At 40.9% G+C, this 144179-nt stretch overlaps 1 protein-coding gene across 1 annotated transcript; it reads right to left on the reverse strand.

The window, feature by feature from the left end:
* Positions 1-33022: 33022 nt before the first annotated feature.
* On the reverse strand, positions 33023-78202 carry Trpa1 (transient receptor potential cation channel subfamily A member 1). Its single transcript, XM_048420357.3, has 27 exons — positions 77909-78202; positions 72534-72693; positions 70648-70823; positions 67350-67457; positions 65790-65898; positions 65481-65626; positions 64478-64614; positions 61603-61651; positions 59799-59898; positions 59041-59141; positions 57743-57912; positions 57495-57659; positions 56114-56228; positions 52786-52952; positions 50294-50387; positions 49333-49392; positions 48282-48380; positions 47136-47206; positions 46451-46613; positions 45419-45508; positions 43328-43497; positions 41508-41637; positions 40948-41130; positions 39160-39228; positions 36462-36572; positions 34811-34908; positions 33023-34150 (listed from the first exon to the last, which is right to left on the reverse strand). Exons 1-27 carry the CDS (start codon positions 78017-78019, stop codon positions 33952-33954), a joined length of 3351 nt encoding a protein of 1116 aa, XP_048276314.3. The 5' UTR covers positions 78020-78202; the 3' UTR covers positions 33023-33951.
* Between the last annotated feature and the right edge of the window lie 65977 nt (positions 78203-144179).

The following is a 144179-nucleotide window of genomic DNA, read 5'->3' on the forward strand; positions in this document are numbered from 1 at the left end:
CAAACAGAGGCAGCAGCAGGAGAAAGAAACTAATACTGCAGCAGAGATAATGCTAATAGGTGCCGTGGAGAGGTGCTTAGGGAGGGACATAGCTTTAGGGTTTGATAAGCCTTTGGGAATCATGCAGAAGTTCACCCTTGAACCAGAAAAAGAAGAGAAGAATGTGGGGTTTGTGGTGGGCGAGGCACTTTAAGCAATGTCACGACTGTGCATGTACAGCAGATGGCAGATAGAAGTGCTCCAAATTGGAAGAGGAAGACAGTTACTTTGTGTAAGGAAGACTCTGATAAGCCAGATGAAATGAAAGAAAAGGTATTTCTTTCATTTCATTGCAGAAGGAAATGCACAGTTAAAGTAGCGAAGGGTGACTCCCAGATCACAGGGGAGTTGGGCAGAATGTGTAGAGCAGAGAGTTGAAGCCAGAGGGAAATAGGGGAGGGGCAGGGAGGGCCTTGGCTCTCCCTTTTGTTTCTGTGTTCTTGTCAGGAACATCTCAGAGGTTCCAGACCAAGTCAGGTATGTTAAATTACTTTTCTCATTGCTGAGACAAGACAAATAAAATAAAATAAAATAAAAATGACTAAGGCAGGAAGAGTTAATTTTGGCTTTTGGTTTCAGACCACCACAGCAGGGTAGGTGTGGAAGGGTTCATGACATTGGAAGTGACTGACACCCTCTCATGTCTCGGTGGAGCAGGAAACAGAGAACAGGGTTGGACTGAATCTCGTAAGGAGTAAGTATCATACACCCAGCACCATTTTCCAAAGGTTCCACAGCCTTCCAAAACAGAGATACCAGCTGGGAACCTTGAACCCTTGGGTTCAAACACAAGGGTCTATAGGGTCACATTTTCCATTCAAACTGTAACAGAAGGTCACAGCCACGGTGACAACATGAGCTCTGGACAGCCTTAAGGAATCAAGAAGTCATTGAGAACCTACATTCGCCAGCCAGCCAGAACAAAAGCATGTCTGCTCTCACCCGCTCCACATGCTAACTCCAAACAGATGAGGTCACTATGACAACATTTACCTACAAAGTGCTTCCTGGTTTGGGAGATCTGCCTTTGAGGGACAGACAGACAGACAGTAGGAAACACTATTTTTGAGGACTCTCTCCCGAGGGATCTTCATAAATAGGTCCACTTTGTAAAGCCTGTGAAGTGTGTGTGTGTGTGTGTGTGTGTGTGTGAGTGAGTGTGTGTTCATACATGCACATTCATGTGTATCCTTTGTTTATGGAAGTGTGGAAAAATGGCCCACAAGTTTCAACAGTAGCCCCTGTAGAGGATAGAGAATTTCGAGTTGTGTTTCTAAAAGTCATCTTTTAAAAAACGGAAAGAAAAGGTAAGATAGAGGGAAGTCTCCTAAAGAAAATAAGAAGTGAAACTGTTCTCTTTAAATAAACTTGCTCTGTCCCTCCTTTTTCTCCCTCCCTCCCTCCTTTCCTCCCTCTCTCTCTCCCCATCTCTTTGTGTCTTTCTTAGTCTTTTTTCTCTCTCTCCCTCCCCACCTCCTCTCTCTGTTCCTCCCTTTCTTTCTCCCTTTCTCCCTTTTCCTCCTCCTCTCCCTCTCTCTAGCCCCTTCTCTCTCTCTCTCTCTCTCTCTCTCTCTCTCTCTCTCTCTCTCTCTTCCCCTTCCTCCCTCCCTCCCTCCCTCCTCTCTCTCTCATCCTGGGCCTTTACACATGTTAGTCAAACATTCTACCACAAAACTGCCTCCCCATAGCCTGCGATGACTCTAATTTGACCAAAAAGAGAAAGGGGAAAATAAACTAGTATGGAACAGGGTAGATTTAATGATGTCGCTTTTGTTTTAAAGCAAAATAATATGATTTATATGATATAGGAGAAAATACGTACCACAAAGTCAGGAACTTGAAAGGGCATTTGAGAGAAGAGAGATCATTGATAGGCGAGGGCCAGGAGGACAGAAGTCAACCAAGGGGGATAAGAGGATGCTCAGGGTTGTGGAGGAAAGAACTCAGATCAATAGTTACACACACACACACACACACACACGCATGCATGCACACACTCATGCTCCCACACACCCGCTTTTGATTGGTTGTGTGATTCTTGTCGTTTGTTTGTGACAGGGTCTTATAGCCCAGGCTGGCTTTGTACCTGAAGTAATGACTTCAGATTAGTAATAACTTCACCTTAGCTTGCTGAGGGCTGGGATCATAGTCACGCGCCAACAGAACAGGCGACTGTTTCCCATTTTAAAATGAACATTATCTAAATGTTGTCTCTAATACTGAAGACCTGTAGACTACGTGCATTCTTGTGCACAAATTGCTACAGCCATGTATCTTCTTGTCATTTCACAGGATCAAAAATAGCCCCATCATTTTTCTGGCAATGAAGTTTGAATTCCATTGAAAAGAAACATTAGAAGAAAAAGCAGATTACTCAATGGGGTAGGTAGAGCTATGACTCTAAACGGCAGCTCCTGGCTTTGGACTATAACTGTTGGGGTCACCGCATCAGAATATTGTTAAGAATTAAATCGCCTAACACCCCTACCTTCTATCACGTGCTAGTTAGGTGTACTGTTTCATAGAACTGCACAGCTGCAAAGCCCATAAGCGGTTCCTTCCCTCCTGTTCCATTTTTATCAGACTGATTTTATATTTTATTTTACCCAGCTGAATTGCACTTTTAACCATACTTTCCTTAGAAATATGCAAACATGTTTGCAAAATGCTCCCAACATGATTTCCTGGAGAAAAGCAATGGAACTCCCAATGTCAGACCTGTTTTTAACAACTTTACTTTGATAGAATCGCAGAATTCTCAGACTGAAAAGAGAGCTACCAATGGCTTCCACCTAGTTCTGCTTTTAGCCCACGAGAAAGCACTGAGATTCAAAGAAACTGTGGAAGAACGAGAGCTTCCATAAAGAGACAAGGAGCCAGCAACAGATTCCTCTTCCTCTAATCTATATGACCATATATGATTTCCAGTTCATGGATGAACATACTAAGAACAAGAAGTGCCCATTTCTATTCATTTAGCCATTCTATTCATTATTTCTATCGGGAAATAGAGGAGATGCTAAAACCCTCCTATTTTGTAGTATGATGCCAGGGGCTTTCTAGTTTGCATGTTGTCTACTCACAAAACGAAACAAAATTGGAATGTAAATTCCCTGAGCTTATTTTCCACTTCTTGGCTAGAGGACAAAAAGTAGCCACTGTGTTTGCTATTGTTTTATTGGTGATAGAGGCATGTTAAACCTGGTGTGCCCAACTTCCAACATTGTAGGAAACGGTCTCTAGAAATTCACACTTCAGAACTGCACAATAGAGTTTCAAAACAAATAAGAATCTCAGAATGTTATGATTTTGTGTTGGGCTACATTCATAATGATCATGGTACACATGTGGTCCCCAGGCTCCAGGTGGACATGCCTGGACCCTTCACTCACAGTAACCAAGTGTCTGTAAGTAGCATTCACACTTCCCCAACTTCCCTGTTCCATGACCTGTCAGGGTTACTTGCTCCTTGTAGTCCTTTCTCAATAGTTCAGAATCCCTCATTCCACAGCCTGTGCTGGACCTAACTGTGTCGTAGGAATGGTGATTGCATTGCTTATGGTTGCTGTTTTGCAGTTTTCCTTTTTCCTGAGGTCTCTGAGTAAAGAGCCATCTTGGACGAACAGAGGGCCCGGCAATTCACAAATGGAATCGCACAGAAAATGTTAGCAATTTGAGGATAAACTCAGGAGAGTCACTACAGAGTCACAGATTTATTCTAGGGTAAAGTTACGGAACAGTACAGATTTCAGGGTGGTCAGCGAATTGGCTCCTACATTCTGAATGTTCTGTGATTTATTTTTGTTCATCTCTAAGAATTTTTTCCAGAACAGATAAATAATGAAAACTCAAAAAAACTTCAAAATGTTTGTAGTATCATTGTGTTCCTAACACAGTCCCAGCTTGTATTCTCTGAAAGTTTAAATGTTTCCAAGTGAGGAAAGCAGATCAAATGCAGATTCTGTGGAGCAGCGTGGACAACGGTGCTGCTAAGACTTAACTGCTTCTGTCCTGATTGGTTCACCTAATGCTTCCAAAAGCTTTCCCTCAAAGTGCGAGAAGTTTGTCTGTGGTGTTCTTGAACAAGAAAGGGGAACATAGAAATTGTAAGAGTGATAATGTACCTACGTATGGGATGTTCAACTTCAGTCTACTTTTCCTAAATGGTTATACCCCAAAACTTGAACACAAAAGAGGAAAAGGAAATCAGTCAACTATGAAATTCAAAGCTACTTTGACTTTGTGAATTCGGAGCTGTGCTTTCCATTCCATGAAAGGAACTAACGAAGCTCTTCGTACATGATTTAGGCCATCTCTTCCTAACGTCTGCTTTCTGGGAGGTTGCACGGTCTTAGAAAATGATGTTCTGATTCAGAGAAGCAGTTAATGTAAACTTATTCTTTTCTTAAAAGTTTTCCTGCAATGTCATTTTAGAGATGGTCTAGATAGAGAAAATAAGTCATTACGTGACAAAACCAAATTTAATCAGCTTCTATCTACAAATCCAGCACTACAGAAGGTACTAGAAGGAGGTTGACTAGAGGTCAACCTCACCCAAGAATACACAGGGAATAATCACAGATCAGCAAATCAAAAGACGGGAAGAAACATACACACACACACACACACACACACACACACACACACACACACAGAGAGAGAGAGAGAGAGAGAGAGAGAGAGAGAGAGAGAGAACAGTAACACAATCACAACAAAATAACAGGAATCAACCAATACTTCATGATTACTATCAACATCGATAATTTCAGCTTCCCAATAAAAAGATACAGACTAATAAAATAGATGTAAAAAAAAAAAGGATTCATCCTTTTGTGCATTGAAGAAAAGCACCTTAACATCAAGAATAGACATCACCTCAGGGTAAAAGAATGAAAAAAGATATTACAAGAGGGTGGAGCTAAGAAGAAAGTGGGTCTAGCTATTCTAATATCTGACAAAATAGACTTCAAACCAAAAGGAATCAGAAGAGATAGGGAAGGACACTACATATGACTCAAAGAAAATTCACGAAGAGGACCTTGCAGTTCTTAACATCTATGCCCCAAAGGGCAACTGAGTTCATAAAAGAAACTCTACTATAGCTAAATCACATATTGACTCTACATACTGGCGATAGGAGACTTCAATACTCCAGTCTTGCCAATAGACATCTCATCTAGACAAAACTAAACAAAGAGATGCCAGAGATAACTGGTCATAAACTGAATGAACCTAGCAGACTTTTAAAAATTTATTGCATTGGTGTTTTGCCTGCATGTCTGTGTGAGAGGGTCAGATACTGGAGTTACAGACAGTTGTAAGCTGCTCTGTGGGTGCTGGGAATTGAACTTGGGTCCTCTATCCTCTGGATGAGCAGATTACTCTTAAGTGCTCTTAACCCGTGAGTCATCTTTCCAGCTCCTTAAGGTTGAGCCTAACTTCTCATGAAGCTAGACAAACAACCTGCCACTGGCCTATGCCCCCCCCCCTGCCCATTGGTCATATTCTTTTTTGTTGTTGTTTTGTGTATTTTGAGGCAGGGGTTCTCTGTGTGATAGCTCTGGCTGTCCTGGAATTTGCTTTATAGACCAGAATGGCCTGAAATTCATAGAGATCTGCCTGCCCCTGCCTCTCAAGTGCTGGGATTAAGACCTGATACAGTTAGACACTTCCTAAAATATATACATATATAATAAATTGCCAAACAATGAGGGAGACAGAGCCTCAACTGGACACCTCTTGTCATTAAATGAAGCTTTTAGTACTAGGAATGGGTTACATCTAACTGAGCTCTTAACCAAAGAAGGCCCATAGGAACCTCCATATAATCCAGGCTGCTGCCAAGGCTATGAGTTGTTCTATACAAATGGATGGCAAGGCCCTATTGTTGAAGAGAGCAGCACCTACATAATTCATTGATTATGGAGAAGTTGAGTTGATGCCTACCTAAAGCCTTTCGCCCCTGTGGACTAATGTTCATGCTACTGTAAGGTGCTCTACATGCTGCCAAAGGAGAAAGGTAACCACCAGCCAGGTTACAAGCCTTTTGCTGCAAACCCTTAGATCTACTGTGGTGTCCTGCCTGCAAGCTATGTTAGTGTGGTAGTGACATAAAACTCATTGTAGTAACCAACTACTATCTGATTTGACTTAAGGTCCACTTTAGGAGAGGAACTCATGGAACCCATATCCAAAGCTGCTTAATGGACCAAGAACATGAAACGAGATAGCCCAGGGACCTAGAGTAAAACCAAATGCTACTGTTCTAAATAATAACAAAACATAGCAATAAAGTGACGCCTAATGGCATTCTGCTCTACTCATAAGCCAGGTCCTTGCCCAGCCAGAGAAGCTTCCTCCTGCAGCATTTGGGAACAAATGCAGAAATCCACAGTCAGAAATATGCAGAGTGAGAGACCGTGAACCCTCTTCCCTAAATGGAATGTCTCTATCAAATTCTTCCTCTCGGGGCTCAGGGAACCCCGTAGAAGAGGAGGCAGAAAGAGAGTAAAAGCCAGAGGGAATGGAGGACACCTAGAAAGCAAGGTTGGCTAAGTCAACGTGATCAAAGCTCATATGGTCTCACAGAGACTGAAGCGAATGCACAGGGCCTGCATGGGGCCTGCACAAGGTTGCACCAAGTGAGATCTTGGAGCTGAGAAGAGGGGTGGACACAGGTTTCAGTCTCTAACCCGGAAACTAGCTCTCCTTGATAACCACTTAAAAACGAGAATTTTTTTTTCTCCAGGAGAATCTCACTAGGTAAACAAACTATTCTTCAGTTCAGGCTGCCTGTCCAGCAGTAGATGGCCAACAAAAACCAACTTCAATGGCATCTTTGGAGGTTCATTGTCTCATAATGTTGTCTCAGGGTTTTTTTCTTTTTTACTTTTAATTATCTTTTAATTTTTCTTATTTATCCCCCCCTCTCTTTTTTAAACCCCATGCATCCCTTGCATATATATGCATATGGCTTCAAGTTTAGAATTGATGGCATTCCTGAACATACAAACCAGTGGATTCTATGTCTGTTTCTGTTTCTTATGTCTTTGCTGAGATTCTTTTCCTTCTGTTGTTTTGTCCTAATCTGAAGTGATATATTTTTGTTCTATCACGTTATATTATATTATATTATATTATATTATATTATATTATATTATATTATATTGCAATTTTGTTTGTTTTCTTGTGAGAGACAGAAATGGGTTGGATCTGAATGGGAGCTGGGGAAGAACTGAGAGGAGGGAAAGGAAGTACTAATCAGGATATATTACAAGAAACAAAAACAAAGGAAAAATAATTAAGTCAAAAACTGCAGTTAGGAAGGAGGCAGAGATATATCTTTAATATCCAGGAAGACAGGGAGAAAGGTCAGAGGTTGAAAGAGCAAGCACTCCTGTGCACAACTGTACCACCTAGTGACTGTAGCTGGTAATTGCATCTAAGAGTTTCCAGTGGCCCTCCCCGCAGAGTGAGGCTCCCCAAGCTCTCACTTGGCTCCCAGCCTCATTGTCAGTAGTAAGTGTCACTAGAAGTGACCTGCCAGTGATTTCAAGTGGCACTCCCATCTCCTCTCAGTAGATTGTCAAGGTTTTACGTTTTCGTGCATTCCTGTTCCTTTCCCCTCTATTTGCTAGGGTTTGAAATGTCCTAACCATCACAGGAACTATAAATAACTGCCTGCACACATTCTCCTAAGACGTATTTCAATTGATTCGTCTCTGCGAATCAATCCAAGATCTAATAGAGTATTGGAGCTGGGACTATGCTTGGTTTAAAAAGTCGATTTTTTTCAAAATAATTGGTCAAACAGAGTTCCCCTTGGTCTGATGGTCACTGGAAAACCACCTGAAGCATTACCCAGGCATTAAAATTAGCAGCTATAACATTTTCCTATTGTTTAGAGGGATAATATTACTGGAGCAAAGCACTATGGTTCCGTTGACATCTGCCGGCACTATGTGCTAATTTGAGGAATAACACAAACTTCCCTGTTTCTCCCTGATCTAAAATACCGCTTACTAACGGTCAAGGATTGACTGACACCTTTTCTGAAGAAGCCAGTTTTGAGATTGTATCAGGTGAGTGTTTTGTCATTGTTGTTGTTGTTTTAAGTCAGATCTGGGTTTGCCATCTCTCCTTGATGTCCATCCTGCTCACATGGCTTTCTCTGCACTTTAAGACTCGGGAACAGTGGTGGTAAATACATCCTATCTCCCGGCTGCTCTGTAGGCTGAAAATGGATTAATGATCTGGCATTAACAGCACAGAAAATGCTTCCAGTGTGCGCTCATGGTATTTTTTTTTAAATCTCATAATTGTACTTTTAGTATGATATCAAGTTTAGGCTAAAATAGTATTTATGTCCCTAGAAAAGCATTTCTAGAGTGAGATGCTTCAGAAGCTGGGCTGGGTCCCGTAATGCTTCTTCTATCTCATGGTTCCAGACAGGATGAAAGATGCGTGGAGCAGAACCCAGGCCCCCAGCTGAGGTGTGCTGACTCATCTCTGCCTACCTCACATTCTCATTGACTCCTGAGGTTTTAGATGTTGTTACATAGCAGGAACTGTAGGGAAAGCCACGCCATCCTCTGGTGTGCAAGGAAAGAGCCATGCATATCAAGGATGTAGTCCCGGTGAGACTGTGGGCAGAAGGCAGGGCTAGGATGGGGCAGATGTGTCTTCACCGCAATCAGGGGTCATGCTGCCTAGTTCCAGCCTTTCTCTTCATTGTCCCCTACATACATTTTAGACAATGAGATCCAACACTAACTGAAATCTGTAGTTAGGATCGTGTGTCAGATCCATATTTTAAGTGCTGTCCCTAAGATTTTTCCCTTTAGTTTCTTCTTTATTTATTAAATTTATTAATTTATTAATAATTTATTTTTATTTATTAAATTCATTCTGTTGACATTTTATACAGGCATATATATATATATATATATATATATATATATATATATTCTGACCACTCTTACCCCCACGCTCTCTTATATTCTTATTATCAACCCCCCACACTTCCTTACAAATCTCCTCTCACTTTCTTGCCCTTCGTTTTGTGGCCCCCTGAGGCTAGTTGTTGACAAGGACTGTATCAATAGTGTGGTCATTGTTTAAGAACTCACCAGTTTGTTTTCATTTCCCATGCTCCAATGTCCATTCAGTCTTCTCTCTGTGTCCCTCTTTCCTTCCCTTCATCTGTGGTTTTCTCTCCCTACACGAGGAAGGGGGCTGGAACTGAACTCAGTGGTGCAAGCTGGTGTGCGAGGTGGGGCGGGCCTGGGTTCAGTTCCTAGTTTGGCCAAAACAAACAAAAAGGATGGCCCCAGATGTGGGACAGCAATTCAGAGGACTTTTTCCTCAAAGGATGCTCCAAAACAATTCAGCTTAGAAGATGAGTGCTGATTGATTTTTAGCCTCCTGGAAAGGGTGTGGTAGTCTTACATGCTGTGCTCTGGTTTCTGGGAACCAGTAATTTATAGACAATTTCTGTCTGCATCAACCAGGGAAGATGAGTATAAGAAATTCACTCACCGCTCTACTTACCTCACACTGAGGGGATTCCTCTCTTGAGACCCAGGTGTTTGGCCTGGTTCTCTGCAACACTGAGGAAGCAGCCACAAGCTATTGAGAGCCAGCTGGTATTTGAACCCTCCACACACAAAAGGGTATGTAAACCCCATGTGTAGCAGGGGCTAACCTTCGTACTCCTGGCTCTTTGAACGTTTGTACTGGTTCCTTTACCTGCCTCTTCATATAAATCTCACTCTACTTGTCCTAGTCAGATTTTCTATTTTTGCCCTGAAACACCACGACCAGGACAGCTTGGAGCAAAGGGTTTATTCAGGTCACACTTCCACAGTACTGTTCATCATCAGAGGAAGTCAGGACAGGAACGCAAGCAAGGCAGGAGCTGACCAGATGCCATGGAGGGGTTCTGCTTACTGGCTTACTCTTCATGGCTTGCTCAGCCTGCTTTCTTATATACCCAGGATCACCAGCCCAGGGATGGCACTATTCACCATGGGCTGGGCCCTCCCCAGTCAATCACTATCTAAGAAGGTCCTTTAACCTTACAGAGAAGGTCCAGATCTTACAGAGACATTTTCTCAGTTGAGGTTCCCTTTATTCTGATGACTCTAGCATGTGCCAAGTTAACATAAAACTAGCCAGAACAGCACTCAGCTGCTGAAGTTCATTTGATAGATGACTAATCTATCAAATTGGGGGAGGCTTTGACCAGCATCCCCCACCCAAAGCCAGAGTTCTCCTCTCTATGTTTTAAGTCCTACTTAGGCAAAATAGGAGCCTTCACAGCCACACCCTGACCATAAAGAAAGACCATTCTTTCTTTACATGTCCCTCTTGACAAGGAAGGACAAACAGGAGGTGGTTTTCTAGACTGCTGAGAACACTAGTTAGCAAACGGCACCTAGAAAGTCTGTGAATGGCAGCATGGTAGAATGTTTATTCACAGTAAATTAATACTGATTCCCTAGGGTGTGGGCCAGGGGCTTCGTATGTTGATGGGTTCTTGTTCTCATCTATTAACCCAGAGCTCTGGGTGATGGGGCCTTCCGTTACCCAGCCATGATTCACTCCACTGGTTTACTTTCTCAGTGACTTTTAAAAAATCTGTGTGAGGTCTTCACTGAGAGCCGTGTCTGTGGGTCAAGAAATCGAATATCAGGACTTATGTATGCGTTACAGATTCCTAAACCAGTGTGCACTACCAAAGCCAGGGAATGGGCAGTGTGGGGAGAAGTTGGCTGTGTCACGTGAAGCTGATCACGGCAAATTTTATCAAACTATATTAGAAGGGCTAATATTTTAATAAGCATAATGGAAACTTTTCTAGATCATATTTTATAGGCCAGCACTGATCGACAAACTGAGGTTTATATTGCTAAAGTTAAGTCTAGTACTATTGAGCAAGCAAGCTATGAACTGTCAACTACCCCCATGAGTTTGATTTCATGTCAAGTTGTAGTGTCAACCAAAGAAATTACAATAAAATTTCTTAAACAGTTGTTAAGCCCAAGCCAATGAAGTCAGGAAGTGTAAGTGAACTTGCTCACTGGAACATGCAGTCATTCTCATGGGAAGTCACTTTCCTTTGCACCAGCTGTTCTCGGTTCTGAGAAATCCACATCCTGAGAGCGAAAGGGCAGAACTTCGCCCTTTGGGGAGAAGCATGCTGGAAGAGGCTGTTCTTTGCCCTTTGGGGAGAACTCTCTGGAGGAGGCTGCTCCTCACCGTTTGGGGAGAAGCTCTCTGGAGGCCCCGCTGTTCGGTCTGAAAGTCAGTCTTTGATGGAGGTTTACAATGAGTCAGCCCTATGCTACTGTCTCTCTCCCAGCGTCTTTCCTCAAAGCTGAACTCAACGCATCCTAAGACCTTGCAGCTGTTCACCAAAGATCACCAGCAGGATCGGGGCTATAAAACCCGAGCCATAAGATACAACCCTCCACACATTTTCTCAGGTCCTGACTGCTCTAAAATTGCTCCATCTTTCTCAGCCCACTAAGAGCCTCAATCATGCGTCTTGCTTCTTTAGAGCCTAGAAGTTGACTTACAAACACTGTGTTTATTTCAAAGGACAGCCAGCTTTCCGAGGACCATCTTTGAAGTGAGGGGAGCCAGGCCGGCCTTTTGTTTTTTTACCAGGGAACAAAAGGGCGGCCTTTCTACTTCTAACATCATCTGCTCTAATGCAGTGTGGAAAAGCAAACAGAGAATACTTTTGTTAAAATCAGATTAGACTAATTCTATATGAAGTGCTTTAATGAAAAATGTTTAATGGTTGAAATACTATAACTCTGGAGTTAAAGTACAGGTGCAAGATTGATATTCTACACTCCCTAGAGAGCAAACTGGTGCGCACTGTGAAAAACCAATTAGAGTTTATAGTTGCCTGGGTTGGCTAAATGTCTTTTTCATGGGAACTTTTCGTTCCTATGAAATAATCATTTTACATGTTGGTTCTGAATAATGTGGGCATCCTGAGTTATTAAGAAATGGATTTATTCTCCTAAGCATTCTTTGCTGTTTTTTCTGAAGTCATCGACATGACTTTTAAACGGGGCTGCAGGCCAGCTCTGATTCTCACACCAGTTCATTAATTCACACAGCTGTCTCAGAACGGCACAGGAATAATATATACTGCAGACAGCGGGCCAGCAAGGGGGTGGGCCCGGCCTTCGTGCTATATTTCAATCGGGAGCTCCTGCTGACATCATAAACTATGAGAAGACAGCTTAAGCTGTGTGGGGAGCAGCGGTAGCGCCCCTCCCACATGGAAATACGGCTGGTTTAATTGATTCCTTTGAATTTCAGCATATACAGAGCAGGGCGCCCAGTCATTTTCATTTTGAGCAAAGTCAGAACATTAAAGGCAGGCCCTGCAGGAGTAGATTATCGGGGAAACCCAAGCAGCTTTAAAGAGTGGGGACAGATTTAATTGTGTTGATATATGAGCAAGGCCCATGGAAGTGCCGGGACCTCGTGGCCTTGCGGAGGCTTCGGGTTTGTTTTACTGGTAACTGTGAACCCATCCCCTCCTGAAGGTGTTCCTCCAAGTGAGATGTGATGAGGATGAGATGGTTGCAGTGTGAGTAGGGCTGGGGAAAGGTGTTCTTGTGCATCCTGAGTGATAACGAACTCAGAATGCAGAGGATCAGGTAGGACCTCCACGTAATGCCCGGTAGCTTTTCCTTCTTGGTTTAAGAGCAGAATTGCTGGAATCGACCTAAAGCCTTACTCTTGCTGAGCCCACGCTGGACCTCTTGCTACCAAACTGAACTTGGAGGTTCCTTAGACAGAACTGAGGCATCTGAGAAGGTTCTGGTTCGCAACGTTTCCTCTGGGATGCATAGGATATTGTCCAACGATATATTCGCTAGTTTCACATCGCTTAAATTCCTAATTGGTTTTGATTGTTGTGAGGAGGTGAGCTAGGGCTCTCTCGGCACAATTTTAGTTTTACAAATAAATCCAGCCACGATTTTATGGCTTTGGATGTGGGGAGAAGTTTATGAAAAGTGACATTTTAAGTGTACTTTTCAACAACTCTCTATTACAAAACTCATACCTGTGATCATGTGGCTGGCAGAGATCTGGTGGCCCTCATCTCATCTCTACAGACATAGGTCTTTTTGGACAAGCCACCTAAAGCTCTGTATGAAACACTCATGAATCTTGACAGAGAATCAGAGTGCCCACGTGCAAGGAAGAGAAAAGATTGAAATTGACCGAGGAGATCTGGTGTGAGTCTCCTCTAGGCTGCCCTGCTACACATATGCTCTGTTCTCTTGTTCTCTCTCTCTCTCTCTCTCTCTCTCTCTCTCTCTCTCTCTCTCTCTTTCTCTCTCTCTCTCTCTGTCCTCACTCTGCTTATTTCTTTCACAAATGTCACGTCCCATGGAAATCCTAAGGATACACAGACTGTAGTCACAAACCCAGTGAAAAGCCCTCAGCTGGTGGAACTGGCTCTGTAGCTCATCCTACCCCTACCACAGTCTCCTACCTCAAAGTAGATCATGTCAAGACAAAGAATTAGCAAGGCGTGGTAGCACAGAGCTTTAATTCAATTGGGAACAGAGGCAGGCAGATCTCTGAGTTCAAGGCTAGCTTGGTCTGCAGAGCAAGATCTAGGATAGCCAGGGTTATACAGAGAAACTCTGACTCAGACAACAACAACAACAAACAAACAAACACGGACACCCTCTTTCAATACAGAGCATTAGAAACCTTAAGAAGGCAGTTCTGCTCTCCGTTAGCTGCCTACATGAAAATCCGGTTAACCAAATAGTAATTGTAATAGGCTTTAAAGGATGGTTTGTGTTATATTTGTACACTGAAAGTGTGAGGATTGCCCATGAGTTGATTTATACTCATGATAGAGAGGTTTCTTAAAGTTGTGTGTTGGCAGAATGATGGATAAATGACAGCTGCTATGAATGAGGAGGTCAATTAAGCAAAAATGGCAATTTCAATTAAGAAGGAGTAACTAATAACTTTGATCAAGGAGCAGGAAAATTTAGCAATGACAAGAACTTCAAATGTTTATTTAGCAATAGATGTTCACAGAGTTGATGAACATCAGGAAATGACCAGGGCTATTTGTTTATTGATTGATTAATTGATTGATCTATCTATCTCTATATCTCTTTATCTATTTATTTATTCATTCATGGATAAAGCTTCTGGTGTCAGTAGGTAACCCTTGTTATTGCCCCAAATGCATCCCTACCTCCTTGGAAGGTGAATAGATTTAGGCGAAGTCATCTGGTGGGCACCCACGCTGAGGCTAGTGTCCTTGTCAGAGGAGCAGGAAACAGTATTCTTAGGCATGATTTCTTCCCCGTCCCTTCTTTTCTGTCTCTCTCCTTTCTCCTCTCTCTTTCTCTGCCTCCCCCCTCTCAACTCTTATCTCTCTTCTTTATCTCCTCTGTCTCTGATTTCTTCCCTTCCCCTCTTCTCCCATTTTCTGCTCCCCTCCACTCCCTTCTGTTCTTTCCTCTCTAATCCTCCATCTTGGTCTCCCCTCCAACCTTGGAAGGATAGTCAGCCCTCTGGACACTGCAGAGGGACACTCACCAGGCACTTAGTCCACCCGCATCATGACCTTGGACTTGTTCCCTTTTAGAACTGTGAGAGGCCCATGTAGCCGAGCCACCTGATCTCTGATTTATATGCCTTGGACGCTAAGACAGAAAGCTTATTTTATGGATATGTCTCAGTGAATGATGAATACAGTTATTGAATATTCTCATTGTGAAGGTTTGTTTCTTTTATATAAGTTATGAATAGTCAGGCTCATTAACTGGGCAATTTTATTGACATTTTCTAACTCAGGTCTTTCCAAATTGTTGTTATGGGGATTTCTTAATCTTAAGTACTTGAAATCACAAATGTTTCAGCTTTCATTTTTTAAAAATTTTGTAATATTTGCAGAAATGCAATAAGATATCTTGGTAGTGGATCCAAGACTAAACTAGTTTACCTGTGTTAGCATATTCCTTATTCATATAACCTGAGGTCATTTCCTAGAATATTCTCAATGTGCCCATATTTTGATAATACTGACTGATCTCATGAAGCTGGCTGTAGAATTTCCCAGTTGTGATTGTCACATCATTTCTAGTTTCCAATGTGGGATTATTTTAGATCCATGCAATTAGAACTGGTCAACTTCTACAGAGTTTACAACAGAATAGCAAATAGTAGAAGAAATATTGTAAGGGAACAATGGCAAAGTCACAATGACTCCTATGAAGTAGGAGTGCTCTGGGACATACAGATCTTTTGTGTGCTCTCCCAATTAAACAACCCAGTGTTTCCCTTGGTAAATTAAAGATGAAGGCATTAAAGCATATACTATTCTTTTGAAAACAGGTAGAACTGCAACAATAATGATTGAAGCCCCTTTTATGTTTTGGACTGTGTCTTTTTATTGTCAAATGGGAAACAGATTGGGTATGAGTCATGTGTATATTGAATAAGTTCATATCATGAATAGTTATTATTTAATCTATTAGAAAAATAGAAAGTTGTTAAAATCTGATTTTTGATTAAAAAGCATTTTAAGGCTCATTAGCAACAATATTTCCTAATATTTGGATATTCTTTTTTGAGACCAGATTAGTGTTGTTTTTTCTTCCTTTCTTACCCCAGTAAGAATTGCAAAGATCAACAAAACAACCACCAACAAATGCTGGAGAGGTTGTGGGAAAGAGGACCCTCATTCTCTGTTGGTGGGGCTGCAAAGTGATCCAGCCATTCTGGAAGTAACTGAGGAGAATCCTCAAAATGCTAGAAATAAATCTACCATGTGACCCAGTTACACCACTCCTTGGAAAATGAGTAAAGGACGTGACAGTCTGCTTCCCAGTTCCTCCCTCAGCCCTTCTCGCTGCTGTTCCAGTCACAAGAGCGGAAGTCACCTCTAGGAAGGGGAAACAGGCTAAGTGTCCTTCAGCTGATGAAGAATGATGGGAATGGGTCACATATGCACTGTGGAATACTCTTCTGCTCTAAACAAAAGTGCACTCATGGCTTTGCTTGAACTAGAAAAGACCATATTGAGTGAGGAAACCCAAATCCAGAAAGACAGACATCGTAAGTTCTCATCTGAGGCTCCTAGCTCCAAACGTGAGCTCCTAACCTGGAAGCAGAAACATGGAGAGTAAAAGGGAACCATTGCATGGGGGTAGACTGAAGTAGGAGAGAGGGGAATGACAGGGTACAGGAGATCTGAAGAGGGAAATGGGAGCAGTGAGGAAACTAGGAATGTGTAAAGTTAAATACAGAAGAAGACTGGTAAAATAACAGTAAAAATGCCTAAAAATGTCATAAGGAATCATACTATTAAGTTCCTAAAAATACCTATAATACACACATGTCTGTGTGTATTATATATATGTGTGTGTGTGTGTGTGTGTGTGTGTGTGTGTGTGTGTGTGTGTGTAGTTTAAATGACATTTTCTTATTTGGCTGACAATGCTTCCCAAGATCCATAGAACATCTAACAAATTCTAAAAAACCAGGCAAGAGAAGTCCCCTTTTGAGTTGTTTGTCGGGGCGGTTCACGAGACTCTCAAGCGTTATAAGCTATTACAATTACCCTTGAATGTTTCCCAGAGGTAGAAGATAAATCCCTATTTCTGAGATGCTGTGTGCTTTGGACATAGAATCTAGAGGACCTGAGCTGGTTCTGACCCGGTAGCCTTCTCCCTGATAACTCACTTTCACACCAGAGGGCAACATGCAAACTTCCAAAGGAAGGAGGTAACCAATGCCCCTAACCAGGTATGACACCTATGGACAACAGCCAGCATGGCATGATAACCCTAAGAGCACAGGAAGGGCATACATATCTTGATGCTAACAAAAGCCAGCTAAGAAAATGTAAGTCCAACACGAGTGGAAATCATACCTGGGACTGGAAATATAACCCACTACCCAAGACTAGTACAGTCACGGATCTTCAAGGAGAACCTACAACTACCACTTCATTGTAGCACCATCCCTAACTACATTCTAAATATTTGTTCTCATGCCCACGTGAGGGTAGTCTCCACCCTCCATTAAGGTAACTTCTATTTGGAACGGTCGGAGACTTCAAAAACCCCAACTGATCAAAATGCAGAGTCGTAGGGCCCCGTACCGACTGAGTGTCCATGCATGCTTGGTCCCATATGATTTCAAATGACAAAGGAGAGTAATTGGCTCACCCTCATGGCCAAAATTCTGTTGTTGTGGAATAAACAGATTGCGGGGAGGTGAGTTTTGATACTGAATGTGTAACTTCCCGTCAATAGCATTAAGTGGTGTGGTGCTTGTTCCTGTCAAGGCCAGGCCAGGAAACTGAGTCACAGCCTGTCAGTCTTATGAGGACTCAGGGCTTCCTATTTCTTTAACACACCTCTCAGGAATTCTTCTGTAAGAGGAGGTGCGATAAGGTTTTCCATAGCTTATTTTGAGTTTCACATGGGCAAACTTTATGTAACCATCTCAGCAAAACGTCTCAAATGCTGTAGTAGCACAATCCAGTTTCTATATTGAAGGAGAAAGGATATTTTAGAAAAGAAACACAGGGGAAGGACTGGAACTTTTTGAGTGAAATTGGGGACAAATGAGTACTCAAGTGCTTTGGTGAAATGTGTATGTGGGGTGTAGCAATCGCCAGTCTTTGGCTTCCTCTGCTCGTCCACCTTCTGACTCCCCCACCTGCAGGGTCAGCGGCTCCAAAGAGCAATTCATAACATTACAGCTCATATTGTGGTTGCCGTTCCAGAACTGACATGAAACTAAATCAGTCTTGAGTGCCGTAGGATAACACAGCTACCTTCCCAGTTTACCGAGCCCTCCAAGACGCCTCATAAATCTCAGAAAGGTAGCCTTCCACCCCTGCCTGCCAGTTTTCTCCGCTCACAAAAGGACATTGAGCTGGAAACAATGAAGTCCTCTTTAAGACTGAGTTTTATGCCAGGGAGGAAAAGACGTGCGTGGAAGCCACGTTCTTAAATTGCCTACTCGAACCCTGGTGCAAGCACTTTGCAAGTCGGCATTAAACGAACCCTCAACTTACTGCACCTTCCAAGTTACTGGGGCCACAGGGCACGAAAACATGCATGAAAAGTTTAGTAGCTGTACCCACAAAGTCCTTTATTGTTTCTCAAGAGCAGAAGGTGAGCTTCAGGTAAAAATCTAGGCCACTAATGAGCACGTGTCCTCTACAAGCAGGCATCGCTTCCATTTCCAAGAGCACACAAGGCTCACTGGAGAAGGCTGCCACAGTGTGGCTGAGAGAGCATCTGTCACAGATGCTAACACTGAATTATATCCAAAGATAACCCATGGCTTCCATTATTTTAAAACTGAATCTTAAAGTCTACATTAGCTCCACACCAAATCTTAGGGCACAAGGTCAGTCATTGAGTGACTTGATGCCCATGTTGTGTTTGTATTTTATAGATATCACTACTTAGTTTTCCAAAAACTTCTCTGAGTGAGCTATTGTAACTCCTTGTTAGTCTGGTGTGTTGTTCAACTTGCCTGCTCATGATGCCCACTTCATCCAGTATCTGTCAAATGTCAGTCCAGATTTACTACACAGGGATGCCTTAGACATTAAACTTTAGCCAGTAGGGGCTGGGAGTGTAAATCTGGGACAGAACATGTATTAATCACGTATAAACCTCTGGACTGAATCCCCACCAAAAAACAAAACTAACAAACACAAACTTTAAAAGAAGCGTTGGAGTCAGTCAAGGCTGAGTCACAAAGTGGCCCTTCATATTGGGCTGAGTCTCTTCCAATCAGTCGGAAGGTCTCAGGGGCAAGTCTGAGATAGCTCATGAGAAAGGAACTCTGTCTGTGCTGCCTGTGGACTTGAACTGTCACACAGTCCTTCTCTGACTCTGTCGCCTGATAGGGGAGTTCAGTCAATCATATTCTGTCCCCGGGGCGTGTTGCCCTAAGGCAAAAATTTACCTATAAACCTGGCGGGTGCGCTTCCGCCCTCTTATGGCCCCTGCGTTCCCGGACGGACGTTGGGACTCTGGTGTAAGTTTTCCTTCTGTTTATTAAGGCTGTATCTTTTGTATTAAGCTAGTCTGGCTGATTTTTAATTCTCGATCGACCACGCCGGCTACAGTCGCCTGCAGGTCAGCTCTCTGAATTTCAGATTTGTCAAAGTCCTCAACTGCACGTTCTGATTCCTGAACATAATTTCACTCTCCATGCCTGGACCTCGTCTGCATTTCCTCCTCTAGCTCCTGTTTTTCTGGAGAACCCCAATACACCCTCATGATAACCAATAACATAAAGGTTCTCTGGTGCAAACTACTGTGCCATGGCCTTCAGCTCACTGATGTAGGCAGAGCAGGGGCTACCTTTGCCATCGGTACCCCACCCCTTATTAAGCTGGAGCCCTCCCTGCCTGAGGCCTACAGACATGTGAGAGCCATGTGAAGAGCTGAGCTGTTTAATCCTCTCCTCGGTTTTGTCCCCAAGCTTCTTGCAGCCGCCCAGCGTGGGGGAAACTGATTTGCTCAGGCTGAATGTGACCACCAGGGTGCTATTCCTCTCAGTCTAAACAGAGCCTCACACACACTTCATCGATCATACCTCCACACCGAACGGCCCCCTTAATGCCGGCCCACAAATATTGGCTGTCCCAGGCAGCTCCGAGCTATCAGCCACGTTTCCTGATCTCCTCTGATTAGATACATAAACAGCTTCAGTAAAACAGATCCCGAGCTTTACTGCTAAAAATACAAGATAAGGCTTCCATAAAGATTCATCAATGGCAGAGGTGCTGTCTAAATTAGGCCGGCACTCTCAGTCACGCTTGCTTTCTTTTCTCCACGTTGGAAGAAGGGTCAATGCAAACATCTGTGATATATAATCAATGTGTCCAATCCACTCCTAAAGGATCTTGGGAAGAAGGAAAGGTCAAAATCATCTAGAGGTTCACAAAGTGCTCTTGCATTTGTGGCCCGGTTCAGATAGGTATTGCTTATAGCTACCTCATCATTTTGACTCTGGTAAACAGTGTCACTCTGTCGAAGCTGAGAGCAAGGAAGAGGAGGACGGATGCCTGTGCAGTGCAAAAAAATAATAACAGAGGAGCACGCAGAATCTTCCTGGCCAGCGAAGTAGGGGCTGCTCCCTTCCTTCCGCGGAAGGGTCCCGAGGTGATCAGGGGTAACGGCCTGGACTGTGCTGATAGTCTGGGGACCGGAAATGCTTTCTGAAGCTGTTTCACTTAGTTTGTCGGATGCTACTAGTGTTTCTTGGATCACATGCTTTGCTGGTTTTGCTGAGTGCTGTTTGCTCTGTGTGTGGTGGTCACATAGCTAAAGCACTGGCAAGCTGTATTGAAGAGTTCATTTGGAGCGATTAGTTCACTTTTTCAGGCTTCCAAAAAGATATGCAAACCTGGCAGTGGTGCCGCACTTCGCGAATGCCAGCACTCAGGAGGCAGAAGCAGGGAGAACTCTGTGAGTTCGAGGCCAGCCTGGTCTACCGAACGAGTTCCAGGACAGTCTCCGAAGCTACAGAGAAACTTTGTCAAAAAAAAAAAATAAAAAATAAAATAAAAAAAAAGACAAATACACGTGGCTATTTCTTTAGATTGGATAGCTTTCATTTTTTTCACATGCTAGTGGTTTCTAGTAGCAGACTGATGGAAACGAGCATGCTGGTCCCATGGAGGCATATGAGTGCAGCGGACATCTGGGACTATTGGTCATCTGGTAAAAAACAGACACACCCTGAATTTGGAGTCGTCAACCCAGAATGCCAAAATGTCCCAGTCGCTCTGGTCTGAAGGACTCCCAAGCACTTTATGGGGATCAACTTGAGCTTTTATTTCCCCAAGTCACTCCCAATGACAGTTTCCCCCACAAAAGGCTTGGAACAGAGGTACAGGGCCAGTGTTTGACAGCTCCTCTCCTAAAGAAAGACAAATTCTGGAAGAATCCAGGCATCAGGAGCCCTAGAGAGAAGCCTTTTGCTCAAATTGGCTTCCTTGACATGACATTGTCATATGGAACCATAGGCCCAATAAGCATGGGACGCTCTTAAGGTTTTTAGTCTGCATACCCAGGAGCTCAGTGTTTTATTTGAAGTTCACATAACAGAGATTCCCACAGTTCCCAAGGAGAGGAATTTGGTATTGCAAATTTACACTCACGGTCTCAAGTTTAACGGTAAGTTATTTCCTCCATTCTGCCTAATTCCCAAGCACACGATGCTGAGATAAACAGACCCACCGGCGGACCGTCTAGAGTGCCGAGGTATTCACCCAGAGATCTCTGTGTGCAGTCTCCAGCCAGCATGAACCGCCTTCCAGTGCATTTCGTGATTGTAATTTCCTGTTTACTCAAGGTAAAAGCGCTGCTACCTCAGACTGCAATCCGGCTTAAGCTGTTTGCATCCACAGGAACTAAAGCTCCAGGAACCCTCTGCTTTAAACAAGAATTGTTTATCCTAACTCCCTCGGGTTGACCTTGCCAGTTTCCTTCATTACCTTTGCGCTCTTTTGCTCTATTTACATACTTCTCCCAACACCAGATCCTATGACCAGAGCTGCTGGCATTGCCTCTCCTCGGCACACCGCTGCACCCTCTCCTCTCCTGCCACATTGTGCACTGACTCCCATTTTCTACCATCTGCTGTCTTTGGGTTACCCAGCAATGGTAATAGCTGAAATAAACATGCAACTGACAAGGTCTGAATTTATAAAATAAATAAGGCAATTCTACGTATCCTTAAGTGTATCATCTATGACTCATGTCCCTGGGTCTAAGTTTAGTCAAACTGAAATGAAATGTCAGTTTCCTAGCATTTTAGCAATTTAACCAGTGGGACTGAGCCTTGTAGTAACTTCATAACCCCCCAGCACCGCAATCCCCTCTCCCACTGGGTCCAAAGAGTGGCCTGTATTTGTATTACAAGGCCTTTTAGAATGTACCTAGGAGTAATGAAGCCTTCTGTCGTCAAAGCAACTACCCAAGAAATGCTCAGTTTTCATTTCTGACTAATCTTGCTATTTTTGATGTAATGTTGAGTAATCTTTCTCTTTTCAAGTGTCAGAGTGGTCAGGCCTTCAGAAATGCAAAGTAAGGAGTTAGTTTAAGAAGGCAGAGAGGAGACTTTGCCCTGGCCTGGGGGAGATGTTGATGTGGGCAGCTCCCACACATTCTGAGAGTGTCTTGAAATCTTACTAGATATATGAGTAAGTTCTTGCACGGTTGCCGGAGATAAATGGGTCAGATTGGGTGGAAAGTCTGGAGAACAATTAACTGATGGCCCTTCACAGTTTCTCTTTCTGTGACCTCATTTTAACCCTTGTAGGCCATCACACATTTGCCTCGAGTCCTGAAAGTTGTCCCTTCTCTACTCCAGTTGCACCAACTCTGGGGCTGTTGGCATCATTGTTGAATATTCCCTATTTCCATAGGTTGCCTCATATTCTGTTGGATATTAGCATCCGGCTTCATAGATGCAAGTAAGGTTCCCTCATCCCTTTGTCACAGTCAAGTGGCCTCCACTTTTTGTTCCCCACTGGGCAGCACTGCTTTCAAATATACTTCTGAAGTCATAAAGGCCGAAGTACAGGACAAGCATCAGAACCACATGTCGGATCATATGCTTCTATGGGTCACATGTGGGTAGTACACAAGGGAGCCAGACACTTTCATTTTATAAAGTTGTCTCCCAAGAAGACCTCTATGCACTAATGAAACAACAAACACAAGAATAAGCCTGGATATAGATTATTAGATTAAAAAATTGATCATCAACAAGGATACTGTATACTAGGGAACTCTTCCTCCTCTTCTTCCTCCTCCTCTTTCTCCTTTTCCTTTGTAGGTAAGTCTCTAGGCCAGGCTGACTATATAACTATCTAACTGAATTTCTTACCCTCCTGCCTCCACCTCTTAAGTAGTAGGATGATGTACTTAGCACAGTGATGGTGGTCGAACCAAGGAGCTTATGCATCCTTGACATGCATTCTATCAACGAAGCTACATTGCTGGCCCTTGCGTATTGTTTCTTTGGATTCCCTTGTTCTGTATTCCATCACAGTCGGGTGAATTACAGCCCACTCTTTTGTCTGAGTGTTGTGAAGCTGTAAAGTTATTATACCGCGCCTTCAAGTCCTTCAAAGGCCTCATTTATAGATAGAGCTATGCTCACAGGAAGCTAACCTAAGCTAGACTAGCTCTATATAGAATGTGACATTTAAACATAGGAGGGATCTGGGCGCAGCATACAGAATTTGTAAAAAAACTAATAAAATATTGCATTTTTTAAAAAAAATGAGGAAAATTTTGGCTATCTGGTGCTATCTTCCTAAGACTTTGCAGATGAAATTGACAGTCTTTGTTAACTGACATATATTTGTTAGTTGTTTCTGCTGTCTGAGGTTGTTTTGGTTCATAGCTTATGACCAGCCAGCTCTGTTGCTTTAGGGCTGCAGCAGGTAGAATATCTGAGAAATGCTTGGCAGATGAGACTGTTCATCTCCTGGTGGTTAGGACACAAAAAGGAGAGACAGAAGGGAGCCTGGGGCCTAGACTTCCCCTTTAAGAACATAGCTGCTATGACCCAATTTGTTCCCAGTAGACCTCACCTTTTGTAGGTTCCAAATCTCTTGATAGAACTACAGAATGGAACCGAACTTCCATCACTTGGCCGTTCAGGGACATTCAAAATTCAAACTACAGCAATAGACATCTACTAGAAAAATTCTAGAAATGGTCTTGTTATGTAAAAGAAAAAATATAAATGTCACTATCATAGTCATATTTGAGGCTCCAAGAGACAGTAGGTCTGGTCTGGACTAGCCTTGAAGACACTAGACAATAGACAAAAGAATGTAAAAATAGAAAGAATGGATCAGCTAGCATTGTTATCTTTGTCCAGAGCAAGGACATTTTATGTGCATCTGTGATGCCATCAGTGATGCGCCACACTCATTTCCAAATAATTATTATCAGTCACTGCCATCTAGTGTTAGCCAGATGAATCGATTTTTCTAAATTATCTCAGCAGTTTTCCAGACCTGCACGTCTGGTTTAAAATGGAATATATGAACCATCTCTCTAGCATGTTGAATGTTGTGTTATGATGTTTATACCCTGAAAATACATGTTTATGCCAAACCAGGCACAATTTGTAGCTCAGTCTTTTTGTGTTCCACGGGCTGTCATCACTGGCTCATGACCTTTGCCTTCAGACACCGGAGTCATAGGACCAAATGTGTGAGCTGTTGGACAGAAAGTTTATAATTCACAGACAAATTAAAGACATAATTAAGAGAGGTACTTCTCTGTTTTTTGTAAGGGAGATTAAATAATGTGAGAAGCACCTGCTGCGGAAGTACCAGACCCTGTGTTCAGCTCTCCAAACCCACGTGAATCTACAGCAGTTTGCATGTGTAATCCCAGTATGTCTATAACAAGATGGGAGGCAAATAGAGACTCCCTTCAAGCTACTAACCAGTGACCCTGGTATACACAGCACATCAGGACAAGAAGGGACTGATACCGAAGGTTATCCTCTGACATCCACGTTCACGTGCACACACACACACACACACACACACACACACACACACCACACACACACCACAGTGGCAGGCGACAGACAGAGGCAGAGCGATGCAGAGAGGCAGAATTTTAAAAGCCACATATTTGAACTTCAAATCTGCATAAGTAACACCCAATACTGTCTCTTAAGTCTTCTTTAACTGTAGTAAACTGTTCATCTCAAAAACAAAAAGAAATGAGCACTGTTTCAAACTTTTCTAGTGACTGAATTGCTCATGTGCCATTACAGCTATCTTAGTGAACTCATTGGACAAAAAATATCAGCACAATATTAAATCAAAATTACCCAGAAAAGAAAAGCATTTACTCCTAATAATATAAGTAATCTGCTCTTGTAAAACAGTATTCTGAGCTCTATCTGACTTTGTCTTGAGCAATTGTATAATAACTTCATAGACATGAAACTAGGACACATTAAAACTCAATATCATGTTGTATAAAAGATGAAAAGTAATTATCACCATACTTGTGGATTTGGAGTGTTGGAGATTGAATCTAATTCCACTTTCTGGGTGTAGGGGGAGAAAACAAATCCATCACTTAATGGAAGACCATTTTCTATTGTTAACAGCATTAATGGGTAAGGACAAGCTCTTGTTTTGTTCAGCTGACCTGCTCACACTGCCTCCACGTTCTCACCTCCTAGAAACCAGAGTTATGCTTCCTAAAGACAACACTTCCATCCACAATGGTGTGCGCGTTCCTTCTGCCTGAAACTCCTGTTAAAACTGCATTTCCATTGCAACAAGGAAGAGGTGGAGTCTTAAAGAGGAGATTAGATCATGGGGTCTCACGCCTTCCAAGTGAGATAATTGTTGCTGTAAAAGGATGTGTTTGGTACCTTCTCGCCTTCAGTCTCTCCATGCCATGATGGAGTCGGCAGAACCTTGTCAAATGTTGGCACCTTGGCAACAGACTTCCAATTAGAGTCCCAGGAACATCATTCTGTCTATTAGTATGTATCCTGCCCTGGTGTTATTACAGCAGCAAGAATGGATGAAAACATTGTCCAACTTTTCATTCATATAGCAGGGTTCTCCAGAGAAATACGCCCAAGGGGCCATGCGTAGGTCCATAGAACAAGTCATAGCATAGCATGAGGTATTGGCTCATGTCACTGTGGAGACTGAAAGCTGCCCAGACCTGCTCGCTGTGGAGGCCTGACAGAACTAGGGAAGTGGTTCTTCTAGACTCAAAGACCTGGAAACGAGGACACTGATGATGCATGCTGTGGTTTGAGCCTGAAGCTCCAAGTGCTGCGGGGGGGGTGGGGGGTGGGGGGGACACTGTTGATTGGCAGGATAAATGAATGTTTCAGCTCAAGCAGAGCCACCCACCCTTGTCCCACCCTCCTGTCCTAGTCAGGCCTTCGGTAGACTAGGTAATAGATGCCTGTTCACCATGAAATGGTGATCTTTACTAGTCATCTCACTGAAATGCTGGACTGCTCTGGAAACACCTCTGTGCAGCTTCGTTTGTGGTGATGGAATTGGAATTTAGAATATAGGAAGTACTTTGCCTCTGAAATACAACCTTGCCATCCCCCTGTAGCTTTGGGGAGTCCTTTGTTAAGTAAGCGTGCACCGGGAAGCCTGAGCTCGCAAGGAAGAGGGACAGAATTGACGAGTCAAATGTGCACCATTGCTCGTGTCTGAGAACAGCCCGGTTTTGGGTTTTGCCCTCTTTGCCAGATTCAGGATCCGGCACTGTCACTGGGAAACCTCCCTATGAGAGCCTGTCTTAGAGTGCAGTATGCATGTATTTCTGTGCGTGGATGACCAGAAGATCTTGATAAATTGCAGAGTCTACTTCTGCAGCTCAAAATGAGGTCTGAAGTTTTGCATGTCTGCCAAGCCCAAAGGACATGCTGCCCTTGCTAGGGCTCCACACAGCTGGAATTGCAAAGTAGAAGAACATACTGGAGATATGAAGGAATATTTGCTACCAGGGAACCATGATGATACCATGGACACTTCTTCTTCATCCTTGGGGTCAATAATTTAAACAAGTGTGCCCTTGAGTTGGAGATGATGGAGGGAGGTGGGAAGCCATTTGAAGAGTGGCTTACAGTGAAATGGTGACAAGGTCACATTTAAATAGTTAAGAAGGGCAGACCTCATGAAACTGGACTCTTCTGGAGCAGTGGTTCTCAACCTTCCGAATGTTTAGACCCGTTTAATACAGCTCCTCATGCTGTGGTGACCGCCAACCACAGAATTATGTTCACTGTTAACTTCATAACTGTAATCTTGCTGCCGTGATGAACCATAAGGTGCAGGATATCTGGTATGGGACCCTGTAAAGGGTTGTTTCATTACAAAGGGGTCCTGAGCCACGGGTTGCGAACCACTGGTCTAGCCACTCGCTTAGCTCACAAAGGACTCAGGAATGGTGTCACAGCCCTTCATGGCCATTTGAGCCAAGGTGGCTTCACTTTGGGAACTAAAACTCAGGCAAGGAGTCCAGGTGAAGTTTTGGTTCTCACTTACTATTTTTTTCTCTCTCCATGTACAAGCACAAATTCCATGGGTTCTGACAAAAAAATAAATCTTCTCTTTAGTCATTCTAAATGGGATCAAGTGATAAAAATTGAAAGAACAAAATGTGGACAGAGATAAAAATAGATGAAGACACGCCAGGTGAGGGGGTGACATTTAGCTAGGAAACACAGTCATCTATTGATCCGAGCCATAAGCCCCCCTATCTCATAGATGTCCTCTTCCTGGCCAGGCCCTGGTCTAGTTTTGGGACTTCATTTGAACATCTGTATCAGTCTAGCAGCTGGCATCCTCTGCTGACTGCCTCATCTTAGCAGACTCTCCTCGTTGCTTGGCAACCATGTTTTAATAACCTTTGCGGGTGGAATGGTGTGTAGGCATAGAGGATGGGTCAGATACTACAGGCGTGATAATGTTTTTTTGTTTTTCTACATATGGTTCATCTCCACCAGCACCGTATTTTGTTAGTTTACTTATAAGGCTGATAGCATGATTTCTTTGTCAGCAAAACACCCTTTAGTGTAAGTAGTAATTTAAACTTTCTTTAGAGCCTTTGCATTAGACTCCTTTTGCTAGTTCTGCTATCTTCACTTCCTTGTTTATATATCTTTAATAGCTTAAGTCAGAGTCTGGAAACCACTTCGTAATGCAAATGGAGACTATTTTGTCTTTTATTTTTGCATTTTTTTAAAATTTTGTCAGAAATGACTTTAGTTTATCCAGTACTGATTATGTTTAAGGACTTCTGTGGGTCCTAGTTTATTTAGTAATTTTAGTTATTTCATAGTGTGTGTTTATATGTATTTTAGTATGAACCATTTTTTCCTTTTATTTGGTATTTCCTTTTATTTTCTTTTCTTTTTCCATTTTTTGGTATAAATTGTATTCTTGATTATCTAAAAATTTTAAGGCATTCCTTTATATTTATTTGTGTTTTTAACTTTGCTTCCAGTAGAATTAATGTTTTTCTAAGAAAAGCAGGTGTCCACCCCTTGTAACTGAAATGTAAACAGACTGGCTGAATAGTTGTCAGTGATCAATCTAGCAGATACAGTCTCAGAGCAGGAAGAGTATTGGCTTAGTCTTTGGGCGGTGAGTTTCAGTGGTGCTAACTTGTGAATGAGTTGTTCACTATGTGGTTATAGACCACATTTAACTCTAACTGTATTTCTGGCCTGGCAGGCACCTACACACGTGTACCCAGATGCATGTGAGCACACACATGCAATGAAGATGTTTTAGGCTGCAGTGGTCCAACACGACACAATGAAGAGTCATCCGTCATGAAACTACACGGTGAAGTGAACTGAAAGCCCCGTGGAGTTGGAAACAAATCCTCTGTCACTGGACTCTGATGCCGTTGGGTAGCAGGTGTCATGTGTACATGTGATCAGGAAGTTCTTCAGTTCCTGATTTTCTCAAATCCCAAAGACATTTCAGATCTTGAAGCAGAGTTTGGTAGAGAACTGGGCATCTGGTCCTAAGTTCCAGTTGTCACTGCATATTCTGACTAAGTGGTTTTATAAATATTTCTTAGTACTTGGATCGTTTAAAAATTATTTTCTTATCACAGTCGATGGCTCATTGTTTTGGAAGAATGCAACAATGTCTAAACTGCATTTTAAAATAGCATTGTGCCTAAAAGTATCATTTCAAGTAAGTCTGTGGCTTAAATGCATTTGACAAAGAACCTGGGAGAGTGCTTATAAGCACTGATGACATTTATACCTAGTTCTCAAATTCTGTGTTTTCTCTTCATTTTCTTCTCTTTTACTCACATACTCCATTTTAACCTTCTTAGGAATCATCTTCCCTTGGAATCAGGTGACTAAGAGTCTATTAGAGTCACAGTAAGAGAAGCGACTTGCCTGTTTGAGTTTGTACAATTTACAGCGTGTCATTTGTGGACCGATGAGGTAGTGATGGCACGTTGAGTACGTGAATCAAAGTATGCTTGTGAAATCTGGAGCCAAGCTGGAGAACGTTGTAAAATATAACACCATCACTAAAGTTTTGAGATAGATTTGCATGGTTTTTATTTTCCTTTGTCTAGAAAAATAATCTTTAAATAAATGCATAATTTTCAGATCTTTGTAACTAATATATTTTCCATACTAGCTAGGATTTGTTGAGTGCTACGTGTCAAATCACTATTTCAAATATTGTATTGCTATTAACTCATTTGATCTTTAGGGTATCTCTGTGAGACATGTGATGTTACTTAATCTAACAGCCAGCTACAGCATAGAAGGCGCTAGGCAGTCGCCAAAAAGGCAAGCCTCTACTTCTGCTGTCATTGCATGCATGTCTGGTGTCCCCCAACCTTCTAATACCAACAATTACAATGTTTCCTTCCCTGCTTGAGTCCACTCAATAACCTAAGCAGGAAGCCATTGGTGGAACAATGTCCCTTTCTCTTGTTTGTTTTTTAGAATAGAAAGTAGGTGCCTGACTGAACACAAAATCTGGAAAGGTGTGACTGTGTCCCTGTCTCAGTTATGTGACTGCAGGTCTAGCATTCAACCTGGAGGGATCACGAGTTTTTTCATAAAACAGAAGCAGTCATCAGCACCTACATATAGTTTTGAGAATCTCAAGAGATAAGACTTGGGTTTTAACAGTGTCTGATTCACATGTTACCATTATTTAACCTGATCGTATCAAAATGTCTAAGATAGTTTAAAGCGCTCAATGATGTTAGGCTGTGGTCAGTGCTCAGCAATGTCTGTTCATTTGCATCTGGGGTAAAAATAAGTCTAAAATGTTGAGAGGTTTTATTTTAATGAAATATTTTCACGATATGTGTGATTTATATTATATCCTAGATAATGGGCTCTAGGGGTATATGGGAGTTTCAGTTTATAGCAATATGATAAGTAACTTTAAGGAAAGTTAAAGAGTAATTGACAGGATGCAAGACTTTCAAAGCTTTATGTCTATTTTTATCTACTGCACCACTTTTCTTAAATTAGCATTTATTTAACTAGGTAGCCTGTGTACACATTGTCTAATCTTGCCAATTCCTCAAGGAATGCAAGTTATTGTCATCAATGTAGAGATGAGAAAAATCAGTTACTGAACTAATAGGAACCAAAGTCCACAGACACACACACTGTTCTATTCTGAAGTACGAACTCTTTCTAGTGTTCATTCTGACCATAGTTAAAATTCCGACATGTGTGTGTGTGTGTGTATATGTGTAGGTATATACATATATATATATATATACATACATATATATATACTTTTAAACATGTTATAAGATATATATATATGTTTTATATGTAACCCAGATTGATATATATATATCAATATCTATATCTATCTATCTATCTATCTATCTATCTATCTATCTATCTATCTATCTATATCACCCAGATTGAAGCAGTGAGAGGGAAAAGGAGGCATGGCCATGTGGCTCTCATGACACTTGCACTCCTCAGGAAGATGTTTATTGTTGAACAGGACAGGGACATAGTACAAGGGCACAGCCACTTTTTTATATTTATTTATTATGTATACAATATTCTGTCTGTGTGTATGTCTGCAGGCCAGAAGAGGGCACCAGACCTCACTACAGATGGTTGTGAGCCACCATGTGGTTGCCAGAAATTGAACTCAGGACCTTTGGAAGAGCAGACAATGCTCTTATCCACTGAGCCATCTCTCCAGTCCACCACAAGCCACTTTTGAGACAGTTTCCTTACCTTCATTTTCTGTACTTGTCATTTTCACTGATTTTAGTTGATTAGTGTTTGTGCTTGTTGAGCATCAATTATGTACAAAGTGTTGTTCTAGAAACCACACAAAGTATGAAAAAAGTGAAGAAAGAAATGTGTCCTAGATTGTGTCACCTAAGACTGAAGTGAGCCATGAACAAATCTCTGTCGTGCCTGGTTAAGGGTAGGAGACAGGTAACGGTCACCATCATGGGCAGAAGTAGGAGAGACCAGGAACGTAATTCAGAGGGATTTCTATGTGAAGGCACCACAGAAAGCAAATTCTGAAAGAGTTGGAGGGGGAGTGGTCTTCACAGAAGACAGTAGAGGAGGGAGATGAGGAATCACAAACATTTTGAACCAAGAGTGAGTCCCTACCAGAAGTGGCTAAAGCAGATAAGGAAGGCTATGTTACTGCTGTGGAGGAGAGAGACTCTATGATCTCTGCTCTTTAGTTAGTAATACTGGGGAAGGACTCGGGACTTCAGAGATAGCATGAAAGCATTTTACTAGGGAGATATTACTTTAGTGTGGCTGTAAAACCTTAGAGCTTTTCCTTAGGAAGAATGCCTCAACAGACATTGATGCTTCTCAATTTCAGAAGTAGGGGCCTGAGAGAATGTTGGAATCTTTGATGGAAAGTCAACATTAGAGCAGTCGAGATCTGTTCTAAATCCAACAAGGGATAGTGGAGAAGGACGAAGGACAGAGATGAGAACAAGGAAAGAGAAATCTTGATTGAGGGAGTCATTATAGGGTTAGCAAGAAACCTGGTTCTAAAGAAATTTCAAGGAACTCACAAGGATGATACCAGCTAAGACCCTAAGCAATATAGGAGAGGGGCCAGCTCTTGACTGATGAATATCTTAAAAATCACCATAGAACCTTCACCCAGCAACTGTTGGAAACAAAGGCAGAGAACCATATTGGAGCACTGGACTGAGCTCCCAAAGTCCAGTTGAAGAGTGGGAGGAGTGAGAATATGAGTAAAGAGGTCAAGACCATGACGCCAACACTCAAGAAAACAGTTTACCTGAGCTAACGAACTCCAGCCAGATTGAGAAGGAACAAGCATAGAACCAAACTAGTCCCTCTGAATGTGGTTGACAGTTGCATGACTGGGGCAAACTGAGGGGCCACAGGCAATGACACCAGGATTTATCTCTACTGCATGTACTGGCTTTTGGGGAACCTATTCTCTCTGGGTGGATAACTTGCTCAGCCTAGATATAGTATGGAGGGCCTTAGACCTTCCCCAAAGCAATGTGCCTTACCCTCTCTGAGGATTGGGTAGGGGTGGGGTGGGAGGGTATGTAGAGGAAATAGGAGGAGGGGAGGGAGTGAGAACTAGGGTTGGTATGTATAATGAAGAAAGATAGTTTGTTTTCCTTTAAAAAAAATAAATAAAATGGGGGAACCCTCGAAACAACACTATCCACATAAAACATAAAAACATGCATAGCCAAAGTCACGCTCATGGAGTAAATGTCTTCTGAAGTTGGTGAGAGAATAAACATGAGAAGCACCATACGAAGTTTGGTGCTGATGTAGGAGGATCTTCTTTCTATGTGTTACTTTCATTGGTCAAATAAAGAGACTGCTTTGGCTTTTTGATAGGACAGCAGCTTAGATAGGCAGAGTAGACAGAACAGAATTCTGGGAGAAAGAAAGCAAAGTCAGGCAGATGTCATGGCTCTCCTCTCTGAGATGGACATGGTTAAAGTCATGCCAGTAAGCCACAGTCAAGTGACGATACAGATTATTAGAAATGGGTTAATTAAGATGTGAGAGTTAGCCAAGAGGAGGTTAGATAGAATGAGCCAGGCAGTGTTTACATGAATACAGTTTCCATGTAATTATTCCAGGGATTAGCCAGGCAGCCAGGAGCAGCCCGCTGCTCCTTTTACAACAGGTACTAGGGTATGTGAATTCACACCTTTGTATTACACATGGAAAGAATAAAGGTGTGGATCTGACGAAGGACACTTGCAATTTTCATAAAGCTAAATGCAATAAAAATTCGCATTGCTGTCCCTGAGGGATGATGGTATAGTCTTTATCCTTTATTAAGACCATTGGTATGTAAGTCACTTTCTGTTTCTATGATACAATACCATGACCATAACCAAGCATGATCTGAGGGAAAACAATTTATTTTTGCTTACAGTTCCAGAGGAAGAGCCAATAATGGGGAAGAGATCATGGTAACAGGAACAGGAATCTGACTGGTCACATTTCCACTCACACCCAGAATGTAGAGAGCAAGCAAAGTTGAATAACTTCCCTAAACAGACTCATCAACCGGGGCCTGAGGGTTCAAACATATGAACCTATGGGCAACATTTCTCATTTAAACCAACACAATTGACAACCAACACAATTGACTGACTAAGCAGAGGGGGAACACACAGCTACTGTCACATTCACCTGTATCATTTATCGATTAGGACTTTAGTTAAGTGTCTCAAAGTGATGCTAATGGGAAGAAGATGAAGAGCAGGACTATTGGGACAGAGATTACAGTGTCCCACCCCAGGTTCTAACACACAAAGGCTTTACATGGTAGAAGATTAAATCTTATACTTGTAACTATAGACATCTCACGTTATATAGTTATGCTGTATTGCCATATATATAAATGATAGTGACATGATTACATTGTATCAATAAATATTGAGTAGGAATCTAATATTGACATTTGTGTCCTGGCTTAATAGTTTCATTTATTCCTGCCCTTCATAATGCGTATTCTAACGACTTTGCTTTCAAATGAGTCAAACTCAGTCAGAAGAAATTACCCTTCATTAGTTCAACTTGAACAGGTCAGAAAGGATGTTCCCAATACAGAATGGTTGATAGAAAGTATGAGCATATAGAGACATAATTTGCAGGAACTACAATTTCCCATGCAATGGCATCTGCCGAACTCCTGTTTCTTTGCTCTTCTAAACTGAAATTCACAGAAGTAAGTCAAGCAGTCCCCACTCCCATTAGGCATCCCACTAAAGGCCCAGGTGAATAACACTTAGAACTAATATATTTATAATATTTAATATCTAATAATATTTAGCGTGGTTTGCTCTTAACTGCATTTAACACAAAATTCCATTTGCTGTTCATTTGTTCTAGCCGCTCCTTTTTGAACTTGTCCTGGAAAGAGCAATGGTTATCTTCGTCCTCTGTCTCTGAGATGATTTCCATCTTCTGGATGATGAGTTTGATGAGTTCGTGCTGCTTTTCCAAGAGAGAAGTGAGGTCCTTCAGCCTGTAAGAGCACACATGTGTCATGAGCTTATTTTCAATCCCCCCACCCCCGTTTAGTCCCTGACTGCAGCAAGGACTAGGGACTAGAAATGTTCTATACAAGTACCTGTGTTCGGCCTGTAGCCTCACAGTTGCCAGCACATTCCTGAAGCTGGAGTGAGTTTCCCTAAGTTCCTGTCTTCTTTGTGGCTAGCTGTTGTTTCTAGCTATTGTTTCCAGTTACAGATAAGAAGCATTCATAGAAAGGTAAAACCGCCTTCCTGTGGACATAACTACTAAATAGTTGATTGGGAACCTAAACTCAGGGCAATTGTAGAGCCCTCTTGCATAACCCCTGTCCAATAGGTAGCCATTCAAGGGATCCTCCCAGTCTTTATATACTTCTTTTATATAAACCGAGATGGCTCATGAAGAATACCGTTTATGATAATTAACCCAGTAGTAAGGAAATCAGCATCTAATTCTCATCTATTTATTCCTTGGAGGGCAAACTGGCTGGTGAATTGTCACAAGTAAATTCAGTCCTACAAAATATCTCTTGATTTTCACTGCATGAGCAATGTCCCTCAATAAAGCCTAATTTCATATACAAAATAAATACCAGTATCATAACATAACTGAATCTGATTTCTCATACGAAGGTAGATGGAGAAATACAAACCTGTATTTCTGCTTCAATATTTCTATTTCCAAACACATGTCAGTGTTTGGTGCTTCTTGCCGTGTTTCTTGTGTACAAAGAAAGTAATGAAAGAATCGCTGTGGGTAAAACATGGTAGTTACTAAAGGTGAATTAAATTGAGAACTATTTCATGAGCATGCACAAAAGTTCAGGCCCCAAGTCAGGCTCAGCAAAACAAATTTTCTTAGGCTACCATTATGGCCTCATAACTGGGAAACCATCAGGCCAAAAGCTACAGTATTCATAAGAGAAAGATTTTAAAGTGAACGATGTGGAAGGCATAAGTGGAAGAAGGAATAGGGGCTGCTAAAAAAGGGCTTTATTGTACCATTTCACAACTACTCACGAAAAGTGCCCATTCTGCACTATGTGCAGTACTCTTCCATATACAAGGTGTTTATTCTTTGAAAATGCTCTGCCTCATTAGTCATCACAACTCAACTACTGAACAGTATTTCACATATAGATGTTTTAACTTTAATAATTTTTAACTAAAACTTAAAAAGAGGCTTTTTTCCTGGTACCAGGGACGGAACACAGGGCTTTGCACACGATGAGGAAGTTCTTTAACCTAGAGCGGTACCCCAGCTTAATCCTTTATATCATAGTTGACTAGAGAAAGTCGAGAGTGGATGTGAAGTGGCCAGGAATGAGATAATTCTAGGGGTCCAGGACACAGAGGAACTCAAGTGAACTCTGTATAGAAACAGAGCGGCCCAGAGGAGAAGAAGCGGTAAGGGGATGCTGTATAACCAGGATGGCTGACCCACCAAGGCTGATAAATTGCATGGACATGAATTGCAGAAATGAAACTTGGGAACCTTTTCACTGTGGGGAGGAGAGGGTGAAACACGGTGAACATGAAGTTTGGCTTTGAGTGTGCTAAATTTAAAGAGGCTTTAAGACAGACAGTGGAGACAAAAGGTAGTCCATTGGACGTGGGAACCTGGGCCTTCAAAGTAAGCTCTCAGTCAGAGAGACAAGTCACTGGAGATTCCAGGTGGGGATGGTGATTGAAACCATGTACAAGGTTAGGGGACAGCGTGGAGTCAAAATAAAGCCTAAACTGGTGTGCCGAGATTATCATTTTATGACTACACAAGGTTGAATCCACCTAAAGAACAAAGGAAGAAGAGTCAAAAGATGTGAGCAGTCTGGGCATGGAAGAGTTAGGATCTGGAACTTGTGACTTTTAGTATGGCTCTTCCCTCCTACAGTGCATTGACCTGGCTTGGCCTTTAATTGATTTTCATGTCTTCTAAAATAGATACTCTCATGCACATTTTTTATTTTGCATTCTGTATTTGCACTTAGATACGCACATCTGGACATTAATATACACATAAATGTATGTGGCAAGTGATTAGGAAAAGCAGATGAAGAACGCCTACCCTGCTAGACAGCTACTAAAAGGGTACAGCAGGCCCAATTGTCTGCCTGAGCTCACAGGGATGTGATGCTGTGTATGATCAGACATTTCCCTCCCAACATCCTGGTACTTTCATTGTTCATGTACTGGCAAAAACAGGCAGAGTAGATTCGAAACCTCCTCGGGTGTATAGAAGAGGCCAGCACAATGAATGGATGCCATATAGCATCTCTTGGTATGCTTTTCCTTGGGAGTACTTACTAACATCCTGCCATGCCGAGGTCTGTTTGGATACACGACGGTGAACTGCTGATCTACTTTACGTAGGAACCACAGGGGCAGCTTTTTCTCCAAGTTGGTATGAAGTTCCACCTAAAATGCACATTGGGTTTATTGACAGACCTGTTAATTAATAACTAAAACAATCACCTCAAGAGCAAAATAAAAACAAATTCATGTGTCCTGATTCATACACAGTGACTGAGCTGGCCAGGTTTCCTTCACCCGCCACCTTCCATAGCGCAGTCACCTAGCTCTCCCTCCCTCGCCTCACCCTCCGTGAGGCCAGAAAGCAATCTCCCAGCAAAGTGGAAGAAATGGTTGAAGAGCTTAATGTGAGCAAGTGTGTGGTTAGTGTTCAGGGGCTGTAATCCACATTGGAGATACAAGGGGGATGGCAGAGCCTGCACTCTTAGGAGGTTACAGTGCCAAGAGTTCAGCCCTGCTGGGAAGTGCGAATGGTATGAAATGCCTGGGACAGGAGAGGAAGGGTCGCTTAGCTGGGGAGATACAAAGTGAGAAGACAAACACAGTTAAAGGCACAAAACAAAAGGAAAACAAAATGCAAGCTCCTTCTGTGGGTTTTTGTTTCTATATTAGGAGATACAGAGAGTTTCACTCATGACATATACTGAACATAGCTTCTTTTCAGAGGCACAGAATTCTTCTCTTAAATGTTTCTGTTTTGAGCATGTATTTTGTTTAATTCTCATGCTATTTATTAACTTTTTGGCAGTATTGGGGATCCAACCCAGGCCCTTACACATGCTCAGCAAAGAGCTCACATAGTCTTACATGGAGCCCTCTGTCTTTCACATTTCCTGTATTCCAGCCCTTGGTGTCTCTTTGGAAATGGTGATTGTGACAACCGCATAGTGGTACTCACATTCTAATCTAAGTTCGCACTGCTTTTCAATACCTAGGATTTCAATGACTTTTAGAAATAGTCAATTATAAAGACATTCCTGAGCAGAGAGCCTCAAATGAAGTGTGCCCCAAGGAGGACGCACTCACTATGTGGCTTACCCTTTATTATTGTGATGGACACCATCCTTTACAGACTGAAAAGTCCTTTCTGTTTCAAAACATCTATACTGTGCTTTGCCTACAATTCTGATTTAATCTTTGTTTTGATTTTTATAATTTGCTGAGGATCAAGCCCACTGTCTTTAAATGCTAGCCAGAGCCTTTACCATGGAGACATGCCTCTAGGCCCTCATTATCCACAGGCTGTCAGCTTCAGTACCCATTCCTCTAGACAGTGCACACACGCTGGCAGGAGAGAAGCTCCTTTAAAGAGGAACACTGTCTCTCCCCAGGCCTCTTTGGCTATGAGACTGTTCCAACAATGGAGTTAGCTTCCATTTCGAGGAAAGGAAAAGGATGGAGCCCTGATGCCAGCCAGGACAGCAGCATGTATGATAGCAAGATATTTAACTTGGCTTTCACCACCTGTAAGACCAGTTTGCAGGACAGCGTGGAGCCAAGACAGAAATAAGTCAATGGTGGATGGGATCACACCCTTGACCATGAGTACTTAGTTATATGTGTTTGGGAGCTAATTATAATATAACTTTTAAGTTTCTAGTTGCATATATTCAACTGATAATTAAGTATTCCTGAAGCATCCATGGTGCCATTCACAGATGAAATTTAAAGGCAATGACACTAGGAACATTAAAAGAAAAAACTACCTCAAGATTTAGTAGCCAAAGACCCTTCCACAAGTCTTTTGACTCTGAAGAACTTTATATTAAAATGCCTAACAAAATAATACAGAGAACTTAAATGAACAAAGCTTCATAAATCTAGTTAGAACTTCAACATAACACATGTGAATGGACTGTGTGGTCACATGGCATACTAGCAGGAGAACCCCTGAGCTGAACATTTGGACTGCAGTAGGAAAGGATTCCTCATATTGGATTCTAGTGGCACTCAGGCCTATCAGCCCAGCACTCAGGAGGCTGGGTCAATAGGCTTATAAATTCAAGGTCAAAGTCAGTGACAAGGAGAATTCAAGATCATCCTGATGGAATACTCACACCTACACATACACACCTTCACATTCACACATACCCACCTACACACAAACATACATACACACATACATACAGCCACACATGCACACTGCACACCTTCACTTGTGTACACATAATACACCATACCTACACCTACTCACACACCTACACACATAAACACATCCATGCATCCACATATGCACACTACACACATTCATACACATATATGCTCATACATACATATAGATACACACATACAAACACCTATACAAACACACCTGTATACACACATATAGTGATATAAACACATAGACATACATATAGATACATTCACACACACACACACACCCTCAAACCAATGTCGCTTTTGGTTTGGCATGTAATCAATCTGGTTTCTCCAATTTATCATACCTTAATCTCATACAAGTTGTCAAACAATTTCTCAATTTTTTTTCTGTGTAGATTACTCCAGGTTGTTTTTTTTCTGATCTATTGCTTATAACAAGAATACAAGAGAACACACAAACAGGCACAGGTGGCAATTCTCCATATGGAGAAATAGCCACATTAAGTGACAGTGCTCTTAGACAATCAGCTATTCTTATATACAAGTGATCATAAGAGTGTTGATTTCAATACATGTTTAATAATTATAATACCTGCATAGCAATCCTCTTCAATGCTGCATGCTTCTGGACCTCAGCAATGTCCCCAACTGCCAAACCAATCTGTAATATAACAAAAAATCAATCATAGCACAACGAACAATCCAATTAATCAAGCCTTACTTTCCACTCAAGTGTCAATAACTAAATTCTATTGACTAAATGGTATATAAGCATCCAGATACAATGGGCCAAATGGCATATAATATAAACAATGTGAATTTTCTCTTTACATTTCTGGGACCAGGAAGTCTAAAATGGCTTAATTTTAGCAGATTCAGTGTTGCTATATATTCTCAAGCAATGGCGGGCATGAAGGTCGAAGGTCGTACCGAGTTCCTCATGCCTTTTTCACACAGGTGTGGATTCCTGCACAAAAGGCCTCTGTCCTTATGGTAGAGTTGCTCAGATGCCCTAGCTTTTGATGATACTATTACCTTGATGATTAGACAGTCAAACCGTGGCAAGATCTCTGCCAAAGAGGAATAGTGACATAAGATAAGGAGGCAGCATCCAGTTCAAACTACAGTGATGGGATGGAGCCACTGGTTAAAGAAGCCTGCCTAAAAGCCCCGGCACTTGAACTGAACTTTGAAAGATTAGAAAGAGTTAGTTTGTGGTGGGAGGGTTTTCCAGGATGAAAGAAAAGCCTACACAGGCGTTCTGAAGGCAAGAAAGAAAAATGAAATAGTCCTGGGGAAAACGGGAGTTGGATGAGATCAAGATGGTGGTCAGCCAAGCATACAGGACAGACAGGGCTGGTCTGTATAATGGCTTCTAAGGAGTCATAAAAACAAATATAACAGGACCACCTTCAAAACGAAATGATCAGCTTTGGATTAGCTATCCCTTTAGTGACAATGCATAGGGAGAACTTGGCAGAGAAATGAGCTAGTAGACTCCTTCAGTGACTGCTGTGATAGATGGGTCAAGCACCCTGAAGATGCAGGCCAAGTGGAGGAAGCTGTGATAGTCAAGAAGAAGCACAGGCTGGGAGGCAGGAACTAAGGAACTTTACACGATCTGGACACAGGGCCTTTGGACCATGGAAACCAGGAGGTATTAAACCTTATCTTACTAAGTTTGCTGCCCTCTGAAGTTTCTTATAACAGTGCAAAGCTGACTAACACCCCACCTCCAGAGAAAAAAGAGGTGTTAAAGGGATTAAGAATTCTTAGTATTGGGCTGGAGAGATGGCTCAGCGGTTAAGAGCACTGACTGTTCTTCCAGTGGTCCTGAGTTCAATTCCCAGCAACCACATGGTGGCTCACAACCATCCATAATGAGATCTGGTGCCCTCTTCTGGCCTGCAGGAATACATACAGGCAGAACACTGTAATCATAATAAATAAGTCTAAAAACAAAATAAAATAATTTAAAAAATGAATCCTTAGTATTTGTGGTGGTTTGGAAAAAAAATGGCCCTTAAAGGAAGTGGCACTATTAGGGGGTGTGGCCTTGTTTGAGGAAGTGTGTCATTGTGAGGGCTGGCCTTGAGGTCTTTTTCTCTCAAGCTTCCTTCAGTGTTACAGTTAGTTTACTTCCTATAGCTTGGAAGCTGTAGCATTCTCAACTCCAGCACCATCTCTGCCGGCATGGTGTCATGCTCCCCATCAACATCATAAAGGACTGAACCTCTGAAACAGTAAGCGAGCCCCCTCAATGAAATGTTTTCTGTATAAGAGTTGCCTTGGTCAGCGTGTCTCTTCACAGCAATAGAAAACCCTAGCTAAGACAGTACTTTTAAATGCTCCACGTAACTAGCAATGCGGTACCACTTACTAGTAAATTCATGAGAACAATTGGGACAAACATTGTGAAGGCAATAAGTTGCCCAAAGGTCAGGACTGGATATGCCAATTCCTTTCTTAAGAATGGTTCTAGGAAGGCATCTCGATAGTTGATATCACCCAGCATCATACTGAACGTCTGGATTAAGGAAAGCAACGGAGTGCTGAAGGCGTCCTGAAAAACAGAAGGAAAGGAAACAGGAAATGAAAATCTCCTGTCTTGAAAAAGGGTCTCCTGATGACTAAGTGATAAGAATTATACTAAGAATACTTTTTAAAATTCGCACTTGCTGCTCTTAAGATACAGTCATGAGCAGTACTATTAATTAATTACAATAAACAAAAGTAAATACAAAACACATTTTAGTGCTTAAATATAACTTCTTGACCAGAGAAAAATCTGTTAAAATTATATTTTTCTTCAATAAAGATATATAAGATATAAGCTATTCAAATATAGTTATTAATTTACTAAGCCATTAGGATTCAAGCATAAATATCTATTTCCAATATTACTAGTAATGAAGTCAACTAGAGATGTAAGTATCTCACTTGGAAATTCAGGAGAACATAAAAGCTGAGGCCAAAAGCCAATAGGAGGAAGATGAACACTCCCGTCGATCTCAACAGAGTTTTAAAAATCACCTCCAACATAACAATGAAAATCCCACAGTTCTCAAACCTAGAAAAGCAAAAGGATGAAAGCAGTTGTTCACTCTGGTGTCAAAGGGTACTTTATTCAGTATTTGTCATGGAGTAAGTCAGGTTTAATAGATGAAATCACTGAAGCCAGGCATTTGGGTATAAATAAATAAATGCAAATCTACAAGTAGCCAAATCTTCTTTTCAAACTGCCTATTGTACTGCTTCTTCCTCTTCCTCCTTCTCTTCTTCTGATTTTCTTTTATTCTTTTTTTCTCCCTACCTCCCTCCCTCCCTCTCTCCCTCCCTCTTTCTTTCCTCCCTTCATTTCCTTTTTCAGACAGAGTTTCTCTGTGCAGCCCTGGGCAGAGTGTTTCTTTCTTATTAATGCCATCTTTCATGGTTTTACCACTTGACCAAGGTGATGGCAGTTTAAGTGATAAACAGAAACCATCACAAAGCAAATAAAAGAGAATTATGTCAGTTGTTTAGGGACAGAAACCCTGTGATGGATCAAATAGAGATCAATTATAGGACATCACATTTCCCGACATCTCCAAGACAGGGCACAAAGTACACATTTACACTCATCCATCCTTCCAACCCACCCCTAGCATACTATACTATGAAATGATTGGGCACACCAGTGCAACATCTGGATACGAGTTTGCATTCTTCTTTGTCAAAGATTCTCAAAAGAAGGAATCACAGCATGTAACAAAATCCCACTACTTAATTTATACCAGAATCAAAACATATACTTTTTGGTAAGTATGAAAGGAAATTTAGCTATGTTCCCAAAGAGAACCAGAAATGTGGTGAGATCGCTGATAGTGGCTGACTTGAATCTGCCTTCCTTCTGGGTCACTGCTCTTTCCCCAAACCATATTCCCTCTCTCCAAGGGCCCACAGCTCAGTCAGCATGGCTGCACTATGTACATAGATGTACACGAACTAGGGCAAGCATATCCCTGGAGACCCAGTTCTTCACTCCAAACTATTTCTCAACTTACTAGCTGACCTTCAGTAAATTACCCACACTCAGTGCTTACGTTTCTTCTTTGTTGCAATGCAGATGGTGCCATTTACTTCTTGTTAACATAAAAATATGTAAAAAAATGCTTAATTCAACACTAGCAACTGTTAGGACAAGAATTTAACCAGTTTCTCTCTCTTGAATCACTTACTACATTTTAAAAATTAGATTATTTTATTCCATTTTTTTATTACTTTCATTCAGCTAATGAGTGTCTTAACCCAAAGTAAATTTTTACCAAATGTCAGACAAAACAAGAGTAACTAATACTTTCATTTCGGTTTCTGTCCGTGTTTGATATAGGCTTGCTGATGAAGGTAGACCTGGCACTCAGGGGCTACAGCCATGTCTGGATGCCTTTGGTTGTTACACTGAAGATGGCAGGCTGCAGCTGGCGTCTAGTGGGTAGACATCTGGAATGTTGCTCACTACATACCACATGGTTACATATGCAGAACCGCTCCCTCTTTGCACTGACATGCACCAAAAATAATTAATGGGTCCCAAATTGAGGAGCTAAAGACGCAGTCTGTACACTTGGCTGTTAAACCCTTCAGGATTAAGATATTAAAATTCTCACATTTAAAACAACTGAAAATAGCCAGAAGCAAGTTACAAGGTCACATCACTTCTAATAGCCTTTCTTTGATATTAAAGGTTTGAAGAATATAAAAATCATCCAAACTGGTCTTACCTTTGAAGATATAACAGGAAGTTCATCCAGTAGAAGAATATTGCTATTGCTCCGCATTCCCACTGCATATAGGCAGGGATGTTGAGAAACAAGGGTAGCACAAAGATGATACTGGTTGTGTAGATGACCCACTCCAGAGCATTGTTGTAATCCAGGAAGTAATTCCTTTTCTGGATAGAGAAGGATGGAGAGTTACCACATGGAGAAACCTGGGGTCTTTGGATTGCTATCTATGCTTTAAAGACAAAGTGTCACATCTGTCATTCTGGAGTGACTTACAGTCAGTGCTCGAGACAGCTGAGGCCCTGGCTGTCCTAGTGCCATGGGCAGCTGATAGCTAAGAAAGTGTTGCGGTCTTCTGTTTATTTGCCCCGTGTGTGACGTATGGCATATTCTCTCTTAAGGGGACTTTTTTTTCTGATCCTTTTACTGTTGTTGTTGTTGTTTTATTTCAAAGCAGGATTTCTCTATGTAGCCTTGGTCACCCTGGAACTCACTGTGTAGACCAGTCTGGCTTCGAACTCAGAGATCCTCCTGCATCTCCCTCTAAAGTGCTGGACTAAAGGCATGTGTCACCACCTCCCAGCTTAAGGGAACTTCTAAAGAACTGTAGATTGGTCTCATAATCCCTGAGATCTTTCTGCCTCTCAGGGCACCCATTTCTGGTCAGGCACTGTGATTGAGTCCAGCTATAAAGAGGTTTGAGACAGGAGCCGAAAGTGAAAGAACAAAGCCCAAGTGCAGGGTGTGCCTAGTGGAATGTTTTGGACGTTAAATGCTCCATACTGTGGACCAAATGAACATAAACCAGAAAAAGGAAGATCAACTCTAAAGAGGATGTGTGTAATGTTAGTTTTTAAACTATCAATTGCAATGTAAAGTTAGAAAGATGGGAGAAGAGAGCCCGAGTAATGGGCCCTAAGTCATTTAAGGTAAAACAACAATGCAGCTTAACTCTCGGGAGTGCAACAATTCCCTGGCCAAAAGAATACACATGCACAGGAGAGTATCTGGGATGCACTGTAGTTAGTGAATGCAAATTTGTATTAATGTCATTAGTCTTTAATACAGATATCCATGGACCTACATTATATAACAAAGAAAAATTTTTAAAATGTACTGCTATAAAAGAGATATCATTTATACAATGCTCAAAAATATACAAAAGCCATAAACGAGAATTTAAAACTGTATACTTAGAAATACAGACTCTCGGGGCTGAGAAATGGTTCAGGGATTAAGAACAATGACTGTTCTTCCAGAGGTACTGAGTTCAAGTCCCAGCAACAACATGGTGGCCCACAACTATCTATAATGAGACCTGGTGCCCTCTTCTGGCCTTCAGGGAGATGTGCAGGCAGATGCTGTGTATGTAATAAATAAACCTTAAAAAAATACAGACTCTCCTTTGCCAATCAAAGAAAAGATCTTCGGGTACTTTATGTAATGTGTATATCTAAGCTACACCTAACCTAGATCATTATCTTAAAAATAAGAATAAAGTAAAAGAAAATGCCATGAATAGTTTTCAAGTCATGGGTGTGGCACATTCAGATTAGCCCAGGATTTCAGAGGTGGTGGCAAGCAGACCATGCGTTCAAGACCAGATTCAGCCAGAGGAAGAACCTCAGCTCAAAAAGGGCTCCAAACTTTACAGCAATTTGGTTTTCAATAAAAAGAAAAAAATCTTATTATGGTAGGGATTCAAAGACAGACCTGTTTGAAATGGGGTCTGGAGAAGTTCTTTAAAAATGCTTATATTTCAAATTTTAAATTGAATTTATAGAATTACAATTAAAACTGACTATAAATCCCTTAAATAATACAAGAGCAAACGCAGTGAAGTTATTTATAGCAATCGCACTGGACAGACAGACCCAATTGGTGGCTGAACCGGTGGGGCAACTCTCTCATGTGTATCAAAAGGCAGAATGACCTTACCAACAATTACGTTATTTCTACAATTTGAAGTTTCTGCATGAGTCACACTGTGTGAATTAACTATGATAAGTACCATTTAAATAATTGTTTACTAGTTAATTCTCTATATTAAAATAATTAGAACTTAGAAATACAAACTGGATTATGTACCTGTTGGAAAATTTGAACCACTTCTTTGCAATATCCAAATAAACTTGATAAAAACACTAGAATCATACATATTTTTATTGGAAATGAATTCTGAAACAGAAAATATTATGAGGGGTTTAAGCAGACAAAATTTATTTGCTCCATAATTTTCCACTATTAAATTTTATTTTATATTTGCTTCATTTGTATGCATTGTCCACAATTGCATTAAACTGAGAAGTCTCACCATGCCAATCCTTGTCTCATTTAGTAGAGGTAATATATTCATATCTTAACATCCCTAGTATTGTATGTTCAAAGATTGTCAAGTGAATTATAAAGGGACACAGATCTGCAAATTTAAAATGTGGCAAAGTACTCATCATAAAATTTATTGAGTTTTAATTTTATTGCACATATGTGTTATTTAGTGTGCATGTGTGTATACACACATGCATGCACTCGTAGGATGAAGGGGTACCTCAGGGGACAATGTGAAGAAGTGGGTTCTCCTTTCCTATCATTTGGGTCCCAGGTATTGAGCTCGGTCATCAAACTTGGCAACAAGTGCTTTTACCCACTGATCCATCTCACTGACTCTCCTCCTAATTTGTCACTTTAAAAAATCTACACTTTAAATACTTCTTTACACTATAGAAATATAATTCATATCATTACATCATCATTACCACTATTTCCAAAGTTTTCCCATTTGTTTTTTCATAAAAAACTTGGACTCGTGAACTAGCTCTTCCTATTTCCCTTTTCCCTGCATTCTCCACACAGACAAATTCATGTTACTGTGGAAAAGTTTAAAATTCTCACATTTAGCATTTTAGTTAGACACCAATCCATTTGCAAATTCTCCCACTGACCATTTGTTAATATTTTTTCTCAACTCAAAAAATATTTTAGAAGGAATTGATACCACAAATAAATTCTATTCATAATAACTGATGTCCTGATATGTCAGTTTTATCATAGACTTGTTATTTCTAAAGAAAAACACATTTTTACAATCCTTAATTTTAAAATGTTGAAGTTTTGAAATACCAGAGTGTCTACTGTTTCCAAATGATTACTCGTTTCGTTGATTATTCCAGTGGAGTTGAAGGCCATTCCAGGCTTTATTTTGACAACAAGAAAGGTCATAGGTATGAGACCAAGACAATAAGATCCCAGGTTCATCATATGGGCTCTGAATCCATAGGCACACCTAGAAAAAAATGAACAAATCATAACTGAGTCATCTCAAATAAAAATATTTATAGATATCTACTGAAAATAGCAATGATCTATTTCAGACATCTATTTTATAAATTCCTTGTATTTTACAACCAAAAGTTCTTCTAATTTACGTTGCTCATTTTCAGAGATAGAATCTCAGCTGCTGAGCAAATAGCAATGTCTCATTAGCTCATGGAAGAGTCTTTCATCCGTGTGTCTTAGCTGCAAACTGAGCCTCTCTGTACTATTCCCCTATTGTCTCACTGCTCACTAAACTTCAGGACCCAGAGGGTGATTTGTCTCACATTAAAAATCACACATTCAAAATGTGTTAGAGTCAAAGATAAACAATAATTTTTAATGACAAAATTTATCTTCAATGCTCATTCTTCTTAAATTCTAAAATAAAATAATATCTAAAACAACAAAATACAACTGCAATAAAATTATTGAGAAGGCTTTGGGTAGAGTCAAGGGTAACATTGTTTTAAGCAGAAGTGCTAGTACCCACCATTTCATGAGTAAGTACTCCTTACACACTGGGTGATTGAGGAGCTCTATGCGGTTATGTTGTACCATGACCTGAACAAGGAAAGAGCAATTAAAAACAGTTAATGACTGAGGATGAACTGAGCCTTCTGCTTTGCTTTTATATTTATAATGTTATTATGGTACTGTGAGAGCAACATTTGCTTATTTTAAAAAATCTGAGAAGTTCAAACTTTCACAGGAACTAAAAATGTGCCGGGCAGTGGTAGCTCATGCCTTTAATCCCAGCACTTGGGAGGCAGAGGCAGGTGGATCTCTGTGAGTTTGAAGCCAGTCTGGCCTACACAGAGAGTTCCAGGACAGTCAAGGTTACACACAGAAACCCTGTCTCAAAAAAATGCAAGAGGAAGTCAGAGAGAGATGGAGGGAGAGAGGGAGGAAGGGAGGGAGGGAGGGAGGGAGGGAGGGAGGGAGAGAGAGAGAGAGAGAAAGAGTCAATATTTTTATGCAGGTGCAACCACTTGATTTAGTCTGTCCCTTTTAATCTCTATCCCAATAATATGGTATAATCTTATTGATCTGAAATAGGGTTACAGCAGAAATAGAAATTATAGACAAATTGGCAAATGTTTCCCCTCATTCTGTCACTGAAGAAATTCAGCCTTACTTTTTTAGAAGGAATTTTATCAGTAGGGCACCTACAAGCAGTTAAAATAATATATACATTATAAATTTGGGTGGTGGTATTTGCAACTACTAGTATCTCTATCAAAATTATTATAATTTAATTATCACAGACCTATATAAAGAAAAATTAGTAACCTCTTGGAAACAAGAGAACTGCCCCCCAGATCCTCTGATTCATTAAAACACTAATGTTACCATAATACACAGACCACACTACTTTGGTGAGCAACAGAGACCTCAATTAGGAGGATCTTCCTTGCCAGATGAACATGTTAACCTAGAAAGGATATCCTACAGAACAGATGAATCCTAGAAAAGCCCAGAACGAAAAAATACAGGCTTGGGCAACAGAAGGTGATAGGTATGGACGTTGAACTATGAAACTGTCTCCCCAGAGCACTTCCATTTCCATTCATCGTGTTGCAGTAGATCAATTCAGAGTCCAAGAAAAAAAATCAGTTAATGCAAGCACTAGACTTACATTGAGGGTTGTAAGAGGCTCATATCTCACATCCTGGGTAGGTGCTGTATTTTTGGTCAACGCTAGTGGGCATTGAAGATATTTGAAATTATATTCAATCTGTAGAAGACATAAATTTAAAGTATGAGTCTAATAACAAGTCTAGTAAAGATCTCCAACTACTTCTTTTTAAAATGTTTGTTGAGATTTATTTGTTTATTTTAGATGTATAGGTGTTTCGCCTGTATGTATGTCTGCACAGTGAATATGTGCTTGGTGTCCACAAATTCCAGAAGAGGGATTTGATCCCCTAGAACTGAAGTTGAAGACACTCTGAACCACAATGAGAGTGCTAAGAATTGAACCTGTGTCTTCTGGAAAAGCAGCTATTTCTTTTAACCACTGAACCATCTGTCTAGTCCCCTGTCACTCCTTCTTGATAAATCAAATATGAAAACTTAAACTTTTCCTGAAAGTCAACTGGTATAACTAATAGTAACCTCAAATGGAGAAAAGAAAACCAAGTTATTCATGTAATTTATAAAAATAAATAAATTGAAAAGGTATTTTTAATTTCTTTACAGAAAGAAGAAAAAATTGGATTATTGGTTTAGGCTCCCTGTTTATATAAATGATTTGAGTCACCCAAAATATGGTGGTCTAGATTCTTAATCCTGAGGGAAAAAATGATCGCTTGTCATGCTGTCTTCTCAGAGCTAGGAATAATAAGATATACTAGATAGCTTCATATATGCCTAAGAAGCTCCTGGACTTCTTAGGACAACTGGTCAACTACCACCATGAGACATTAGTTTCTTAGATATTCACTCTTCCCATAAAATATACAAGCAAGTGTAAACACTGAACGCAACAATAAATGGTGGGATTAGAAAAAACTAAATATTTGTGGGAAACAGAATGTAAGGAGAATATTCTCTCATAAATGAATAATACAATACAAAGCCAATACTCATCATCTACTATAGACTGTAGAACTATAGTATCACTATTTTCATATTTCAAGGAATTTTTATAAAATACACTTCAGATTATCATAATAAAATAAACTTACATGGTAGTCCTGACAGGATTTGTCCTCTGTGGAAGGTATCATGCAGAAATCTAAAAGAACCTTTGAGAAAGAAAACCCAGCTGAGATGTTGGGAGAGCAGGCTGCACATGAGAAAGGACTTTCCTTCATGTCTAAAATAATATACAAGCTCGTTCCGTGCTTTCCTTTGCTTTGCGAACCTTCTCCAGGGATAACAAGGACTTGGGGGTTTTCTCTTAGTGGCACTGTTGCCCTAGGAAAGGCCATGGCAAGTTAATAGCATGAATTTGCTTCCTGTCACTAATATGGTCCTTTAGGTTATATGTTCATCTGGGGTGCAGGAGCCTTATTAACAGGTTTTCCATTGCTGATCAAGCCATAAACTCTCTTATCTTTATGTTTAATAGTCACATATATTGAACAATGTCTTCCTAGGACAAAAAAAAAGCAGTTCCATAAGAATAACCATATATGACCACTGCCACTGAATTGATCATGTGAAAGGAAGAAATGGGGTGTGTCACATGGGAGAGGCTTCTGCACTCAGAAGTAGCTGGTGCTCAACCTAGCAATTCCCGCTGTCTGAGAACGCTGTCCTAGGTCCTTTGATTCCTACAGGAAGTCAGGTGCCTGTATCCTTAAGGAAGGCATCTTAGATATAAATGCTAGAAACAAATGCAAACTTGAAGAGCTTTCATTCAGCTTTCAAATACTACTGGGTCTCTGTCCTGAACTTGAATTATTTGAAGAAGAAAATCAATTTACCATATTTTATTATATTGCAGGAAATAATTGTTAGGATTCCTTTGTCCAAGCAGGTCCTCATTACCTATTTGCTGGCTCTTTTCCCTCGTAGACTTTGAAAATTAGGAACTGTAAAGACAGGAACTGCTCCTGCAAGGTTATGATTCTAAGGCAAGCCCTCCTTCCACACTATGCCTCAAGCACATACCCACAATGACTTTTGTTTTAGGTAGCTTACTTTCATGCACTCAGGGAGGTATTCCACCATTTCCATGATTGGACATCTATTGCTTGGAGAATAATGGCTGAAAACCTGAAAACACTCATCCCATCTGCAAATAAAACAGAAGAGAAGTGATGTGGGATTCCCTTCTGTATGCCATGAATACTACTGATTAATAAAGAAACTGCTTTGCACCTATAGCAAGGCAGAACTTAACTAGGTGGGGAAAACTAAACTGAATGCTGGAAGAAAGGAGACAGAGTCAAAGAGAAGTCATGGCGCCAGAGACAGACACACTGAAACCTTGCAGGTAGGCCATGAGCCTTGTGGTAAAATATAAAATAATGGAGATGGGTTTATTCTAGATGTAAGAACTAGCTGTCAATACACTTATGTAATTGGCCAAGCAGTGATTTAATTAATACAGTTTCTATTTAATTCTGTGTGGCTATTTCTGGAGTCTGGGCGACTGGGAAATGAACTCCCTACTACAGAGAAGTAGAATTATTAATCACCCTTTTGCTTTGCAGTTGAAACTGAAGATTATACACTTGTAGTAGAAGCCTAACATCAATTGTATTCTATAGCATCATGTTCACAGATTGACCACAGTGGAGTCATGTGAACCCAGATCAGTTCATCAATATCACACTAATCTATTAATGGGAATTAGGAATGAGGGTCAAGTTCAGAATGGCTGCTATTATCACTGTTCTGCCTCTTTCTTTAAATGTCTTTTAAAGAAGGCATGTCTTTAACTTAGTTCCTACCTGCAATTCTGACATGCAAAGTAAGTATTTTCAGAGGTTATTGTGTTAGGCGGGGAAAGTCATGTTCACATACTTGAATCATCAACTTCATATGACATCCATATTTAACTCATATATGTGTGTACATGTAATGTATTGAGTTGAAGTGAAAAATAACAAATCTTGAATGCAGAAGTGAGGGTAGATTCTGCCATAACATTACAGAGCGTCTGTTTCTTTACCACCATCTAAAGAGATGGGACTAGAAGGTACTTAATATTCCAACGAGAAATTAAATCAATCACAAGAAGCAAAGATGAACTCATTATCTCTAAGATAACACCTGTAAAATGGGTCTGATGGTACTACTATCAACACATGAGTAAAATTCATGTGGAATATCTTCTTCGTTATCAGAAAAGATGGCTAAGCACTTTGACTCACTGGTGTTTCAAAGGTAATAAATTTCTCAAGACTCCACAAGTTCCCAACCAAGGCTAGATCTGTCTTGAATATAAATTTTTGGTCACTTTGTGTCCCCAAATGGGTGACAGAAGTTGTCTGAATATTTATTTGTGCTGCTATAGAGAATTTTTGTTTGAAGACTGGAAGAACCACCACCTAACTTCATCATTCAAACTCTTTGTACGTGCCAGAGCAATGGCTCCGTGGTCAAGAGGACTGACTGTCCTTATAGAGGACTTGCGTTCAATTTCCAGCACCTACATGATGCCTTACAACTACCCACAAGTCTAGTTTCAGGGGCTAACATGCTCTCCTGACCCCTTCAGGCACCAGGCACACATGTGGGAAACATCAACACACACATAAAAAACTTTAAGTAAATAAATATTTGAAAAACAAGAGTAAACTCCTTAGAGGATGATTTACAAAGATGTCTATAAAAGGTCACGTGTTCTAAAGGGACATTTCATTAAGTGCCATTAGTAATCTTACTTATACTTTCTAGGTTGTTATTATTTGTATGTATTTGTTTATTGAATTTGTCTGGAAGAACATGCACCATGGAGGAACTGGCTGTGTGCTTATTAGGTTAGAGGACGACTTGCGGAAGTCAGTTCTTTCCTTCTACCGTATGTGTTCTAAGGATCAAACTCAGGTAGCCGGGATGGGTGGCAGGCATGGTGACCCGACGGGCTAGCTCTCTAGTCCTAGAACTGTCTTCATCAGCAACCAGTTCGGGAGTTTGTGTTGGCAGGCAGCTCCAGGAAGGCAAGCCAGAGTTTGCTTGACCTTGTTGTCAACCATTCCCTGTGTGTGGACCCCTGGGTCTCACAAAGGGCTAAGTAGGTAGTACTGGGCTCGCTTGGTTTGTAGAAAGGAAGACTGAGGATGAAGCAATGCTTCCATTGTTAGCAGTTACTGAACAATGGACATTTGCATGTGTTGATTCAAAACTGAAGCATGTTCCTTCCCTCTCACTTGTCCTTAGGCTAGGGGTGTACCCTGTTACATGGGGGTGCAAGCTACAAGGAGACAGGAAGGCACACACTTTTACTATGCTAGGACAAAGGTTACAAGGGAGACAGGAAGACACACACCTTTGCTACCTAAGGATGCAGGAGACAAGGGAGACAGGAAGACACACACCTTTGCTACCTAAGGATGCAGGAGACAAGGAAGACAGGAAGACACACACCTTTGTTACCTGAAGATGCGGGTTACAAAGGAGACAGAAAGACACGCACCTTTATTAACCAAGGATGCAGGTTACAGGGGAGACAGAAAGGTACACACCTCTTACTCCTGATGGTTGTGAGAACTACTTCCTTCCGCTTATTGTGCAGCGCGATATGAAGAAAGGAGGCCTGCTGCTTGTTTAGGAGGATTTCAGCATTGTAGTTCAGGAGCATCGCAACAGCCTTGGCATGGCCTTCCCGTGCTGCAAAATGGAGCGCTGTGTTCTTTCAGACAAAAGCAGAGCACATACGTGGATTGAGAGTAGTAAAGTCCTTTGGCTGTCCTTGCCTTGTGTCATTGCTGAATTCCTCTAGCTACTTAGTAGCAAGCATATCAATTTAAACCATGTTCACAAAGAAGATTTAAACAATGGCTTTATCACCCAAAGACTGCGTGTGTGCGTGTATGTGTGTGTGTGTGTGTGCGTGCGCGCGCGTGCTACTCTATGGTGTTCTGTGTTGCTTCTGTGGTGAGATGTTCCCCCAAGGACAAATGAGAAGCTTTCAAAATAAGACTCTAGTCGTAAACACAGAAGTACTTGTGTCTGAGGACTTAGCACCTATTAGAACTGTGGATTCTAGACTTTGGGGTTCTACAAGCTCATTAAGAAGTCAGAGCCTAGCAAAATGTTGCCAATTTGTCAATTTCCCATATAAAATATTTTAAAAAATAGAAACAGAAATCATGATGGCCTAGCTCAGTCATTTCTTGAGGAAATGCACATTTCAACACTCCCTAAACAAATAAGGAAAGACTGCAGCTTTAGTGGCTATCTTGACACAACCTAGAAGAGCAGTTCAATAGAAGAACTGTCTAGATCTGGTTGGCCCAGGGCCCTGTCTAAAGGGTGTGTCTTGATTGTTGATTGTTGTAGAAGGGTTCAGTCCACTGTGGGTGGCATCAATCCTTTGGCAGAGGTTTTTAAACTAGAAAAGACAGGAGAAAGCCATATGGAAGCAAAAAAACCAGGATCTGTTCATTCCTCTTTGTTCTTGGCTGTGTATCTGAAACAGCTAGCTGCTTTGAGCTTCTGCCTTGACTTCCCTTCAGTGATTGGCTGGAACTTGGAATTGTAAGCCTGATCCACCCTCTTATGTGTTTTGTTGGTGTGCTTTATCACAGCAACAGAAATGAAACCAGAACAGAAACCAACACCAACAGAGAGATAGGACTGGCCCTGTGATGAACACAATTTCATGAATTTTTATGGCTTTGAATCATTTTGTTGGAGGATTGTAGGTGATTTTGGAACTTTAGGTTAGAAAAAACATAGTGTTGAGAGCGTCAAGGGAAATTCTTGCGTGGGAACATTGGACGTTAAGAATGCTTAAGTGGCCTCCAGATAGTGGAGACCCAGATCATGATTCAGGGGGAGTTTATTGATAGCAGAGATAGGGGGCATTCGTGTGATATTTGGCTAAGAATCCATGTGCTGATCATGCTGGGGCTGAAGAATCAGCTGTAATTAATAACAGGTCACAGATACTCAGTGGAGCCGTCTGTGCTTCCTTGGGAAAATAGGAAAACACTTACTCAGGTTTTCCTATGGAAAGTCATACAATTGTGGTCTGGTGGGCTGAGGGCAGGCAGAACTTTGTAGTGAAAACATTTCCCATGGGGGTAAAGGTTCTGAAGATAGGAAAAATATAAGATTGAGGAGATCCTAGTAAGTGGTTGAGGCTTGACTCTTTGTAATAGGGTGGGAATCCACCTGGAGAGTTCTCACAAAGCCATTGGTCCAGGTGAACACTCTGCTGCATGGAGACAGGCCAATATTGTGGGATATCCATCAAGACCAGATGCAGGTGTGAAGCAAGACTGGCCCAGGCCTAGGATGGACTGTGTCCTGTGGATGGCAGAGCTGGTGATGTTTACGATGCCCTTTGGATCTCAGATGTTGGACAGTGGGATACAAGATTTGTGTATCCAACTGGTGGGGTTTGGGTTTACTTAGATGCCATGATCCACTTCTTTGGTGTCTTAGTTATGGTTACTATTGCTGTGATGAAACATCATGACCAATGCAACTTTGAAAAAAACAGTTTATTTGACTTATGGTTCCATACTATTGTTCATCACCAAAGGACACCAGGACAGGAACTCAAACAAGGTAGGAACCAGAAATCAAGAACTGTCACAGAGGCCATAGAGTAGTGCTGCTTACTGACTTGCTCATCATGACTTGCTCAGCCTGTTTTCCTATAGAACCCAGGATCACCATCCCAGGAGTGGCAACTGCCCACAATGGACTGGGCCCTCCCCTATCAACCACTAAGTAAGAAAATGTCCTGTAGCTTGATCTGATGTAGGCATTTTCCCAATTGAGCTTTCCTCCTTTTAGATGGCTCTAGTTTGTGTCAAGTATACATAACAGTAGCCAGAACATTTCTCTTTGGACTGATCATGCTTAAGTATGTAATTTATTTATGTAATTTTATTTTTTTACAGAGCCCACACTTAAGAGATTTTGGACTTTTAAAGAGACTTTGAATTTTTAAAGAGTTGGCTTTTTAAGGACTGAAAACTTTTACATTGGGTTATATTTTATATATAATATTAATGTGAGAACTTGGATATAAAGAAAGGAAGACTATGGTTTTCAAGTCATGAGGGTGTTTGTATGTCAAATTGAAAAAAATTGGGATTATGATGGTGATTTTCAACTTGCCATAGACTAGGGTCAACCTAGTCTAGGAGCAGAGCCTCAATTGAGGAGTTCTCTAGATCTGATCCACCGGTGGGCATTGTCTTGTGTGTTAATTGACTCTGCCCACTGTAGACTGGAAGAACCTTGCTGAACAGAAAGCAAGGAGCAAAAGCACATTCATTTCTTCTGGCTCTGTTGTGGATGTGATGGGCAGGTGCTCTGAGTTCCCGTCTCATGTGTCCCGCCCCTGCCCCAGTGATAGGCTGTAACCTAGAACTGTCAGTTCAACAAACCCCTTCCTCCCCTAAGTTCCTTGTTAGGATGCTTTATCATAGCAACAGAAAAAGAAAAAAAAAACTAGAATAAACCCCAATAAAAATCAGCCAAGTTAATCCTTTCAAATTGCTGTAACATATCAGATGCCTCTCTTTAGGAATGAGCACTCAGCTCTGCTTTCTTTATTTCTCTGGGTTCCCAGGGAGAGAGAAAACTTTAAGGTGAAATCACAGGCTCTGTAGATATGAAGGGGGAGCTTCAGCTCAGACTCATTCTCACTCTTCTCTTCGTCTATTCTCCTTTACTTGTTGTTCACTCCAAGAAACAACTTTTAAAAAAATTCAACGAAAGACTAAGAGCAGAAGGAGGGATGGAAAGCGGGTCATGAAGAACGCTTTCTAGCAAGCTTGAAAATTTTGTTTCATGTCAAGATTTATTTGGCCAGAGGGATCTAGTACCTACCCCTTCTTCATCTAGTCGATCGGTACACTTCAAGTTGGTATCCAGGATGACCTTCATGGTCTGAGTGTACCCACCCATGGCGGCGTGATGCAAAGCTGTCCAGCCGTTGTGGTCACTGAGGTCGTTGTGGTTAAAGAGGTAAGAAAAGACAAGCAAACACACATACAGATCAAACACGGAAAGTGATGTCACTAAAGCTTGCTGTAGCCTGAGTGGCTGGCCAGGCATGAGATGTAGCAACTCAGTATTTCCCGTTCGTTTATGAGGAGCTTCAAGCAAAGCAGTCTTGTTTCCCTGAACATTGTATCAGAAAAGTTTCTATAATAGGTGCCTTGTCCTTACAGTCACCAGTGATTGCACTGTTGTAAGATGACTAATGTAGTTTCTAAGTATTCCAGTCTACATTCTTTTGTGTTGTCAAAGGCATTTATCCCTTTTCTCCAGAAATTAAAGACACAAATATAATGGAAGCGTGTCAGATTGAGGATACTTTACAAACTACGGTACAGGAAGGAAATTGCACAAATCAGTTTTGTAATTGCTCAGGTTATGAGAGCCACTTTGCTATTTCAGTAGTACTATACTTAAACAGCAACTATAGAACTGGATCTGCATGTGTCCCCTTTGCGGGTCAGAAGTTCTGTGTCCCTTAGAAGCAGGGAGAGGGGCAAAGCACTCAGATCCAAACTATCATTCATGTTACAGTAGACTGACGAAGAGCCTGGCTCATGGTCATAAGCCTAAAAACCTGCTTACTCTCTGCCACCTCTGGGGAGCTTGAAGATAGCTCATTATATCTGGAGAAGTGTCTCTAGGGTATTTTTTCCTTTTATGAAGACGGTATTCAATTACTATACATGGTTTATTCTTTTTTTTTTAACTTGGTTTTGTTAATCTTGTTAACTCCCCTTCAGTATAAAAGAGTTTAGTTCAGGTTGAATGTTGTCCATGGCCACTTTTTTGCATCTCTCATTTATTAGACTGAGGAAAAAACCTTTGTTCCTGTATGGTTCTGTATTTGTATGTGTGCATATCTACACATACATGGACTCAAACACACAAATGTAGCTCTGTATTTGTAATTTGTACAAGAAGATGAAAGAATAATGACATAGAATACAACGAAATATTTCAAAGGTCCAAAGCCACTTATTCTGTGACAACAAGGTCATAAATCTGTACACTTAATTTGCCATTTGAGAATTATATTGAAAACCATTTTAGTGCTTCAGAGATTATGTATGTTTTGAAAGATTAAATGAGATATTCAGTTTTTATTTTTCGGTGGCTAAAGTTTTGTGCCCTAATTTAAAATATTACAGAAAACAGTCTAAAATGCCTAAATTTAAAACACACACCATTCCACACACTCCTGCCTCACCTGAGGAACAATGCGCCTTTCTTCAGAAGAAGCTGAACGACTTTATCGTGTCCGTTCTTCGCTGCCAGGTGAAGAGGGGTCATCCCATGGAGGTCCCCTTCGTTCAAAAGCCTTGTGTCGCTTATGTCTTGTAGAAGCCTCTGACATGTGTTGATGCGTCCATAGCTTGAAAAGGGCAGGTTCATATGCGTAAGACAAAATTTAAGACAGAAGCAGACACGCACATGTGTTGGGAGTCTGATCCTCACCTGGCTGCAAAATGCAGGGGCGATTTCTTATCCTTGCTTTTGGAGTGAATGGACACATTGAACCCAAGGAGGTTATTTACAGAGACTGGGACACCCTGTCTGCACGCGTAGTGGAGAGGCGTACAGCCATCGTTGTCTTCGTCCATCACCAGCTCCTTAATATGTTGCATCTGTGGGAAGAGGGGTGTTTTAATAGAACTGCCATCATGGTCATAGGGTAGGGTTCAATCTACTCTGTAGCATAACAGCTTCTAACCTATTCAGTGAAGATAAATCTACAAACCATGTAAAAGGCAGCTAGAGGAAAGTAAATATGGATGAGGTTCCGTGCTTTGCTTCTATCCTGTCATGTCAAGGTTTTAAGAGACCCTGCACTTAGGGAAAATGCATTCTCCGAACTCTGTGACCAGGATCCCCCACTGCTTCTCCCTTCATTGTTTCCATAAACAACACTTAACAACCTAAGATGTTATGTTAAGCAAAACAAAACAGATGGAGGTCTTGAAATTGGATTTATTTCATTTCAAAAAATAGATTAAATGAGAATATAAAAAGCAATTAGTAAGTCAATCTATATCATAAATATTTACTTTTGTTTTAAAAGTTTAAATGCCCATAGGCATTTTGAATCTTTATTAAATACACTAATAACATGAAAATCTACTTATTCTATGAAATACGATGCATCACATGCACTTAATAGTAAAGTAGTGACTATGAACTGGCTCACTAAGTGTGGTCCTGCCGTCAGACTCAAATGTGTTCAGTACTTTTCTTAATTGATGGTGAAACATTACTGATTCATCTTTATACTTGGCTTCTCCACTCACAGGCAAGTCACAGAAGTGAGCCGGTGAAGGAAAACGACTGATTAGCCGTGAGCCCCAGTTATAGATGAGAGTACAAAACCCCTGCAACTTTTCAAACTTAGCCTGGATTATCTTTATTAACTAATTATCACCATCCCCACTTTTATGATGGAAATAAAGTTTCTTCATTTGAAAGCAGTTCTAGAATTTTTAGAATGCACTCTCATGGTATAAATGGCAGCAAAATCAGTTTACTCTTTTTATAAGATTATTTGTTTATTATGGATGCAATCTTCTCCCTGCACACTAGAAGAGGGCACTGGATCTCGTTACAGATGGTTGTGAGCCATCACGTAGTTGCTGGGACTTGAACTCAGGACCTCTGGAAGAATAGCCAGTGCTCTTAACCTCTGAGTCATCTCTCCAGCCCCACAGTTTACTTTTTATTGAACACAACTCAGTTTACAAAAACTCATGGATATACAATACCTGCATAAACTCTGGCCGCAAATTTTTTAGTCCATAAGGCTGTTGTACAGTCAAATGTAAAAAGTTACGTCCCAGATGGTCTTTTATGTCTACTTTGGCACCTTGAAAAAAGCACAGCAAGAAATGTAAAATCTGTTTCTGTGTTCATAACACAGCCCTTGGTGGGCTCTCAACTTTCCAAGTCTTTAACTTAAAGGCTACTACACTTAGGTGGAAGAATTGAACGTATTTCAAAAGCAAGTTTACTTTATGATGTGTGGGTTTGTGTGTGAGTAATTGGGCGAAAAATCTGATACTTTACATTTCTATGTAATTCCTATGTTTTAAATATAAAATAAGAATATGGAGTGATAAAGAAAGGAGAAGCTATGAACAGCCCCTTCTGTTCCCATAGCCTAGGCTTGCCTGCAATGGGGACAGGGACAGCAGTTATATATACATCTGCTGTGACAGGAAGCTCACAAACTCCGGGTGTTTAATAGCTGTCTGATACACATTATGTATAATTGCTATGATATTATTATAATATATATTATATTATACATATATAATTATATATGATACATATATAATTATACATATATACATATATAATTATGGTATAATTGCTTTCAATATTTTTTTACGGGACTGAACACTCTTCTAGGCCTGAACTGTATATTAACGTTTCTGTGTATAGAATGTGTCCCCGTGTCTGGCAGGAGACAGACAGTTGACAAATGTTTATCTAAGGAAACTGGTTTGCTTCCGGTTGGTACCTTTAGAGAGGAGCAAATTTACAATATTCCAAGATGCAGATGCAGTTGCTAAAATAAGTGGAGAGCGTCCTTCAGAATCAGTGCTGTTGATGTCTGCTCCCTGAAACAAAGCAAGTCACTCAACAAGAAGATCAGACAAAGTAGCAGTTGACTCTGCAATGCCTAACAAATCTAGAGTGTCTGTATTACTCCAACACTCGATCTAAAGACTAATCTTAGGACTGCATGACATTTCTCTAAAACTCAAATAATATTAGAAATCAGGACAGTCTCATAATTTCAACAATGAAGTTATTTTCCCATGTTAGGCTCTTGACTAACATCTGTCAGTAGATCAATTACTACTCAAGTTCTTAAAAACAAAACTCTCTCACCTAAAACACTCTTTTAGTTCCTAACATACACCATTCTTAAATGTCACTCATTTTGAATTTTTCCACATTTATCTCTTGTGTAATTTTTTAATCCTTAATAAGAAATCACACACTTAAAAATACTTTATTTGAAATAGATGAACTGAGAAAAGTAAGTTGAAATCGTGAAGGTAAGAATTTAGCCAAACAGCCTAATAAAAATTCACATTGAAAAATTACTTTCATTATTTTTCTGTGTTATGAGGCTATATCCCACATGATAAGAAACAAAATGCCTTTAAAATTTCCACAAAGCAAATTCTCTTCTTTGGGCAGAGTAGTAAAATCAGCGTAAGCCGCCTTGCTGGAGTCTATCATTTCTCTTTGCTCTTGCAGAGCACGGGGCCAGGAGCAGCAGCACCCTCATGGGAAGGTCATAGCAGTGAGTGAGGGTCAGCCGTGACTCTCCTGCCAGGACTTTTGCAAGAAGCACACGTGACACAAAAACATGGTGTCTAGTGAAGTTCCTCCAAATTTTGCTGTGTAAATATCACAACTTCAGTAGCTCCTGCTAGCTCCACAAGAAAGGCTAAATACTATGAGTAAAGCTTTGTTGGATGTCCATCTTGTGGCGATAATAAGCTACCACACAACCACCCAAGTGCAGACTTGTGAAAATGCCAGTCAGGAAAAACTAGCCAAGTTGGCTTCTCCAAGTGAAGAGTATCACATGCTTTCATTGGCAGAGTATCTTTAGCATAGTTTTTAACTTCATTGTTTTTCATGGTTTGGAAGATGTTGCTGGGGAGGTGGGGCTAAAAGCTTATATTGAAAGATGAAAGTGGTGTAAATGGCCTTCCCTCTATCTGTCTCAAGAGAGCAGTATTATAAAGACTCAACTGACATGTCTGCACCCAGCAATCCTCAGAGGACCCATTCACAGCCCTCCAGGGAGCTTTTTTTGCAACAGACCCATGAACCCTAAGCATAAAAAATTGAAAAGAACATCAAAATATACACCCGGGTTCTTTTAACTCCATAGGCTGACTACTGTGCATCCACAGGAAACACACCCTTACAAATGTGTCAGTCAGCCCTCTGGAAACTTTGGCTGCCAAACGACTGCCCATAATTTCTTTGTATTTCCTTTTTAGCAAACCTTTAACTCCCACTCAACATAATTTTTTTTCTTAATATAAATTGCAATTAATAAGAAAAATTTTTATGGTCATGATTTAAAATGGCACTTCAAAAATTTTATCATACTTGAGTTTGAGACTAAGATTAAAATAATTTTAATTTCCATAAATATTTCTATTAAATTTGAAATACACAGATATGTTAAACAAGAACTGTGGTTTATTTTAGAAAACCCATGCTATATATTTAAATGACATTTTCAAATGTAGCTAGTAGTTTCAGAAAACTAGGCCCACCAGTTAAATAATTACCACTGAAATTAAGTAGTCTGCCAGGTCATGGTGATCAAACAATGAGGCTCTGGAAAAAAAAAGAATGAAGATTCTATTGAAATAAATGGGAGAACCAAAGCTGCTTCGTTCAGAAATAAGTTTAACAGGACACTGAATAGCACAATGTTATATTAAAGAATTCAGATTCTGAGTGTCAGAATGAGGAAAAAGAACAAAAATCACTCTCTCATTTTCTAATGAGCTGTCTCCCTATAAAATCTTCATTCTGAAGTTAGTAGCACCATCTACCTTTTAACTGAAATGAAGAACTGGTAGACATTGCTGTGATTGTGGGGATCACCTAAGATGCGCCTAAACTGTATCTGTAGCATTCAGAAGGTCTGCGGGGAGGGTGGCTGGGTGGGGCTCCTCTTCAGCAGAGCCAATGAAGAAGCGTCAGCTTTCGTCAACTCTTATGAAGCCTGCACTTACTATGGAGAGAACTGGTCACTTTAGGGCTATTTCACGGTCAATCACGGCACAATGCTATTTAATAACAACTGGAAGCCAAGAATATTCAGTAAAATGTCACTGTATAGATGCTAATGCTTCTGTTGAATCTCACACTGCTCCTGTTCAAAGCCCTCAGTCCCTTTTTTTTTTAGACAGGATTTCTCTGTAGCTTTGGAGCCTGTCCTGGACCTAGCTCTCCTAGAACAGGCTGGCCTCAATCTCACAGAGATCCGCCTGCCTCTGTCCCCCAAGCGCTGGAATTAAAGGCGTGCGCCACCACTGCCCAGCCCTCAGTCACTCTTAAACTTTTGTATGTAAACATACATAAGTTTCAGAACACACTTGAGTGTTACCAAAAGTTCACAAAATATAGCATGGAGGCTCTATTTTCCTAATATGATTGTTCCTTTGGCATATTCGTATTCTAAACTATATTATGGAAAGTCACTGGATATCCAAATTAACTGAACCTTAGAATCAAAGAATTCTAAACAGTGTTTGAGCACACTCCAGTGGTTCTAATAGAATCTGGGCTGTTAGAATCAGCCCTGGGAACTCCCAAGCTCTTGCGTGTCTCTTGTGCAGCACTTTTTGCTTCTTTTATTTATTTTTATTATATGTATCTATTTGTTTATTTGTGTGTGTGTGTATATACATGTGTGTGTGTGTGTGTGTGTGTGTGTGTGTGTGTATGTGTGTGTGTATTACATTGCACATGTAGAGGTCAGAAGACAGTTTTCAAGAGTCATTTCTCTCCTTCTTCCACATACATCCTATGGCCAGTACCTTCTACTGAGGTATCTCACTAGCCCTATGTTTTTGGTTTTAAGGTTTCTATTGGACTCTTTAGTATTGGTACTCCGGATATTTTGTTCATTCATTTTCCATAATCTTCTTTTGTCGTCATATGCTTATGTTTATACAATTTATCATTTATTTCTTCAAATCTTTGAGGAACTGAAATATTTTGATTGTCATTCTTTCAATCTGGCTCTGTATTTTATATGTCATTGAAAGTAAATAAATCTTTTACTAGTTTGGAGGGTTGTTGTTTTGGTTTGGTTTTTAAATATTTCCCCTTGTATTATGAAATTTTAGTTTTCTGATTCATCCTATGTGAGACCCTGCCTGCATATCTGATCCGGGTTAGTGGTCTTGCTCATCCGGATATTGTCGCTGCTTCCCAGTTCAGAAGTACATCTTATACTGCCGGCTTGCTGTTCTTATATGGAGAGATGACGCAGTTTTCCTGCTCCAGTTACTGACTGAGAATTTACTGTCTCTCTTCTGTCATTCCAGGCTTCTACTTAATCATAGTTATGGAGGAGAAGAGGAAGAGAGATAGGTACAGAGAAACAATGCTATCAATCACAGAAGGAATATTTAATCCTTGTCTTCCCAATGGGATGAAATCCCAATCTACACTTCCTGCTTCACTGCCCAGCACCCAGGAAAACTCCACCACCAAAACAGTTCTCTTTATTTGGAACCTTGGTTAGAGAACTTCCTAAAGATGTTTCACAACATTATGTCTACTTGTGGGTGAAGGCAGAAGAGATCAGAGGGGGACAAAGGGGAGGCTGCTCCCTGCTCATCACTGAGACCACAGCAGAACACACCTGAAGAACTGAGTTTAGAAATGGCTTAGAAAATCTCACATGTGGGCTTCCTTAGCCCCTCCTAGAGGATCAACGACTGGCCCAGAGTATGCCACTGGCACTTCTGTGAAGCTCTATTTACCATCTTACTTTGGTTCCTGCAGGACATTAGCGAGTCTAGCTGCAACACATCACTGTGGTAAATTCTCCTCTGACCTTTGTCCCTTTCATGTTTGTCTTCAAGCCCGACTTATTCGAAGGGCATATAGCTACTGCAGCTTGATTGGATCTTAATTGCATCATGTGTCTTTTTCAAACCTTCCCACTTTTGTTTCTGTGTAGCTTTACTAATGAAGTGAATGGCTTGTGTTGTTGAATCTTGTTTTAAGACTCTTCCTGTTGATGCCATTTGACTGATGAATTTAATCTATTACTCAAGTTTTTACTGTTAGGCATAATTTTCCACCTGACATTTTGGTAATTGTCCATTGATATGTATGTTCTTAGAAATGCCAAAATTCATTCATTTTTGCCTCTATTAATTTACTCATTATTGGGGTCTTCTGACTTTCTGATGTGTGTGTGATTCCTTATCTCCCATGTAGAGGCTTTGTTTATGGGTATGGTTTTATGATAATAGTTATCTTTTTCTCTAACCATTGCAAAAGTATTGCTTATAGGTTTGTTGAAAAATTCCTTTGCTTTCTTGTCATTTGAGATGAATGATTCAACTTTAGAGCATTAGCTACCATACTGGTAATTTATGTCAGCAGTATATACTTAACATGTGAAAGGCTACTTGCCTGTGAAGCAAGGTCTCCTGGTTGCCGTCGACTGCATTCACAATATCACGGCTTCCAGTATAAGACGAGATCATGAGTTTAACGATGTCAGTGGCTCCTTGGGTGGCAGCAAAATGGAGGGCCATGCATTTGCCATTCTATAAACAAGATTGATGTCAGCATTAGCTTAGATCCCAAGGCAAAGACTTAAAACAGGTAAATTCAGCAGTAAGTTTATTCTTCCCAGATCTAGGATGTCAGAAGGTGATGAACTGCATCATTTGATTTACTGAAAACCATGAGTATGGAGACTTTTCTAGCAAAGAGTACTTCTTAGCAACCCGAGTGTTCTTGGCACACACTTCCATCGTCATTACTTAAATACCATTCTCTGCTCAAGGAATATGAGTCCCTTTCATTACTGCAGCTACTGTGGCAGCTGCACGAAATGATGTCATACGAATAGGGTCATTTCTATTTCCAAGAATTTGGAAACGATAGGAAGGAGCTTCATGTGATTAATAACCAAGTTCTGCTTCCTTTAGGAAGAGAAGGCACTTATGGTAACTGACTCAGAACACTCTAGGGAAAGTCCCTGTAGTCTAGGCTTATCATCAGGTCAGGACCTAGACTCAGTCAAATCTCTTACAGACATATCCTTAGAAGTGAATAAGGTGATCCTTGGTTAAAAGATGCAAGTCGTTAGACTAGAACCCAGGACATTCATGAATGGGTGTCAGGGCTCCTGGCTGGGAATATTGCTGCTATTCCTATTGAAGTTAGGCCTTACTACAGCTCGTGCAGTTAAGAAGGGTGACCTAATACTGCATCTGCTTTGTCACTTGCTTTGGAGTTTTGAAATTTATAAAATTTGGAAATATTTTCCTCAGGATAGACAGAGGAACAAAATTTCTTTATGCTATTTGAATTTCCAATCTTACCTGAGTATAAAGGAGCCACCAAACATTTGGGAAACACTAGATGGAAATTCTCAAGTCAGCAGCCACACAGGCTGAACACTTGCCTCTATCATGTCGACATGAGCACCATTGTCTAGACACATCTGAATCATGTCCAAATCACCACTTTGAACTGCGAGGTGGAGTGGACTGACTTTCTTATGATTCACGAAGTTGATATGAGTCTCCCTGCTGTAGCCACACTTTTCGCCTTTGGAAGAAAACACCATTTAAGATGAATAGTGGAAAGAAATAGGATTCTGAAGACAGGACATTTAGAACTACATAAAGGCCCATGTATAAAGTCTATCCTTTTACAGATGACGGGTAGAAAGGTTTCTATACTATGGAGAATATAAAAAACATCAACTCACCAGACTTTAGTATTAGTTCCATGCATTTTTTGGCACCTGAAAATGCAGCCTGGTGAACAGGGTAGTCTCCCCATTTGTTTGATTTACACAGTTTAGCTCCTTTTTCTAACTGGAGGTAAAGGAGAGAAAAAAAAACAGTGACATTAATTAAGTGACAGAGGTAGGCAAGAAGTTCTGTGCTCCTGGCAAGTCATTTCAGCTAGCAGAGCCTGTGGGAGACCATGTAGAAAGCTCTTTAGACATGCAGTCTGGGCAAGAATACAACACAGAACCAGGTAAAACTACAATAGAGACACCTTACGTCTTATAAAGATGAAGATACACATGGTACAAAAATATCAGTCTTAATCTCCTAACAAGTCCAACTTAAATTTTTTCTAGTTCATGTGAAATATTTAATTTTTTAAACACAGGTTATTTGAGTCATCTTAATATTTTCCATTGTAAGATAGCTGCTTGTGGCCAGCAGAGGTAGCTAGAGTGATGAGTAAGGGCTGTTTAGATGCCATCACTTATGGGAAAGTCTGAAGCACGACGACCCACTATGTTAAAATTTCAAAGACTTGAATACTCTATATTCCTTCACTTCCTACAGCGTTTTGTTGTTCTACGTTATTAGTACCCAATATTCAAATAAAAGCAAAATAGGAACACATATTTGTGTATGTACCTATCAGGATATATTTGTATATCCTTTCAGTCCTGAATAGCAGGTAAGTAACTCAGAAACATTTGAAAAAACTAATTTGATGAAATTCCTGTAATGCCTTCATCAGGGGCGCTGCCCAGAACAGAAGCCATCCCCGAGACAGGCATCTCCACTGTCTTGGTGTGACTTTACAGAGAGAGACGCCTGACTTTCTGGATTCAGGCTCTGGAGAAAGCACAGCAGCAGTGCCACGGAATGGAAATGCAGGGCTTTTCTTCCGCTTCCACCTTAGACGTCAAATAACTCTATAACTGACTAGATTCATTTTTTTTTCTCTTTGAACACTTCAAAGCTCAAAATCAAATAGTTTAACTTTTTAAAAATTATGTATATGGGTGTTTTTATCTGTCCAAATGTCTGTAAACAATGTGTGTGCCTGATACACACCGACCAGAAGGGCTGTTAGATCTCCTGTGGTTACCAAAGTGTGGTAATCCACTTATGTGGGTGTGGCAGCCAAACCTGAGCTCCCTGGAAGAAGGGCCAGGGCTTTTACCACTGGGTCGTCTCTTCAACCCCAGGATCAAACGCTTCTAGTGTCATACAGGTTGCTGTATTTTGGTTTTATATTCTAGTCCTACTACCAGATTCATCTTAATCCCTGCCTAGATATGCCTTGTTTTTGCTTTTTTCTTTCATGCTCCATGTTCAGTCTTCTATGTACAATCTAGGGTTTGCATTGGATCCTAGAGCTGTATCCACATAAAAAGCACTGAGATCTAAGTTCTTTAGACCTATTTTCTATGTTTTCTGTTCTGTTAAGCACATAACATACCAGGAGATGCTTCTTAAATAACAGTTTATGACCGATTCACAGAAAGAAAGCTGCAGGGTGTGTTAGATTTACAAACCAGAATCTGCAAAGCTTCACTGTTGTCTTTGGCACATGTGGACATCACAGCTGTGTTTCCATTCTCTCCTTCTAAGTTGATGTTAGTGGTACTGTGGTCCGTCAAGACCTGGACAAGAGGAGGATATCATAGATATCATTGTTAAAGAGCTGGACAGCTAGCTTTCAAATAGGGTCACGTCCCCCGCATAGACCTGACTGCCAAACAACATGTCTGACTCGTCCTTTCCGATTCCTCTTTCACAAAATACACAATATATAGAATACTATATAGGATCTCAACATGGTCTTATAATGTTTTTTTTTTTTTCTGGTACCAGTAACTGAGCCTAGTTGTTCATGCTTGTTGGACCTTGTTCAACTACTGAGTCATTTCCCCAACCTTAATTGTGGATTTATTTTGAAGATTGATACAGGGATTGCCCAGGATTGTCTTTACGTTGCAGTGTAATTTAGACAAAGGCTTGAATTTTCTATCCTTCTTCATTCACCCCTGAACCACTGAATCGCAAAGCTGTGCTGCTGGCCTAGCAGTTAAATTGGGTTTGTTATTGTTGTTTGTATATGTGGTAAAGCGTATCAAACCAGCTGTTCCCTAGAATCTCCACTTCTTCAAAACCAACAGCTTCCTAGCAGAACTCCTTTCCAACAGAGTGTGCCCCAAAGTGACCCTCAGCAGACGAATTAGCTAATCAGTGAGTCCATAGGAGAAAACGTGAGCTGCGGTTTAGTGCATAAGAACAAACAGGGAGCTCTTTATAAGTGAAGAGAAATTAGAAGCAATGGATCTCTCCACAGATTTCAGGCACCGTCAGGGGCTGCTCTTCAGGTCCAGTTTCACATGCAAAGGAACTCACCAACGTCTGCTAGCAGCAGCATCCCCATCCTTGCCCTCACATTTGCAGACCACAGATCTGCAGCATGTAATTACTGTACTGTCACAAGCATACTCTTTCAAAGGTTGAGTTAAATTCTAGGAGGCAGTGGTCACAGAGAGAGCAACCTAACTCTGCACCTACCCCCATTCAGTCATGACCAGACATGTTCAGAAGCTCTGCACGACTCTCCCGGGTCCTTTGGTAGGAAAGCAGAAAATCTAAGGAAAGGCTTAAGCTACTGAGACAAATTAAACCTGAAGGACAAAGACCACCTAGAAATAGGCCATGCCCAAGCCTCTTGGTGAATGGTCCCTAGTGAATACTGTCTATGGAAGAACTCAAGGTGATTCATAGATGATGATTTTGGCATTTTAAAACTTCATAACTTTATAGATAACAGTGGATATTTTTGGACTGGGAAAGGTTGCATAGGTACAGGCTAGACCACAGGCAAGGCTAGAGAGATAGGCTGGGGACAGCATTACTGTCTATGAGCAAATCTTCTCCTCTTTCTCCTATTGTCACGATGCAGGCAGATAAGAACTCTCTAAGACATGGTCATAGTTGGGAAAACAAAGGCTGTCTAAGGCAGAAACGACTCAACTCTGGTTCTCTTGATTTTGTGTTGTTCAGGACAACTAGTTTTTGTGATTTTGTTTTGCTGTGTTTTTATCTGTACACTGACTTCACAAATTAGCTGTGGGTTTTATTTCTGAACTTTTATTTCTATGACTGTTCTGAGAAGTTTTCTCATTAACAGTAGTTTCCCAACAACTACCTGCCTTTGAACTCCCAAAGCACACTTTGAAAGACAAGACAGATGAAGCTAATGACCATTTATTTATGGAAAGAGTCTTCAGGGAAAGCACCAGAGCTCTATGAGGAAATAGATGGCACCACTGGGCGGGCCCTGCAGCTGCTAATGATGGGAGCAGCATCTGGCTTTTGGATGATGCAGGCATTGGGAAGAAGCAAAGAGCTGTGCTGTTTCCATGGACATTTCCCAGCCCCTTCTCAGGGGTCCTGCCCAGTCTTCACAATAACCAATGCTTCAGCCACCTCCTCTGCTATTCATTTTTCTACTTCACTCAAATAATCACCACTTATCAGGACAGTGTCAAGAATTACAATTTTGTTCAGACCAATAAGACATTGTCGCTCCTTCAGAAATAACTAGCCAGCTGGGAAAAGGGCACATCAACATTTAATGACACCGTCAAGTCACAAAAATTTAAGGTAGGACTTCAGAACCAAATCACAGTGAGCATGATGAAAGGGGCTCCCCTTTCTCTCCACGCGCTAGACTTCAGACCTGGCCAAGAGCTGGGAGAACGTTCCGTGACAGAGGAGCCTTGGACTCTCTTTTGCGATTTGTTAACAGTTGGCTTGGGTGTTAGCACCTTCACCATAAACATCACTTCCAGTGTTGTTTCTGTCCACAGAAGCATCTGTTGTTAGTTCCAAACAGCCTGACTTCAAAACCACCTTCTAGAACAGTGGATCTCAACTTTTCCCTTTAATACAGTTCCTCATGTTGTGGTGCCCCCAACCGTAAAATTATTTAGTTGCTACTCATAATTGTGATTTTGCTACTGTTGTGAATCATAATGCAAATATTCGATATGTAGGATATCTGACATGCGACCCCAAAAAGGGGCTCCAACCCGAAAACAACTGCTGTGGAACATGGTCAATCTGCTTATGACATTCCTATTTGAGGAAGCAGATTTGCTTTCTACAGCGCATGTGAATCTATCAAGTATAATCTAAAAGTGATGGGCTGAGTCCTACCCAAGTAGTTATCAGGGATTCCTCTAATTGATGAAATTAAAGCCTGGAAAATCAAAAATTTCCACCTACGATCTCTGTACATGTTACTGACCTGTCTTTTACAGACTGTTCGTCTAACAAAACTGGCATATCCTAGCTATGAATTCTGCCTTCGCTCAGGTTCCAGTCATCCTTTGCGTTTTAGTCAGGGAATAAAAGAGACCTAAATGGCCAAGCCTAGAGCTGGAGATGTGCAATTATTTAATTCTCTCTGTGCCTCTTACTCAGCTATTGAATAGAGATACCAATATTCTTAATTTATACTTTTTAATGAGAAGTTAAAGCTTTTTTTAAAAAAAATGTCTGATAAACTTAAAGTCCAGCAAAGCTGAACTCTGATCGCTATGAGCACCGTTCTCCCAATCTCACTCCTCAGTGTCACCGTCACCATTCTCCTCGTGGCCATCATCAGCATCACCACAGCATCTCCATTAGGATTCTCCATCTCCTCCTCCTCCTCACCGTCATTTGGTGAGAAATAGCATCACTGTTGTCATGCTTCATTTGCCATTGCATGACACTCGAAGTTGGTTACTCTGAAACAGGAAACGAGTCAGATCAGCCCCCCTCCCAGCTGGCCAGTAGCCTCACCTTGATCATTTCGTTGCACGAGGACTGAACGGCTATGTGAAGGGGTGCCATCATACTGCTGTTTCGGAGGTTTGGATTTGCTCCTTGACTAAGAAGAAACTTCACACTTTCGACTTGGTTTTTTTCTGCAGCCCAATGTAATGGGGTATTTCCACAACTATCCATTGTATTCAGTACTAAAGAAATAACAAAATAGGCATCAGATTGCATTTGGGATGTTTTTAACACCTCCAGAGTAACTACACACTTCAAAACTCACTGTTGAGTGTTTATAAAACCAGCTACATTGTCTCAAAATGTAGAGGTAGGATATAGTTAGAATTCTCAAAATTATCCAATGGACACTATTGGAGACTATATGAAAGTTTGTACAGATATTACAAATTGGGTTAAATTTTTACGTAATATTTGTAAAAACAGATTCTCTTATTGCTAAATTCTTATCTGTATATTAGTTTCATAACGGTAACAAAATTCTGAGATTCCATCAGAGCGTATCCTAACTAGGTGCCATGTGATTGTGATTTCCATCAAGCTTACAATTGTCCCAAAGATGTCCCCAAGACAAATAGGCAAAAAGATGAAGATGCTGAAACTTAGAGGGACTGAACGTAGCACACTGCTACTAAGGAATTATATGAATCACTCAACTATGTCAGCCAAGCTTGGTAAAGCATATAAGTATATATCCAAATGTGTATCTGTAAGTATAGAAGCACACATTCCTTACAAAGCTGTGGGGAGAATAATATTGGGTCATGTCTGTAAATATCTTAGAGTGTGTGGCCTATGGCAAGGATTTCAAAAATATTCATGAGAAATGTGGCAGGTCATTACTAAACTCCCAAGCTAGATTTTGAGCCCCCAGTGGTGGGCACCCAAATCCGCGTCTTTGTACAGTAGACACATGGTGCGATTTGCCTTGTGAATGCTGTGTGAGAATAGACTGTTCCTCCTCCTGCATTGCCCTGTGGCTGGGATAAGGTAGTCATGGTGGTATAACAGTAAGTCTGAAGAAACGAAAGGTGTTCACTCATGAATCAAACTTGGTAACAATCAACAGTAGCAGGAACCACGAGGCAGCCAGGTTTCCTGTTTCTCTCTCTTCTAAAATTCCCTTTCTCTACTCCTTTCATTCATTTGAGTTTCTAATTCTCAGCCCACTCCTCCCCAATACACCTTAGACTCCCATTCTGCTTAAGCAAGACAAAATATTTTTTCAGCATCAAAGAGTTAAACAGCTTCATTCACCAATGCACAACTTGAATGAGATTTTAGCTTGACCCCTTTTCACAGTTCATTTTCCTGTAACCACGGGGGCTTTCTAAAGCAGGACTTTCCTGTGACCTCCTTTCTACTTGATGTCTTTGTCACAACTGATCTCCCAAACTTATCATCCGGGTGCCTTTCTCTCCTGCCTGTGCCCCACCACCCTCTTGTTCACTCCACTCCACCTCTGCCATTGGTCTCTTTGTCAGTCCCCCTAGCTACCTCGTATTCATGATCCCTGATCCTAGACTATGTCCGTGCCTGTCCTCAATCTCATCAGCCTTTTCAAGGCAAGGTCCTAGAGCGATGACTCCATCCTCTGCAATTCTGATTGTGCATGACATTTCCAAGAGGACACGCCCAGGATTATGCAACTTCAGAGTAATTAAATCTCGCACAGTCACACTGACTTTGTGCCTGTTTGGTCCGGTGAGTCAAGCTGTTCACCTGATCTCCTAAAGTCGAGCTCACAGAGTCCACTCCGGCTTCCCTGCACGTGCTCTTCACTTTCAGTCTACCCATAAGCACAGTCAACATCCCGGGGGGCAAATCTCCAGGTCATCCACCCACCTAAGAGGTTGATGTCTTTACAAACCCGCACTGAGGTACTTGGTTACCTTCACAAGAAGATCCATGGATGATCATCCTCATGAGCTCAATTTGCCCTTCTGCTGCTGCGTGATGCAAAGGGGAGATATTTTCATCTTCATATTTGCTTAGTTTTCTTCGGTTCTTCATCAAGTCTTCTAGTCTATATATATCTCCTTCCATGTTCACCTAGAGGAGTATAAAAAGTCCATTACCTAAAATAAGCATGTACAAAACTTTAAAATACAAAATTAGTCTTGTAATATCCTTGTGACTTTACTAGTATTCAAACTGCTATGTTTATAGCAAATAGCTTTCTTAAAGAACACAGTACATAGAGACATAAAGTAGGTAAATGCCTATGCATTGACGAATGCATTAAACAAATGTTCTATGTTTCCAACCATGATCTTACGTATGTTCTAGAAACCAAGGCCTCAGGAAATGTTTTGAAGGAAATTTACAAAATGTGCTGAGAAATAATATATTACAAACTGCAGAAGACTTTGCTTTGCTGGGGGAAGTTTACTTCAGTTCCAACAAGAGGAATCAAGAACTGGCGGGGCTGAAAATGATCGTAGCATAGTGAAGCATGTGTGGAAATGGTATCTGAAAGTCCTTATTTTGTACTTAATAGACCCTGGCAAAAGTAACAAGAAGAGGAGTCTATGAATGTGAGGCTTGTTAAGTCTAGGAATCTAAAGTATTTCATCTTTGTTGGCTCCTCCTGCCTGCAGTCAGTCTCCACCAAACCTCTCCTTACACTCTGAAGCTAGGATCATCCCAAGACAGTGTCCCTTAAGGACTTGTTCAGGGGTCTAAAACAGCTGCCCTACTCCTGAGCACAAGCAATTCCTGCCAAAATTCAAGAATTTCCACTTAATATCCATAACGACAACAAGCAGTTGTTTTATTTGGCTTCTTGAAATTTGTAACTATCTGCCTTCCACAGAAAATAAGGAACATTAAAATTCAATAATTACAGAAATATTTAAATTTTCCCCAATTGTTTAAACAAGATTTCCATTCAAATATGCATCTAGAATAATTGATGTATATGCAAGTGAATGGTGACGACCTCCTTCCTTTGTTGAGGCTGGCCTTGAACCTGCGCTGTCACTGAGGAAGACAGAAAATTCTTGATCACCTTCTACCTACATATCATTCAAACTGTAAATGTGAGCCACCACACTGGGCATGTTTTTAGGTTGTGTCTACTTTCTAATACACAGTAGCTGGAGCTCACACAACCAGGCTCTCTCTTAGACAGTGTTCAAACTCAAATGGCTTCTAAGACAAAGATTTGAGAAGCACTCTTATTCTTTTCTCCTCTTTTATTTTGTTCACCGTGCTCAGTGTTTGCTACACATTTGTATACTTCATTTTCCATGATACAGTCATATGTGTAATTTTCTTTTTCAGCCAGGAATGGAGGAAGAAAGGAGCTTTCACAAAGAACATAGAGGGACATAAAGACTTTTGCTTGCTTTTTAAGACAGGTCTCATGTAAGAGAGGTTTGGCCTCAAACTTGCTATATAACTGAGGCTGACCTTGGACTTCTGTTGTTCTGTTCCTATTTCTTGAGTGCTAGCATTGCAGGCTTGTACAACCACATAAGTTTATTCTAGGCTCACAGTCAAATCCATGTTTACATCCATGTGAGGCAAGTACTCTAGGGGCTACATCTTAGTTCTCTACAGACTTTTGTGCACACTGGGTTACTGGGTGAGTTTTAGTTTCCTAGAGGTTTAAATGCAAAAAAAAAAAAATAGGAAGAATTCACAGAAGTCCGTTGCAGTTCTGGGGCAACACCAATTTTCAAATGATTTACAATCACACTGCCAAGTTAAAACATTTGACTTCTTTTGCCGCTCTTGGGACCCTTTTCCTCCTACTGGGTTGCCTCTTCCAGCCTTGATATGAGGGTTTGTGCCCAGTCATATTATAACTTGCTATGCCATGTTCAGTCGATGTCCTGGGAGGACTGCTCTTTTCTGAAGGGAAAAGGAGGAAAAGTGGATCTGGGGAAGAGGGGAGGTGGGGAAGGACTGGGCAGAGTGCAAGGAGGGAAACTGAGGCTGTGATATAATATATGAGAGAAGGAAAACATGCCTAAGTTGTTTCCAAAGCTCTCTCTCAGTAGCTACTTCATTACAAAGACCCAAATGAACCACAAGGCAGCAGCTTCACAGAGAACCAAGGCAGCATGAGACCACAGAAAGAGTCCCCACACAAAAGATCAAGAAAGTTGCTTTGAATTCTCTCCGTGGCTATGACTGGTCACCTTTGCCTCATAAGATAGCTGTCAAAACATAATTTGTAGTTTTAAAGAAAACTGCAACACTTCACTATTGCAAAGAAAAATTATCAAATAGAGCAATGATGGATTTGACATGTTAAGATTAATTCACTAAATGTGAGGACTGAAAAACCTAAAATATCTACATTTCCCACTTTGGATTTTATTCTTCTAGCCACATAATAGAACCTAAAGAAACAAACAACAAAACACTTTATGTTGGCAGTATCTTAAAGAAAAATGTGTTACTTTCCAACTAAAAACCAACTAAAAACCAGTGACTATAGGATAGTCCAAAGACATCCAGCCGTTCTCAGATTTACACATAATCAATAATTAAACTGAGGTTCTTGAAGAAATGGAGCCTCCTCCTCCTCTTAACGCCTTGCCTTCTGAAAGAAGTTGCTCACCAAAATCAATTTGAAAGCATTTTAGTGTTTGAATTCGATTTCTTTGAATGCTAATATGGGATACTGTTGCCCATTACCAACAGTTTCCAAGTCTGCTGTGGGGTTGGTAACTGACATAAACGCGCCACACTCTTTAGAGAAAGGACTCGCTTCACAGGTTTGATAGATACTGTTGAGTTCACAGTGACAAGACAGTCTACACACATGTCACAGGAACTCATGAAGTGTGTTAAGCCCTCTCTGTTCAGAACCTAAAATGTCATCAGGAAATTCCTTAAGAAAGTTTGTAAGACAGACCTGAGATACTCATAGATAAATTATTATATAAAATAAAACCGTTTAATGCTACTGACTTGTAGTACATTTTGTTCTTGCTTTTTGTAACAGGATATTTATTTATTAAGAGATATCTTTGAAAAAGTTTTATGCATATTTTCAAATCTGGAAAGCACACTAAGAAATCATTTTAATCTCAGTGTTATTCCAGAACTGCAATGTGGTTTCATTATTTCTTCCTAGTTTATATATTTAAGTCTCTGGTGGATTACATATGATAATTAATCTAGTATAGTTTCCTGTTTTGAGTAGTCCCTAAGCTCTTAGGCTCTTGAATTCCGATTTCTATGATTATATTCAAGACACTAGGCACTAGATTAATTTTACAGAAATCAGTTCTAAGTCAAGCCCTTCAAATTAGAGACTTCAAGTCCATCTGTTTTAGTCTGCTTGAATGAAATATATCTAATCAAAATAAATCAAAAGGGGAAGAAAACTAAAGTGAGAAATTATATATAGCTAAAGCATGGTTAAATGCCAAAATATTTTTTAAGCCCCTGGTAGCTTGTTGGACCCCATTCCCTATGGTGGGATGCCATACTCAGCCTTAATGCAGGAGGGTGGGGGAGGGGCTTGGTCCTGGCCGACTTAGTGTTCCTGACTTCATTGTCTCTCCATGGGAGCCCTTACCCATCTGGAGAAGTGGATGGGGGTTGGGCTGAAGGAGGAGTGGAAGGGGGAACTGTGGTTGGACTGTAAAATAAGGGGGAAAAAAGCATTAGCTTGAGTTAATCCATTGAGCTAGTCAATGAACCTAAAGATACTAAAAGAAAACCGTAAAGAAACCATTGGGACTGGATGGTAGAAATTCCTCTACAGATCTCTAGAAAACTGAACTTACATAAAGGATTTTTTTGAAAATATAAAATTCCTTTCTGCCCCACATTAATTGTAATGATAGCATCTTAGTACCGAAATTCACCAATGATGTGGTTCCTCCTACTAAAGCAAAAGGCCTTGGTTAACATGCTAAGTTTAGGTGGGATGGGGAACAGGGTTCAATCTGGAGGCCTTGCGTCTAAGTTTCTATGAGGTAGGACACCTCTGACTTGGGGTTATAGACCTCAGTCGGGCAATGTCTGCCAAAACTAAATCTGTTTTGACACTCTTGCCTCTGTTAGGGCAAAACTGTCAATGGACAAACATACAGATTGAGATACCACATTTGTCACAGATTTAAAAAAAAAATCAAAGCTAAATAAAATGGCAAAACAAATAAAATGACCGAAGTACATAAGTAGTTAAATAAAACATGATGTGATCCCCCACAATGGAATGTTGTGAAGTGGTTATTTATTTATTTATTTTTAAAAAGCAACTTTCTAAGTACTGAATTGAAAAGTACTCTAAAATTTACTTAATGTGTGAATTAAAGTCCAGTCTCTGTGAGCTCATACCTTTGTAAGCTAAAGAAAGCTCTGTGAAAGTTTGTGTTCGCACAAGCATTTCGTTTTCCTCTGAATAATGCATAAGGAACTATTAACATGGTTCCACGGTGGAGAGGAATTCGCAATGGGTGCTGAAAAACCACAGTTAATCTCGTGACATTTCAAAAGAACCCCTCCCTTTCTTGCTATCAGGCTATGGAAATCTAATGGGTTTTCTGGGCAGCGGACAGCCAGCCTCTACCCTTCAGCGCAGAGTGGCGGCTTCAGCATCAGCTTGGTCGTGTGTGCGACTTTCTTGTAAGTCAGAACAACCAGGGAACTGAGAACTCTTTGAGGCTACCGTCCCAGCTATCCTCAGATCCTCACTAGGTCTCCCCTGAGGAGAACCCAGACACACCCACTGCTGGTCTTGCTTCAATTTGTCCTCAGCAGGCACCATTTGCAAGAGCCGAGTTCTCTGTTTCACTTTTAGACAAAACTGCTCCTCCACTCCACTTGTTGGATCTCTGTCTGACTACCAGATCCTCGGCTGTAGCATCCACTCCAGTTCAAAGGAAAACTCCGCTTAAACGCCCAAGTGGAACGGCACACCCTCCACATTTGTCCTGGCTTCCTGCCGTCCCGGGATTCTAATTCTGTTACATATCAAAAGTACTTCAGGGAAACATCTCTGGCATCAATCCATCTCCTGGCAAGATGGGGTTAAACAAACAAGTAAGCAAAACAAAGGACCAGCTGGCAGCGTGGTGACGGGCGCTTTACCAGTGTGACCCCAGGGTCCATAATCTTAAGCATCACTTACCATGGAACTCAGTACCCTGATAACACTGGTCTCCTGCGTTGTCCACATTCACTGCTTCCTGAACTTGTATAGCAAATGAATCAAAATACTCCACGCAAGGAAAGCCCCAGCCTCTCACCTCCCACACTGCCCTAGCACGCTCCAGACCGCCGGCTGATTTCCCAGTACCTTAAAGGAATCCTTAAAGCAGTCTGTGTCTTCCTTCACGCCGCAATAGGCAACGCCCTGGATCTCCTTCCTCTCCTCTGGGCGCAGCATCCTCCTCAGGCTGCACTTCATTGACTCCACCTGGACGCCAGCTGGTACAGCTGCTCTCCACAAGGCGGCACCTGGTGACAGGGCACTGTGAGTTGGAGCCAAGCGTGGGACCTGCACCGGGTCTCTGCTTCAGAGATCCCAGCACCCAAAGCCCAGCTCTGTTGCAGGCTAGGAGGAAACTTCTGTGAAGAGTTTTCTCCCCAGCAGGGCTACTTGTAGAGCAAGCAGCGCAGGCGGGGCTCAGGAATCCAGAAATGAAGCACGTGGGCATCTGCCCAGGACTTGCCTCTTTGGAGGAACACAGTGACATTCCAAATTGGTGCGAATCCAGTGAAATTGTTTTAAAAAGTAAAAATAAAGCAACCCATCAAAGAGGTGGCAGGGAGTGGAGAAGAAATCATGGGACAGGAAAGCGTGGGGAAGGAGAGAAAGAGAATGTAATCCGGAACTTTTAGAAAAAAGTTCCCCCAATTAAAAGTCTGGGAGTTGGACTTGGGATGCTGCTGAAAGGGGGAAGCGCTTGCCTAATCTTCAGGAAACCTTGGGTGTCATCTCAGTTCTGCTTAAAACCGGCATGATGGTGCAGTTCCTCCCGCAATCCTAACATCTGTATATAGTCTCACTACTGGGAAGACGGAGGCAGAAAGTTCTGAAGTTCAAGGTCACCCTGGACTGCATAGCAAGTTTGATGTCAGCCTAGGCTCCATGAGATTGTCTGAGTACAGCAAACCTTCTGGGGCTCTTCCATCCATCCCCACCTCCTACTGAAGGAGAGGGCTCTGGAATTTGGGGAAGTAAGATTTTCAGCAAAATTTCTCTTCCCAGATGTCGGAATAAGGTGATTGCATTTTAGAACTGGTTCTAGACTCGGATCTCAGATCTCATTTCCTGTAGGTAGCAGTATTAAAGCCACCTTGTGCTTTGCTGCTTTGACGTTTAAGAATGGTTAATGAAAATGTCAGGTTAATTATAAACTGCTATTGATCTGTGGAGGATTTGTCAGCAGCATTGTTTGAGGGCTTTTCTGTTCGTGGGTCTCAATTCACCCCTCCACAGCGTAGGTGTAAACTGCAGACAAAAAAAGATGTCTGCCCCATCAAAGAGACTCGTTTTGCATTAGACATTACGCAGGAGTTTGTGTGACCGCTGCTGTCGCTTGTCCAAGGCGAGAAGGCATGGTAACACCTTGTCAAAGTGAGCTGAGTTCGTGTAGGACAGAACTTTGCTTTAACTGGCTTTTGCTTTAACAAACTGAGCTCCTTTAAGATTCTAGAGCATCTGATTCACACCAGCACAGACCACTACCACCTAGTCCCCAAACCCAGAGGTAGCGGGGTCAGCCACAACACAAAGCTACACCCAGGAAAGGTCGTCTGTGTGACCTAGCTATATTGGGCTGAATTTAGTGATGAGTCTAATAGGTTTAATGACATCAAGGAATCGTGAAAAAGGCTTGTTCTTAAGTCTTCTCATTCATACAGCAAGCTGTGACCAGTTCCACCCCTGGGATGGGGGTGATGATTGCTGGGAAATGGGTAGAGGATGCAGGTGTTGAACCTCACCACTCACAGCTTCACACCAGCGGCCCCTAAAAGCACCGGAGGGATCTATCTGAAGTAGGTGATAAATGAAATTCATATGGAAAACCCAACTAAGGTAAACGTACGCATACGAGGTCCACTCTCTGGGTGAATAAGATTTTCTCTTATTATGAATGACCATGGTTAGTTGTTTCTGTCCCAATGCATGAAGTGTAGCAGAAGTTCAAAGAGAACAAAGGAATGTATCTTAGTAGGTGGTGGTGGCGGTGGTGAGGCAAAGGGAGGGTGGTAAGAAAAATCAGAGAGCTCTCAGCCTAAGAGAAGAATGTGGAGCCAAGGAACAAGGGAATGATGCTGGAGGAATGGTCACCAGCAGCCATCATCACTCTTTTATTGTATCCCTTGGTGACAAAATTCCTATAGAATGACACCTTCTGCTGGCACACCCCATTTACACACACCTATCCTCAGAGACAGACAAGGTCCTCCAAAGACTGGGTCTTGCCCGTTCCTGGTTTAATGCTGAAAGACAGCTGGTTAGCGCGATAGGACTAATCTCCTCCTTCCTGCTAGGAAATCAAAATATTTAGTAATCTCCCTTTTTATCTTCGGCAGGACTTGTCTACTCCATGCCGTTTTCAATCAGGAATTTCTGTGGCCATTTCTTACTAATTGGTACATTATTTCCTGTCTAGGAAAACAAAAATCCTCTTTTCATAAATGGAGCTTCCTTTCCTGCAAAATACTGAACTTTTAAGACACATAATACAGCCAGACTAAGACATTAGCTGGCCACTTACAATTAGGCTCTTATTTCATTTGAAATTTAATTATTGATGAGTGTAAATAAATAGAATTATTTTGCCAGTGATAATTTCAAAATAATTATAGTTATTAGCAGAAAAAACTTTTTAGATGTTTCCAGAAGGTGTAATTATTACCAAATTATTCTTTGACATTAGATAATGCCTTATTCAAAAATGAAAACTAAATGATTTTACTTAAATTCTCAGGGAAACTCTGACTATTTCAGGTGAAAGATAAACGTAAAACAACTAACAAAATAATCCAAAGTTGTCTTTATTTTATTCCAACCAAGTTGCTTTACTTGACCCATTACAAAAATATTTCTATTTTCAGTCATTACCTTCAAATCTATTTTGTTAGTATCCACAATTAAATAAAACTGGCCACTTTAATCTAAACATAATAAACTTACTGAGGAATGCAAAATATTTTTGGTATCTTTAAAAAATACCTAAAATCTCCTTGTGGTGCGTGTACAGTTTGATATATTTTCGTAAATTCGTACAATTGCACAACAATCGTGCTCCAGTTTTAGAATACCTCCATCAATACAAAAAGTCCCTGAATCCAAAGGCAGTCGGCCCTCCTTCCCACCAACTTTTAACCTGGCTGTCCCCAATGGCTTCCATCTTTAAAGCTGTTCCTTTGCTAGACACGTCAGATACATGGAGTCACACGCTAAGGACAGAGGCTTTTCCTATGGCTTCTACTTAAGGTAACGTACTTGGGATTCCCAAAAGTAGCCCTAAATATAAAGAATCTCTTCATTCTTGCTCTCAGTTGTACCCTACTATGGGACTCCCTCTTATTTTTCTTGATCTATTTGGTACTTAATGGTCATTTGATTATTTCTGAATATCATTGTGCAGAACTTCTTATAGAAATACATTTTCATTTACTTGGTCAGACACATAGTAAAAATATTATCTATTTGTATGATATATGTTTAGTCTCATATGAAGTTGACAGATGGGTTTTTACTAAGTGGCTAAACCACTTCACACAGCTCCTGGCACTGCAGAAGTATTCCAATTACTCCATGTTCTCAAAACTTAGCATTATCAACTTTTATTATAGTCATGCTAATAGCATTGCATATGATGACATCACCATTTAATTAGCATTTCCCCCATTGGTTTATAATGCTGTCTATGTTATCACATATTTATCAGTCTTTCATTAGTCTTCTTGATGGAACGCTTATTAAATTTGTCCCTCTTTGAAAATTAAATTGCCTTCTTACTATTGAGTTAGAGAGGTCATCATTCTAGATATGATTCTTCTTAGGTAAATGATCTCAGAATATATGACTCTTATTTTCTCAGTGATATCTTCTCAATATCAAAATTTTAAATTGTGGTAAAATTCTAATTAGTGAGTCTTTAACAGATTGTTCTTTGGATATCATATGTAGATATGTCTTCTCATGCTGATTCCAAGTTGCCTGCAATATTTCCTTCTGGAAGTGTCTGTAGTTTTAGCTCTGTTGTAGATCCATTTTAGTATGTTGTTTGGTATAGCCCTACGCTCTTTCTGTTAAGTTAGATGCACAACTGATACCATTTGTTGAAAATAACTATACTAACATAGAATTTCCTGGAAAATATTGTTAAAGTATTAATTGATCATAAATTTTAGGGTTCTAGTCTATTCGGTTGTATATATCAATACAATAAGTCTGTATTTAAGACAGTATTACATGGCCTTGATTTTGTAGCTTCATAATAGAAAATTTGAAGTTGAATGATCTGAATCACCCAGATTTCTTCTTCATTTTCCATCTATATTCTAAATCCCTTGTGTTTCTATAGAAATTCTAAGATCAGCTTCTCAGTTGTTATAAAAAATGCTAATTTTTTAAGTGATTATGTTTGAATTTATGAATCTTATTAATGAAAAAGCCACATTTGAATGTTGGGTGTTCTGATCCATGAATGAGATTTTTCCTATACGTACAGATATATTTCAAGTCTCTGAGCAACAGGTTTAAGTGTTGTATGTGTTGGTCGTGAGCATTTCTGTCTGATGTGTTCCTAATACTTTATTAGCTTTGAATGCCTTGGAATGGAATAGTTTTGTCACCTTTACTTTGAGATGGTTTGAAGTAATTTTAGAGAAATAAAATGGAATTTTCGTACAAGTCTAGATTACACATCACAAGTCTTAATCATCAATCCTAGTAATTTCTTTAAAAAAAAATCAGGAAATTTATGCATATAAATGACCACTGAGAGCCAGTGAGGGTAAAGGTAATTGATAGTTGATGATCTGAATTAGACATTCCCAGATCCCATAATAAAAGCATCTGCATATGCATATACACTCATGAGCATACACAATTGATGATGATGATGATAATGATATGCCGTCTTTGCCTGAGCTAGGAATGGTGCCACACACCTGTGATCCTAGTAGGTGATCAGGAGGCAGGGGCAGCAGGTTTGGTAGTTTGAGGCCAGGCTTGGATGCATATGGAGTTTAAGGCCAACCTGAATTACATGGTGAGACCCTGTCTATAAAAAAGAAAATCCAAACAGAAACCAACTGTTATATCTTAGATGATCCTCGCCTTCTACACCTCTAACTAATCTATACACACTCTGGCACACCTGAGAAGACATGGAGAATAGACATCATAGTTTTCCTCCCATCTTAGAGGGGAATTATTCCCCATTAAGTATATTAAATTAAGTATCTTAATAGTGTCGCAGACAGTAGAAATTCTCAGAAACACTTCATCATTTCTAAACCATGTACTCTTCTGTATGATGTAATCAAATATTTCATTTCCCTGCTCCCTGCCACTCTGGATGTGAATGAATGACTTCCCAGTGTCTTCATGCTATAAAGTTGCTCTGCTACTTAGTTACTGTATTGCCAAATCATCTACAACAAGCTGGTCCTTGTCTCCAAGTAACCTGGATTTTATACAGTAATTCCCTCCCCCCTCCAAAGCATGAGAATCCTCATTCTGGTAGTTCCGACATCCAAAATAAGATAGGTAAAATGTTTCCTTTAAGCAAAAGAAAGGAAGGGAGGGAGGGAGAGATAAAGGAAGGGAGGGAAAAGAGGAGAGGTTTTAATTTAGTGAAGGAAAGAAATTAATTATATGCCAATAACTACACTATGAATACTTTTCTATCTATGAATTGTTAAGAGCGAAAAGCAAATTTACGCTAGTCTTCGAAATAACAAAGTAAAACCCAAAGCTTGTCACATATACAAATGCTTAGTTAGGATGGAAGGGCTTTAATAATGCAGCTGTGTGCCATCCCTGGGTGGAGGCATCCACTAAGGATTAGAACACCTACTGCAGAAGTACCAGGGAACTACTCTACTGCTTTCTAAATTCCGTGCAGAACCCACCAGGACAGCTCTTTCTTTTCTTTCTGGGGAGATATTTCATCACTGTTGTGGCTTAAGCTGTCGCCAGCAGGGTCCAGAGTTTGAACACTTGATCCTGGTGCTGTTTAGGAAGGTTGTGGCCCATTCTATAATATATTAGTAATGGGAGGCAGAGTCATGCTGGAGGAAGTGACTCACGGGGCTGTGGGCCTGAGGTTTTATGAGATTCACATGCTGAGGTTTCCTACGCCAGCCCCACTTCCTGCCTGTTCCTGCTTCCTGACTACAGAAGTGATGTGACCAGCCCAGTATCAAACTGCTGCTGGCACACTTCCCACACTGTGATCCTAGGTCCACTCCAAATAAACTTGTCTTCCTCTGTCACTTATCTAGTATTTGGCCATAGCAATAAGAAAAATAATGTATAAACCACAAATTCTATTTTCTTAACTTTTATAGAATTTGTTTGGTTTATGTTTGTGTGAATTTTGGTAACATATGTTTTTGAGAAATGTGTCTATTTTTTGACATAAACGTGTTTACAAAATTCTCCAGAATTTAAGTTCTGTAATAATGGCTTTTGTCATATTCTTTTTAAAAAAATAATGTGTAGCCTCTCTTTTCTAGCTAGCTATCATTTTTTACTCATCTTTTCAAAGGACAGACTATCGAGTTTCTTTTTCTCTTACTATTTTCCTACTTAGTGTTCTTCCTTTCTGATCTTTTCCAATATAACAATATTATCATAGACTATGGTCTGAGAGAGTAACTCACCATTTAGAGAACTCGCCTGACATACAGGAGGTCCAGGAAGAAGAAAACCCACTTACAAAACAGAGGCCAAGCATTGCACAGCCGCAGCGATAAATCCTGCTTAGTACGCTTTCGTTTGTGGTTTCTTCACTGACTCATAAACTACTGTTGGGAGTATGTTGTTTGAGTTCCAAGTATATAAGATTTCCGCACCTTTCTTTCTGTTGTTAACTTTCAATCTAGTATCATTTTGGTCAGAGGATACACCTTAGTACAATTTAAATGGACATAAGCTTAAATGTCGGCTTTTAAATTTCTGCTTCCTGGCTAGCTTGTGCTCTATCCTGGAGATTAGGCAGTGTGAATGTGAGAAGAACATGTGTTCTGCTGTTGTGTGGATAAGGCCCTGAACACATTATCCAGCTGAAGATGACTAATAGTGTTCATTTTCAATATTCCTGGGCATTTTCTATACAGTGATTGGTTACTGGAATTCTCACTATGGTTGTGAAAATGACTCTCCTCCTTGAAGTTTGTCAGTACCCGCTTCTCCGAGGGGCCCTCTGTGCTCTTAGCTGAGCCCTCTCCAGATTTCTTATACACACTATTTGTGTGCTTGATATCAAGGTTTCATTAGATAGGCTCGGTGACTTTATCTTTTTCTCTTGCTTCTTTTCTTTCTTTTCCCCTACACTTAAAGGAGCACCATACTGCCTCTGACCCTCAGTGTTTCTAAAGAAACACTAAAATGTTCTATTGTTCTGTCTTACAACAAATGGATTTTTTTTCTGTATTTAGAACATGTCTTTCTTTTTCATCATCTTGACTGCAGATAAACATGCTTAAGTGTGGATCTCTGTGTTTTGTCTGAGACACATTCATAATATCTTGAGTTTGCAGAGTAATATTGCTAAGTTAAATTTGAACTTTTCAGCATTGTTCTTTCAAATTGTTTTTCTTTCCCCTTCTCTCTTTTCTTCCCTTTTCAGCACCTCTGTGATATGTGTGAGCAAACTTACTGTTGCCCCACGAGTCCGTCATCAACTTTTAGAATCTTTTTCGTTTAAGATGGTTTTCACTGAGCTATTTCCTGGTTCGTGGATTCTCCTTCCATCTTGCTGTCCATTGAGTCTATTAGTGAAAATAACATTTAGAACTTTTTTTTCAACTCTAAAAATATCATTTTTGAATTGTTGTTCTACTCTCCTTTTCTCTACTAAAATCACATGTTTTGACGCTGTACCATATTTTCACTTACTTTTTAGATATGTTTTCTTCAATCTTCTAAAAATTTCATATTCGTTAACTTGAGATATTTAACCGTCAAATCTAATGTCTACACACTCATAGAATCTATTCTTTTTCTCCACAGTTTTCTCTTGGGGAGTATAATTTGCATTTTGTTGCATCTTTTTCTGGAAAGTTTTGCATTTCATGGGTATTTTAGACTCTCTGGTGCAGCATGTTTCCGTTGCAGTCCAGTTTAGAGCCGGGACTTAACTTTTCTGGAATTAAGCTCATTCTTAAAGACTTTGACACTGCTCCTGCTTCTCAGAGTTGTTTTTTTTTTTCAATTATTCTAAGTTCTATCCTGGACTTTTTCCTAAAATTTCTTAGCCCATTTTCCTTGCACTTAAAGATTATCGTCGTGGAGTTTCTAAACATCGTTCTCCTTTTGTATTGTACTATAGGAAGATGTTTTAATTTGACCATGTAGTTAATCTTCATCTACCAAATATCTGTATCTTTTCATTTTATGAAGAAATTTTATTTCAAAGACTTTTATCCGGTGTTTACAAGGGTGATATGTTCTCACATTTTGAAATTTTTATTTGTGTGTGTGTGTGTGTGTGTGTGTACACGTTTATCTGTCTATCTATCTGTCTCTCTCTGTATGTGTGTATGGGTACACTGTGTGCCTATGTGTCTCTGTGTGTGTGTATGTGTGTGTGTCTGTTTGTCTGTCTGTCTTCTGTGTGTCTGTGTGTGAGTGTATACATGTGTGCATGTTTGTCTGTCTCTCTGTGTGTGCATGCGTGTGTCTGTGTGTATGTGTGTGTCTGTGTGTCAGGTGACACTGTCCCCATCTTACTGAGGCAGGTCTCTAATATTGTTTTTAACAGCACTGGAGCCGGGGAGCCCCAGGGTAATTCTGCTGTCTCTGCCTCCTGTTTCTTCACCGTGGTTGTCCTGCTGCTGCATCAGGAGTGCTGGCATTTAGGACACTTGCGCCTCCACTCTTTCTGTGGGTACCAGTGATCAAACTCACATGGACAGAGTGCATGTGAAGTACTCTTAGCCCAGAACCTTCTGGCTGGCTCCGTTCTCCACCCACTTTACTTCCTGTCCCTGCTTTTTCTCTGCACTCACTTTCCCCTTTCTCTTTCTACTGTACTGCCTTCCTTCAAAAGCTGAGTAATCCATGTGCATATTTGAGTGCCTTATTCTCTTGCCTCATCTATTTCTAGGGCCAGATTCTGGTGTGTGCGGGAGGGAGACCTAGGTAATGCTAGGGGCCATTCAGCGTGCAGAAGCTTCCCATCCAGGTACAGTCTCCATCTTGTTTCTATTACCCTGGAGCACTGACTCATTGCAGGTTCCAACTGGCTCACAAGCTCCGTCAGCCCACAGACAAATAGCACCCACCACTGCTTCATGCCCACCATTGAGAAGAGTGGTATTGACCCATCAGTTCTGACTGCCTCTCCCCAAGGAAGAATTTCTAACAAACACTTCAAGCCGCTGGCGCTCTGGCCAGACCCTCCTTCCTATCTTCTCAACACAGTTGTCTTTGCTCTATGTTTAACTTGGCTTTTTGCCTCATTTAATAACTCTATGAATATTATTTTATCGTCCTCCGTTTCTGTAATTCTTAGACATTTACTGATCGTTGATGGCTCCAGATATCAAGTATCGTTTTCCTATTCTGGTTTAGATTTACAGGCTCTTAAAAACAATGTTTTTTCTTTTTTTGGCTTTTTTTTCACAGGATTGTCACAGGCTTTGAGATGAGAATTATGATGGTCCTGTGTGTTCGGACCACCGTCTTTACCCAGCTGTGCTCTCTTGGCTTCTATACAGATAAAAAAAAAAATTGTTCTGTTTCTGAGAAATGGTAGGGACTGGAGAAATATTTTATTTGCTGCTGTCCTTTTAGTGTTTGAGGGAGGTCAGAAAGGGAGCAGAGAAGGACAGGTGGTGGTGGCACACGCCTTTAATCCCAGCACTTGGGAGGAAGAGGCAGGTGGATCTCTGTGAGTTCGAGGCCAACCTGGTCTACTAGAGCTAGTTCCAGGACAGGCACCAAAGCTACAGAGAAACCTTGTCTTAAAATAAATAAATAAATAAAACAAACAAATAAAAAAAAAGGGGGAGGGCAGAGAACAAGGTTCATTGAGAGTCTGTAAGTCTGCAAGCTATGCCCGCAGTTTAGTAAAAACTGAGTGCCGATTGGAAAATTCTGCTCGCTGTGGGTAAACATGAATAAATACACACACACACACACACACACACACACACACACACACACACACACACACAGTACTCAGACACAAAATCATGGTGACACCAACCACTCCCTTTTTTTTTAACCAAGGGACTAGAGAAACTATTAGTACCTATCCCAGAGAAAACATATGCAGATCTTGCCCTATTTTTGCTTCACAAAAAGCTAAGCGATACAGATTATCCAAGCCAGTGCCAGCTGCCTGTCCCTTAGCAACTGTGCCCTGAATGACTACTACAATAGTCAATGACAATGCAAATCTGATCCGCTCATTTCAAATGTGAGGCATTAAAAAACGTTAATTAAGTTGGCCTCCAGACACGGAAAAGCTGATAGCATATCAAGTTTAAGACAGATAAATCTAGTTTATTGATGTTAATGCTTATAAATGCAAACATTTCATTAATCAGACTTTGACATTTATGTTTATGTTCAAAATATGTTTTAATGATATTTTTCAGCAAATATGATATGAATGTTATCTACTGATCCCAGTATTGCCTGATAGTATTGGGAAGCACGTTTGGAGACACCCATTGGTTATAAACCTCCTCTGCATGGCAATGTTATTAGTTCCTCATATAATTCATAGTCACAGGATTTCAAATGGGAAGTCTACTTGGAAATAGGAGCTCTTTCTTGGCCTCTACCCTCATGCTGTTCCTTGAAAGGAGTACTTGTCACAGAGCTAGTTGAACGTCACATGGATATATCTTACTGGGTTTGTCTTCGGTTGCTAACACCATACTCTCTAGAGTTCAAAGTTTGTCCTCAGTCGAAAGAGACATTCTGATTGAACTACTTCAAATTCTCCTTATCCAATACCTGGGTTTGTCCCAGTTTGTATAAAACCTTTTAAAATATTTTACACCGTAATAACTCAAACAATTCGAATAGAAGCAAGTTTATAACAACATTTTTATCTTGTCTAAATTACACTAGAATCTAAACAACCCTGAAACTAAATGACAATAAATATAAGATGGGAAACTATGAATTTAGAGTTGAAATTGAAACTTGCATTTTGTTATATATGTTAGGATAGCAGTAATTATACTTATTTTATATGTCAGAAACCTCATGTTGTTTGACAACTGAGACATTTTCATTGTCCTTCGAAGAATAAGAGAGGCACCAAAACATGCTTACCTTTATCCACGGATGGTAACATCCTGCTTCTGCTTTTACTGAGGCACAAACACCAAGAGGAGAACCTTCCTGTTCAGCAGGCCATGTGACTTTTATAGTCACGCTTAATTATGTAAGGTGCTGTTCATTCTAAGGATCAATAGTACAGCTTCATATTAAACTGCCTTACATAAATTACTTTATACACATCTATAATTTAGCATTTTCAATTGCATTGCTGTCTACTTAAAACCAACCACCTAATTTAATTATGGCTTTTAATTATTTAATGTGTATGAGGGTTTTGTCTGCAAGGAGTGATGGTGGGGGCCAGAAATGGGGGTCAAATCAGGGAGTAACAGACTGTTATGAACTGCCCTGTGGGTCCTGGGAATTAAAGCAGGTCCTCTGGAGGATAAGTCGCTGCTCTTAGCCACCGAGTCAAGGATCCAGCCCCATAATTTTATTATTTCATCACAATGTCTTTCACCTCCATGGCGTCTTCACAACTGAATGGCACAAATCGAGTCAGTCAACAACAGTAGCCCCTGAGAGAGCATTTCAGGCTTTTCCCAAAACCTAATTGCCATCCCTTTCCTGGATACATATATCTTATTCCATAAACGTATCTGTCTATGAGAAACACAATTTCAATAAATAAACCTATAACGAGTCTAACTGAGGTCAAACCTAGTTTCCTCTCTCTCTCTACTGTCAGAAACATGGCCTCTGGGTTTATCTTGAAGCCCTTGTTTCGTCTGGGGTTGGTTATTGTGCAGGGTGATACATAAGGCTCCATTTTCATTCTTCTTAATGCTGCCACCCATTTTGACCAGCCCTGCTTATTGAAGGTGCTGTTTTTTATCCAGTGTGTATTTTGATTTTTACATTTTTGCAAAAGATCCAGTGTTCCTAGATGTATGGAGAAGTGTCTGGTTGTCAGTTCGGTTCCACCCATCTCCATGTCTGTCCTGCTGATAGCCATGTCTGTCCTTCTGCTGATAGCATGCTGTTTTATTACTCTTGCTCTGGCATTAGAACTTGAAATGTAGAATGGTCGCTCCTCCAACAGTTTTTATTATTCAGGATTGTTTCCGGTATCCTGGGCTTTTTATGTTTCCTTATGAAGTGAAAGATTTTTTGTTCAGTTTCTGTGAAGAATTGTGTTGGAATTTTGATAGGGATTCTATTGAATCTGTAGATTGCTTTTGGTAGGATGTCCATTTTCACACTATCAATCCTAACGCTCAGCACAGTAGATCTTTCCATCTTCTGGTGTCTTTTTCAGTTTATTTCTTTGATATCTTAAAGTTTTTATTGTCTAAATATGTTACCTAACTAATACTGCTGCATTGTTTGTTAAGGCAAGCTACCACTGGGTTTCAAAGGGAAATTAATTAAAAATGCTCTATCTTATCTTCATTTCTGTCTATAAGGCACTTATTTGTTTATTCATTCAATTATTCATTGAGCAACATTGATTTTGTAGTATCTATATATGAACTGATGTATGAAAAGCACCCAGCTTGATGAGAAGTTGTGTTTTATATTTGTTTCTGCCTTAGACAGCAACAACAAAACAACCATGGGTTGGCCCACCTGAACATCACCCATTTAGGATTTGTTGGAGCTCATGAAGTAAGTGGTCCTATGGAAGGATACCTGCAGGATCTCCATGACTCAGGGTGTCTGCGGAATATCCCAGAGGAATTTGCGTGAGGATCCAGTGATAATGGTGTACCAGAAACCAGAGGCCTTGAAGCAGACCAGTGAATCATTGCGATGAACATTTGCTAGTAAAGCTGGTTGAACAAAATGGTATGCTGTGTGCACACTGCTGCCAGGATGAATGCAGAGGCATTGGAGGGGTGGGAAAGATGGAGAAGTGAAGAGGGTTTTTTTTGTTTATTTTGTTCTTGTTTTTGTTTGTTTGCTTTCTTGCTTGCTTTGTTTCATTTTATTTTGATTTTTTTTAAAATTTTCTTTTTCGGGGGCCCTGCAGGGGTAAGAGGAGGATATGAGGGAATTGGAAGGTGAGAGGAATTTGGGTACATGATGTGAAATTCCCAAAGAATTACTAAATTATTATTAATCATTAAAATAGTGGTTATAATCAGTGTAAGGAGTATATTACAGCAGAAGAAAGGACTGTTAAGTCAGTTTTTTAAAGTGCAGAGCAAGTATTCTAAATATGCATATTTTAAAAGGTTTAACTGACACAGTAATTGTATATACTCTGTGGGACATTTGGTATTTCAATTCATGTGTAATGAGCACCTCTGAAATTGCAATGCCCTTTTCCTCTTTCATATACTATTTTTTCTTTGGGAAAATTCAAATCCTTTCTGCTAGGCTAGCTATGTTCCAACACTCTGTTGTCAATTGTAGGTATCATACCATGTGTTCCATAGACTCATGTCCCCAGCAGGAAACTGTGTTTGGGAAGGTTGTGGAATCTTTAGGAGAAGGACACTTGCTGAGGGTAGTGTGTCAGCAGAAGCAGGTTTTCAGGTTTTATAGCCTGCCCCCACATCTTCTCTCTGCTTCCTCACCATTGATGGAGTACAGTACCCAGCCTCTTGCTCTTGCCACTGTGCCTGTCCCACCATGAGAGTTTGTGTCTATTAGAACCCCAACTCTCATATTTCTCCATATATCATATTATCAGATCTAACTAAATTGATTGAGAAATATCAAAGCAATAGAAAAATATGCAATACATAAATGTAATGAATTGTGAATTCATGCTAAAATTTCAAGGTCAGCAGCATTTAGGACTTTTTTCCAAACCTTTATGCTTAACAATGACCATTATTTAGTGATATTTTGGTGGTAAAAACAAACATTTGAAGAGCAACTACTCACAGCACAGAACTCCAAAGAAGAAGAAACAGTCTATGGAAAATGAGCAAACCTAGAGTTGGTGGAATGGGGAATTGTGGTCTTATTAATCAAATAATCTCTCAAGTTTTAAAGTATCATACGGGGTTTTTTAATAGTAATAATATCTTAAAAACTAGAAGCAATATTCTGATTTATAAAACCATTGATCCCTTTCAAAGGCAATGTGTTGTGCCTTTTTCAGTTTAAAGCATATGAGAAGCAAAAACCTTAAATGGACAACAACCTGCATTTATACTAAAATAAAAATATACTGGGTTATTACAAAGACAAAGAAGTAACTTACTTTTTGATAGGTTTAGTTTCATTTTTTCATTGAGTTATTAAGAATAAAATAAGTTCTTCATGTTTGAAAGTAAGACAAACCATAGAACAACATAAAAAAGCTATAATGATATAGCTTTATATAGATTGGATGATGTTCTGTCAGGAATCTGAGACAATGCTGCGATCACAGCACAAGACAGACCACGTAGGAACTTTCACTTAGAAAAACATCGCCTTGTACTCTTCCAAAGTCAAGTGCACTTGGTTTATTGTGGTTTCGGGGGCAAAGATGAACAATTGGGAGAATGCCGGCCGGCCAAGTCTTAATTGAGTTACTGGGATGGAAGGGGAAATGATGCCTCCTGTATTCTCAGAAGTGTCCTGCGCTCACCAACTGAAGAATCAACATAAACCACATTTCATATTCACGTTTCATTTAAGTGCCCCAGTTTGTTTTCATATTGGATGCTTACAACTTATGAAGGTAGTCCTTTATTTCCCTCATTTTCTAGGTGAGAAACTAGAGCACAGAGGAATGAGGTAGCTCGAGGATGTGAGAGATTTCGTGGCATTTTTGGGTGTCATTTCTAAAGTTAGGAACTGTGCATCAACATGTTGCCTCATCTGCACCCTCCGTTGGTTTGCTCATATGATTAAGTTATTCTGTCTGTAAACACTGACCCTCGATGGTATGATTCATGCTGACTATGTTCGGTAACTACTTTCTGACAAATTGCCTTTCCAAGATGAAACCATTCCAGATATAAATTTCCTGTGTTGCAACCAAAGAAAATGAAACAAAATACCATTCACCAGATAATTAAGGTCAAGATTTATCCAAATGGGGTCTAATATTGAATGAATCATGTATTGTCCTCATTGGGAAATAGCAAGCGCAGGGTGTGGGGATAACCAGTTGATCTGTGGAGAAGGAAACACTGAAAGCCAGCATAAACGTGACCATCTTCCTTTCTTACAACAATTGTGTCATTGCTATTGAAAACATCAGGGCAATATCGCAATTCTGGTCCATCTCACAATATCTGAACAACATCATAGTGTATGACTTGGAATAAATGCATTAGCCCAATATGAATCTTCTACATAAAATGATGCATTCATCTAATTAATCTCTGCTTATCAGAGGGGCCAGTTCATGGCTACTTGGCCAGTGTTCTTGGGCAGAGCACCATGACCATGGGAGCATTTTCAGAGTTTCTTCACCTTATGGCTGACAGGAAGCAGAAGAAAGGAAGGGACTGGGGAGCAGAAGTAATTTGCAAGGGCATAGCCACAGATTACTTCCAGCTGTGCTTCACCCCTGAAAGCTCCCATCACCATCACATCCCAAACAGTGCCATGACAGGGGATCAGCATCTATGCCAGTACAGAACGTCTCATAGTCAGGCCGTAACACCCCACTCTGCAAATGAGCAGCCCTGATTTCTTTCACAAGCTCCCTTTCTATTTCGAGTAGATTACTTCTGTTAACCAAGCCCATTTCATAGCTACAAGACAAACCAAAATTCTAAGGTACAACATTAATGCCTTGGTATTATATTGTTTATGGAGGGGAGATTTCAAGCTTGAGGAAACAGAGCTTAGAATGATGGCTTCCAGGAGGAAGAAATAGAGGAAATTTTCCATTATACAAGATGCATCCATTCTAGAGACCTTAGTACAGCAATGTAATTGTACTTAAAATGTCATGCAAATAGAGTCTTAGTTGCTTTCTATTACTATGTAAAACACCATGACCAAAACCAATTCGAGGAGGAAAGAGCTTATTTCACCTTACAACTCTCAGGTCACACTCTTTCTTTTTTCTATTTTTTTTTTTTTTTTGATATTTATTGAGCTCTGCTTCCCTCCTTGCCTCTCCCCCTCCCCCCTTCAACCCTCCCCTAAGGTCCCCATGCTCCCAATTTACTCAGGAGATCTTGTCTTTTTCTACTTTCTACTTCCCATGTAGATTAGATCTATGTAAGTCTCTCTTAATGTCCTCATTGTTGTCTAAGTTCTCTGGGATTGTGTTTTTATAGGCTGGCTTTCATTGCTTTATGTTTAAAAGCCACCTATGAGTGAGTATATGTGATAATTGTCTTTCTGTGTCTGGGTTACCTCACTCAAAATATTGTTTTCTAGCTCCATCCATTTTCCTGCAAAATTCAAGCTGTCATTACTTTTTTCTGCTGTGTAGTACTCCATTGTGTAAATGTACCACATTTTTCTTATCCATTCTTCAGTTAAGGGGTATTTAGGTTGTTTTCATTTTCTGGCTATGACAAACAAAGCTGCTATGAACATAGTTGAGCACATATCCTTGTGGCATGATTGAGCATCCTTTGGATATATACCCAAAAGTGGTATTACTGGGTCTTGAGGAAGGTTGTTTCCTAATTTTCTGAGAAATTGCCACACTGACACCCAAAGGGGTTGTACCAGCTTGCATTCCCATCAGCAATGCAGAAGTGTTCCCTTTTCCCCACAACCTCTCCAGCATAAGTTGTTGTCAGTGTTTTTGATCTTGTCCATTCTTACAGGTATAAGATGGAATCTCAGAGTTGTTTTGATTTGTGTTTCACTAAGGGAAATTGGAGTAAGCACTCCAAGTGGAAATCAGGAGGCAGGAACTTATGCAGAAGTCATGGAGGAGTGTTGTTTACTGGCTTGCTCTCCATAGCTTGCTCAGTCTTCTTTCTTAAGCAACTCAGGGTCACCTGCCCAAGGGTGGTACTACCCACAGTAAGCTGGGCCCTCCCACATCAATTGTTAATCAAGAAAATGTTGTAGAAATTTGCCTACAGGGAAGTCTGATGTAGGCATTTTCTCACTTGAGGTTACTCTTCTCTGATGACTCTAACTTGTGTCAAGTTGTGAACAAAAATAAAAGCCCAAATAACCAAGACACAGAGATAATTTAAATATTCTCACTATATACACAAAGATAGTTAAGATGTGAATCTCTCTCTCTCTCTCTCTCTCTCTCTCTATATATATATATATACATATGTATATATATATATATACATATGTGTGTGTGAATATTAGGCTGATTATGGCCAATATGTATGTACATGAAAGTGAGCAGGTAATATATAATAAATATATACATTCTAAATTGTTGATTGAATCTCAATTAAGTTTAGGGGATTTGTGAATCATGTCCCAGTACCGCACTGGGTGGTTTTGATGAAATTTTCACTCAAGTGGTGCTACTCTGTAAGGGTGTGAGACAGAGAGGACCTTGTGCTAATAAGGGGACCAAAACATTAACCAAGAATCTCCACAAGAAGCAGTTGTCATCCTCTCTATTCTAATCTTCTCTTGTTCCTGTGTTTTCTTCTCCCGTTTTTTTTGTTTTGTTTTGTTTTGTTTTGTTTTTTTAATACAGCACTTTGAAGTTTCTGATTTGTGCCATTTTTCTGGACCTTGCCTCTCTGATAAGGACTGTGGTCACTGTGGTGAAAGAATATGATCCACCATGAAAGAATATCATCCGTTTGTTTACACAGCCTGAAGACGCCAGCTCATGTGACAAGGCTGAGGTGGGATGATGCCAGTGACAGGCATGGTTGTGTACTGACACTCTACCTAAAAGAAGTCACACCCCTGTAGTGCATCTCACACCCACAAAGGTACCCAAAGGGATACTGTTCAACCAGGGCCCAGTGCTGGAGCCGACTGTTTCCTACTACACTCTCTTCTAACCTTCTATGCTAATAGCAGATCAAATGCTTATACAGGTTACCAAGTGTTGTCAGATTTTCTATAAACTTTTTATCATATTTTAACTGTTTTACCTAGCGACAAGGGTATCTAACAACCTTAAAATTTTAAACATCCACAAAGCCATTTTTCCTTATTTTTTTGGTTAATTAATATTTTTCATTTATTTTACATCCCCACTAAAGTTTCCCCTCCCTCCCCTCCTCACATTCTCTCCCCTTCCCTCTCCTCTGCCCCCCTTTCAGCCCAACATCCAGGTGCTGTCTTAGTGCTTGTATCTGTAGCACCTATCTTGTTATGTATACACGGACACAAGAACAGCAGAGTGATGACACTTGTCATGCTGATGGTGACACTATGGGTGGGTAAGCGCTGGGTCTGTGACTTCATCGCTGAGTTACTGAAGTGTCTCTGACACTGTTTTTCCCTAGCTCCCTTATAAATGTATCAAATTATTAATAAACCGCAATATGCGCTCATTTCCTTCCATTAGAAATGTTTCCCTTAATGTACAATCTTTTTCAATCTCTCACTAAAATGTCAATGTGTAGGAGGTCATTCTGTCTTTGTGTTGTTTTCATTGGTTAATAAAGAAACTACTTTGGGCCTGTTGATAGGGTAGAACTTAGGTAGGCAGAAAAAACTAAATGGCATGCTGGGAGAAAGGAGGCAGAGTCAGAGAGAAGAGATGCCATGGACCCACAGCCAAAGATAGACATGCTGAGACTTTGCTGGTAGGCTATGACCTCGTGGTGATATACAGATTAATAGAAATGGGTTAAACTAATATGTAAGAGTTAGCCAATAACAAGTTAAGGCTAAGGGGCCAAGCAGTGATTTAATTAATACAGCTTCTGTGTAGTTATTTTGAGGCTAAGCCAGCTGGGCAGCTGAGACAAAAAAAAAACAGGCCCTCCTCCTCCTCCTCCTACACACACACACACACACACACACACACACACACACACACACACACCAAATTACTAACTCAAAAATAACCACATCAAAATTTATCATTATATTTCCGCTTCATTATCAAATTTACAACCTGTCTCTGGAGATCTGGATGAATAAGCAAGGTAAAGTTAATCAGGGATTTTCTTTCCTTAAATTCTGAAGCAATTTCTTGTGTTTTTAAGAAGGAAGTCTACTAACCAGGCTTTTCTCTATGTCCTGTTTGTCTGCTTGCTGAGGCCAATTTTGTTCAAGAGTTGGTGCTGAGAGCTTTGCTGGTGTTCTCCTCCACTTTTGTCCCCATAAAAGTTTGATGTTTAAAGTAAAACTGATATGAGAGGGAACCACCATATTGCAAAGATTCAGGCCAACATCCCTGTGATGAGTCATCCTCTACATCCACGGGGCCTTGAGTAAATATGGGTTTCACTAATACAAACAGGTTCTGCAAATGTATCGTTGGTCTAAACATCCTCTGTTAAGTAAGCACCACAGATCTTTTGTAAAAATATCCAAACCACAGCAATAAACATGAGAAGTGAGTTAGTCCACATCCCCTGCAATCGTCAAAGCTGTGATGCGCTACAGAAACAGAATGCCTGTTTTTCATGCCACTCCAAATCTCTCGGGCACCTTATAAAGCAAACCCTCCAGACTGTTCTTTACAAACAAATATTATCAAGTAAATTCAGCCATGTGCATAATTCCAAAAGTAAAAGATTGAAAAACTCTATCATAGAAATTCATAGTAAAGGGAATAGAATTTTAGAATAAAATTTAAATGTGTGCATGGTTCAGGAAATCTGTCATTTATCCACTGGGCAAAACTATTACTAAACTTTCTTGTATGTAGAGTTCATGGGACTGAACAAATAGATTAAAAATCATATGGAAGTCATATCGCTTCCTGGTTCCCAGAAAATATCCTTACTTTTCCTTCTCTTCTTGGGTCCATCTGCATTTATGTAGCAGACTTTCTCCGGAACTCAGGCCAGTTATACTTCTTTTGGCTTCTTTGATTGATTCCAATTTGAGATCACTCCCCTCCCTTTTTATGAAGGTGAATATCTGGTACTTTCTCTCTCCTCTTTGGCAGAGGCACAGTACCTAAACCTGTAGATACTTTCTGGTAAATACTCGCTAACTGGTATTATAACCCTGTAGCTTTCCGGGTGGTGATTAGCTAACAGCTTTCCTGTAATTGGGGCCCTTCCAGGGCTGTTAATAAAAGTGAATGAGGAGAATGAGCAATGGAAGGTTTGACAGAGTGTCTTTTTCTAGATTTACAAAGCTAATTTCATGCCCTACTTAGAAACTTTCACTATAGCTGCACTTTTAAAAAGGGGAATTGATGCCATTATTAGCAAAACACTGCTATTACAGCTATTTCGTTAATTCTCACACAAGACAGACCTGCAAACTAAAATATTTATAAATGAAATAATTTGCTTCAAAATGGAATGGAAACTGAGAAGTTTAATTAGCCTATGATTGATCATAAGTTGATCACTATAGCGATGAGTCATTAGATAATTATAGGGTAGTTGTGCTGCTATGGATACACTTCCGCAGGGTAGTTGTCTATGTTGCTATGGATACACTTCAATGGGGTAATTGCCTGTGCTGCTATGGATGTACTTTGAGAAGGTAGTTCTGTGTGTTGCTATGGATACACTTTGACAGGGCAGTTTCTTGTTTGCTGCGTATGCATTTTGAACAACTTTGTATTCATTTATGAAAATGTAGCCAACCACGATGACTTGTACTGGTAATCCAAGCACTTGGGGGGCTGAGACAGGAGGATTTCTGGTAGTTCAAGGATATTCTGGGCTACATGACAGCAAGAATTTGTCTCAAAGAAAGCAAGAAATTATTAAAATATAAATCTAGTCTAGATTTCACAAATTGAATACTCCCAGGTGAGGAAATACAACATCAACAGAATCTTAAAACTTCAATTGTATTTCGTTTAATTATTTTTGTGTTTTTAAAGCGATTTTACAAATTTGTTACATTCCTTTACTGTGTGTGTGTGTGTGTGTGTGTTGTGTGTGTGTGTGTGTGTTATGCACACCACCATTACCCAATGATGGAAGTCAGCAGACAATGTGCAAGAATTACTAATACCATTCTGGTCTTTTAAAGAAAGAGTTTTACTGTGTAGACCAGGCTACCCTGTTATGAATTATATAGCCTAGCCTGGCCTCAAATTTGCAGTCTTAGACTCCTCTGTGCTGGAATACAGTCATTTGCCATTATGCCTGTTATCACATTTATTTCTAAAAGCCATGGATCTCTTCCTGTCACACATAGATCTATAATATAACTCACACTTGGCCCTCATTTAATTTATTCACTACATGCTTTGAAATTCTATCTCTGGCCAGGCGTTGGTGGTGCGCACCTTTAATCTCAGCACTCAGGAGGCAGAGGCAGGTGGATCTCTGTGAGTTTGAGGCCAGCCTGGTCTACAAGAGCTAGTTCCAGGTGTGGGGGCCAGCCATGGTAAGCTAAGAATGGACAGGTCACCCAAAGGAAATTCTTTATTTCCAACCATTATCACCTGCCAGAGTCGAACTTGGCCCTTGATAAATGTAATTAAAGGCCTGAGTCTCAGTAGTTTACCCTGAAGCAATACCTGGCTGCAGGAAGACCCACAGGCTGAGATAACCCGACCCCAACTCAAAAACAGACCATTCAAAGGAAATGCCTAACATTCCAACCATTATAGATAGGTTCACATGCCAGTGCACCTCACCAGGACACCCCTAGACAAATGTCAGCCAATCAGGGGTCCTAAATTTCAGAGACCCCTCACCCCCACCTTTACTACTTTAAAACTCAATTGTAATTGAGCTTGGGGCTCTCTGGTTATTCCAATATGTTGGACATGCAGAGAGACCAAGTTTGCAAACTTTATTAAAATAAAGGCTCTTTGCGTTTACAGATGGGACTCAGTTTCCTTCTTGGCTTTTGCAGGGACTTCGCGGATTTGTGCATAACACAGGACAGGCACCAAAGCTACAGAGAAACATTGTCTCAAATAAACAAAAAACAAAACAAAACAAAAAACAACAACAAGAAAAGAAATTCTGTCTATGTCTAGTATACAGTTAGGTTGACTTCAACAAAAATCAAGTCTCTAAATAGCCATAGGTTTTCTTCAGGATTCTCTGTCCAATCTGTTTGACCAGTTTACCTATCTTTGTGCCATTCCAACAGTGTGTGGATGTTATTAATATAATGTTAGTTTGCCTCTTTGTGCTATCTCTATCCACTGTCTAGATTATCTAAGCCGGCTTTGTATCAGTTCCCCTACTAGACACCAGAGACTGACTGGGGCAGAAATAACACTTCTGCCCCAGAAATTACTTACCTCTTTCGGAGTTGTTGGCTAGTGAAAACTGATAGACCATCAAGTACTCAAGCTATTGCCAAAACTTTTGGTTACCCTCCAGAATTTGAATGTAAGACATTATTTCTGAAGACACCCATACTTTAGTCATTGGATGTAGAGAAATCAAGCTAATAGTGACTTATCTATCACTCCTGGCTACCTTCACAATCCTGGAAGGTTCTATGCATGCTGCCAGTGAAGAAAAGCAGTCTCAATCTTATGTACCTGTGGACTTTGTGAGAAACAGTAATGAATGAACTGGCAAGACACTGGTACAACAGTGGAACAGATATCATAGGAGTATAGTTACTTTCTAACTGAATTTAAATCCCACTCCACAAGTTGAAACCCAACCCGGAATCATTATTGAACCAGGAACACTAGGTATAGTCCCTATACCTAGCTACACTAGGTATAGTCCCTAGGGAGACAAGATAATTCTCTTATTATGCTAAGTATACATGCTATTAAACTAACTCCTAATGACTTATCATTATATCCATAGATCAATGTATCTCTCAGCTATCATCTGAGATGCTTCTATTTTCCATAGACAGTGATTAGCACAGTGACCCACAACTGGCCAAGGTTCAGAGAACAAGTGACGATGGAATTCTTAGCCCTATATGGGGACTCTCTATCCTACCCCTCCTCCTCAGGTTCAGGGATCATTTTGGAAGAGGAAGAAGAAAGAATGTAAGAGCCAGAGGCACTGGGTGGCTTCTGGACACAACAGGGCAGCTGCAACCGTGTATTCACAGCCGTCATGACAGCAGGCACAAGACCTATGCAAGCTCAAGCTGACATGTTCCCAGCACAGAGCGAGGAGGTAGACGTGAAGTCCACCCCAGCAGAACCGCTGGTGTGAGCCCATGATCAGTGGATGAAGAATCTAGAACCTACTGTGCAAGGAGGGTTACTACAGAAAACAAATAACAACAACAACAACAACAACAAAAACCAAACACACCGTCAGGAAGAACTGACTTCCTTCATAAGAGCTTCTCCCTTCTGTCAATTTCTGGTTAGTTCCCAGACTACCGGGCAGTGCTGTGGTGTGTCTTCCTCACTGAGTTTGCTGACCCTCACACTAATGGTTTCTAGAACGCCCTCACTTCATGACTATCTAAGCTAAAGCTCTGTCTAATAAATTGACTAAGTTTAACAACCACAGAAGAAAATGAGTCAGCACATGTCCTATAGGCATAGGTATGAACTCAGTGATGGGATGCATTTTGATAAGACTCAGCCTTTGTCTGGCTCTCATATATTTTATAGCACATCTTTTATGAGATTTTAGTTGATACTTTTGGTATGGTTGTTTCTGTAGGTTTGAAAACTAGAAAGGATTGCTTTTAATTAAGCTAACTACCTTAGGTTCTCACCACACCCTCTTAAATTTTGGTGAGTGTATCGAAGAGTGTTGACGGGGATTTCCTAGCAATGGAGCTACCCAGATGTACTATGCCTTTAAAGACTAACCTAGCTCTGATATTTGTACAGATCTAGATTTCAGAAAGTGTACTGAGAAATTTGCCACACAGTAATCTAGGTTTCATTGCTCCATCCTCTCCTCCTTTTATACACCGCTAAAGCCTTTACTGTCTTCCTTTACTGTTGTAAAATCCCACAGCCATGCTCAAAATTAAATGGGGAGAAAAATGCTTGACAGCACTTCAGTTTAGAAGGACACCGTCCCACCACGATTTCAGTTTACTCTGTCTTTGTTGCTCCTGCTGCTCTATACTTTAAAATACCTGGCTTCTATAATTTTTCTGAATTGCCATTTCAGTGTGATGTTTAGTTTGCTATTCTACATTATAACTTACATACACATTCTAACTAACATACTAACTTACTAACTTCATTCTGTCAGCCTTTCTGAATGTGTATGGTATTCCAAAATGAAGGTTAAAACAAAGTGCATGCCAACAGAACAATAGGTTAGAAGTGTTCCAATAAAGAAAGGTTAAATGATGTGACTAGTGAGGTACTATCTAGTGATTTATTGAAGCAGCCACCAGCGATGGCTTTTCCTGTCTTCATTAATTAAGAGTCTTCATTAATGAAAAGTCATGTTGTAGAACAGAAGTTTAGGCACAAACTTTTCATTGAGACTCTTTCTTTCTATTACAAGAAACTGCTTTATGCATGAAAAATGAAGGTTAAGGAAAGGGCGAGAAGAAGACAATTAGGGAGAGAAAGAGAGGGGGAAAGTCAGAGGGAGGGAAGGAGGGAGGAGGAAGGGAGAGAGGGAGGGAGAGAGGGAGGAAAGGAGGGAAAAGTAAAGATCCTGTTTAGAAGACTCCATTGCAGTAAGTAGCAAGGAAAGAGGCCTCTTACTTGCTAGGGATAAGGCATATTAAATCTAAAATGACTATAGAGCTATTGGCCAAGGTTTCTGGCCCACCAGGTCCCACATCCATTTAGTCCCAAATAAACACACAGAGGTCTACATTAATCATTAGTGGTTGGCCTAGTAGCTCAGGCTTCTTATTAACTCTTACATTAGCCCATTATTCTTGTCTGTGTTAGACACGTGTTTTGGTACCATTTTTCAGCGAGGCAGTCACATCTTCCTTGCTCTGTGTCTGGCTTCCTCGGTGTCTGGGTGATGACAGTAGACTGACTCTTTCCTGTTCCCAGGATTCTCCTCTTCTCATTGCCCCGCCTCTACTTCCTGCCTGGCTACTGGCTGATCATCATTTTATTAAAATACAGTACTTTATATTGTATTTTGACAGGGTAGAGACCATTGTCCCACAGCAGAGAGTAGCATCCCTGGGGCAAAAAAAAAAAATATCAGGGTCTCTGAGGAAATAAAGTAATAATAAAACAGGAAACCTAGTAAAAGAGGCCAAAAGGTAAAAATAACATCTACTGATGGAGACACAAAGCTAATACCAGTTTGGAGTTTTCCCTGCATCCTGCACAATCCATTCCTGGAACAAAAGTGAGAGTAATGACTCTGGCCAGAGTTTGCTCTCCTGTGTAAAATGCATAGCTAAATTATTGAAGACAGAAGAGCTTAGGGCAGAGGAAGGGAACTGCAGGAGAGGCTTTGGTTCTAGATTGCAGAGACACTTTACTTAAATTTGTTTAAGCAAAAGATCAACGTATTAACAATATCTAAGAAGATGAAGCTGATTTTTGCCCTAGGTTAAGAAATAGTGGGAAGCCAATCTACAAATAAATTTGTAACTTTATAATATATAAAATTTTATGACTTTCACTGAAGTGGAAGATGACTATTGAGGAAGACACCCATATTTGTCTACCTCAAGATCTAAAGCAAAGTGATTGTTTTCATATTTTTGCTTTCATGGACTTTATCATGAAAGAATCTAATTTTAAAAAGTACTTTTTCAAGAAAAAAATGATTAAATGCATAAATGAATCTATATCTTTTCAGAAGGTTCAGAATCTCTTCCATTCAATTGGGTACAGTAGACAATAATTCTTCTGGCTCGATAACAATGGGAATGAAGTAACTAAAATATACCATGACTGATAATGTTAGAATTTTTGATTTCCATAATACAAGATCATATTAAATTATCTCCTGGCAACTTTGGATTCATTTTCCTAAAAATGGCTGTTTTTGACAATACAGAAAGATGAATGATATTCACTTGAGTCTTAATAAGTAAAATCTAGTTTCCTTAAATGTCCTGTTAAAAGCTTAATTGTAACCCCACCTTGTGAAAAATAAGAAAGTATGAATAGATTCTAGGAACCAAGCACTCATCACAATATGTCTGTAAAATTGTTTAATGAAAATTCGCTACTATTTTGAAGTTTCTGTAATGTTATTTGAGCTCTACCGAAATATTTTCAATACCTTTTTTTTGTCTTTTAAAATATGCTTTCTGGAACAAAAACAGTCTTCAAGCAATCTGACTCACTTCTTACAGTTATGGCTCAGCTTCACAAAGCTTGAGGGCCAATAACACACAGACTAAGATGCCGTGCCATCTGGAAGACCTTCAGCACAGCCATAATCAGCCCTGTGTGTGCCCTTATCAATCAGAGCATATTGGAACTAGAGAAATGGATTCAAGGTCAATCAAGCCCTGCACAGATACTTGTTTACCTCTTGGCAATCAGCCGTCCAACAGAACAGCACTGAGAATTTCAGTGTGGACAATGACTAAGCAAAAAGCTGTTCTGATCTAGTCTAGGGCAGATGATCCAAAACCCTTTTAATGCCTTCCAATTTCTTACATCAGCTTGTCCAGGAAAGTGGAGGATGCTCACAGCTGGAAACCTTGGATGACTGGTAAGGAGAAGAGGAAGGTAGAGAAGCATAGGGCACTCCTGAGTTCTAGAGAACATTGGGGAAGAGGAACACTAAGAAGAGGGGAGCAATGTAAGAACCACAGGGGACCTGGAGATTGCTGGAGACTGTTACCTCAAGAGAGACAGTTTACGACTCTTTTTCTAGCTCCTAGCTCACCTCTAGTTTAGGTATTTCTAAAACAAACCACTTTGCTGTTCTTATCAGCATTATAGTATTTTCTGTCTTAAAAATGGGAATGAAGTTCTCATTAATTTCCTTGGTCACTCCTTCAGATGTTTATAATGTAGTAAAGTGTTTTGTCCTTGCATCTGCTTTTATGACTCATAACATGTAATTAAAGATGAAAGATAATGTACTATTGTTATAAAGAATATAAAATTTTTATGCATTCATTTATTTAACCAACATCAGTTGGACCAATTCTATGCTAGGCATTTTGCTAGATATTTGGCATAAAGTGGTATTCAATAAAACATTCTGCTTAACACAATCAAATACTATAAAGAGAGAAATACGAGACAGTGATATCATTTGACATTGTTCCATGTTCTTCATAATTTCTGTAAGCAAATGAAAACCAAACCATAGTATGTCCAAGTCTGTAGGAAATAGCCAAAGTGCTACTAAGGCAGTTTTTTTTCTTTTAGCTTTAGAGTCTGTCCTGGAACTTACTCTGTAGACCAGACTGGCCTTGAACTCACAGATATCTGTTTGCCTCTGCCTCTTGAGTGCTGGGATTAAAGGTGTACACCACCACTAAGGTAGGTTCTTACAGAAAATAAGTATCTACATCAAAATAATAGAACACCTCCAAATAACTTAATGGTGTAACTCAATAAATTAAATAAAGTAGAACAAACTAAACCCAAAATTACCAGAGAGAAAGATACCAAAGACCAGACAGCAATAAACCAAATAGACAAAATAAAACAAGAGACCAACTACATGAAGAGTTTTTTTCAAAGATGAATGTGCTAGCTCACTTTTGGTGGCCATAAAAAATGTCTGAGGGAAATAATTTAGGAGGAGGATAAATTACAGAGACTCTCAGTTTTAAAGGTCTTAACCAAAGTCAGGTGGGTCCCTTGGTGCCTGAGGAGAGGCAGAATGTTCTGGTAACTGGGAGGGGCCAGAGATAAGATGCATCTCCACTAACTCCACACCTCCACTAACCTACTTTTCCAACAGAGGCCCCTCCCATCTTTTGTTACCTCCCAAATAATGTTTTTGTTATCTTGTCCCTAAACCATAGCAATAAACAGAACTGTAAAAGTTCACACTAGATCAGGAAGGAAAGACAGTAGATACAAATAAATAAAATCAGAAATGAAAAAGGAGACAATCCCACTGATGCCACACAAATACAAGGAATCATGCGGAACAGCTATGAACAACTATCTGCCAATGATTTGGGGGAATAAAGGAAAATAAATTAGCCTCTAGGTAAAGTAAGCTACCAAAACTGAACCACAAGGACAGAAAACATGAACAAACCAACACCAAACAAGTATCCAAAGAGAGTTAGCAGTCTTCCAACAAACAAAGATCCAGGGCCTGATGGCTTCACTGCTGAACTGTACTAAACTTTGAAAGAACTAAAAGAATTAAATCGTATTCTCTGTAGTGATTCCGAAAGAAGCAACCCTTCTTACACTTACAGCAAGTCATATAAGAATGCATACACAACACACACACATACACACACTCATGAGGGAGAGAAGGGAGAGAGAATATAAAACTTCTCAACAATGTATTACTAAATAGAATCCAACACATAATATTATACCTCATGAGAATATTGTTTTATTCTAGGAATGAATAATGTTTCAAAATAGAAAATTTTACAAATATCTGACAGTAAATCAAATTTATGCTCACCTTAACTTATGCATAAGAAATATTTAATATAATTCAAACATCCTCTAATGAAAAATTACCCATAAAGATTATATAATATGTACCTCACGACAATAATTGTTACACATCAAACTTGTTTATATTGTAGTCAAAGCACAGTGGGACAGCATAAGACAGTCATGTAGATTAATGGCCTAGGACAGAAACCCAGGAAAAAGATCCATATATACACAGCCAACTGATTTCTGACAAAAGCCTCATGAATAGACAGTGAAAAAAACTCTCTTCAAGACATGTGACCCTGGAAAGCTTGGTTTTCATGTTCATAAAAACTAAACTAAACAAAAATAAAGTCAAAACAAAACAAAAACCAAAAGGCACATTTGTGTATACTGAAGGCAGTATACACAAAAGAAACTAGGCATTTTAATATAAACATATATGTAGAAGGCCGCAACCACATTCTCCTCCATAGATGGCGCTGCACCGCCAGGTGAGCTAGAAAGCTCACACGTGTTAGTAACTTTTCACTACTCCCAAGGTATCACCTGGGACTGGGAACAGTTGACCAATCCAAGAATGACACGTCCGAAGCAGGGTCTGTTTCCTATATAAGGGATGGGTTCCATCATATCTGGGTCTCCGCCATGTGGCTTATGCTCTAGCTCCCAAGAGACATAAAGCTTTTCTGCAGAAGAATCCTGTGTCCCGCGTGGTTCTTGCTGGCGAGACGGAAGCGCGGGGCATCTGGTGCCATACCCGGGAAGAAGAAGAACTTTGCACCGCCGGAGACCCCTTGGACACAAGGAGGATTCAGAACTGCAGGCATGCATGCTTAGAGAGGTATGCTCTAAAGTCCAGAGAGCATATCAGAAACTGAGCAGCAGTGGGAGGTTGTGCGCGCACCCAGATAAGTTAAAAAGGACCCCCCAGTAATTCTAAGAAAGTAAAAATGGGGGAGAAGGCTGATTTACAAGGTCAAAAGCTTTATGTTATGTTGTTCGTGTTGTTTTTTATGTACTGGACAGGAGAAAGATATTTGAATTTAGGAACTGCTAAAAAAGGTAGTTTAAATTTAAAACATGGGCTTAAGAATATGATGTTTTGGAGGAGAGGTTCTGTTTTCGCCTCCACGGAGGATGGGAGCCTAAGTATGTGCTTGAGATCCACGTGGTTTAAATCAACGAGACCTCCTGAAATGTTATAGTATTTACCCCTAAAATTCTGCGGCCCAATTCAGCAGGAAGCAGCCAAGAGACTAACGACGCCCAAATTCCCTAAAAGATTAAATGAGGTCCTTTCAAGCCTGCTTCTCTGAGTTCAGCTTTGCTCCATGCACCGGTTTGGGCGCGGAATGGATGCAGCTGGGGCTGGAGGGCGGCTGGAGCGGAGCTTTGCTCTATGGCTATGGTAAAGAGCACGTTGCGCCGGCTCAATTGGTGGGCTCGGTTGGTGCCTAGCCTGGAGGGTGTCACGGTGGTGCCAAGAGTGAGAGCGATGCCACAGGCAGCCGGGCCAGAGGGCTTACAATGTACCTGAAACTATGAGGGTCTCTGAGGCTAAAATGGCTCTGGTTCCATTTGGCTATGCTAAACGATGCTGACTTCAGGCAGGACTGGTTGTAATTATCATAATAAAAGCGCAATTAAGGTTTAGATGCAATAAACAGGCAGTACCGTATTACATCTACATAGTGCGACTTAAGTTTTTAAGAACAGCTTAGCATTTTAAGAACTCAAGTCCTCCTAAAAGATTGCTATGTATACGCTTGGCTTGTCTGGTGTTTCAGGATCCGCAGGGAGGTGGATGCGAAGGGCCCTTGGATTTTGGGGTGATTGGGTCGTTGGCTGGATCTGTGAGAGTTTACAGCCGCTTTTGCTGTGGCACAGATGTTGAGAGTTGGCTAATAGGAAAGCGGCCCTGGTCGCCGCCTCTCCCATCGGCCCCTTGAGCCACAGCGGCTCTGGCGCGGACCTTGAGATGTTGCCGCCTGTGCCACCTCGGTCTGAGTGTCGGCTCCCGCCACACTCCGCCACCAACACAGCCTCAGACCTCAGAGAACTAGGCTAGCCCCGCGGGGAAGGCAGGGGCACCTGGGGGTGGAGCCGCCACTTCTTGGCTTGGGACACAGGGAGCTGTGCAGCGAGCAGGCCCAGGGCCACGCACAGCCCTTGGATGGCGGGCGGGCTCTGGAACCCAAGGCCACCGTACCGGCAAGGAATACAGGAGCCAATAAATCCTAAACCTTATATCAACAAACAGGGCCTGGGTTTTTCCTAGGCGCCACTGGAACAGCACGACCCATACCATAAAAAACAGAGACCCCCATATGGGTTCCCCAATGGCCACGTCATCTTAGGACTCCAGGCTGAAAACAGGAAAACAGTTTTCTCATATTTTTGAAACAATAATCTCATCTGTGCCAGATTTAAAATGATTTAATTCTAAGGCCTGCTATAATGGCACAGGCAAACAAGATTGCTCTTTAAAACAGAGACCTATAGGTCTCTAAGTTCAAGACCAGCCTACTTCCAGTACTGACTGTGCTAAATTTTTACACTGAGTTTTTTAATACTCTTAAATGTTATTTTGGGAGAAGAGTTTGTTTATGTTTTTTTTCTAGAAATGCTACTATTCATGCTGTGGATTCATCTGTCCAGAGGCCTGAGGACAAAGCCTCTGCTATGGAGCTGTCTGACCTGATTGCTGCGGAGCTGGTGGGTTCCTGAGGGATGGTCCAGCTCCTGCCCTTGGTCTGTCAGTTATTGCTGTGCTGTTGTTGCTGTACATTGCAATGTTATTGTTGCTGTGCCATTGCTGTGCTGCTGGATTTCCCCTTGATTTGTCAGTTATTGCTTGGTATCAGTTTCCCTTATCCTGTCAGTTATTTCTGCTAAACACTATGGGTATCTTCAAGACAGGTTACAAAATGCCATGGTTATTCAAATTAAGAATTGGATACTACAGACTTCTTGGTGCAGCTGGAGAGTTGTGCCCCTGCGATCCCAGATTATTAAGCAATTGTCTAGTTATCTTCTAGGTAATTGGACTGGAGGACTTACCAGTTCTTGTTAAAATTGAAAAATGGGGGAATAATAAAGGAACTGCCCCCGATGCTCTGTTCATTATACATTTTTTAAATGGCAGCACGGCCTATACCATAAAAAACAGAGACCCTCAATCAGTTATCTACCACAGTGGCTACAGCCCTGGATCAGCAGGCTACCATAGATACATCTATTAGAGATGGAATAATGGTTCTTAATTAAAGAATTGACCTAATACAAGAACAGGTGGATATCTTATGGCAGCTTGCCCAATTGGGCTATGAATGGAAAACCCCAGCCTTATGTGTGACCAGCGTACCATATGAAAACTTTATAAAAGTGGCTAACTTGTCCCGAGAATTGTCTTTGTATCTTGCAGGAGAGTTTTGATGATTTGCTGTCCTCCTTGAGATAGTCCATCATGACAATCAACTCCATGCGAGTGGACATAAGCCTGGCCAAAGGATTCCAGTCCTGGATTGTGTCCTTCATCTCCTACTTCAAAGAATGGGTGGGGGTTGGAATGTTTGGAACGGTCCTACGCTATGGAATAATGTTTCTCCTCTGGATGGTCTGCTGACTCAAATCCCAAAATCGTAGGGACAAAGTGGTTATTGCACAAGCGCTGGCTGCCCTGGAACAGGGGCCTCTACTGATGTGTGGTTATCTATGCTGAAGCAGTAAGGTTTAAGCCAACCAGCTCCTGCACCCCTAGGACTGTGGTCCATGGCACAGGGTGGAATGCTTGGCTTAGCTAGCCCTAAAGGTTGTGGAGCTGAAAAGCATCGCACAGAGAATGGCTCTCTCTGAGAGATAAGTCGCTCTGCATAAGGGTTTCCTGCCGTATGTTCCCTTTCCCAAAAAATTGGCAGAGGGCAGGCCGGATAGGTTCCAGGTGTCATGAACCTAGGTACAGATTCCGTGTAAGCCCATTTTAATGTTTTCTATTTTGGGAAATGCGACCTCTATCTTTACCTTCCTAGGGAGTTGCCTTTCTGCAAAGAAGTAAAATTAGGGGGAGATGTAGAAGGCCGCAACCACACTCTCCTCCATAGATGGCGCTGCACCGCCAGGTGAGCTAGAAAGCTCACACGTGTTAGTAACTTTCCACTACTCCCAAGGTATCACCTGGGACTGGGAGCAGTTGACCAATCCAAGAATGACACGTTCGAAGCAGGGTCTGTTTCCTATATAAGGGATGGGTTCCATCATATCTGGGTCTCCGCCATGTGGCTTATGCTCTAGCTCCCAAGAGACATAAAGCTTTTCTGCAGAAGAATCCTGTGTCCCGCGTGGTTCTTGCTGGCGAGACGGAAGCGCGGGGCACATATATAAAATCAGTTCAAATTTCTCAAGTATTTAACATTATGACAGTATTCAGGTTAATACTTCATGACATTGGACATGGCAAATTATTTTAGATATAACCCTAATATAGGTTAAATGAGCAAAAAGTGATGAATGGAATTACACCAAACAAAAAGGCCTGTGGACAGCAGTCTGCACAACCAACAGCATGAAGGGGAAACAACTTCTAGACTGTGCAAGGAACCCAAACACCTTAACACCAAAAGTCAGATACGTAACTTGACTATGAACAAATGATCTGAATTATTTCAAATGGACAAAAATGAACAATACGAATAAATGTTAACTTCAGTAATAATCAGGAAAAGGCAGATTAATAACAGAGTGATATATCACCTCACTAGAGTTAAAACAGTCATGCCAGAAATGATAATAATAATAGTGATAATAACTAGAAAATATTCACAAAGATACAAAAAGGGAACTCATGCACTGTTACTTGAACTACAAACTGTAAAGCCATTTCAAAATCAGTATGGATACTCCACAATAGAACTATAATAGAACTGCTATATAATCCAGCCATCACTGGACTGTGTGTCTACTCAAAAGAACTAAGGTCATCTTTGAAGAGAATGTCTACCGACACTCATGTGCTGACTGCAGTACTGTTCACAACAGCCAGACATGAAACCCATGAAGATGTCAAGACTCATAGGAATTCATGAAGAAAGTATAGCACACAATGAAGTATAGTGTAAAGTGAATCGTGTTCTATCATTTGTAGCAGCATAAATGGAAGGAGAGGACACTGTGTTAAGAGAAATAAGGTAACACACGGACTCAGATGTGTAAACTGACAAAGAGAAAGGGAAATGGGGGGATTGAAGGCACAGGGATGTAGTACTTAGGAGGAGCAGCATCGAATAGTTTACAGTCTACAGGAATTAGCATTCTTTTGGACTATAAAACTTGACAAACTAATAGATATTGCAAAATAGCTAGTAGACACAATTTTGAATGTTCTAAACACAAGGAAATAATATGTGTATGAGGCACTGGATAAGGCACCCCACAGAATCTGATAACTCCACAGTGTCTACATACATAAAAAAACCATACTGTATCCCATAATGTGCAAACTTACAATGTCAATTATCAACTATATTAAAAAACCAGTTGTTATATTAAGGCAGAGGAGATGGCTCAGTGTTTAAGAACCCTGTGGCTCTTCCAAATGACTTAGTCTCAATTCCTATCATTCACATGCCAGCTAACAACCATCTGTAATTCCAGTTCCAGGAGATCTGATGCCTTCTTCTAACCTCCTGACCCCTGTATGAGCATGGTATGCAGACATCCATGCAGGCAAAACACTTACAAACTTAAAGGTTTTTTTGTTTTAAATAAAAATTAAAAAACAGCTATTTCTCTTCACTATCTGTTTCTTAGGATTTTACTGTTGGGACAAGAGAGCTAACCTCAGCTAACTTTCATGGGTTTGAGCTAACCTCAGCTAACTTTCACGGGTTTGCTGAGATGTGTGTTGATGACATGGGTGTAGGGGTCTTTTCCTGAGGCCCTGAGGTGTTATCCTTGACCTCCCAGGGTTAGAAACTAGAGGAAACTGAGTCTTATGGGTCATAGTCAGCAGGGTTTGGCTCTTTTTAAAATGCCCTGTTTATGTTCTAAAATGGGGAGGAGCAATTTTTTCCCCTAAAAAATGACAAAATGGGGAGGCACACTAAACCTGCTAAGAGCAAAATAATGCTCTAAGAGCAAAAAAATGGGGAGGCACATTAAACCTGCTAAGAGCAAAAAAATTAGAGGATAGCCGGGTACTCCAAATCCCAGTGGTACTTCTAGGGCAGCAGAACCACCTTGAACTTGCATAGAAATAGCTCACATAATGATATATACTTTTGTGCCTTACTTCAGCCTCTTTTAATAATTATTATTTTCTTTTTTCAGGTTTTTTATTATTATTATTATTAAAAATTTTCACCTCCTCCCCTCCTCCCATTTCCCTTCCCCTCCTTCCACTCTCCCTCCCCCTCCCTCTCCAGTCCAAAGAGCAGTCAGGGTTCCCTGCCCCATGGAAAGTCCAAGGCCCTCCCCCACTCCATTCAGGTCTAGGAAGGTAAGCATCCAAACAGACTAGGTTCTCCCAAAGCCAGTACATACAGTAGAATCAAAACCCAGTGACATTGTCCTTGGCTTCTCAGTCAGCCCTCTTTGTCAGCCACGTTTTGAGAGTCCGGCTTGACCACATGCTCCATCAGTCCCAGTCCAGTTGACCTTGGTGAGTTCCCATTAGATCAGCCCCACCATCACAGTGGGTGGGCGCACCCCTCGCGGTCCTGACTTCCTTGCTCATGTTCTCTCTCCTTCTGCCCTTCATAAGGACTTTGGGAGCTCAGTCCAGTGCTCCAATGTGGGTCTCTGACTCTATCTCCATCCATCGCCAGATGAGGGTTCTACGGTGATATGCAAGATATTCATCAGTGTGGCTATAGGATAGGGCCAGTTCAGGCGCCCTCTCCTCACCTGCTCAAGGAACAAGCTGGGGACATCTCCTTGGACACCTGGGAACCCCTCTAGAGTCCAATCTCTTGCCAACCCTAAAATGGTCCCCTTAATTAAGATCTATACTTCCCTGCTCCCATTCAAAAATCATCCAACTGCTATAACTAAGCCTTGGGAAAATAACAAAAAGTATTGGCTCAACAGTGGATTGGAAGAGCCAGGCCAAAGAAAGCCTCTGAAGAGCAGTGTGTGTGTGTGTGTGTGTGTGTGTGTGTGTGTGTGTGTGTGTGTGCGCGCGCGCATGTGTGTGTGTTACTGCCGCATTATACCCACTGACTATCTAGCACTCTGTTCCAACTTGGCATGTAGTTATAGTTATTCACCTGAATGTGGAATGTCCCACCTCACATGAGTGATAATATATACCAGAGATGGCCTTCTATGAGTGTAAAACTTTCTCCAAGCATTGTAATAAATCTTAACACATATAAAGGAATCTGGTTTTCTCCTGGCTTCTTGGAATACCCTATTGCCCTGAAAAGATGACACGTACCAACAGTTAAGAATGTGACAGCTGGTACCTGAGTAACTTTTGCATTATTTTTGCATTATTTTTGATTAATACTAATCCTTTTCCCAGACTCAGTGCAACTTGAAAAGTCTCTTCCTGGATTCTGATGGATGCTAGGCTCCCTGAGGCAACAATTTTCTAGTTCACTGCTGCATCGCTTTCCAATTCCTGCTGCTGGTCCCCTTCAGGCATCTACAGTACTGAGACTTCTTCGTGACTGAGATCTCCCACTTCTCAGGGAGCATTCTCATCTTCCTGAGGCTTAATGCTGCCCTCCCGGACCCTCACAGGGTGACCATGACGGGCCTTTTAAAGCCCATTAGCTGCCGGTGGCATTCCCTCCTGGTTGTGGGATAATTTTCACCGTTTTCTTCTGGGAGTACCACTGATAGCAGGGGTGGGGTTGTCTCTTAACTGAGTTCCTGAAAGCCAATTTCCTGAAAGCCCAGAACAGCTCTTTTCTAAACTGACCTTGATCTGAAGTCCTATTCTTCAAAATATTGCTAAAGCTTTTCTGAGAAATAACTTCCATCAAAGTGTAGAACAAATAAACAAATTGCCTCATCCACATAAATTAAACTATATTAGAAAGTTCTGATAATAAAAGAACTGCTGGGGGCCAAATTTAAAACTATGTTTAGAAATATTAGTGTGAGCTATTTCTCCAGGTTAAATTATTCTATTCTATTTTATTTTTATTTAATATATCTATTTATTTGGTTGTGAGAGCACACTGTAAAGTCTAGAGGACAGCTTGTAAGAATCCATTCTTTCTCTCCACCTTGCGTATCCTGGCACTCCGATTCTGGTCGTCATATTTGCAGGAAAATGCCCTAACCTGCTGAACTCCTACTGGTCCAATGTGAGTTATCTCAAGCTGCAATTTCCCCCTCTTCTCCTGGAAGTAGCCATTAGGTGTAAGAGCAGTGGGGTGTAAATCAGGCCTCTTGGTTCCCAAAGAACCATCCGAGTGGGTGGCTTCTAGCCTCATGGGCACATGGCAGTAGTGTAATGTGGTTAAGACTGAATCTTACCCATTCAGAGAATAGATTGATCACATTCACCTGACTCATTATACACAAAACCTGCTGGAATACTTAAGGCCTGGGTAACTAGGTAACTGCTTTTGTCATACGCAGTGACGAGGATAGTGCAGTTGCTAAGAATGTTTGCAGATTTCAGTCCTGTGGGCAGCACTCAGCTTTATGTCTAAGCTTTGCTGTTGCGACAGAGCTTAAAGTTATTTCCAAAATATTTGCTTTGTGTAAATATATACATAAGTTTCAGACTATTATACTAAGTTGCATCCGTATTCTATCCTCGCCAGAGGACGGTATGCTATGGCAATCACCAGAATATTAACTAAACTGGAATCTGTGCTGAATGACTAGAAAGCAAGGAGTCTAAGTAGAAGCAGTCAGAAAACTTGTGAGGCAATTATATGAGAACACATAGGTAGAATACTCAAAATTTAAAATATGAAAAGAGGTTCATATAACTAAATTAATAATTTAGTATTAATCAAAAATAATGCAGAAAACTCAGCAGCAAACAAACAGTTGTTATTTCCAGCAAAATAAAAAAAAGTGTATAGAAAGGAGAATCTCAAAAGCTAATCAGTGGATAAGAACCAGACTAAATAAATGGTATACATTCTGATCCCATTGGTATAAAATCCGACAAACAGCAAGCTAATCAATCGCAGCAGAAGCCAGGTTAGTAATTACTGAGGAGTAGACAGTGACCATAGGAAAATGGGGAGAGTGATTTCAAAGGAACATAGACACATCTTATTTGTATTAATGATTCTAGATAACATAAAGGTATCCACTGGATATACTTACGTAAAAACTAATCAAATCACAAATATTGCAGTTTCATTCAACAGTGAAGTTTAGTTTATATTGTCATAACTCAGTACAACTGAAAAAAGGGTCAGTACCCAGTAACTCTGATCACATTGCTTATTTTTATATATGATATATAAACGTGTGTGTGTGTGTGTGTGTGTGTGTGTGTGTGTGTGTGTGTGTTCCAAACAGTTTTCTGGTTCATTCATAAAAAATTGTACAGCTAGAGAATCATTTTCTGTCCCTAAATAAGATACAAATAACATTGCTGTAAAACTTTCCTCTCAGGTCTCATTTGATCTGGTTTCCTATCATTGCCAGTGTCCACCTGAGCTCTGAGACCCAGGCCCCCAGGCTACTGCCCTTGTTCCCACACTCTTTCTGCCTCATCAGATGGCATGGCTTCTGTCCTGTGTTCTTCCGAGGATGGCCAGCTCCCAATCACCATTCGGGAGAGGGCTGACTAGTCTCGGGAAGCATTTCTTTACTACGCACCTAGTCCTATGACTCTCCCACCAGCCCGGTTCCTTCCTTGTTCTTTGTTCACTGAATCCTACCTATCTCCTTACTTATCCACCATTGTATGAATGAGGTGCTTACAGCCACATTGAAAGTAAGGAACGCTCATGCACCACTGTACAGAATGAATGTCAGACTTTAATTAGAAGGAATAAGTCACAGATTGCAGTGTACCTGGGATCCACAATGCTGGTTAGGCCCATCACAGAGTGTTTAGAAAAATTTGACATTACAACCTAGGCCAACATTCAAACCTATGGGACAAGAAGTGTCTGTGGGCAAGTCCCTGACTCTTCCCTACAATCCTCCCCACTCCCTTTTGGATCCTGACTTGGTTAGCTTTTTTATTTCTGTCATAACATAATACCTGCGATTGCTAGTTATAAAAAGCAGGTATTTATTTATTTATTTATGTATGTATGTATGTATGTATTACTATTCTGGAGGCTAGAAAGTGCAAGATCAATAGCCTTCATGGGTGAAAGTCTACATTTTTGTGTCATTGTGAAGAGGTAAAGAAAGCGTGTGTTCTTGAGACAGGCGAAAAGATCTCTTTCCCACCGTCCAGTGTTGGTCTAGTCATCTTTAAAGTCTCCACTAACTCTCTTCCCCCATTGTACCGGAAATCAAGTTTTTATCAGAGGAAACTGAAAGACACATCCAAGCTCCAGCAACCTCTGATACCTATAGTCAGCAGCCGTGTTCCTGTGGCGTGTCTGGAACCTTTCCTGACCATGAGTTATCCTACCTCCACAGAGTGTCTGTTTAACGCCTTTCTGGAGATGGAGGAGAGATGCCATAGACAGCCACTAGCTATCAAAGAATTGTTTTTGAGAGAAAAGAGGGTGGCTTCTCATAATTGTTTTCATTTTAGTTTTTATATCCCAAGCCAAATTCAGTCATTTTCATAAGATGTTTTCCCAATTATTCCCTACATTTTGCTAAAACCACAAGAGTTATTGTGGTCACACAAGTGACTCCAGGTCCATTTTTAAAGTCCCCCAGATGTACAGTGAACCAGACTGACCTGGCAAAGGCATGCGGCACCTCAACCTCAGGTGGACAGGATGTGTTTTCGGAGTTTAAATAAAACCAATCACAGAGATTTTTCAATCTACAGGCGTCCATCAATTTAAAAACATTCCATTTTAATCCATTTGTAGCAAAACAGTGTGTTCTAATAAAAGGGGTCATATTTGATAAACTCTTTTTCCATCAGAATCTTAATAGATGTTCGGCCAGCACTTCCTTGATTGCCACTTGGCAGCTCTCTCCAGCTCATCAGCGGTGAAAATTATGTCCTAAACTTACTTGATTACAATATAAGCCAGGAAGCTTCTTCCAATTGAACTAATGAAGAAGCCACAGTCCTTAGAGGGCTGCCCAGGACAAGAGAGATGAGTTCCTTTGAGCCAGAGAGGGTCAGTGTAGCGCATGTGAGAAGTTTTCAATACCAGTCAACAGGAGGGTGTTTGGGACATCTGAGTTGGCTCATCAATAACTTTCTGGGAAAGAAAGAAGAAGCAATGATGTAGGAAAACAAATCATTCACTATTTCCAACTTAAAAAAGTTCTTCATCAACATACAAGAAGGAAGGAAATATTATGCATGTTTCTGGGTGGTGGGACTGGAAAAGGCACACACATAACTGTACAGGAGATCTTCCTTCACCACCCTGTAGTGTACTATTAAATAGCAGGGCTTCTGCTATGCAAATGCCCAAGTAGTATGGTCTGAGAAGAATGAAGCCTCTGTGTGTAAAATGAGACTACACTTTTGTTTCCTGGCCACCCAGACCTGAATAATAACACAAAACTATATTAATTGCAACACTGTTTGGCCATTGGCTCAGGCATATTATTAGGTAGCTCTTACATCTTAAATTAACACATTTCTATTCATCTATGTATTGCTATAAGGATATGGCTTACCAATAATGTTCTGGCATCTTTCTCCTTCAACAGCTACATGGTGTTTCTTTGACTCTCTCTACTTTCTCTATATCTCTGTTAGAATTTCCCGCATGGCTTTACTCTACTAAGCCATTGTCCAGAACAGTTTTATTCATCAACCAATAAAAGCAACACATATGCAGAAGGACTTCGCACATCATCTTTGAGAATATGGAAAGTGGTATAGACACTGGGCGTGGTCAGACTTCTGAGACTTAGAACTAATTCAAATCAGTCCTGAGATACGGCTTCTACCATTCTTTCTTTTTAGTGTTAAGAGAATTGACTAGCATTGGTAACAGAGAGCGATAGACACACATATTCCTATGACTGGAGAGCTGCTTTCCTTCAGAGTGTTAATACCCAAGAGCTGCAAAAGCAATGCATGCATTCCTGTTGGTGTCCAACTCAACGGTTAATTATTAAGCTTTATATTGCCCCCAGCTGCCTTGCTGTGAGCCCTGCCCATAGTAATTGCTCAAGAGTTAGTTATTTAATTTCCTAGGCCTGACAAGTACCACCCCAGCAAGAGTGTGACCAGAGTGCCACTCGATTAAAGGCACCGCATAATTGTCCTGACCCATGATCCACAGAATCTTGGGTGTAAATGTCTCCAGTAGTCCCTAGAATACACTACAGACACAGCAAGTAGAAGCTGAGAATGTGAGAAGCCAATGCATGGAATAAGGCACACAGACAGTGCTCCATGTAGTTAACTTGGTTTTGAGAGAGTGAACAGATAGATAAATTGATATGAACAGAAACAAAACAACTAGTTTTGAGATTTTCTATTGTCACTTCTTTCTCTCCATCTACCAATCCATCCATCATGCAAACCCAGTTCTTGCAACTGCTTTGTAATGATGTTCTGGTAGTCTGGAGCTAATTGTTCTCAAGAAACTAATTAAAACATTTTATGTTCATTTGCTAGAGCAGACATAAGAAAATATCACAAAGGAAACAATAGAACGTTGTCCTGAAGATACAGATGCTACAACTCTGCAGTCTGGGTGTGGCCTCATTGTGTCCTTAAAGGATGAAAGGTGGCAGCTGTTGTGCTGTGTGCTGTGCCTCCCTTCTTGCTTAAGGTGACTTGCCTGTGTACGCTTGCAGGGGTGTCACCTCATCTTCCTCTGCATTTGTGCTTCTTCTCATGTGCATATGTCTGAGATCACATTTCCCCTCTGGCTCTTCTCAGTGACACACGTGATGGGCCTCTTACATGTGGCCATGAGACCGCTGCTGTGAGCTTTGACATGGCACTTCAAGCGTCACTTCCACGCAACCACCTTGACTCATCAGTCTCCCTGACCGAAATGACATCTCTCATGTATCCAACAGAAACCTTGTGTTTCCCACATATCTGTATGCTTGTAGGAAGAAGGGCAAGTTTGGAAATTTTACAAAGCTAGGTTCTGATGTGCCGCTGAGTTTTCTCTCATCGTTGTGACCTAAGACTTGCCAGGATTTAAAATAAAATGTCTGCTGAGCACAGCATTCCGTGTCTGGGATGCTAGTACTTGGAAGGTGGAAGCAGGAGGATCAAGGGTTTGAGGTTAACCTGGACAACACGGGACTTTGTCTCACCATCCTCCTCCCCTAAGTAGTTAAATTAAGAGTTCCCATGTCACATTCTTCCCCAAAGGTTAAGGCACTCAGATATAATGCGAAAAATATCATTTTACTAGTTATTAAGGTAATAATTGGTAGTGTTTATTGAGCTCACACCAAGTTGGTTAATAATTAAATAGCAGAATGTCAGTTATCTGGGATCCTTGGGGAATATGTCATCTAGTTTGTTGAACTTATAGATAATTGACCATTATTGCTTTTAACCTGACAACTTAAAAGTACTCAGTATACAAATCTTTGACTATAATTTTTTTTACTGATTAAATTGTATGTTTTGCTACTTACATTAAAAGCCACTGACCTTTCTCCACTGTTAAGAATGATCTCATGGTGATGACAAGTTTTTCCTTGGAATTTGATTAAAATCACTATCCAGGAAATAATGGAAATGTGGGACTATTTTCCCCAGTGCCAGCTCACATACTTTCTGTCCATGTTGAGTCTTTGTATATGTCTACATATTAGAAAAGTATATATGCTACTATAATGGAATTATTGAGGAGAGCTAGTTCATAAAGAAATAAGGTTTGTTTAGCTCACAGTTTGAATGCTCAAGGGCATATCACACAGTCATTGACTTATTTCTGGAAATGGTTTTTATGTATGTCCACTAGGTTTCTGTCTTCTTTTTGTATTTGTATCTTTTTATTTTATTGTGCAATATTTTATACAGTTTTTATGCAATGTCATAATTTTTCAGTTAAAAATGCAAATTGAAATAGATTTACACCACTTTCCAACCTCTCTTTCCACTCCCTTCCCCTCCCAGCCACCGTCTCTTAAACCCTTCTCATGCCCTTCACTAAAAGTTGATAGCCTTCTTTTCATTATTATCATTATACACGTGTGTGAGCACACACAGATATAGCTACGATAACATGTTGGGTCTGCGTTTGTTGTTTATGTGTTTTGAGGCTGACAACTCTGCGCTGCACAACCAGTAAGGAAGCTCCTCCCTGAGAGAGGCTGCTTCGTCTTCTCACGGTAGCCATTCAGGCTCAGTCTTGAGGACTTACCTGACACCAATCAGCTTTTAAAGAGCTTCCTTTTGTTGTGACAAAGTACTGGGGGTGGTGATCAGTATCTTAAGAAAGGAGACAAATACTCTGGTTATGGCTTGAGAAGATGGTCCATCATGGCAAAAGGAGGCCTGAGAACAGAGGCATGAGGTGGCTGGCCACATTGCATCCACGGTCAGTGTGATGTTTTGACCAGGAGTGGTCCCCATAGGTGCATAGATTTGAGTGTTTGGCCATTAGAAAGAGGTGCTACTTGACAGGGATTGAGAGATGTGTCCTTGTTGGAGGAAGTGTGTCGCTGAGTGTGGGATTTGGGGTTTCAGATGCTCAAGCCAAACCCAGTAGCTCTCTCTCTCTCTCTCTCTGCTTCCTGTGGATCCAGATGTAGAACTCTCAGCTCCTCTCCAGCGCCATGTCTGCATGCAGTCCATCCTAATTCCCTCCATAAGGATAATGAACTAAACCTCTGAACTGTAAGCTGGCCCAAAATAATGCTTTCATTTTATAAGAGTTGCCATGGTCGGAGCTGGAGAGATGGTTCAGCGGTTAAGAGCACCGACTGTTCTTCCAGAGGTGCTGAGTTCAATTCCCAACAACCACGTGGTGACTCAAAGACATATAGATCTGGTGCCCTCTTCTGGCATACAGGCATACATGGAAGGAATGCTGTATACATAATAAATAAATAAATCTTAAAAAAGGAAAATATTTAGAAAAAAAAAAGAGTTGTCATGGTCATGCAATCTCTTCACAGCAGTAGAAAACTGGCAAAGACAGTCCGAAAGCAGAAAGAGATAGACCCTGGTGCTCAGCTGGCTTCCTGCTTTTCTCCTTTCGGTCCAGTCCAGGACTCTGATTCGTGAGTTAGCAATGTTCACAGACAAGGTAGATCTTCTCTCCCTGGGTCAGCACACTGCTCTCAACCTTCCTAATGCTGAGACCCTTTAATACAACCCCTCATGCTGTGGTGACCCCCTCAACCACAAAGTTATTTTTGTTGCTACTTCATAAATGTAATTTTGCTGCTATTATGAATTGTAACGTAAATATCTGATACGCAGGACCTCTGATATGTGACCCCTGAGAAAGGGTCTTTCAACCTCCCAGAAGGGTCATGACCCGCAAGTAGAGAATCACTGCCCTTAAAAAATCTTTCCGGAAATACCCAGAGGTGCATCTCCTGGGTGATTCTAAACCCAGCCAACTTGGCAGTGGTGACTAACCATGGCACCACTAGAGCTGGGTTAAGTTTTCACTGGGTTAAGTGTTAACATTATGGGTTTGGGGCCTGAGGCTGAGCGTGAGTCAGGGCGACATCTCATTTCTAAACCACAGGAACCCATACCAACTCTCTTGTTTTAACCTTCTGTCTGTTTCTGTTTTGCTGTAGCAGTCAGCCCCTTCAACCTGCTAGATTTCTGTGCGACACTAGCAGGGATGATCTGGATTGTCACCGCAGACGGATCATTTGTGAGCTGTTTGAGGGGTGTGGCACTTAGTGAATTTCTGAGACTCACTTGGTATTTTTTTGGGATTCTGAATCCCAAATCCTATAGAAGAGTGATATTACTCTATTAATTAAAAACAAAATTGTACCTCAATATTCTGAAGGGCACAAAACATACCACTCATATCTTGTCAGTAACCAATAGTGGATTTAAGGCCCACTTAACAGGCAGAATTCACAGCTACTCCTGGGAACCTAGCCTGCTACTGGGGCCTACTGAGGTCATGAATCTTTGAGAAGAAACTACTACTGTCGTTTTACTAAACCGGCATAATTTATACTATTATAAATTATAATAGTATAAATTATATTATATTATATATAATATAATATATAAATTTATAATAGTATAAATTATATATATTATATTATATAATTTATATATTATACTAACTGCAGTATAAATACCTGCAGATAGGTGGGGCTCTACCACTCACCAGTTCTACCCCTCAGTACCGTGTCTTGGAACAAATGGAGATCACATTTGACCACAGCTGGTCAAAATGCAGAGGACAATAGACCACAGGGCTGCCCTGCTCCCGTGGCATCTACAACACAACTCCTGCACCTAGAGACTCTATCAGGGAATATTGTGGAAAGCGGGCAGACTTTCAGAGCGAGAAAGAACATTGTGGAGACTGTCAGAGCGAGAGGATCAGCAAGTCTGCTGTGTGGCCATCTTCCAAAAAGGCCAGGAAAGCTTCACCCATGGCTGCCTAATAAGACCGGAGCGAGGAAGGACAAACCAATAAACATGCCAAAATGAGACGGGTGCCTCACAGGGTTCCACCCTAAGACAAAGAACCGCGGGCAGCTAAGGGATGCTGAGAGCTGAAGAGAAAGTCTTTCACAAAGAACAGTCCCCTAAATAGTGATCCAACGCCAAGTGGCCAGCCCTGAAATCATATGCGTACAAGTAAAATTATATCAGCTGAGCAGACTGTATTAATGCATATAAATACACACACACACACACACACACACACACACACACGCACATGGGCAAATAAATAAATACAAAAAAAATTTAAAAAGAAGTAGCATTATCTTTAATAATTTTATATTCAGTAAAAAGGCAAAATTGGACTGGGAGGAGGAACAAGGGAAGATTTGGAGGAAAGAAAGGGAAAGGGGGATGGAATTATATTTCAGTTTTTAAAATAAAATAAAGTTTATGTACAACCTTACATTCTGTGATGGTTCATGTCTGTTGCCAACTAGACTGGATTTCCCTAACAGTCATGTCTCTGGGTGGGTTTCCCCTCTGGAAGGATTGTCTGAAGGGCAAAGTCCCGCCCCAGAAGTGGGCAGCGCCCTCTGGTGGCAGGTTGGATATGAAGCAAGCCCAGGGAGAGGTGTGGTGTTTTCCACCTGCCTGCCTTGGCTCCCTGCTGGTCAGTCATTTACTGTGTTCCTATAGCTGTTGCCATGCTTTGGTGACAGCGTCTTTGACCTTTCAACATGGACTAAAGACCAGTTCTCTCCAGGAAGCAGCCAGATTGCCGGCGTGAGATTGGTGCTGCTGAGACAGCCAGCCTCCTGCACTGAGCAGCTTCCAGATTCTCAGCCTTCGCAGCATGAAGAAGGTCATTGTTGGGCTTCCCAGCTCATACCATATGTCAATCTAATCTACTGTGTAGTGCATATCCGTTCTATCCTTTTGTTTCTCTAGAAAATGCTGTCTGTTACACACACCTATCTCTTTTTTTTCCAAATCCTGTTTTCTACAGAAGGCATTTTTAATTAATTAGTTAATTGATTTTATTTAATTTATGTGTACAGGTGTTTTGTTGCCTGCCTGTCTAAGCACTCTATGGATGCTGGGAATTGAACCTGAGTCCTCTGGGAGAGCAGCCAGTGCTCTCAATGCTGAGTCATCTCTCCAGCACTGTGAAGTAGGCTTTCTTAAGAACTGCATTAAGTTTCCCCTTGAGTTTACAACCTCAGTGGACTACACAAGGCTCTCAGGTTAGGAGGACTGAGCACATTTTAAAATGAGTAAACACTAAGGATCCTAGTAGAATGTTTATTACGTATTAAATGCAGTCATATATGGGCCAAGTTAAACATAGAAGTGCTTGCACCCATGGGACCAAAGAGAAATTCAATTGAGCTGGCTCTCTAGGACACAGGAGATCACCCTAGAGACTTTTGCAGATGGAGAGGTTCTTGGAAATGATTGACAAGGAAGGAAACTACCAAGGTGCGTTTGGCTGGGGGATCAGAATGCTGCAGCACGACTGTGAAGTAACATGGGGGAAGCTGTCAATCAAGCCCCAACCCCTGACCTCTGCAAACTGTTCCCTCTTCTTGCGTAGAGAAGTGAAATCTGTCATTTCTCAGATGCAGAGCTCAGATCATCTCTTGTTCTCTCTTCAACACACCTGGTGTAGGGCCACAACTCATTAAGTGCTGGCAGACGCAGACAGGACAAGGCTGGAGCCACCCCTCACCTTTCCTCATTGCTTCATCCTCGTCTTCCTTCTGCCTCCATCCCTCCGTACTTATCTGTAATCTCCAGTTCCTTTTCAAGTACAGGTTCCTCATTAGTGGAAGCCTACCCTCATACTTCCCATGGTACCTTTCTACTGGACATGTAATTAGTAAGGATGATGCTACTTCACTTTAAAACATTTTAATTACATTTACTAATCTGTCTTACATGTGTGTTTGTGTGTATGTGGTTGTGCATGTATGCATGGTGCATACTCAGAAGTTGGAAGACAAATTGGGTAAATAAGGTTTCCCCATGTACCATGTAGAGTCTTAAAGAGCAATCCCAGGTCTTAAGGCCTGGTGGCAGCATCCCAATCTGACGAGCCATCTTACCAGCCAGACTAATGCTATTTCTACATCCTCAACACCTTTCTACCATGGTCAGGCAGAGTTGATCCTCAATACCCATATGTCAAAAGATTCATTTGGCTAATAAAGCATATGAAATTGCAAATATTTAACCAGTTTTTGTCTATAATGTCTTTCATAACGTTTTTTCATATCCTTAAGCCTGACTCTCTACAGAAGAAGCCATGTACACTTCACTTTTGGTCTATCTGTCTGGGGTAAGACAGGCATACTTCTCCAAGAAAAAGTTCGTGGATGAGCTGTTATGCAATCCAATGCAAAATAAAAACATGTTATTTCACAATGCACTCTTTCTCCGATGTTATTTGTCTTACATGGTTTCATTTTCTATGAACTTGTTTGTTCATTCTGACTCCAGCAGCCCAGTGCTTCAGCAAGCCCATACAGGGACACAACGGATAACACAGTTCTTAGCTGTGTGCTCATGAAATCCTTTAAAAAAAATTCCCTTGAAGATCCCAAATTTCAATAGATGTTACTTTTCATGATGAAAAAAAATTCTTAGCTCCTTTGATTCAACACATAGTGACTGCTAATAAATAAAGACTTATAAGTAGGATTAATAAAATTCGTCTTGTATACATAACCACATCTGTTTCTTTCAAAGCAGAGGTAGCCTCTTCTAAATGCCAAAGCAAATTCATCTTTGATAAGGTCCAATGAGCAAACTCTCATTGCTTAGAAATCATAGAACTCTTCAACTGAAAATGAATGATTATAATCTATTTAATTAAGGCATGTAATATATCACTTGTGATGCTAGTAGAAATATTGTGTCTTAACCAAACCTACTTCCACAGCTGCTAAGTGAAAAACTAGGTCATGCCAAGGCAGCAATGGCCACTTCCCAAAGTGCCCATAGATGCAACATTTAAGTGCTAGAGGCCCACTATTACAGAGATGTCCTGCCTTCCTCTGTATGGGGATTTTGGTTTGTGGTTTGTACTTTGTTTTGTTTTAACTTTTTGCAGAACTTCTTAGGAATTGTTTGGGAACCGAGTCACTTTCTGCCAATCTAATCTGACACTCAGTTAGCGTCCCCAAAATACAAATAACCATATTGGGTTCTTATTGTCAGCCAAGAGATGTGGGAATGCTAAGTCGAAACAAGATGGCAAAGTCTCATAGCTCAGCAAACATCCATAGAGGAACAAGAATACAATGTTTGTTCATACACACGTGAAAAGGTGCCTCTAGTCAGGGTCAGCACCATTCAGATCCCCAGGTGAGAAGTAGCTACACGGCCCTTGCGTTATTACTGGACATTGTGTAAGGAAGGTGTTCCTTGTTTGTTTCTGTGGAAGATCTGAGATCCCTGGAATTTCGTGGATTTGAGATGCATAACCTGGTTAGTCTTGGCAAGCCTTCTACACTCAAATTGTAGTAAATCCATCCAAACCAGGGTATAGCTCATATGCACCCTGAAATTCCTGGAAACTTGGAGACTCGATCCATATCAGACTTCCAGGTTCAGGATCGGTTATAACGCATGAATGGGTGGTTAGGATTTGTGTTTCTGTATGTAGCAGAACTTAATTTAACACCCTGGCTCAACTTTAAGAGTTCATTCTTGACCTGATCTATCGAGTTAAAATATTTGGTAGTCCTGAGACAGAAACTCACTTATAAAAGAAGCCAGTGATGATACCAATTAATTTTTTTGTCACCAAAATAGAAGTTAAAATTTCGATTTCTCTTTACTGTGGATGGGAACTATGAAATTAACACTAGCTTTCATGGTGCCTAAAGGTTCCATGGAAGCCACCCAAAGAGGGAGGCAAACAATAATCCTACCCAGCTGTGATACTATTAACCCCTACAAAGACCAGCATGGCGTGACAATCTAAGGGTACTTGTGACTTGATGTTTTTATCACACAAATTAAACCTAATCTTTAAATGATGCTATTATTGCACCATCAGTATGGGAGTGTTCCTTGGACCTTCTCTAAGAAATTACTGAAAACATTCTTAGTGAAAGTGACTGTGTCATTTGTCTGCTTTTTACTGGGGAATTTTCATCTCTTCAGAGGGGAGCACGTGGTGCTGGTCCCTGGCACGCTAAACTGCTCTCCACTCCCCCCAGTGGCCACTCTGTCACAGTTGGCTTTCCTCTGCAGAATCAGCCTTGGAGGGGAAAAGAAAACACCCACTATGTTTTTGGAATTTAATACTACATAAATTCAATTTTCTTTAAATTATTTAAATGTTTGCCCATAAAAAGCCAAAACAGAGCCTAGAGTGGAAATATGTGGTTGTAATCCTGCACTCGGGAGACTGAAGGAGAAGGAGCCTTGAGTTCAAGGCAGCATGGATCCATAATAAGATCCTGACACAGAAAAAAAAATGTATTTCTATGCAGTACTTGATGACTTTAAATATGACACTTAGTTATTCATTCATTTCTTATTATGCTTATCATTCTGAATTGGTATTTTGTAATGATTTCCAAACTTATCAGCATTCCACTGGACAAAGGATTTTTTGAGAGTATTAAACTTCTCTCCACGTGTATTTCTCCATTTCCCGCCTTTGATTAGATTTTCCACTGTTCATTCGCTTTCCCCTCCTCCAGAATCAGGTTTCGATTTCTCTACGTAATCAACTTTTAGAAGTTAACTTCATCCTTTCCTAGCCCAGTGATATTTATGATACCAGTTTAGCTAGAGGACAGCTAAAGATAACATCAAATCGTATCAGCATTTTCCTCTATTCTCACTTATAAGTGTTTAGAGTCTTCAATACATTAGACTTCCACACTTCTATTCTTTATTCTTAAGTGCAATTTCCTGTCTAAAAGGAAGCTCACACAGAAATAGACAACTATAACAGGCAACCAGAGAGATTAGGATATTATTTATAAAGTATATCTCAGTCCTCCACAGGACACTATTGGAACTTGGATCAAGGTTCTACTATCCAACTGGGACCGAGGCATCAGAGAAGACCGTTTGGACTGTGTACTACTTAAACTTGCTATGAAGGAGTGGATAGGACAGAGGGCGGAGAAGATGGCTTAGTCAGTTAAGTGACTTATTTCAAAGAAGGAGGACGTGGCTGAAGATCCATAGCAACCATATAAAATCTAGATGTGGCCCCATGAGGCTGTAACTTCAGCAATGAGGGACAGAGACAGATAAACCCTGGCTCTCTGGCCAGCCAGTCTAGTGAAACAGCCAACACCATATTTGACGATAGGCTTGGAATGGCGTGTTTTTCAGAAGTAATGGTAGAGAAGGTGGAAGCTTGCGTACTCCTTGGAGTCATTCCCAAGGGCTATTTACTTGCATGAACTCAGCGCTTACAATAATTCTGGAAATCAATAACAAATGGGTTGAACATATAACCAAATGAATTTAAAGACACATTCATCCTCAGACACATCGACTGACCAAAAGGACGCCCCCAGCATCCCTGCTTCTTTTTAGGAGTCTTTCTCTTGTTTGTCTTATTACTTTGAGACAGGGTTATCAGTATGGAATCCATGTTGGCTTTGGTGAAACTTGCGGTGATCCTGCTGCATCTGCCCCTTGAGCACCAACAAGTGCTATTCAAAGCTGTTTATTCTGGTCAAAAGTAGGCCAAAGGCAAGGATTTCCATTTGTTCATTTGGTTTGGTTTATAAAAGCCCTTCAATAAGATTTGAACGCCCAGTCTTGTTCATGCTAGAAAAGCACTACCTCTGACTCAAAGGACACGTCCAGACAGTAGAGGGCTCACTCTTACCTTTACGCAGATTGCCTGAGCTAGCCCCTCCTAACAGCTGTCTCACGTACCTTAGAGCCACCTAGAGCATTTCAGAAAGCCAAAGAAAACAGGAACTGTGTCTCAGGGTGCCCCCTACTGCACTAGACAAATGGTCCCACCGCTGATGTACAGATCATGCTCACACCTTAGAAGAGGATGCTATGCCTTAACTTTCTGGAAATTATGCTTTGCGTCAATCACTCTCTGCATGAAAGAAAAACTACCATGAAGCTATGGATATTTGCTTCTGATTTTGTGTCGTAAAGAGAAATGATGAACTCAAGCTCATCGCAAATCTATTTTCACGCAGCATCCTGATCAACGTGTTCCTTTTAGCTGCAGCACTTCTGCCACCTGCTGGTCTCTTTTAAAATAGCAGTTTTCCAGCAGTCGTTTTTGGTTGGTCTGTTGTGCTTTGCCTTCTTAGCAGGGCTCTAGGCACGGCCCTACGGGATTTAATAGACTACTAATTGTCTCTACTTCATTCATATGAAAAACTATAGGACCGATTTTCCGTGGCTGGCCAAGTAATCAAAATATAAAGGAACCAATTATATTAGTTGTTTGGAACTCACACACACACGCGCGCGCGCACACACACACACACACACACACACACACACACACACACACACACACACGAGTGCACCCACAGGAGCTAGGGCATGACAAAGAGAAGAGAAAGACTTGGTGAGGCCTCCAGGATGTTCCTTAAGCACAAAGAACACAGACTGGATTATATAAACATCCCATATGTGTGGGTTTCTCAAGCAGTCGTTGCCAAAGTAAAGACTCAACGACAAAGAAATTGCCTTTCTTCATCTCTTTTCTCTATTAGAGAAGATACGAGGCTGCCAAGGCAAGGCAGTGCTACAAATGCCAATAAATGGGTCTTGTGTGATTGACACCAAGCAGCTGGGCAGGAAGGACATTAGCTGTCCCCAATTACACAAAGTCAATGGAGAGACTGGAGAAACTGTTTTGAAATTTAAGTGACAGATTCAGATTCCAGAGTCCTCAGAGGCTAAATGACTGCCGCATAACAATGCCCAGGTATGCCTGGGAAGGTGAGCCTGGGGAGAAGGTATACCTGGGGAGAAGGTATACCTGGGGAGAAGGTATACCTGGGGAGAAGGTATACCTGGGGAGAAGGTATGCCTGGGGAGAAGGTATGCCTGGGGAGAAGGTATGCCTGGGGAGAAGGTATACCTGGGGGGGGAGGTATGCTTGGGGGGGGAGGTATGCCTGGGAGGAAGGTATGCCTTGGGGGAAGGTATGCCTGGGGAGAAGGTATGCCTGGGGGGGGGGGAAGGTATGCCTGGGGGGAAAGTATGCTTGGGAAGGTATGCCTAGGGGGAAGGTATGCCTGGGAAGGTGTGCCTGGGGGGAAGGTATGCCTGGGGAGAAGGTATGCCTGGGGGGAAGGTATGCCTGGGAAGGTGTGCCTGGGGGGAAGGTAAGCCTGGGGGGAAGGTATGCCTGGGGGGAAGGTAAGCCTGGGGGGAAGGTATGCCTGGGGGGAAGGTATGCCTGGGGAGAAGGTATGCCTGGGAAGCAATGCCTGGGAAGCAATGCCTGGGGAGGTATAAGTGCTCAAGCACGACTATGAAGAGCAAAGCTATGCAGCGTCCCTGTGTGACAGGCAGGTTCCTTACTCAACCTCTAGGGCAGAGGTTCTCAACTTTCCTAAAGCAACCCTTTTCTACAGTCCCTTGTGTTATGGTGACTCTCGAACCACAAAATTATTTTTGTTCTTACCTCCTAGCCGTAACTTTGCTATTGTTATGAATCATATTATAAAACTTTGAAGGGACTTTTTCCCATTGTACGCAGCAAGCTAATTAAGATGGAGCAGCAGTCTCACAACTCAGTTGAAACCCTATAAAACGAAAGCAAACCACAGTTGCTGGGCCTCTGAAAAACATCACCAATTTTTCTTTTCCAACTGAAGTAGGCTAATTTTTATTCCTTCCATTTCATGTAAAATAACATCAAAAGCTGCTTCGGATTCTGTGCTACTGTATAGAAGAATATTTAAGAAATGTTTGGTCATTGACCACATTCATTGGCCCCAGCTCAGTCTTCACTGTTGTTGGGGTCCAGTCTTGATGGGTTCATTCATTCCAGGCTAAAGGCATGTGGATTATAAATGTTAGTTAGAATAAACAGATATAAAACAAATGCAGAGACATAGGATACAGTTGGCAGGGCAACCCAGTGAATACTGAATCTGCCCGTGTTTGTTTCTTATGATCTTTAAATACCCCAGTTCAAGAGAGGGGAAGAAAGGAAAAGACTGCTTTACCATGATACAAGGGACAAACAAAGTGATTATCACCTAAATACCCAAAACACCAAGTAACCACATCCTAGGTCAAAACACCCTTAAGTCAAAACCTTAAGTCAAACCTCTTGCCAATAGCCTTGAAGCTGCAAGACTAGGCCTGACCTCTCTGAACTTTAGTCAAGGTGGAACAGATCTACTTCTGTGGGCTCTGACCCACGGTTTCTGTGTGACTTCTTCAAATTGTCCTGTTTTCAGCTTTTCATTTGGCAATGATAATCCTAGTAATACTTCCTGTCACCTTAGGGCTGTCCATCACTTGGTTAGTGATGCAGGTCAAGGTAGAGGATCAAGGTAGAAGAGACTTCTGGGAGCAGTGGGCTCCAATGTCTCCATCAAAAGTTCATGCTGAGATTGAATTCCCTTTCAGAGACATTCAGAAGATGGAGTCTTAATCCAACTATGCTATTTGAAGGTGCTCGGAGTTAAATAAAACCATCAAAATGGAGCCCTAGTCCAATGGGCCATGGCTTTAGAAGAGAGGACCCTGCACCACCTTGAAACTCTGCAACCTTCTCAGTACTAAGAGAAACCTCATCAAATTCAGCTGATGTGAACTTTCCAGCTGCCAGGCCTGTGACTTGAGTAAAATCTCTTTTCCTTCCACGTTACCCAGCCTGCACTAATAAACAGCAGCTACAGAAACATGACAGACACAAGGGAATTTGCTAGTTTGGAGCAGCCCCATTCTGACAAGGGAGCGTGCAGCACAGAAAGAGAGACAGAAGAGCCAGAGGAGAGGGCCCAGGAGTGCTAAGCAGTTCCAATGGTTTAAGCAGACACATTCCCTTTATCCTATGGCGCTATAAGGGAGTCTACTTACACAGGCCAATTCCAGCACCAAAGAACAAATTCCAAAGGAATGTGGTCCCAATAGAAAGTGCCATCCTCTGCTTCAGTGTCAACTTTGCTTGCTGATCTGCTTTAATTTCCTTTAACGACATTTAATTCCACTGCAACGTTCTAACTTGTCGGTGACCTTTGACCCTCCATGTCCCTTTCTTGCAGTTGCTAGCTGTGAAGTTTCTTGTGGTTGTCATGGCGTCCCCAGTGACTGTTTCTCCCCATTGGACTCACTCTTCCATATACAAACTGTCTCTAAAGACATTTACAGGGTAAATGCCCCTGCACCTTCTGGGATTACCATCTTCCCAGTTCACTAGGAACAAGCTTCTGGCACACACCAGCCTCTAGCTGATTAGCTGATGTCTAGGCTTCTTTTCAGGTTGCATACAGCTTCACCTTGGATGCAGTGTCCTGTACACATGTATTTTAAATGATGGCCTGTGATGTCCTAAGAATTATTAGAGATTTAATGCAATCACATGCTTGTTGCTTCTATTAAGAGAAAAGACATCTGCCTTGGGTGTTAGTATTCACTTAAGCTTGCTGAAGCTAGACAGAGTTTACTCTGCTCAGAACTGTTATGGGGAGGCACACACTCTGTTCCATGGTGCAAAGATGAACCTTTGGGTGTACATTAATTCGTAACACCTAGGGTCAGACTTCTTTGGTTGGCATTGTGGAGTCACACCAGCTGTACAGTCTTGCACAAGCTGTTCAGCTTTCTGTGCTCTAACCCTCCCTTCTGTAGCACGGGTAAAATAGTCTCTTCTGGAGGGAAAGAGTGAAGTCCGTAGGAAGGGAAGATCCGAGTGAAGGTTATTGATTGACATGAGCCAGCTGTGTCAAGGACTAAGGTCTCAGACCCATGGGAAATTGGCAAATCCTTTCCTCTGTCAGGCTTGGAAAGGCAAAAAGGCAAAGTGTTCCTCTGGGCCATGCAAAAGAATTTACAAATGATTGACCAATGTTTCCTAAAGCTAGCTAGCAAGTGTACCTTCCCCCTCCTAAATGTTTACAGTCTGAAATCACTTTCTTTCAAACACCTCATATCAAGACTCTGTGTGTGTTGTTTTTTGGTTTTTTTTTTTAATTTGTTTTGTTTTGTTTGGTTTGGTTTTTTGTTTTTGTTTTTGTTTTGAGACAGGGTTTCTTTATGTAACAGCTCTGACTATTTTGGAACTCACTCTGTAGACCAGGTTGGCCTCAAACTCACAGAGATTCACCTGCCTCTGCTTCCTGAGTGCTGGGTTAAAGGAGTGCACCACCACTGCCCAGCTTTAGGCCTCTCTTGACATGACAAAGAATCCGACCTTCTGGGCTGTTTCAGTGGTGATTGGTGCCACCCACTCTATTGGAGTGTGCACGTTCCATCTGATCCCAGCTTTTCTGTATGTGTGCCTGTATGTCTGTACTCTCTGTTGTAATCTGCTGGCCTGGATTGCCACTTGAGCACCCTGTCCCTTTAAGAGACAAGCCCCACCCACTCCCTTTGGAAGCCAGAGTATCTCCTGCCACCTCCCTAGTCTGCTCTCTCTGTCCCTCTTCTGGAGAGGTAACTACTGCTTCTCTCTTTCCTCTTTCTCTGGCCTCCCTTCTCTCTCTCCCCTTCTCCCATATTCTTCATACCCCTTACCTTATACTGTTCTTAATACCCACTAAGTAAACTCTATACCCAAGCTCTTTCTGCATGGCATATCTGTCTCCCACCCACCAGGGGACCTTTGTGGCCTTGGGTCACCTGCCGCTGCTGCCCCTTGGGTTGCCAGGGTTATAAATGATAACTCTCTCCTCATTTCTTTGTCTTCCTAGTCAAATTTCCAGACCTAAGCTTCATAGGGTTGCTAGGAAACCAAATGTTTAATGCATGTGAAGTGCTTAATCAATTACATACAGTAAACACCTTACATCATTTCAATCCGAATTGCTGATATTGCTCAGCATTTCAGACAGTTCTTTAGGTGACCTTTAGACCTATCTATTATATCAATGTTTTTTAAAACAATATCCGCAGCAGCATAATATACACTAAGTAAAGCCTCTACAGTTGAAGTATGCATAATCATAAACGGCATCACCCGAACTGGAACAGTGAATGGGAGCTGAAGTGCTATTGGTAAGACAATGGGCTCACTCTGGGCCTTTTAGTCTTCAGACATCAACAAGCCGCTCTACAGTCACGGGCAGTCATCACTGGAAACAACCATCGCCAGAAGCAAGAACAGCCACCTCAAGACACAGAATACTGCCAGAATCTCTGCAACTCAAAGCAGATCACAAAATGATAGCCTTGCTCTCTATCCCTCATGTACTGGCTGCCTCCTCTATGTCACAACTTCTTTCCCATCCCCCACATAATTGCTGCCCCCACTATGTTATACTTCCTTTCCCCATCCCGAGTAGCAGCTGCCCTTCTATGTCATAATCTTTCCCCCACCCCATCTAACTGTTGCCCCCTCTATGCTGTACCCTTTTCTCCCATCCCCCATTGTAACTGCTGGCCCCTCAATTGCAACAACAATTTTCATTTTGGCCCTTGAAATTTTGTCCCTAATAAATAATTTCTTTCTTTATCCTTTTAACTTTAAAAACATGTATACTTTTCAATGGTTGATTTCTTTTGATAGGCGTTTTCTTGTGTAACTACAGTTCAGCTTTTTTCATAGTTTACTTATCAATTTTGTTTTCCATGGTTTCGGAGTTGTCTTTCCTAACATACTTCTAACAGGGCAATAAGATTATACAAGCAATGTTTTAGAAAAACTGTCTGCATTCGTAGAACAATAGATTTGAGAGAAGATAAAGCTGGGCTCCCTTCTACGCCAGGCACAGAGCAAAGGCATGTTTACCTACAAGCAAAGATACCTTTGCTTTAGTTCTTTTGGGCCCCTGGTAAAATACCATTAAAATATTGATTATACCAATTATGGTGCATTATTTAATTCCAGAGGCTCGAAAGTCACCATAGTCATTGGCTGGCAGCTTGGGTGTCTGGAGAAGATTCACTCTCTGGTTCATAACTAGTACCTTCCAGCCATCTCCTCCCAAGGTATAAGAATGAGTAAGTCCTCCAAGGTCTCGAATAGAGGCACTAAGCCCATGCCTGAGGCTTATGATCATATTTATGATCTGAATATGCCACTTACTGACATTGTCAGCCTGGCAACTGTGTTCCAAGGCATGAGTTTGGGAAGACACATGCATTCCGATGGTAGAGAGGAGTATGTACTGTTTGAAACCAATTGGTAGGAAAAACCAAGATTCAGAGCCCTCCATATTTCTCTGAGCTTAGAGTAAGCAGCTATTTGGATAAAAATGTGGGTTGTATTCACCACTGAAGTTTCCCTTCCATATCACAAGAAGACAACTAATGTCAGTTAGAGCAGTAGAAACTGAGACACTAGGCACTGCTCTGAGGGTCCACAGCAATTGCTGCCCAAACAAATTGAAGTAATTTTTAAGTTACGAAGAGGTTGGACTTTTAGGAAACATAAACACAGTGTTTATAAATGTTAAATGTAAATGATGTTTTTTCATCATCTGTAGCAAAGTCTTTGTTGGATGCAGACTAAAGCCACTTCAGACCAGAAGAGACCCTAACTTGGTAGGTGGCCCAACAAGACTTTTCATCACTGTGGCAGAACACCCAACGGGACAGACAAAAAGGATTGTTCGGACATGCACAGTTTTACAGGCTTCTGTTTGGCGAGTGTGGGACCATGTTAGGGTGGAACAGCGTCTTTTCAGGAGCATATGAACGAAAGTACTGACGTCATGGCAGAAAGGAAAAGGGGAAAGAAGAGAGGGGAGGAGAACGTGGAGAGATGGAAGGGAGAGCATCAAGGACCTTCTTCATCCAGCCAGGCCCCAACTCAAAAAGCTGCCCTCCACCTCAGAAAGCTACCCCAGCCAAGAAGCTGGGCTGACGCACTTGAATTTGTGGGGACATTTCCCATTTAATTCGTGACAGCAGTCAACAGTCTTTCTTCTTATTTTGGCCTCTTATTTCTAGCACTCATCAAAGCAAATTGTTGAGTTATCTGCTAGGTACCTGGGCAGGTTGTTGTGGAGACCGATGATGTCTTCTGTGGCCTAGAGTACATTTACGAACCTGGTGGGTCTTTTAAGGGGAGATACCCAGGGTAGCTAGGCCTGCCTGGGATTATTGATAATTTTGTTATGACAAATCTCAAAATGCTACGAAAAGCCACCTTAAGCTCTCTGTTCATTATCGTTGACTCAAAATAGTCAGATTTATAGAAATGCCAGCATTCTAGTTCCTACTCTTTCAATTAAAGAGGAACTCATCTTTCTAAGTTGTCTGGTTTTGACAAGAGAGACACACTTCTAGACAAGAATTAGAAGCTTCTAGAACATATGATTTACCATGTATAACAAAAACCAAATATGTGATAGGGTCAGTGTTTCTCAGGTGAAATATCATCAAAAGAATGGAGGGGGAAGAAAGACATAAAAAATCTTTAAACTGGGACTGATTTCTAAATCCCAACAGATGGCAAAGTCAGGGTAGGCAATGACTCACCAAGTCTATTTAGAGAAGCCGGTGGACAGCATGTCACCCATGCACACAATTTTGTTTGCCTGTGAGAAAGTAAGAAACCTACCAAAGTTATTTAAGTGTCCCACATTAAAAGTGGCTTATATCAGAGGACAAATGAAAACTACTATTGACCACTCTTCATACTACAGAAGAGCATACACCACAAAATAGGGGTCCATCAAAGGAGACGATCCAGACAGTTGTTTCCAAGTTTTAAGTTGACCACTTGTTTATGTGACTCAGTTGTCTGCAGTGTCACCACGCAAAAGATCTGGTGGCTTCAGCCCTGTGTCAATCATACTTGGAGCTCTCCTTCCCCATTAATTTCTACCACAGCCCCAAGCAAATAATGAAATCTGTGGAATCAGATTGCATGATAAATTATAATGTATGATGCTGTAGACACTGCTTTTTCGGTTTCCCTGCCCCTCATGCTAATTCACACATTCTCTATCTCAAACCACCCTGGGGGCACCTAGTATTCACCCTGCTTTGCATTCTTATGTTACTCCACACAATTCTCATAGGTTTTACAGCCAAAGCAACATCCTCCCCAGGTTACATCAAGCTTGTGTGCCTCCGTGAAGCCACTCAGCATTCCAGCTAGTGAAGTCTTCATCCATGAAACCACTCAGCTTTCTAGCTAGAATACCCACTCTTTTTTTCTCTTTTTTCCTGCATCACAATGTTTTAATGTATCACTAAAATGTATTGACAAAAATGGATTTCTTTATAATGCTTAGTAAAATATTAACACATTGTTAAAATTCTGTTTCAAAAACTCCAGTGTAGGGGTGGGGAACCAGCTGAGTGGTTAAAGAGCTTGCTGTCCAAACTTAAGGTTCAGAGAGTTGGATGCCCAGGTCCCATGTAAAAGAGAGGTGGGCGTGGCACCTCACCTGTAACTCCAGGGGTCAGGAGTCAGCAAGCTGGCCAGCCAATTTAGTCATAGCTATGAAGTCTATGTTCAACAGAGAGACCTTGCCTCAAATAAGAAGGTGAACAGTGACGAAGAAAACCTCTTGACTTCAACCTTGGGCTTCTGTATACATGTAAGAGCATATGTGCTTGAACAGACAGACACACACACACATCCACAGACACACGGGAGGTAGAAAAAAGAAAAAGAACTCTAATTTACATTTTTAACCCACTTGGATAAAAGCTAATATCCTATATTTGCTTTCCCAATGATAAAATCTTAAAAATATAATACCATGTTCCATTAACAATAATGAAAGGAAGGGTACAGATGTGTAGAGGGAGGATGGACAACATGAAAACAAAGCTACATCCTTTTAATATGAATGAAAATAGGCAAATATCCTGGAGATTATTAAAAAAATACTTTATTTACATAAAATTCTGTCCATATGCCAGGTCTACTTTGTAGACAAGATAATAGGTACAGTGTAGGACAGCAGGTACAGCGTAGGACAGCAGGTACAGCGTAGGACAGCAGGTACAGCGTAGGACAGCAGGTACAGTGTAGGATAGCGGATACAGTGTAGGACAGCAGGGACAGAGTAGGACAGCAGGTACAGTGTAGGATAGCGGGTACAGTGTAGGATAGCGGGTACAGTGTAGGACAGCAGGTACAGTGTAGGACAGCAGGTACAGCGTAGGACAGCAGGTACAGCACAGGACAGCAGGTACAGCACAGGACAGCAGATACAGTGTAGGACAGCAGGTACAGTGTAGGACAGCAGGGACAGTGTAGGACAGCAGGTACAGTGTAGGACAGCAGGGACAGTGTAGGACAGCAGGTACAGTGTAGGATAGCGGGTACAGTGTAGGATAGCGGGTACAGTGTAGGACAGCAGGTACAGTGTAGGACAGCAGGTACAGTGTAGGACAGCAGGTACAGTGTAGGACAGCAGGTACAGTGTAGGATAGCGGGTACAGTGTAGGATAGCGGGTACAGTGTAGGACAGCAGGTACAGCGTAGGACAGCAGGGACAGAGTAGGACAGCAGGTACAGTGTAGGATAGCGGGTACAGTGTAGGATAGCGGGTACAGTGTAGGACAGCAGGTACAGTGTAGGACAGCAGGTACAGCGTAGGACAGCAGGTACAGCACAGGACAGCAGGTACAGCACAGGACAGCAGATACAGTGTAGGACAGCAGGTACAGTGTAGGACAGCAGGGACAGTGTAGGACAGCAGGTACAGTGTAGGACAGCAGGGACAGTGTAGGACAGCAGGGACAGTGTAGGACAGCAGGTACAGTGTAGGACAGGAGGGACAGTGTAGGACAGCAGGTACAGTGTAGGACAGCAGGTACAGTGTAGGACAGCAGGTACAGTGTAGGACAGCAGGGACAGAGTAGGACAGCAGGGACAGTGTAGGACAGCAGGGACAGTGTAGGATAGCAGGTACAGCACAGGACAGCAGGTACAGTGTAGGACAGCAGGTACAGTGTAGGACAGCAGGTACAGCACAGGACAGCAGGAACAGTGTAGGACAGCAGGTACAACACAGGACAGCAGGTACAGTGTAGGACAGCAGGTACAGCACAGGACAGCAGGTACAGCGTAGGACAGCAGGTACAGTGTAGGACAGCAGGTACAGCGTAGGACAGCAGGGACAGTGTAGGACAGCAGATACAGTGTAGGACAGCAGGTACAGCGTAGGACAGCAGGGACAGTGTAGGACAGCAGGTACAGCACAGGACAGCAGGGACAGTGTAGGACAGCAGGTACAGCACAGGACAGCAGGGACAGTGTAGGACAGCAGGTACCGCAAGCCCATAACCCACATACATAGCTTTTAGATTTTTTGGACCTATAATAAATTATGTCCATTGGAAAATGGTATAGAAATCTCTAACTTTTTGCATTTATTATCTATTATATCTACAAACAAAGGTGCACATATAGACCCACAAGTGCTTTGTACAGTTGCCTTTAATCTGAATAGGGTCCAGCTTTCTGACATGATGACTTTAAAGCCATCCATTACTCTAAGATTTGACTCGTATTTCTTTCCTATTTCTTTCCTATTTGTGCGTTTCATCAGGAGAATACACTACTGTCTCATTGTAGGGATTACTAAAATAGGATTATTTACCTCAGTGTCACGTGCCAGTTCTTCAATGTAAGGTTGGTATCATTGAGTTCACTATTATTTTTATGATCATTAGTAGAATAGTATTGGTTTGGGCTTTAGTTTTTGACACAGAGAAGTGTGGAGGTGGCTGGCATCCATCGCCTCATTAGGCTTCCCCTTCATGATTAATAAGCACCCCATGGGAAGATATTCTGAAACTATATAATGTTCTGCTTCCCATCACTTTGAATTTCACCGTCACTGACATTTTTTTTAAAATTGAATCAGTTATTATAGTGAAGGTGGCAGAATGGTGATTTTAACTGCAGTCAGTTTTCTGTTACTATACCAAATAACTAAATCTACCAACTTATCTAAAGAAAATGCATTGTGCTCACTGTTTTGGATACTTGGTCCAAGGTTGCATGAGTTCATTGCTTTAGGGCTTGTGTAAGTTACAATGCAATGATTAGAGAGCTTAACAGAAGAAAATCACTTATTTTCTGGCCAGAAAGAGACAAATAAGGTGACAATGGACCCACTTTCTTCATTAAGTACATTCCCTAGCAACCTGAAAACTTTTCACTGGGTCTCTCCTTTTAAAAGTTATACTGCCACCCAAAGTCCCTCACTGGGGACCAAGATTCTAACACATGGGCCTTTGGGGACACTCCATATCCATACTGCAATCCATCCATTTACGGTCACTATTTGGCACTGTGTTGTGAAAAGGGTACCTTCCTTTATATTTTCCTACATTCATTACACATGCAAGCATTATATTAGTTTATACAGGATCTAAAATAGTGCCAGCAACTGTCATCTCTCATACATTTTGTTTCCTCAGCTGGTGTGACAGGGACTAGAAATGTTCTTGTGGGATGACTGTTCGTATGGCTGGCAAATTGATCTTGGTCCTTAGTGGCAGACCTCTCCAAATGGGTGAAATATCCTCACATAATGGACTCCGAGGCCCACAGAGCCACTCAAGAGGTAAAAGTATCAATACTTTTCTCACCAAATCTTGGAAGCCACCACAGTTGCCTCCATGACTGGTATTAGTAACTCAATCCTGAGTTAATATGGGAAGAGACCACATTAATGTTGTACGGTGACGACTTGTTTGATCTCGGCTGCCCAGAACCAAAATAATCACACAGAAACTATATTGTTTGAAATACTGTTTGGCCAATAGTTTAAGCATATTGCTAGCTAGCTCTTGTATCTTTGGTTAACCCATTTCTATTATTTTATATTTTACCGTGAGGCTTGTGACCTACCAACAAGATTCCAACTGGCAACTCGCATCTTTCTCCTCTGCGGCTTCATTGTGTCTCTTTGACTCCATCTGCTCTCTCTCTATATGTATCTCTTCCAGCCTGACTATATTCTGTTAAACCATTGGCCAAAAGCAACTTCTTTATTTATTAACCAATAAAAGTAATGCATATACAGAAGCACTTCCCATACCATTTCCCCTTTTCTGTTTTAATAAGAAAGAAGATTTTAACTTTAACATAGTAAAATTATATATAACCAAATGGGTATCAAGAAAGAATTACAGTTACAGCATTTACATCTACTTTATCTTTTGTCATAACTAAGGAAAACTATAATTATAACTATCTATTCTTTAACTCCATCAAAGACTCCAGAAGGATATAATATTACCTAAGTTAACAGGAAGTACATTGTAAGCAACTTCCAAAACTCTAAAATTGGCAGAGATATCTCACTGACTGGACAGTCACCCAAAGATCTTCTGTATCATTGGAGCATTTATCTTTAGCCTATAGGGCCCATAGTATCTAGTAGACTTTCCATGAAGCAGGATATTTCAAAGACAGTTCCACCAATATTGGCAGTTTGTCAGTCACTTTTTTTTCTGTATCTTACAGAACGTCTGGAGACTCTTTCATGAAGCAGGAACCCCGAAGGATTGTCTCACCTTCAGGCAAGTTCAGCAGTCATTTCTTTGTGGGTCCTGCATATCCAGTTCACACAGCATACCATCAAGCAGTCCACACAAAGAACAGTTTCTTGCCCAAATGGCTAACCAACTCCATAAGAAGCCTCTTCTGTACCCATCATCCTCTTGAAGTAGTTTGGTGCTGTCAGGAGCAGATGTATCTTATTGTCATGGAAAGTCCTAAGTTCTTAAAACATTTAAAATGTCATATTCTGAAGGTCTCTGAAAGATTTGAAGAATGCCTATCTAGCTGAAATATATCTGCATATATCTAGAAAACCTAACTAACATGACTATAAACTTGACTATCATAGATTATTATCTATTGACCTATATTTCTTAATTATACATTACAATTTTAAATGAGCTTCACAAACACGATACTTTAATCAAGAGCAGAAATACACAGTGTAACAAAATTGACCTTAAATTTGTATTAATAAAGCAAGATCCATACCAATGCAACTCTCTATAGCATATCCCCCTTTAAATGTAAACAAATACTTATAAACAATATTTCAGAATTTGGGCATAGTTATTTTCAAAATGCTTCCTGCTTTTTGTTGGGTGAAATAATTTTTGGGGGGGTTCACAAAGACCTTTCAAGGGGGTATCGGTCCATCAAACCACATTAGTCTGGAAGGATTCCACAAGTTCTCATCCTCTGTGGAAACAAAAGAAGAACCTCATTTCCAAAGCAACAAATCTTTAGACCCTAATTTTGGAACCAAGATATCTTTAAAGCATATGTGTTGGTTTAGCTTAGCAGTCTCTATTATCAAATGTCTCTCTACAGTCAAAAAATTCAAAGAAAAATATGCATAATCTATACTCTCTGTGTATATTCCATTTTTAAATGCTTTGTTCTATATTTTAAAAATTATTTACTTCTTTTTATAACTCTCTATACTCTTTTTCTTTTCTCTCCCAAGCCTACATACATTTTTAAACACACTGTGACTCATTTAGAGGTCTTTTTTTATATGAATTTGTCTTTATTGTATATCTATAATTTTTTCTGAGAAGGACCACTTCTTAAAATACAAAGCAGCTGGCTAGAACTAAGACTGCTTTGCCTTTTGGCTCCACCCAATCCAACATGGCAGAGGCATGTTAACCACCTCTGAGAGCCATGCATACTGCCCTAGTTCTAGGTATGCAGTGGGGTCTACGTTGTTCCATTAAGCAGATTATAACACTCTGATTACAAACCTCCTGCTTAGCCTCCTGCAAGAGCCAGAGTTCATGCTGGCAACATGACTCAGGAAGCTGCCATTTTGAAATGTCGTTTTTTTTTTTTTTTTCTTTTGCTACTACTGCTGAATCAGGAAGACCTTTCTTAAAGGAGCTGCAGCATACTGCCAGCAAGCAGAGCCCATCCAAAAAAAAAAAAGGCAGCTAATAGTGTCTAGAATTCCTGTCCAAGCCCTTTCAGGTTTTATATGGAGTTAGCTAACCCCACATTGGGCACCAATTTGTTTTAGAAGGCCACTTGTTTGTTCCTGGCTGCTCAGAACCGAAATAATCACACTGAAACCATATTATTTGCAATACTGTTTAGCCAATAGCTTAAACGTATTGCTAGCTAGCTCTCATATCTTTAGTTAACCCATTTCTATTATTTTACATTTTGCCACGAGGCTTGCATCATACCGGCAAGGCTTCAGCTGGTGTCTCATGTCTTTCTCCTCTGACGACTTCAGGGTGTCTCTTTGACTCCGTCTACTTTCTCTCTCTATATATCTCTTCCAGCCTACATTCTGTTAAGCCATTTTCTGAAACAGCTTCTTTATTAATTAAGCAATAAAAGCAACACATATATAGAAGGACTTTCCACACCATATTAAGGGATAACTTTTAAAAAGTGAGGGCTGTGTGGACATCTTGAAAGGTGACTGCAAATGGAGTTTTACCTTTGCCCTTGTTTATATTGAGACACACTCTTCTTCAAACTTCCTCAGAAGATGTTCCTTGACTTGGCTCCCATGCCCTTTTAATATGTTACTATTATCCTTTTCACACTTCTTTTTTAAAGAAGAAACTCCAAACTAGTCTTATAAATTCTGCCTTTCTCCAACTCTAGTGCTAAATGTGTTTTCAAGGTTCCTTTCATGAAAAATAGTGGTAAGAGACCATGGTCTAGGTGCTGTGTGTCTTCATCACAACGAGAATGTCATTTCTCCACACTCTCAGCCAAGAGGACTAAAAATAAATGCATGCAGTATGCGTGAACTTGCATGTCTAAATACAGCTGTGATTTACATGGATGCTTCCCCCTCCAACCCATACACCTCTGACTCATCTGGCATCCCTGTTTCTCTGTTTATCAGCTGTTCTCCAGCAATGAGAAATCTGGTTGCATTTTCAACAGTGTGTTGAGCAAATGTTCC

Source organism: Myodes glareolus, chromosome 16 (genome assembly GCF_982192425.1).
Source record: "Myodes glareolus chromosome 16, mMyoGla1.1, whole genome shotgun sequence".
Lineage (NCBI taxonomy): Eukaryota > Metazoa > Chordata > Mammalia > Rodentia > Cricetidae > Myodes > Myodes glareolus.

Excerpts from the sequence above, each read along its gene's own strand:
- Trpa1 (XM_048420357.3), bottom strand. The coding sequence starts at position 78,019 with ATGAAGTGCAGCCTGAGGAGGATGCTGCGCCCAGAGGAGAGGAAGGAG. Across the intron at positions 59,899-61,602 it reads CAGACTACTTAATTTCAGTG|GGAGCAGACATCAACAGCAC; the intron begins GTAATTATTTAA and ends GCTTTGTTTCAG. Across the intron at positions 36,573-39,159 it reads TGAAGAGGATTGCTATGCAG|GTGGAACTTCATACCAACTT; the intron begins GTATTATAATTA and ends TGTGCATTTTAG.